The sequence below is a fragment of the Saccopteryx bilineata genome, chromosome 9 (assembly GCF_036850765.1).
Source record: "Saccopteryx bilineata isolate mSacBil1 chromosome 9, mSacBil1_pri_phased_curated, whole genome shotgun sequence".
NCBI classification, from domain to species: Eukaryota; Metazoa; Chordata; class Mammalia; order Chiroptera; family Emballonuridae; genus Saccopteryx; species Saccopteryx bilineata.
Genome location: NC_089498.1, coordinates 24,582,184 through 24,721,276, shown reverse-complemented (window position 1 = coordinate 24,721,276; position 139,093 = coordinate 24,582,184). Strand labels below are relative to the sequence as shown.

Genomic DNA, 139,093 nt, shown 5'->3' with positions numbered 1-139,093 from the left:
CCAGGGTTTCGAACCAGCGACCTTAGCATTTCCAGGTCGACGCTTTATCCACTGTGCCACCACAGGTCAGGCTGTTTGGTTTTTCTTAAATTTTAGAAAGTCTCCCTTCTTTTGTTGTCCTGGTCAGTGGATGAAAGCCACTATCTCAGGGGAGCAGGCTCCTGCATTGTTGGGGTGAAGGTCTGAGACTCACCTTTGCTAGTTTTTAAGCTTTCTCTTTATGGCTCCCCTTTGACTGTGCCTGCTTAGGTCATCCCTTCTTTTGGGGATCTTACCCGTCATTGACTAACCAGCCATCTTGGGAGCCAAGCAGAGTTATGTGATTGAGGGAAGAGCAATGTCCCTTCCGAAATGCTTAGTTTTATTCATTTATTTTTAGCTGCTGATGATGCTTTTTTTTTTTTAATTTATAATACATTTCTTTTCTAATTTCTAGAGCTGATTGCTATGTAAAGGCTAAGTTGACTGCCTCAGTATCTTTTCTGATCTTGGCTAACAGAAACCGAGGAAAAATTTCTAAATTTTTCTCACTTACTTGAAAGCTAGAATCTTACTTAAGCTAGGTAATTAGAAACATTTTCTTGAGATGGTCTCGATTGTTTTACAGATTCTAACAGTCCTGCTAGGGCTTGAGGCTTTCCTGATGTTGGTCAAATAAGGTGGGGTTTTTTTTATTAATTTTAATGGGGTTACATTAATAAATCAGGGTACATATGTTCAGAGAAAACATCTCCAGGTTATTTTGACATTTAATTATGTTGCATACCCATCACCCAAAGTCAAATTGTCTTCTGTCACCTTCTATCTGGTTTTCTTTGTGCCCCTCCCCTCCCCTATCTCCATCCCTCTCCTCCCTCCCATGCCTCCCCCTGTAACCACCACACTCTTGTCCATGTCGCTTAGTCTCGTTTTTATGTCCCACCTATGTATAGAATCATGCAGTTCTTAGTTTTTTCTGATTTACTTATTTCACTCCGTATAATGTCATCAAGATCCATTCATGTTGTTGTAAATGATCTGATGTCATCATTTGTTATGGCTGAGTAGTATTCCATAGTATATATGTACCAAATCTTCTTTATCCAGTCATCTATTTTTTATTTATTATTATTTTTTTTTCTGAAGCTGGAAACGGGGTGTAAGCCCAGGAGCCATGGCTATCACTATCAAAGCAGCCGCCAAAGCTCCAAAAGAATTTTATTAGACTGGCCATCCAATTTCCCCTTATCTGCTCCAGCCGCAATCAAATCTACCCACATCTGCGTTCGGGTAACCTTTACAGGCCCGTTTCCCTTGCTAGTTGGGGGGGGGGGCAACATAGGCAGCAGCCCTCACTGCTTTATGATCCCGAGTGGCCTCCAGCTCTCCCAAATCTGCTACCATCTGTGTGACTGCATTGATGGGCTGCTCCACATAGGGGCCCAATATAGCCACAAGTGACCCAAAAAGGGCTGACGGGGCGCTAGCAAGGACAAATTCCCTCATTTTTGCCGTAAACACTTCCTTGTCTGGCCCACGGGATCCAGGGTTGAAAACAGCATTATTCATACCTAGTTCCCGAAGGACCTTTACTAACTCCCTGTAGCACTGCCACTGACTCATTGCCCCGGCAATTCTCCAGCATTCTGCCAGACCATACGAATGGTGGCCATCACCCATTCTAATAGGGTATGGTCTCCTGGGTTGCCATGGCAGTTCTGAAGACGCTGCCTCAAGGAAGAGTGTGTGGTAATGGCGGCCAATTTCTCCATCTCTGTTCCGGAAAGCATGATGCCATCCACCCCTATATCCCATAATCGTAGTAACCAGGTTACCAGGATTCAGTAGGTTTCTGCCTAAATTGTGTCCCCAACTCCATCAGCTCTGCCTGAGTATAGGGCCGGACCACAGAGTGTTCCACTACCTGGGCTGTGGCTGCCCCTGAGGGACTCTTTGTTGCTAGGTTTTTACCTTCTTGGCGACAACTGGTCGGGCTCTCAGTGTGCATATGGCAGCTTCAGCCTGAGCCTTCTCATCCTCAGAAGAGGAGTCGCAAGTGCCTGCTCCCACTGACTCAAAGCCAATCCACCGGCACGGATGCTGCTGCTCCTTTGGTGACTGTTTAGGCTCCTGTGTCTGCTGGCTTTTGGCCAGAAGCTGAGACTCGAGCTCTTGAATCCGCAGTTGTTTCTCCAACAACTGCCAGTGAAGACGTTCAGCTTCCAGGGTAAACTGCAACTCACGAACCGGTAATTCCTTCTCCAGTGCTCGCTCCAATTCCAGCCTTTTCTGCCGTTCTATTTGCAATTTATACTGAAGCTTTTGACCTCGGGCAGCTTCTCGCACAGAACTCTTGGTTTCCTCTTGAGTAAAAAACATGTAGCCCTGGCCGGTTGGCTCAGCGGTAGAGCGTCGGCCTAGCGTGCGGAGGACCCGGGTTCGATTCCCGGCCAGGGCACACAGGAGAAGCGCCCATTTGCTTCTCCACCCCTCCGCCGCGCTTTCCTCTTTGTCTCTCTCTTCCCCTCCCGCAGCCAAGGCTCCATTGGAGCGGAGATGGCCCGGGCGCTGGGGATGGCTCTGTGGCCTCTGCCTCAGGCGTAGAGTGGCTCTGGTCGCAATATGGTGATGCCCAGGATGGGCAGAGCATTGCCCCCTGGTGGGCAGAGCGTCGCCCCTGGTGGGCGTGCCGGGTGGATCCCGGTCGGGCGCATGTGGGAGTCTGTCTGACTGTCTCTCCCCGTTTCCAGCTTCAGAAAAATGAAAAAATGAAAAAAAAAACAAAAAAAACCCCATGTAGCCCATGGCCCCTAAAAGGACAGCCATGGGGAGCCAGAGCAGCAACCAGTACTCTATCCCACCCATCAAGGGTGGTGGCCCCATACCAATCTCTGAATCCTGCCGACTACGCCAGTTGTAAGGCCAGGAGCCGCCATCGTGGCCATTCACATGCAGGTTCCCATTGGATTCGGGCAGACGATAAAGAAATGGCGGAGTCAGAGGATGGGGGGCCATCCTATTTATTGGTGTCTCACCAAGACAGGCAAACCACAAAAGAAGGCAAGGGAAAAGCAGAAAACCAGCTCTTCCCATGAAGGGCAAGGGATCAGGGAAGCCCCTGCAATCGTGATAGCAGGAACTGGGTGAGCCAGCTCCTGGTCTGTCCCACTTTATAGTGTAGAAAACCAAAATCCCTTAATCCAATATACAAACAAGGAAGTCTCCGATACAAAGTCACTTATCCAAGGCATAATTGGATTCCTCATGAGAGTGCACCACCCAGATCATACAATCAGTCAAGGGTGTGGGGAAAAGCTTAGTCCTAAAATCAAATCTTAGGCTACAACGGCCTGGCCTGCTTATAGCCTGTCCCCCACACCCAATATAAGTCACAAGTGAGCAAACATATATATCATATTTACAAACTTATTTGACCAACAGTTACCTAACATTGAACAATACTGCTTTAAAAATGATAATAAACTAAAAAAAAAAGACATTAACAATTATTACATATTTTCCAAATATCTAAACCAAGATTATAGGGCTATGAAATAGCAAATAAAAAGAATTAACAAAAAGCTTTTGAAAGAACACTGTTGGGCAGATAAAATGTATTATGCTCACTTTGTTAAAGATGGAGGCCTATGCCCAGGTGATATTAATGTGTTTGTAGCCTGGGGCTTGGTTTTGGGATTAAGCATTTCCCACCCATTTTGATGTGGAGTAGTACAATCCAATCATGCCTCAGAGAAGTGACTTTGTATTAGAGACTTCCCTATTTTGTATATTGGATTAAGGGTTTGAATCTACACTATAAAATGGGGACGCAGCGGGAGCTTGTGCTCTTGGTTCCTGCGGTTAGCATGAGAGAGAGAGAGTAGAGCCAGAAGCGGGAGGAGGCCACGTGGAGGAGGCCAGGAAAAGCAGCCAAGATGGCGGAGTGCTGAGTGAGATGCCAGTTTGTACAGAGTTTGTATCTGGGATAAGGAAGGAGATAGGGAACTGAGGAGAATAAGGCTGGTGAGCTAGAAACCTTTGATTCTAGGAAACTCGGATAAGTCAGTGGCTTTGTGAGCACTGAATGCGATTGGGTTTTGGAGCCCAGTGTGTGTTTTTACTTGCCCACCGGGTGCAAGCTAGGATTAAAGACTATGGCCCACCAGTTTGTGGCTCCGTTGTTTCTTTACCGACTGTCCGAATCCAATGTGAACCTACATGGACCAGGAGGCTGCTGTGATAGTGGCCCTGGCCTTGCCTACTGGCTTTACAAACACACACAATTCTAACATGGAAAATACCTTTTACATAACAAGGGATCCTTGGTACAAAAAAGAAAGTCTTTGGATTTGGCAACCTGTTGGTCAAATAAGTTTTTAAATATGATATATATGTTTGCTCACTTATAGTTTGTATTGGGTGTGGGAGACAGGCTATAAGCAGGCCAGGTCGTTATAGCCTAAGGCTTAGTTTTTTAAGACTAAGCCTTTCCCACCCTTTTTTTTTAAATTATTTATTCAGGCCTGACCTGTGGTGGCGCAGTGGATAAAGCGTCGACCTGGAAATGCTGAGGTCGCCGGTTCGAAACCCTGGGCTTGCCTGGTCAAGGCACATATGGGAGTTGATGCTTCCAGCTCCTCCCCTCCTTCTCTCTCTCTGTCTCTCCTCTCTCTCTCTCTCTCTGTCTCCCCCTCTCCTCTCTAAAATGAATAAATAAAAAAAATTAAAAAAAAAAGAAAGATATTTAAAATAAATAAATAAATAAATAAATTATTTATTCATTTTAGAAAGGAGAGAGAGAGAGGAGAGAGAGAAGGGGAGGGGGAGAAGCAGGAAGCATCAACTCCCATATGTGCCTTGACCAGGCAAGCCCAGGGTTTCGAACCGGCGACCTCAACTTTTCCAGGTCGACGCTTTATCCACTGTGCCACCACAGGTCAGGCCTCTCACCCTTTTTGATGTGGGGTGGTGCACTCTCATGAGGAATTCCATCATGCCTCAGATAAGTGACTTTGTATCAGAGACTTTCTTATTTGTATATTGGATTAAAGGTTTTTGGTTTCTACAGTATAAAGTGGGGCAAACCAGAAGCTTGCTCTCTCGGTTCCTGCTATCACCATTGCGGGGGCCTCCCTGATCCCTTGCCCTTCATGGGAGAAACTGGTTTTCTGCTTTTCCCTTGTCTTCTCTTGTGGTTTGCCTGTCTTGGTGAGACACCAATAAACAGAATGGCCCACCATCCTTCGACTCTGCCATTTCTTTACCGTCTGCCCGAATCCAATGGGAACCTGCATGTGAATGGCCATGATGGCAGCTCCTGGCCTTACAACTAGCGTAGTTTGCAGCAGGATATGGAGATCGGAATGGGGATGCCACCCTAGATGAGTGGGGTAGAGTACTGGTTGCTGCTCTGGCTCCCCACGGCTGTCCTTTTAGGGGCCATGGGCTATGTGTTTTTTACTCAAGAGGTTTAAGCCAGTATCCATGGTCACCATCACAGCCGCCCGGCCCACGCAAGTTTGCATTGGATTCGGACAGTGGGTAAAGAAAAAATGGAGCGAAAAGCTGATGGGCCATCATCTTTAATCCTAGCTTGCACCAGGCGGGCAAGTAAAAACACACACTGGGCTCCAAAACCCACTCATTCAGTGCTCACAAAGCTACTGACTTATCTGAGTTTCCTAGAATCAAAGGTTTCTAGCTCACCAGACTTTTTCGTTGGGACACCTTAGTTGTTTATTGATTGCTTTCTCATTTGTGCCTTGACCAGGGGCCTCCAGCCAAGCCAGTGACCCCTTGCTTAAGCCATCAAACTTGGGCTTCAAGCCAGTGACCTTTGGGCTCAAGCCAGTGACCATGGGATCATGTCTATGAGCCTATGCTCAAGCCAGCACTTTTGGGGTTTCGAACCTGTGTCCTCAGCATCCCAGGCTGACACTTTGTCAACTGCACCACTGCCTGGTCAGGCAACATCACTATTGTTGGTCAAATAAGTTTGTAAGTATGATATATATGTTTGCTCGCTTGTGACTTATATTGGGTGTGGGGGACAGGCTATAAGCAGGCCAGGTCGTTGTAGCCTGGGGTTTGGTTTTGGGACTAGGCTTTTCCCCACACCCTTGACTGATTGTATGATCTGGGTGGTGCACTCTCATGAGGAATCCAATTATGCCTTGGATAAGTGACTTTGTATCGGAGACTTCCTTGTTTGTGTATTGGATTGGGGGATTTTGGTTTTCTACACTGTAGAGTGGGACAGACCAGGAGCTTGGACACACAGTTCCTGCTATCACAATTGCAGGGGCTTCCCTGATCCCTTGCCCTTCATGGGAAGAGCTGGTTTTCTGCTTTTCCCTTGCCTTCTTTTGTGGTTTGCCTGTCTTGGTGAGACACCAATAAATAGGATGGCCCCCCATCCTCTGACTCCGCCATTTCTTTATCGTCTGCCCGAATCCAATGGGAACCTGCATGTGAATGGCCACGATGGCGGCTCCTGGCCTTACAACTATTATTAAAAATTACAGCCTGGCCTGACCTGTGGTGGCGCAGTGGATAAAGCATTGACCTGGAAATGCTGAGGTCACCGGTTCGAAACTCTGGGCTTGCCTGGTCAAGGCACATATGGGAGTTGATGCTTCCAGCTCCTCCCCCCTTCTCTCTCTCTGTCTCTCCTCTCTCTCTCTCCCTCTCCTCTCTAAAATGAATAAATAAAAATAAATAAATAAATAAATAAAAAATTACAGCCTGACCAGGCGGTGGCGCAGTGGATAGAGCGTTAGACTGGGACGCAGACGACTCAGGTTCGAGACCCCTAGGTCGCCAGCTTGAGCACGGGCTGATCTAGTTTGAGCAAAAAGTTCACCAGCTTGGACCCAAGGTCGCTGGCTCGAGCAAGGGGTTACTCAGTCTTCTGTAGCCCCATGGTCAAGGCACATATGAGAAAGCAATCAATAAACAACTAAGGTGTCCCAATGAAAAACTAATGATTTTTTTTTTTTTGTATTTTTCCGAAGCTGGGAACGGGGAGACAGTCAGACAGACTCCTGCATGCGCCTGACTGGGATCCACCTGGCACGCTCACCAGGGGGCGATGCTCTGCCCATTTGGGGCGTCACTCTCTTGCAACCAGAGCCATTCTAGCGCCTGAGGCAGAGGCCACAGAGCCATCCCCAGCGCCCGGGCCATCTTTGCTCCAATGGAGCCCTGGCTGAGAGAGGGGAAGAGAGAGACAGAGAGGAAGGAGAGGGGGAGGGGTGGAGAAGCAGATAGGCGCCTCTCCTGTGTGCCCTGGCCAGGAATTGAACCCGAGACTCCTGCACACCAGACCGACGCTCTACCACTGAGCCAACCGGCCAGGGCCGAAAAACTAATGATTGATGCTTCTCATCTCTCTCTGTTCCTGTCTGTCTGTCCCTCTCTCTGACTCTCGCTCTGTCAATTAAAAAAAAATTACAGACTGACCAGGCGGTTGCACAGTGGATAGAGCGTCGGACTGGGATGCGGAAGGACCCAGGTTCGAGACCCCGGGGTTGCCAGCTTGAGTGCGGGCTCATCTGACTTGAGCAAAAGGTTCACTAGCATGGACCCAAGGCCACTGGCTCAATTGGAGGGTCACTCAGTGTAAAGCCAGGAGGCATGGCCAGGGCCACCATCAAAGTAGCCCGGCCCATGCAGGTTTGCATTGGATTCGGACAGTCGGCAAAGAAACAACGGAGCTAAAAACTGGTGGGCCATAGTCTTTAATCCTAGCTTGCACCCGGCGGGCAAGTAAAAACACACACTGGGCTCCAAAACCCACTCACATTCAGTGCTCACAAAGTCACTGACTTATCTGAGTTTCCTAGAATCAAAGGTTTCTAGCTCACCAGCCATATTCTCCTCAGTTCCCCATCTCCTTCCTTATCCCAGATACAAACTCGGCACAAACTGGCATCTCACTCAGTACTCCGCCGCCTTCTTCTGCTCTCTGCTCTGCTCTCTCCTCTAATGATAATCTCAGGAACCAAGAGAGCAAGCTCCTGTTCTGCCCCTATTTTATAGTGTAGAAATCCAAACCTTTAATCTAATATACAAAATAGGGAAGTCTCTAATACAAAGTCACTTCTCTGAGGCATGATTGGATTGTACCGCCCCACATCAAAAAGGGTGGGAAAGGCTTAATCCCAAAACCAAGCCCCAGGCTACAATGATCCTGCCTGCCCCCAACACACATTAATATGACCTGGGCGAGGGCCTCCTCGTGGGCAGCACCGTCTTTAACAAAGTGAGCATAAAATATTTTATCTGCCCAACACTCAGTCTGCTGAAGGCCCGCGGTCATGGCACATGTGAGAAAGCAATCAATGAACAGCTATGGTGTCTCAACGAAAAACTAATGATTGATGCTTCTCGTCTCTCTTCGTTCCTGTCTTTCTGTCCCTATCTATCTCTCTGTCTGACTCTCTCTCTGTCCCTGTAACAAAAAAACAAAAAACAAAAAAAACAAAACAAAAATTACAATGACCATTCCTGGCTGGTTAGTTCAGTTGGTTAGAGCCTCATCCAGATATACCAAGACTGTATGTTCAAATCCTCAGTCAGACAGAGTAGATGCAGGAGTCAACCAATGACTGTATAAATAGGTGGGGAACAAAATCAATGATTCTTTTTCTCTCTTTCTTCTTCTCTCTCTCTAAAACTAATTAATTAAAGAAAATAAAAATAACAATGACCAATGATTAATGAGAACTGAAAATGTCACAACTTGAAAAATTAAGAAACTTGCCTCCTCCCCAAATAAGGTCTTTATTTTATTAGCTTATGTATTTTTTGCATTTTTTTTGCATTTTTCTGAAGCTGGAAACGGGGAGGTAGTCAGACAGACTCCCGCATGCGCCCAACCGGGATCCACCCGGCACGCCCACCAGGGGGCGATGCTCTGCCCATCTGGGGCGTTGCTCTGTTGCATCCAGAGCCATCCTAGTGCCTGAGGCAGAGGCCACAGAGCCATCTTCAGCGCCCGGGCCATCTTTGCTCCAATGGAGCCCCGGCTGCGGGAGGGGAAGAGAGAGACAGAGAGGAAGGAGAGGGGGAGGGGTGGAGAAGCAGATGGGCACTTCTCCTGTGTGTCCTGGCCGGGAATCGAACCTGGGACTCCTGCACACCAGGCCGATGTTCTACCACTAAGACAACTGGCCAGTGCCTAGCTTATGTATTTCTAAAGATAATGGTTGGGGACCTGACCTGTGGTGGCGCAGTGGATAAAGCGTCAACCTGGAAACACTGAGGTTGCCGGTTCAAAACCCTGGCTTGCCTGGTCAAGGCACATATGGGAGTTGATGCTTCTTGCTCCTCCCCCTTCTCTCTCTCTCTCTCTCTATCTCTCCCCCTCCTCTCTAAAATGAATAAATAAAAAAAATTAAAAGATAATGGTTGGGAACATGAAACAACATAATGCAGCTCCCTTGGGGGGACAGGAGGTACTGGAGGATAAGGTGATGGGATGGATGAGGACTATATCCTTTCATTATATACCTTTTTAAAAGATTTTATTTATTTATTTTAGAGGAGAGAGAGATAAATGGAGAGGGAGAGAGAGAGAGAACGTGGGAGGAGCAGGAACATCAACTACCATATGTGCCTTGACCAAGCAGGTCCAGGGTTTTGAACCAGCGACCTCAACGTTCCAGGTGACACTTTATCCACTGCATCACCACAGATCATGCTATATACCTTTTTGTATTTGTGTTTGAGCCATGCACATATATAGAAAGGTAGAGATATAGAGGTATATATAACGTATATGTCACATACACACTAGAAAGTCACACAGCTAGTAAGAACAGAGCTGGATTTATAAGCTTTACAATGTACATGTTCATTAAGGAATTTTGGGGTGACAATTTCCTTTTCTTTGTCTGCTTTCCAATGGGGTGAAAAAGATTAGATCCTCTTAACAGCTATATATCTTTTTGTAAATTAATGATTTGCCTTTCAAGTTTATGTTCTCATCTAATAGTGATCATAAGGCAGTCTCTCTCACATCTGGCACCACTGAGCAGCTGAGAGCCTGAACTGCCAAGGTGAAGCCTGTACTCTTTGCAAGGTTATGATACTGAACTTAGGTGCCCTGTGGGACCATGAATGGCAGCCTTTCTCAGGCAGTGCCCTTGTTATCTCCTTGTGCACTTATTCAAATGATAATTTCCCCTCTGAAACGACAATATTAAATACAAAGTTCTTCATTCAATAGCTTAATCCTACCCTTTACATCTTAGAGTGATTCAAGACATAGCAACAAGCATCCTCAGAGACCTGCATCCTTAGATTAGTTTCAATTTGTCATTTGTTACATCAAGAGTCCAATGTATACCTGACCAGGCGGTGGCACAGTGCATAGAGCGTCGGACTGGGATGCCAAGGACCCAGGTTTGAGACCCCGAGGTTACCAGCTTGAGCATGGGCTCATCTGGTTTGAGCAAAGCTCACCAACTTGGACCCAAGGTTGCTGGCTCCAGCAAGGGGTTACTCAGTCTGCCGAAGGCCCGCGGTCAAGGCACATATGAGAAAGCAATCAATGAACAACTAAGGGATCGCAATGAAAAATTGATGATTGATGCTTCTCATCTCTCTTCATTCCTGTCTGTCTGTCCCTGTCTATCCCTATTTCTAAAAAAGAAAAAAAGAAAAAAAAAAGAGTCCAATATGTTTTGCTCCAAGTTTCTTCTGTGGATTCTTGGTTTAAAATTAATGGGTCTGGCCTGAGCAGGCTGTGGCGTAGTGGATAGAGCATGGGACTTGGATGTAGAGGACCCAAGTTTGAAACCCGGAGGTTGCTGGCTTGAGTGTGGGCTCACCAGCTTTAGTGTGGGGTCGCTGGCTTGAGTGTGGAATCATAGACATGACCCCATGGTTGCTGGCTTGAGCCCAAAGGTTACTGGCAAAGGTTGCTGGCTTAAAGCCCAAAGTTGCTGACTTGAGTCCAAGGTCACTGGCTTGAGCAAGGGGTCACTCGCTCTGCTGTAGCCCCCTGGTCAAGGCACATATGAGAAAGCAATCAATGAACAACTAAGGAGCTGCAACAAAGAATTGATGTGTCTTATCTCTCTCCCTTCCTGTCTGTCTGTCTTTATCTATCCCTTTCTCTGTCTATCACAAAATAAATAAATAAAGTTAATGGGTCTGGGGAGGCGTCAAGTCATTTTGGATGCTCTCAGTGCAAGGATATCAGATACAAAAATGGTCCTAGCTAGATGTGGGACTCTATTTTTATATATTTTTTATCTTCATATCATCATGCTCTCACTGACCCTGGGTGAGCTGCTACCCGGCTCTTTTTCAACTGTGACACAGGGTTAATAAAGCACTGATCCACCAATGACAATAGTCAGGACTGAAAGAGCTGATAAAATTGGTGTCAAAACCTGGTGTTATGCAAACAGAAACAGAAGTGCAGAACAATGCTGCTAAGCCCAGTTTTAAATATCTCTGGAAGAAGAAAAGTCTGGGACGTAAACAGTTCAGAAAATGGGAGAGATTTTTGAGATCTTGCTTTCTGGCATATGTCCTCAGTTTGGCTCAAATAAATTATAAAACTCTCAGAAGAAGAAGGAGGAGGAGGAGGAGAAGGTGTAGGAGAAGGAGAAGAATGAGAAGAAGAAGAAGAAAAGAAAATGGGGGAATGACTTGTTAGGGCTACTCCTTGGGAAGCCTTGGGAAATAAATTGTTGCTTCCTGTTGGGCAGATAAAATATAAATATATTATGCTCACTTTGTTTAAGATGGCGCTGCCCACGTGGAGGCCCATCGCCCAGGTGATATTAATGTGTGTTGGAGGCAGGCTGTGGGCAGGCAGGATCCTTGTATAGCCCAGGGCTTGGTTTTAGGACTAAACCTTTCCCACCCTTTTATATATATATATATATATATTTTAATTCATTTTTAGAGGAGAGAGAGAGAGAGAGAGAGAAAGAGAAGGGGGGAGGAGCAGGAAGCATCAACTCCCATATGTGCCTTGACTGGGCAGGCCCAGGGTTTTGAATCGGCAACCTCAGCATTCCAGGCCGACACTTTATCCACTGCGCCACCACAGGTCAGGCTTTCCCACCCTTTTTGATGTGGGGTGGTGCAATCCCATCATGCCTCAGATAAGTGACTTTGTATTAGAGACTTTCCTATTTTGTATATTGGATTAAAGGTTTTGATTTCTGCACTATAAAGTGGGGCAGACCTGGAGCTTGCTCTCTCGGTTCCTGAGATTAGCATTAGAGAGTTTGTGCAGGGCCACATGGAGGAGGACAGGAGAAGTAGCCAAGATGGTGGAGTGCTGAAGGAAAAGCTAGTTTGTACAAAGTTTGTGCAGGGAGAAGGAAGGAGATGGAGAACAGAGGTGAATAAGTCTGGTGAGCTAGAAACCTTTGATTCAAGGAAACTCGGATAAGTCAGTAGCTTTGTGAGCACTGAATGAGTGGGTTTTGGAGCCCAGTGTGTGTTTTACTTGCCCGCCAGGTGCAAGCTAGGATTAAAGATGATAGCCCACCAATTTTTGGCTTCGTTGTTTCTTTGCCGACTGTCCAAATCCAATGCGAACCTGCATGGGACAGGTGGCTGTGATGGTGGCCACGGCAACTGGCTTTACACTTCCTCTCTGTCTCCATAAGACACAGGGTGGGGAGGACTTTCTATGGCTTCAGAGGAAGCACCTAGCACCTCCTCTGGAAGTGAGCGAGTATCTACCAGTAAGAAACTTCCTCCCAGCCCTCTCAGAGCTCTTTACGTTTTTATTGCTTTGCCTGAAAGGAGAAAACTTAAATAGAGAAACTAGGGTAATGGACAACAAAATGCACCTAGCAAGGATCCTGAGCATGTGGGCAAGCCCACAGACCTTTTTTCATTTAATTTTCCTTTTTTTCCCCCCTTCTTTTTCCAAGTGAAAGGAGAGGAAACAGAGAGACAGACTGGGAAACAGAGAGACAGACTCCCGCTGCACCTTGACTGGGATCCACCTGGTAACCTCATCTGGGGCCATGCTCTCAACCAAGCTCTTCTTAGCACGTGTGGCGGAGGCTCCATGGAGGCATCCTCAGTGCCCAGCTGATGCGCTTGAACCAATTGAGCCATGCTTGTGGGAGGGGAAGAGAGACAGAGAGAGAGAGAGAGAGAGATAAAGGGGGGGAATGAGAGGGGGGGGGGAGAAGCAGATAGGTGCTTCTTCTGTGTGCCCTGACTGGGAATCGAACTCAGAACATCCACATATGGGGCCAGCACTCTATCATTTAGCCAAACAGCCAGGCCTACTTTATTTATTTATTTTTTAAAGATTTTATTTATTCATTTTAGAGAGGAGAGAGAGAGAGAGAGGAGGAGAGGAGCAGGAAGCATCAGCTCCCATATGTGCCTTGACCAGGCAACCAGGCAAGCCCAGGGTTTTGAACCGGTGACCTCAGCGCTCCATCCACTGTGCCACCACAGGTCAGGCCTACTTTATATTTTTTGAAAAAAGATTTTATTTATTGATTTTATAGAGAGAAGGGGTGGGTGATGAGAAGTATCAACTCATAGTTGCTTCACTTTAGTTGTTTGTTGATTGCTTGTCATATGTGCCTTGACCCAGGAAGCCCAGGGTTTCGAACTGGCAACCTCAGCATTCCAGGTCGAGGCTTTATCCACTATGCCACCACAGGCCACACTTATTTAACTTTACTTTAAAATTTTTATTTATTGATTTTAGAGAGAGAGAAAGGGAGATAGAGAGAAACATTGATCTGTTTCTGTATGTTCCCAGACCAGGAATCGAACAGGCAACCTTTGAGTATCAGGACAATGCTCTAACTGACCAAGCTACCCAACCAGGGTATTTTAGTTTATTTTAAAATTGAAGTTATATAAATCGCTTCTCGGCCTTTTGGCTAAGATCAAGTGTAAAATTGAAGTTATTGGGGTGACACTGGTTAACATAATCATACTGGTTTCAGGTACCTAATTCTACAATACATCTTTGTACAAATCTTTGTTGACTGATGAACAGAGGAAAATTACTAGTGGGGCTCAAGGCAGGAGTCCAATATTCCCAGATGGAAAGGTCATCTAACCCCACATTCTACAGAAGAGGAAACAGAGGGCTAGAAAGATAAAGGGTCCTGTTTAAATTTGCAAGGATAGTTGCTGATAAGAGACAGCCTAAGCCCCGGATTTCTAGTTGGCCACACATCCTGCCTTCCTAGCAAGCAGCCTTTTGAAAAGACATTGTTTGGTGATAAGAACCCTGTGGCCTGGTCAGCAATTTGAAGTCTACTTGACAAGGGACTCCCAATGGTCCTCAGTCTCTGATTCAGGCAGGATATTTATTGGCTACACAGCGATGAAGCAGCAGCCAGAGAGCTCTGGATTTAGTTCCAGAGTCCCCTCTTTCATGATGACAGTGTGAGTGGGAGATGGAAAGGAAGGGCCCTAAGAAGCAGTTTGAAAGGTGTTCCTGCTTTGTTTCTCAAAAAATTCTACCAGGCCCTTTTCACATTTAAGAAAGAAAACATTGAGAGAACACAGAGCACCAAGGAGTTGAAACCAAAAGTACTTTCTGTGCCTGTGAACCATGACGAGCAGATTTTGAGAGCTAGAAAAATATGAACTAAAGAGGTGGGAGTGGGGGAGGGTTATAGAAATGCATAGGCAAGGGCAATCCTACTGGTTTTAGTGGGAAACGGATTACTAAACTATATAAATAGACAGAGTGCTTTGGAATATACCCATATGTACATCCTTATCTTCAGAATAAAACTCAGATGCCTAACTATCCCTTTTCAACATTTTTAGCTGTACTTGCTACAACCTATCATATACATTATTTGCTAATCACTCATTTAGTGGATATTTATTGAGATTCAATGACATCCCATTTATTTATTTGCCTATAGCCTATTATTGGCAACAAGCATATGGTGTGTGCCTGGCCTATGGTGGCACAGTGGATATAGAGCGTCAACCTGGAATGCTGAGGTTGCCTGTTCGAAACCTTGGGCTTGTCGGGTCAAGGCACATATGGCAATGAACAACTAAATCAACGAACAACTAAAGTGAAGCCACTATGAGTTGATACTCATTCCTCTTCCCTCTCTCTGCAAAAAAATCAATAAATAAAATCTTTAAAAAAAGGAATATGATGTGTTAGATTACTTAATTAATTCATATAGAGGATGATAAAAGGGTTATATGGAAAGTAATCTCACAGAGTGATCTGATCATAAATTCCTAACTGGGAAGGCTATGATAGGTAGTCACACCCTACGAGCTAGATGTGGCTGTTTTGATGGCTGCATCTGGTTCGCAGACAAATCTTTAATAAAAATAATAACGTGCCTGACCTGTGGTGGCGCAGTGGATAAAGCGTCGACCTGGAAATGCTGAGGTCGCCGATTCGAAACCCTGGGCTTGCCTGGTCAAGGCATATATGGGAGTTGATGCTTCCAGCTCCTCCCCCCTTCTCTCTCTCCTCTCTAAAAATGAATAAATAAATTAAAAAAATAATAATAACGTTAAAAATATTAAACATTCTCATGTATTACAATCCATTCATTTCCTACCGCTCATGTTCATGGTTGCGGGTGGCTGGGGCCAATCACAGCTGTCCTCCAGGACAACACTAAATTGTTATTGGATAATGCGTAACGTACAAGGGTCTTTCTTTGGCTCTCATGGAATTACATTTTAAAATATGTGGCATTCATGGCTCTCTCAGCCAAAAAGTTTCCCAACCCCTGCCCTAGCCATATAACTTTTTTTTTTTTTAATTTTTCTGAAGTTGGAAACGAGGAGGCAGTCAGACAGACTCCCACATGCGCCCGACTAGGATCCACCCGGCATGCCCACCAGGGGGCGATGCTCTGCCCATCTGGGGCATTGTTCTGTTGCAACCAGAGCCATTCTAGCGCCTGAGGTGGAGATCATGAAGCCATCCTCAGCGCCAGGGCCATCTTTGCTCCAATGGAGCCTTGGCTGCGGGAGGGGAAGAGAGAGACAGAGAGGAAGGAGAGGGGGAGGGGGTGGAGAAGCAGATGGACGCTTCTCTTGTGTGCCCTGGCCAGGAATCAAACCCGGGACTCCTGCACTCCAGGCCGACGCTCTACCACTGAGCCAACCGGCCAGGGCCTGTTTGTTTTTTAAGAGACAGAGAAAGGGAGAGAGAGAGACAGAGAGGAGAGATTGAGAAGCCTCAACTCATAGTTGCTTCACTTTAGTTGTGCATTGATTGCTTCTCTTACATGCCTTGACTGGGGGCACAAGCTGAGCCAGCGACCCCTTGCTCAAGCCAGTGACATTGGGCTCCAGCCAGCAACCTTGAGATCATGTTGTTATCTCAAGCCAGTGAACCTGTGCTCAAGCTGCTCAAGCCTGTGAGCTCAGGGTTTTTTTTGTTTTTTTTTTTTACAGAGACAGAGAGAGAGTCAGAGAGAGGGATAGACAGGGACAGACAGACAGGAACAGAGAGATGAGAAGCATCAATCATTAGTTTTTCCTTGCGCATTGCAAGACCTTAATTGTTCATTGATTGCCTTCTCATATGTGCCTTGACCGCGGGCCTTCAGCAGACCGAGTAGCCCCTTGTTGGAGCCAGCGACCTTGAGTCCAAGCTGGTGAGCTTTGCTCAAACCAGATGAGCTCTCAACTCAAGCTGGCGACCTCGGGGTCTCAAACCTGGGTCCTCCGCATACCAGTCCGACGCTCTATCCACTGCACCACTGCTCGCTCAGGCTGTGAGCTCAGGTTTTAACCAGGGATCTCAGTGTCCCAGGTTGACACTTTATCCATTGCACCACCCCTGGTCATACAGGTATATAACTTTTCTTATGAATAACTTTAAAAAATTTTTTATTTTATTTTATTTTTTTACAGAGACAGAGAGAGAGTCAGAGTGAGGGATAGACAGGGACAGACAGGAACAGAGAGATGAGAAGCATCAATCATTAGTTTTTCGTTGCGCATTGTGACACCTTAGTTCTTCATTGATTGCCTTCTCATATGTGCCTTGACCATGGGCCTTCAGCAGACCGAGTAACCCCTTGCTTGAGCCAGCGACCTTGGGTCCAAGCTGGTGAATTTTTGCTCAAACCAGATGAACCCACGCTCAAGCTGGCGACCTTGGGGTCTCAAACCTGGGTCTTCCACATCCCAGTCCAATGCTCTATCCACTGCGCCACCCCCTGGTCAGGCATATATAACTTTTTTAATAAAAGTTTTACTTTAGCCTTAAGGAAGCCCTGCCCATTGTTTCTGAGCACCTAGGTTAACACACTCTTGAAATAAGACTAAGCACCTTTAAGAAAACATATAATTAAAAAAAAATTTTTTATTTGTTGATTTTAGAGAGAGAAACGGGAGAAGAGAGAGAGAAACATCAATTTGTTGTTCCACTTATTTATTCTTTATTGGTTGATTCTTGTATGGGCCCTTACCAGGGTTTAAACTTGTAACTTTGATGAATCGGGACAAACCCTCACCAACTATGCTACCTGGCCAGGGTTCAATAAATACGTTTTTTTGTGGGTTTTTTTTTTGTTTTTGTTTTTTACAGAGACAGAGAGAGAGAGTCAGAGAAAAGGACAGACAGGGACAGACAGACAGGAACGGAGAGATGAGAAGCATCAATCATTAGTTTTTCGTTGTGCATTGCAACACCTTAGTTGTTCATTGATTGCTTTCTCATATGTGCCTTGACCGTGGGCCTTCAGCAGACTGAATAACCCCTTGCTCGAGCCAGCGACCTTGCGTCCAAATTGGTGAGCTTGGGTCCAAGCTGGTGAGCTTTGCTCAAATCAGATGAGCCCGCGCTCGAGCTGGTGACCTTGGGTTCTCGAACCTGGGTCCTTCTGCATCCCAGTCCGACGCTCTATCCACTGCGCCACTGCCTGGTCAGGCTAAATACATTTTTTTAAATTATATTTTTTTTGCCTGACCAAGAGATGCCACAGTGGATAGAGCATCAGACTGGGACACAGAGGACCCAGGTCCAAGCTTGAGCACAGGCTCACCAGCTTGAGCGTGGGGTCGCTGGCTTGAGCATGGGCTCATAGACGTGACCTCATGGTCATTGGCTTGAAGCCCAAGGTCGCTGGCTTGAGCAAGGGGTCACTCGTTTTGCTGTAGCCCCCCCACTCAAGGCACATATGAGAAAGCAATCAATGAACAACTAAGGAGCCGCAAGGAAGAACTGATGCTGCTCATCTCTCTTCCTTCCTGTCTCTCTGTCCCTATCTATCCCTCTCTCTATCTCTCTCTCCATCTCTGTCATAAAAAATAAAATTACATTTTGATTTTCCAGAAGGCATTGTTTTTACCTACACAGCACTCTGAGGGCATGACTTTCTATAATTTTCACATTTATTCACTGGACAAATATTCATAGAGTGCCTTGTATCATGGAGCGTCACTATGCAGGGCTGAACAAGACAGACGTGGTTCCTGTCCTCCCAAAGCTTAAAAATAAGAAATAAACATTGAATTACAAATTGTGATGTATGTAGAATGAAATAAAAAAGCACAGTGCCATGAGTATTAATTGGGGAACTGCTTTATGTTTGTGTAATGCACCCTACTCTTCACACTTCAGGGTCTTTGTTCACACTTTTTTTTTTTTTTTTTTTAAGAGACAGAGTGAGTCAGAGAGAGGAATAGATAGGGGACAGACAGACAGGAACAAAGAGAGATGAGAAGCATCAATCATCAGTTTTTTGTGTGACACCTTAGTTGTTCATTGATTGTTTTCTCATATGTGCCTTGACCCTGGGGTCCAGTAGACCATGTAACCCCTTGGGTCCAAGCTGGTGAGCTTTGCTCAAACCAAATGGGTCCACGCTCAAGCTGGTGACCTCGGGGTCTCGAACACTCTGGGTCCTCCTCATCCCAGTCCAACACTCTATCCACTGCGCCACCACCTGGTCATGCTTTGTTCACACCTTTTTTTTTTTTTTTTTTTTTTTTTTTTACAAGGACAGAGAGAGAGTCAGATAGGGACAGACAGGAACAAAGAGAGATGAGAAGCATCAATCATCAGTTTTCGTATTGACACCTTAGTTGCTCATTGATTGCTTTTTCATATGTGCCTTGACCATAGGGCTACAGCAGACCGAGTAACCCATTGCTCGAGCCAGCGACCCTGGGTCCAAGCTGGTGAATTTTGCTTAAACCAGATGAGCCTGTGCTCAAGCTGGCGACCTCGGGGTCTTGAACCTGGGTCCTCCGCATCCCAGTCTGACACTGTATCCACTGCGCCACCGCCTGGTCAGGATGTTCACACTTTTAATGTTGAAATACTTTTGGCTCTGGCTTGTTGGCTCATGTGTTGGCCCAGTGTGTGGCTGTCCCAGGTTCGATTTCCAGTCAGGGCACACAGGGGAAGTGCCCATCTGCTTCTCCACCCCTTCTCTCTCTCTCTCTCTCTCTCTTTCTCTCTCTCTGTCTTCCTCTCCTGCAGCCATGGCTTAATTGGAACAAGTTGGCCCAGGGCGCTGAGGAAGGGTCCATGGCTTCCACCTTAGGTGCAAAGAAGAACTTGGTTGCAAGCATGGCCCTAGATGGGCAGAACATCACTGGCTAGTGGGCTTGCCAGGTGGATCCCAGCCGGGGCTCATGCTGTCTCTCTGCCTCCCCGCCTCTCACTGAATTGAAAAAGAAAAAAAAGAGATGTAATGTTGAAGTACTTTTTTTGATAGTATACTTTATCAAAATCCTAATATTATGCTGAAAAGCTTAAATATCACTTTCTTCAGGATGCTATGTCAGATCTCTTATTTAGTCTGTTCTCTCCTGTCACATTGCTTGCTAGTCTTTTATAAAACCAAATTCATCCGCCAAGCATATACCTGTTGTACAGTGACCAGTTATCCCAGTTTGTCTGGACTGAAGGGTTTCCTGGGAGGAGTTGGTCACCCTGTTAAGTCTGTCTTCCCCATTACATCCAACATTCCAGGAGGGAGGGGATAACTTTTTATCTTTATTTATGTATGAACTTGCATATAAAAATAGTGATAATATTAACAGCAACAATACTAGCTCACACTTGAGTATTGCCTACATTCCAGGCCTTGTGCTTAACTCAGTACAAGACCAAATAAATTAAATCAGTCATTCCTCTTTCTATAAAAAAATTGAAGCTATACCAATTAAGCCAGGATTTGAGAAGGTAAGATAAGAGATGAGAACATAAAAAAAAAGGATGAGAACCTAATCATCACTCACCATACTATCACAGCCGTTCTCAAAGTTAACATATATATTACTTAATTTGTTGATTGATTTTAGAGAGACAGAGAGAGGAAGGGAGAGAGAGACAGGTGGATAGAGAGCAAGAAAGAGGAAACATCTATTTGGTGCTCCACTTATTTATGCATTCATTGGTTGATTCTTGTACATGCCCTGACCAGGGATTAAAACTGCAACCTTGGTTCATTGGGACGATGCTCTAACCAACTGAGCTATCTAGCTAGAGTTAAAGTAGCCAATTTCTTCAATGTCTGGCTTAATAGAAAAAGAGCTGTCCCCATAGCCAAGGTTGCTGGTTCGATTCCAGGTTAAAGCACATAAAAGACTCAACCAATTAATGCATAAATAAGTGGAACAACAAATGCATATTTTTTTTCTCTCTCTTTTCCTCTTTCTCTAAAATCAATCAATCAATCAGTCAATAAAATTTAAAAAAATTTAGAAAGTTAAAAACAGCTGGAGGAGCATTTAAGATCTTGCTCCCTGGCATAAGTATGTCATCAGTTTGGCGCAAAAAATACTTTTATAAAAGCCACTGATTTCCCACATCTGCTTCTACTGTTCAATCTGTTACAGTATATATATATATATATTTTTTTTTTTGGGGGGGGTATTTTTCTGAAGCTAGAAACAGGGAGAGACAGTCAGACATACTACCGCATGCGCCCGACCGGGATCCACCCAGCACGCCCACCAGGGGGCGACCCTCTGCCCACCAGGGGGCGATGCTCTGCCCCTCCGGGGTGTCGGTCTGTTGCGACCAGAGCCACTCTAGCGCCTGGGGCAGAGGCCAAGGAGCCATCCCCAGCGCCCGGGCCATCTTTGCTCCAATGGAGCCTCGCTGCGGGAGGGGAAGAGAGAGACAGAGAGGAAGGAGAGGGGGAAGGGTGGAGAAGCAGATGGGCGCCTCTCCTATGTGCCCTGGCCGGGAATCGAACCCGGGACTTCTGCACGCCAGGCCGACGCTCTACCACTGAGCCAACCGGCCAGGGCTGTTACAGTATATATTATATAGCCTCTGGAAAGCTCTGCCATACACTGATTAGAGAAAGAAAAAGTCAAATAACGTCTTAGTATGATGATCAAAAGTGTACTGCTTTCGGAAATTCCTTGAAAACTTGGGCGAGGGATCCCTGAACACTAAGAAGTGCTGCTGTACGGAACGGAAAGAATACATCTCGGCATTCAATGCCTTTGTGGTAGACCTCAGGAAAAGAAGTAATCTTTGGTTTGACGGATGTTGGGTTTTAGTTTGTAGACATCCTGGGTCTTGCCAGGGACACCATCGAGGAGACAGTGAGTCAACATGCCCCTCACCGCCATCAAATCTTATTCTGTGAGCTCTACCAGGGTTACCCACGCGCCATACGACCTTGGACTACAACTCCCAAAATATCTTGCGGCAGGGGGGCGTGTGTTCGCAGTGGCAAGGAGCTTGAGTGACTTAAGCCAAGTGACGGAAGTGGAGGGGGCGTGCCTGTTCGGGTAGGCGCGGTGCCGCAATTGGAAAAACCGGGAAGAGGGGGCGAAACCAGTGTGCGGTCTAGCCAATAGTTTGCAGTTAGGCGGAGGTGGGGCGTGGCGTGGAAGGACTCACTCGCGGGCTGCGTGGGGCTCAGGGACCCGAGGAACAGGGGTTTGTGAGGTGGGAACGCATGGTCCTGGGGCAGGGACGAAGGAGGTAGGAGATGGCGGCGCGGTGGAGCAGCGAGAACGTGGTGGTCGAGTTCCGCGACTCTCAGGTAAGCCGGTGCCAAATGGAGCCTTCTGGGCATGCGCCCTGTCGTGTACCCCTCCCCCACGCTGCCGGGTCCGTCTGAGGGGCAGCAAAGTAACCACCCAGGAGCCTACGCTGAGGAGATGGCAAGAGGGTGGCCTGGAGCTGTTAGACCCGAAAGTGCGAGGGCACCCTTGAGGACCGTTGTGGGCGGTTGGGGCAGGCACGGACAGGGTTTTGGGGTTACCCGCGGGAGAACAGGGAGTGGGGTTTGCCTTGGGGCGCCGAAGCTTAGAGCTGCGAGTGAGTGGTGAGGGCAGGCTTCCGAAGGCCAGCTTTTCTCTTCCAAGACCGGGGCTGCGCTTAGTGACTTTGGGCAAGTCGCAAAACTCTGAGCCTCAGCAACGGGACTTCACCCTGCCTCACAGGATTTGGGGGACGAATTGGTAAAAACTGAATGCAAAGTGCTTGCTTCAGCATCTTAAACTTTCAAGTGGCTGGTGATGCTAGAATAGTGGAAAATACCGTACACTGAGTGAATAGGAGTGTGCGCTGCACACATTGCCCGAGTTCGAATCCTGGCTCAGTCCTTATACTGCCATCACCCTTTCTGTGCATTCCTTTTTCTCACCTGTGAGAAAGTGTGAATGGTACCTACCTCATAAGGTTGGCGTGAAGAATTTTGAGGTCATATATTTAGAATGTGTAGCACAGTGACAGGCACATGGTAAGCCTCATAGGACGGTAGCACTTTCTAGGGATTTTTTTTTGGATAGAGACAGAGTCAGAGAGAGGGACAGACAGACAGGAAGGGAGATGAGAAGCATCAATTCTTCCTTGTGACACCTTAGTTATTAACTGATTGCATTCTTATATGTGCCTTGAAGAGAGGGGGGCTATAATAGAGCAAGCGACCCCTTGCTCAAGGCAGCGACCATGGTGAGCCCACGCTCAAGCCTGCCACCTCGGGTTTCAAACCTGGGTCGTGCATCCCAGTCCAACACTATCCACTGCGCCACGGCCTGGTCAGTCCGGGATTTTAACCATTTTTTTTTTTGTTTCCTGTCTTTCATATGCCAGGCTGTGCTGTCATTTATCTGCATTTTCTTTTTCTAATTCATGAAAGAATCATGCAAGATAAGTATTTGTTATCCCTTTTTTTCCAAACGGAGAATTTGATCCTGGTTTGACTAATAATGTGTCTTGACCAAGGCTTCCCATTATGTGGTGGTCTTGGGATTTGAACTCAGGCAACTGGACGTAGGACTCTTGTTGGCCTCATTACATTACCATGCGTATTGTATGACTCCATCATACAGTTGTCAGTAAATATCATACCTACCCTCCTCTTCCCCAGCACCTATGATAGTGTCTAGATGAGTCTCTTTTTATTCAACAGGTATTTCTGGAATACCTTTTGTGTTCAGGCTCTCATTCACTCATTTATTCAACATGGATTTATTGAGCTCTTTTGCTAGTGCACATTGTGTGTGGCACTGTGTCAATTGATACTCAGGTGATTTATTCTGAAGGGGAATCTGGATTGCAACAGTGGGGCGATGTGGTTTCTTCCTTCTAAAATCCCATCCCGTTTTTGCCATAAAGACAATGTGCGAGTGAGTTACCCACCAATTTGCTCTATGGTGCTCTCTGATACATAGTTCTTACGGAGAATTTGAGTAGCAGCACTCTGATTAAAGGATCTTGAAGCAGTTTGCACTGTCAGCATGGTGTCGCTGGGAGGCCTACGCTCCCAAGGGAGGTGCCAGATTCCTAGGGAAAAATAACTGTATTCCTGTTATTCTTGTTAATTGCTTTCACTGGGGACTAAGAACTAAATCATGTGTGGTACCTCTGAGCCTGCTAATTTGGAAGCTACTAATCTGTAAAACCTTTAATTCTCATAGACACCCAGGGAGTCTCACCCCTGCTTTGCTGTAGAAATGTAATTGAAGAGAGGGTGCTGCAGAGAGGATGCTGGCACATATATTAGGATGCTATGAAGTAGTATCAAATAATTAAACTGAAACAGCAGTTGTCAGAGGACAAAGTAAATTGGTAATTTAACTGCCTGTAGGAGTTTCTGTTCTTCTTAATGATTTTTCTTTTATTGACTTTTTTTAGATAGATAGAGAAACATCGATTAGTTGTTTAACTTAGTTACGCGTTTATTGGTTGATTCTTGTATGTGCCCTTACTAGGGACCAAACCTGCAACCTTGGCTTAGCAGGACACTGCTCTAACCCACTGCACAACCTGGCCAGGACCTGAGTTTTCTATTCAGTTGGAAGAGTACATCTTAGCATGAAGTATGGATTTGTGGTTGAATCTGGTGCCAATTAGGAGGGGTAGGGACCCATTTTATTAGCTATTTCATTAATGTAAAAACAAAAAGTTGAAACTCTTAATAGTGTCTTTCTGAAGAGAAAGGCCAAACAATAAACTTTCAAAACATCCTGCCTCTTTAAAAATAATTTTTAAAAATTTTTTAAATTTTTTCATTTTTACAGAGAGAGTCAGAGAGACAGATAGGGACAGACAGACAGGAAGGGAGAGAAATGAGAAGCATCAGTTCTTTGTTGTGGCATCTTAGTTGTTCATTGGTTGCTTGTTCATTGATTGCTTTCTCATATGTGCCTTGGACCGGGAAGCTTCAGCAGAGCAAGTGACCCCTTGCTCAAGCCAGCGACCTTGGGCTCAAGCCAGCGACCATGGGGTCATGTCTATGATCCCATGCTGAAGCCAGCGATCCTGCGCTCAGAGCCAGATGAGCCTGTGCTCAAGCAGGTGACCTCAGGGTTCAAACCTGGGTCCTCTGTGTCCACTACGCCACTGCCTGGTCAGGCTAAGAATCATTTTTAAAAAATTAAAGCTTTTAGGTTTTTCAGTGAAAAACCCCAACCTAAAAGATAAAACTTATTTTTTTAACAGCTTATACCAGGGGTCCCCAAACTTTTTTCACAGGGGGCCAGTTCACTGTCCCTCAGACCGTTGGAGGGCCAGACTATAAAAAAAACTATGGCCTGACCTTTGATGGCGCAGTGGATAAAGCGTCAACCTGGAAATGCTGAGGTCTCCGGTTCGAAACCCTGGGCTTGCCTGGTCAAGGCACATATGGGAGTTGATGCTTCCAGCTCCTCCCCCCTTCTCTCTCTCTGTCTCTCCCTCTCCTCTCTAAAATGAATAAATTAAAAAAAAAAAACAAAAAAAACCCCAACTATGAACAAATCCCTATGCACACTGCACTTATCTTATTTTAAAGTAAAAAAACAAAACAGGAACAAATACAATATTTAAAATAAAGAACAAGTAAATTTAAATCAACAAACTGACCAGTATTTCAATGGGAACTATGCTCCTCTCGTTGACCACCAATGAAAGAGGTGCCCCTTCTGGAAGTGCGGCAGGGGCAGGATAAATGGCCTCAGGGGGCCGCATGCGGCCCTTGGGTCGTAGTTTGGGGACCCCTGGCTTACACAAACATCATTCACCTTAAAACAATGCCTTAAGATGTTACTATCACCAGTTAATAGTGAAGAACCTTTGTGTGCTGTTTGGCAACTACTCTGAAGTTGTCTCTGGAATCAATGAGTGTTAACATTGTAGGAAAACTTAGAAATAATGTTCCAGGACAACACCATTCAGTAGAGTTTTCTGTGATGATGGAATGTGGCCATTGAACACTTTAAGTACGGCTAGTGCAACTGCGATATTGTATTAATATTTTTATTTGTATTTATTTTGATATTGTATTTTTAATTAAATTTTAATTGTCATTTAAATAACCACTTATGGCTACTGGCGGTAGCACTGGAAAGTGTAGTAGAGATCAAATAGTTTCCACTCTCAGAGGTAAGGTGGTGGAATGTGCAGTTAACAGGTGTCTAACACAACAGTAAGTATAAAAATACTACAAGATATGACTGTTGTGATGATGATAGGAACTTTGGACTCATAGAAACTCTCTGCTGAATGTCTCTACTTCAGCAGCTATGAGATAGCTCAAAACCAATATATCCAGCCTGACCTGTGGTGGCACAGTGGGTAAAAGCATCGACCTGGAACACTGAGGTTGCTGGTTCAAAACCCTGGGCTTCCCTGGTCAAGGCACATATGGAAGTTGATCCTTTCTGCTCCTCCCTCCCTTCTCTCTCTGTCTCTCTCTCTCTAAAATGAATAAATAAAATCTAAAAAAAACCAAAACACCAATATATCCAAAGTAACTGGACATGCTCTGGGACTTCTCTCCCTGCACCCAGCTTTTACCCCTTTCCAGTACATCTTCCACATAGCAGTATGATTTAAATTTTTTAAAAATGAATTTATTGGGGTGATATTGGTTAATTAAATTATATAGGTTTTAGCTGTACAATTCTATAATACATCATCTGTGTATTGTATTGTATCTTCACCACCCAATAGTGATTTTTAAAAATCCTGGTTTACTAAGGTATAATTAATGTACAACAAAATTTACCATTTATAAAAAAAAAAATTACCATTTATGTGTACAATTTGTTGAGTTTTGACAAACGTATGTAGTCTTGTAGCTACCACCACAATTAAAATACAGAAAATATTCTCTTTTTTTTGCAATAGAGAGACAGACCAACAGGACAAGAGAGAGATGAGAAGCATCAATTCTTTGTTGTGGCACCTTAGTTGTTCATTGATTGCTTTCTCATATGTGCCTTGACCGGGGGGCTCCAGCCGAGCCAGTGAACTCTTGCTCAAGCCAGCGCCCTTGGGCTCCAGCCAGCAACCTTGGGCTTCAAGCCAGCGACCTTTGGGTTCAAGCCAGTGACCATGTGGTCATGCCTGTGACCCCATGCCTAAGCTGGTGAGCCCACACTCAAGCCGGCAGCCTCAGGGCTTCAAACCTGGGTCCTTTGCGTCCCAGATCAATGCTCTATCCACTGCGTCACTACCTAGTCAGGTTGTTTTTAAATTTTTTTTAATTGTAATTGATTTCTAGTTTCATGTTAGTGTGGTCAGAGATGATGTTTAATATGATTTAAATCTTCTTGAATTTATTAAGAATATTTTGAGTCCTAATATGTGTTCTATCTTTGAGACTATTCTGTTTACACTTGAGAAAAATATATGTTCTGCTGCTTTGGGATGAAATGTCTGTAAATATAAAATCTTATCTGATCCAGTGTGTTTAAGGTTGTTTATGCCTTGTTGATATTTGTCTGGAAGATCTATCCATTGATGCCAGTGAGGTTTTAAAATCCCCTACTATGACTGTATTGTTGTTAATCTCCCTTAATGTCTACCAAGATTTTCATTGTATATTTAGGTACTCCTATGTTGGGTGTATATATGTTTATAAGGTTTATATTCTCTCTCTTTTTTTTTTTTTTTACAGAGACAGAGAGAGTCAGAGTGAGGGATAGACAGGGACGGAGAGATGAGAAGCATCAATCATTAGTTTTTTCGTTGCGCACTGCGACACCTTAGTTGTTCATTGATTGCTTTCTCATATGTGCCTTGACCGCGGGCCTTCAGCAGACCGAGTAACCCCTTGCTGGAGCCAGCGACCTTGGGTCCAAGCTGGTGAATTTTTGCTCAAACCAGATGAGCCCATGCTCAAGCTGGCGACCTCGGGGTCTCGAACCTGGGTCTTCCGCATCCCAGTCTGACGCTCTGTCCACTGCACCACTGCCTGGTCAGGCTATAAGGTTTATATTTTCTTTTTTCTTTTTTTTTTTTTTTTCATTTTTCTGAAGCTGGAAACGGAGAGACAGTCAGACAGACTCCCGCATGCGCCCTACCGGGATCCACCCGGCACGCCCACCAGGGGCGGTGCTCTGCCCCCCAGGGGGCGATGCTCTGCCCATCCTGGGCGTCGCCATATTGCGACCAGAGCCACTCTAGCGCCTGAGGCAGAGGCCACAGAGCCATGCCCAGCGCCCGGGCCATCTTTGCTCCAATGGAGCCTTGGCTGCGGGAGGGGAAGAGAGAGACAGAGAGGAAAGCGCGGCGGAAGGGTGGAGAAGCAAATGGGCGCTTCTCCTATGTGCCCTGGCCGGGAATCGAACCCGGGTCCTCCGCACGCTAGGCCGACGCTCTACCGCTGAGCCAACCGGCCAGGGCCTAGGTTTATATTTTCTTGTTGAATCGATCCTTTCAGTATTATGTAGTGACCGTCTTTGTCTTATTAGGCCTTTGTCTTGGAGTCTATTTTGTTTGATATAGTATTGCTACCTCAGCTTTTTTATTCATTTCCATTTGCATAGAATATTCTTTTCTATTCTTTCACTTTCAGTCTGTGTATATCTTTTCTGAAGTAGGTCTCTTGTAGACAGCATATAATATATATGGGTCATGTTTTCTTATCCATTCAGCTACCCTGTATTTTTTTGTTTGTTTGTTTTTTAAATTTTTATTTATTTATTTACAGAGACAGAGAGTGAGTCAGAGAGAGGGATAGACAGGGACAGACAGACAGGAACGAAGAGAGATGAGAATCATCAATCACTAGTTTTTTTTGTGTGTTTTTTTTTTTGTTTGTTTGTTTTGTATTTTTTCTGAAGCTGGAAATGGGTAGAGACAGTCAGACAGACTCCCGCATGTGCACGACCGGGATCCACCTGGCACATCCACCAGGGGTGACGCTCTGCCCACCAGGGGGCGATGCTCTGCCCCTCCGGGGTGTCACTCTGTTGCTACCAGAGCCATCCCCAGCGCCCGGGCCATCTTTGCTCCAATGGAGCCTCGGCTGCGGGAGAGGAAGAGAGAGACAGAGAGGAAGGAGAGGGGGAGGGGTGGAGAAGCAGATGGGCACTTCTCCTATGTGCCCTGGCCAGGAATCGAACCCGGGACTTCTGCACGCCAGGCCGACGCTCTACCACTGAGCCAACCGGCCAGGGTCAATCATTAGTTTTTCATTGCGCTTTGCAACACCTTAGTTGTTCATTGATTGCTTTCTCATATGTGCCTTGACTGCGTGACTTCAGCAGACCGAGTAACCCCTTGCTCAAGCCAGTGACCTTGGTTCCAAGCTAGTGGGCTTCTTGCTCAAACCAGATGAGCCCGTGCTCAAGCTGGTGACCTCGGGGCCTCGAACCTGGGTCCTCTGCATCCCAGTCCGATGCTCTATCCACTGCACCACCGCCTGGTCAGGCAGGTTATTATTATTTTTAAAAATTATTTTATTTGTTGAGTTGAGAAAGAGGAACATCGATTTATTCCACTTAACCTCAGCCACTGCATGTTGGTGCTGCGGCCAGCCCTTCCTGTTTCTTCTCGTTTCTCCCCGTTTCTCCACCCTTCTTAGTAGTCTCTATGTGACTTCTGTAAATCCTTGGTTATACTATTTCAGCTCAGCTAGCCTTCAGTTGGTTATTCAAGAAGATTGCTTTGGGCCTGACCTGTGGTGGCACAGTGGATAAAGCCATCGACCTGGAATGCTGAGGTTGCCGGTTCAAAAAACCCTGGACCTGCCTGGTCAAGGCACATATGGGAGTTGATGCTTCCTGCTCCTCCCCCCATTCTATCTCTCTCTCTCTTCTCTAAAATGAATAAATAAAAATTAAAAAAAAAAAAAAAAAAAAGATTGCTTTGGGCCCTGGCTGGTTGGCTCAGCGGTAGAGCGTTGGCCTGGCGTGCGGGAGTCCCGGGTTCGATTCCCGGCCAGGGCACATAGGAGAAGCGCCCATCTTCTTCTCCACCCCTCCCCCTCTCCTTCCTCTCTGTCTCTCTCTTCCCCTCCCACAGCGAGGCTCCATTGGAGCAAAGATGGCCCCGGCACTGAGGATGGTTCCATGGCCTCTGCCTCAGGCGCTAGAATGGCTCTGTATGCGACAGAGCGATGCCCCAGAGGGGTGGAGCATCGCCCCCTGGTGGGCATGCCGGGTGGATCCCGGTTGGGCGCATGCGGGAAACTGTCTACCTCCCCGTTTCCAGCTTCGGAAAAATGAAAAAAAAAAAAAAAAAAGAAGATTGCTTTGTAATTTAGCTCTAAATTTGGTTTGGCGCCAGGAGCAGGTGAGTGAGTGTAGCTTCTGCCTCCTCTGCAGCCATTTTGGTATCCCCCAAGTTATTTTCTTTCTAAGCTTCAGTTTTTTTATCCATAAAACAAGGTTAATAGGCCTGACCAGGTGGTGGCGCAGTGGATAAAACGTCGGACTGGGACACAGAGGACCCAGGTTTGAAACCCCAAGGTCGCCAGCTTCAGCGCAGGCTCATCTGGTTTGAGCAAGGCTCACCAGCTTGAGCCCAAGGTCACTGGCTTGAGCAAGGGGTCACTCGGTATGCTGTAGCTCCCCAGTCAAGGTACATATAAGAAAGCAATCAGTGAACAACTAAGGTGGAGTATATGGCCAGAAGCTAGGGCCACCATCACAGCAGCCACCGCCCATGCAGGTTCGCATTGGATTCAGACAGTGGGTAAAGAAACAACGGAGCCAAGAACTGGTGGGCCATTAGCTTTAATCCTAGCTTGCACCCGGCGGGCAAGTAAAAACACACACTGGGCTCCAAAACCCACTCAATTCAGTGCTCACAAAGCTACTGACTTATCCGAATTTCCTAGAATCAAAGGTTTCTAGCTCACCAGACTTATTCACCTCTGTTCCCCATCTCCTTCCTTCTCCCTACACAAACTCTGCACAAACTGACTTTTCCTTCAGCACTCCACCATCTTGGTTGCTTCTCCTGGCCTCCTCCACGTGGCCTTTCTCTGCTCTCTCATGCTAATCTCAGGAACCAAGAGAGCAAGCTCCCGTTCTGCCCCTATTTTATAGTGTAGAAATCCAAACCTTTAATCCAATATACAAAATAAGGAAGTCTCTAATACAAAATCACTTATCTGGGGCATGATGAAATTGTACCACCCCACATCAAAAAGGGTGGAAAAGGGGCCTGACCTGTGGTGGCGCAGTGGATAAAGCGTCGACCTGGAAATGCTGAGGTCGCCGGTTCGAAACCCTGGGCTTGCCTGGTCAGGCACATTTGGGAGTTGATGCTTCCAGCTCCTCCCCCCTGTCTCTCTCTCCTCTCTCTCTCTCTCTTTCCTCTCTAAAATGAATAAGTAAAAATAAATAAAAAAGCCCTGGCCGGTTGGCTCAATGGTAGCGCGTCGGCCTGGCGTGCAGAAGTCCTGGGTTCGATTCCCAGCCAGGGCACACAGGAGAAGCGCCCATCTGCTTCTCCACCCCTCCCCCTCTCCTTCCTCTCTGTCTCTCTCTTCCCCTCCCGCAGCCAGGGCTCCATTGGAGCAGGGTTGGCCCGGGCGCTGAGGATGGCTCTGTGGCCTCTGCCTCAGGCACTGGAATGGCTCTGGTTTCAGCAGAGCGAAACCCCAGGTGGGCAGAGCATTGCCCCCTGGTGGGCATGCCAGGTGGATCCCAGTCGGGTGCATGCGGGAGTCTGTCTAACTGCCTCCCTGTTTCCAACTTCAGAAAAGTACAAAAAATAAAAATTAAAAAAAAGAAAAAAAGAAAGCTATTAAAAAAAATAAATAAAAAATAAAAAATAAAAAAAAGAAAAAGGGTGGGAAAGGCTTAATCCCAAAACCAACCCCCAGGCTACAAGGATTCTGCCTGCCCACAGCCCACAGAGACACATATTAATATCACCTGGGCAACGGCCTTCACGTGGGCAGCGCCATCTTTAACAAAGTGAGCATAATACATTTTATCTGCCCAACATGGAGCAACTAAGAATTAATGCTTCTCATTTCTCTTGCTTCTTGTCTGTCTCTACCTATCTGTCCCTCTCTGTCTCTGTCACACACAAAAAAAGAAAAACAAAAAAACCCCCCTAAAACAAAGTTAATAATATGTATTTGTGTCCAGGGGTCCTCAGACCACTCCCAGTTTCACTGGAAGGATACCCAATTATATTTGCAGTTAAGATTTATTTTCATTGAAGGGTTATAAAGCAAAATCAAAGGGAAAAAGTGAAGTCTGGAAGAAACCAGGCTCAAGCTATCAAGAGTCCTCTCACTGTGAAGTCACTCAGGATATGTTTAGTTCCTCCAGCACTGAATTATAACAACACATGGGGAATGTTGTCTACCAGGGAAGTTTATTTGAGACTCATTGCCCAAGGTTTTCTTTTGTGGCTGGTCACATGGGCACCCTCTGGTTAGCATGTACCAAAACTCCAGATTCCCAGAGGGACAGTGTTGGGCAGATAAAATATAATATATATTATGCTCACTTTGTTAAAGATGGCGCTGCCCACATGGAAGCCCGTTGCCCAGGTGATATTAATGTGTGTTGGGGCTGGCTGTGGGCAGGCAGGATCCTTTGTAGCCTGGGGCTTGGTTTTAGGACTAAGCCTTTCCCACCTTTTTGATGTAGGGTGGTACACTCATGAGGAATCCCATCATGCCTCAGATAAGTGCCTTTTTTTTTTTTTTTTTTTTTTTTAATTTCTGAAGCTAGAAACGGGGAGAGACAGTCAGACAGACTCCCGCATGTGCCCGACCGGGATCCACCCGGCACGCCCACCACGGGCGACGCTCTGCCCACCAGGGGGCGATGCTCTGCCCCTCCGGGGGTCGCTCAGCTGCGACCAGAGCCACTTTAGCGCCTGGGGCAGAGGCCAAGGAGCCATCCCCAGCGCCCGGGCCATCTTTGCTCCAATGGAGCCTCAGCTGTGGGAGGGGAAGAGAGAGACAGAGAGGAAGGAGAGGGGAAGGGGCGGAGAGGCAGATGGGCGCTTCTTCTGTGTGCCCTGGCCAGGAATCGAACCCGGGACTTCTGCACGCCAGGCCGACGCTCTACCACTGAGCCAACCGGCCAGGGCCTGACTTTTTTTTACAGAAACAGAAAGAGTCAGAGAGAGGGATAGACAGGGACAGATAGAAAGGAACAGAGAGATGAGAAGCATCAATCATTATTTTTTCGTTGCACTTTGCAACACCTTAATTGTTCATTGATTGCTTTCTAATACATGCCTTGACCATGGGCCTTCAGCAGACCGAGTAACCCCTTGCTCAAACCAGCGACCTTGGGCTCAAGCTGGTGAGCTTTTGCTCAAACTTTGCTCAAACCAGATGAGCCCTTGCTCAAGCTGGAGACCTTGGGGTCTCGAACCTGGGTCTTCCACATCCCAGTCCGATGCTCTATCCACCGGCCCACGGCCCAGTCAGGCAGATAAGTGACTTTGTATTAGAGACTTCCCTATTTGTATATTGGATTAAAGGTTTTGATTTCTACACTATAAACTGGGGCAGACTGGGAGCTTGCTCTCTCTTGGTTCCTGAGATTAGCATTAGCGGAGAGATCAGAGGGGTCATGTGGAGGAGGCCAGGAGAAGCAGCCAAGATGGTGGAGTGCTGAAAGAGAAGCCAGTTAGTGCAGAGTTTGTGTAGAGAGAAGGAGATGGAGAACAGAGGTGATTAAGTCTGGTCAGCTAGAAGCCTTTGATTCTAGGAAACTCAGATAAGTCAGTAGCTTTGTGAGCGCTGAATGAGTGGGTTTTGGAGCCCAGTGTGTGTTTTTACTTGCCTGCCAGGTGCAAGCTGGGATTAAAGATGATGGTCCACCAACTTTTTGCTCCGTTGTTTCATTACCATCTGTCCGAATCCAATGCGAACCTGCATGGGCCAGGCGGCTGTGATGGTGACCCTGGCAACTGGCCACACAGACAGCAAGTGCTCAACAAAAACCACTTTGTACATTGAGTTTAGGCACAACGAGCCACTATTACTAATTAGGGAATGATGAGAATAATTCCCAGAGACAACCTTGCAAGCAGGCCTTTCTAAGGTTAGTGGTCTCACTCCTGCTGTTAACTCTTCTCTGCACACTACCTTATAGAGTTATTGTGGGGATTAAATGAGATAATCAACACCGAGCACTTAGCCCAGTGACCAGTATACATTAAGGGCTTGATACATGTTAATTAAGATAATTATATTAGAAAGTTTACCTAAGGAAACAACAAACTTGGCCTGATAACATAGACTCATGGAGCTGAGGGGACCTTTAAAAGACATCTCTTGTGTTACGGTGAGGAACCTGAGGCTCAGAAAGGTTATGTGATTTCCCTAGTGATACTCATTTTGTGCCATTTTAGTTTGTGGGGAAGTGAGGATGTTATCATTTTAAAGGAGACTTCCTGAGAAGCACCCATTCTGCTGAGTGTGTAAACAAAATCTGGTGTAGATAACCTCTAGTAAGCATTAGACAAGGGTGATTCAAAAGCAGCCTTTGCAGCAGTGTTCATCTCTAATTTAAAGAAATTGGATGTTGTCATTTGAAATGGTCTGATCCTTATATCAGTAAGTTTCAGTTTGTGCTTTTAGTCTGTGAAATCTGATGGGTTTGCCCTCCCTTGAGCATGCCTGCATCTTCCCCCTTCCTTCTTTCTTCACCTGTGTATCTTTGTTCTCTTTCTCCTAAGCTGTAAAGGTTCCCAGGGGACTTGCAACCAGGGAAGCAGTGGGCAGTGGCAGCTTATCCTGGGCTAACCCCTGACCCTGTCTCCAAGTGCCCTCTTTTGCCTCTGTAACTTGTTTCCTGAATCTGCCCAGCACAGCATGGCTCACTTCTTCTGCCTCGTTGTGACTTTTTTCCTAAAGGGTCCAGGCAGCCTCTTCTAGGTTTGACACTCCCTCATGTTTCCAAAGGCTCAAGGGAGCTCTGCCTAGGCTCACTCCTGTTGCTCTGATCTTGCCTCTTCTCTATCTTAAGCCATTTCTTTGTTTCATTGTCCCCAGCTTTAATAAATGTATTCTCAAAGTAAAATAAAAATCTGATAATGCATACATTATAATCTTTGCTCAGACATATGACTAACTAATATTGGGGGAACTGACCTAGCTCTGATTTGCATTGATTGAATGTTTCCACTTTGCATCATTTGGAAGGATGAATAGGCGAAGTGCTTTTCTTTTTTATTTGAACACCTCTTTATAATTCAGCTGAGCTCCAAAGAAGAAAAGATAATTTCTCTCCTAGTCCCTTTAAATAAACAAACCCCAGATTTTGTTCTACAGATAGCAAAGGTTTCTATAGCGGTTTTTCTTTGCATTGAATTAGAGTAGAAAGATTGTCCTGTGAAGCTGTGTTACGAATTATTCCCAGAGAGATCACCTGTCTAACAGAACCCTTGTGTTTATATCAACATTTAACTGTAAATACTAAATGGATTTGAAATGCAATCCATCTCCAAATTCATTGTTATTTGACTACATAATAAACTGTTATACCTGTTATTTATTTATTTATTTTAGGGAGAGAAAGAGAGAGAGAGACAGGAAGGGAGAGAGATGAGAAGCGTAGTTGCATCACTTTAGTTGTTCATTGATTGCTTTTCATACGTGCTTTGACCTGGGGGCTCCAGCCAAGCCAATGACCCTTGCTCAAGCCAGCGACCTTGGGCTTCAAGCCAGAGATCTTTGGGCTCAAGCCAGTGACCCTGAGGCCATGTTGATGATCCCATGCTCAAGGTGGCAACCCCACACTCAAGCTGGTGAGTCTGCGCATAAGCCGGATGAACCCGCATCCAAGCCAGCGACCTTGGGGTTTTGAACCTGGGACCTCAGTGTCCCAGCTTGAGGCTGTATCCACTGTGCTACCATTGGTCAGGCAGGCAGAGAGACAGACTCCTGTATGCGCCCACCTGGGATCCACCTGACATGCCCATTAGGGGTCGCTGCTCTGCCCATCTGGGGTGTTGCTCTGTTACAACCGGAGCCCTTCTTGTACCTGAGGCGGAGGCCATGGAGCCATCCTCAGCGCCCGGCCCAACTTTGCTCCAATGGAGCCTTGGCTGCGGGAGGGGAAGAGAGAGACAGAGAGAAAGGAGAGGGGGAACGGTGGAGAAGTAGATGGGCGCTTCTCTTGTGTGCTGTGGCTGGGAATTGAACCTAGGACTTCCACACGCTGGGCTGACGCTCTATCACTGAGCCAACCGGCCAGGGCCAGAACTTCATTCATTTATATGATCAAATTATTTACCACTGTATAGATATACTACATTTGTTTATTCATTCATCAGTTCTTGGACATTTAGAGTCATTTCCACTTTTTGGCTATTATGAATATGATGCTGCCATGAACATTTGTGTATAAATGTTGTATTACGTGGCCCTGGCTGGTTGGCTCAGTGGTAGAGCGTTGGCCTGGCGTGCAGGAGTCCCGGGTTCGATTCCTGGCCAGGGCACACAGGAGAAGCGCCCATCTGCTTCTCCACCCTCCCTCTCTCCTTCCTTTCTGTCTCTCCTCCCCTCCCGCAGCCAAGGCTCCATTGGAGCAAAGTTGGCCCGGGCGCTGAGGATGGCTCTGTGGCCTCTGCCTCAGGCGCTAGAATGGCTCTGGTTGCAACAGGGCAAGGCCCCAGATGGGCAGAGCATCGCCCCCTGGTGGGCATGCCGGGTGGATCCCAGTCGGGCGCATGTGGGAGTCTGTCTGACTGCCTCCCCGTTTCTAACTTCAGAAAAAAAAAAATTTTTTTTTTGTATCAGGTAAGTTTTTTTATTTTTTATTTATTTATTTATTTATTTCTGAAGCTGGAAACGGGGAGAGACAGTCAGACAGACTCCTGCATGCGCCCGACTGGGATCCACCGGCACGCCCACCAGGGGCGAGGCTCTGCCCACCAGGGGGCGATGCTCTGCCCCTCTGGGGCATCGCTCTGCCACGACCAGAGCCACTCTAGCGCCTGGGGCAGAGGCCAAGGAGCCATCCCCAGCGCCCGGGCCATCTTTGCTCCAATGGAGCCTTGGCTGCGGGAGGGGAAGAGAGAGACAGAGAGGAAGGAGGGGGGTGGAGAAGCAAATGGGCGCTTCTCCTATGTGCCCTGGCCGGGAATCAAACCCGGGTCCCCCGCACTCCAGGCTGACGCTCTACCGCTGAGCCAACCGGCCAGGGCCCAGGTAAGTTTTTTGTGTGACAGAGACGGAATCAGAGATAGGGACAGACAGGAAGTGAGAGAGATGAGAAGCATCAATTCTTAATTGCAGCACCTTAGTTGTTCATTGATTGCTTTCTCATATGTGCCTTGACTGGGGGAGAGGGGCTATAGCAGACTGAGTGACCCCTTGCTCGTGCCAGTGACTTTAGGCTGAAGCTGGTGAGCCTTGCTCAAACCAGATGAACCTGTACGCAAACTGGTGCCCTCGGGGTCTCGAACCTGGGTCCTCTGCGTCCCAGTCCGACGCTCTATCCACTGTGCCACTGCCTGGTCAGGCTTGTGTAAGTTTTTAAGACCTATGTTTTCTATAATAGCTAGCATTTATTCTCTTCTGCTTAAAGGGCTGATATGATTCAGTCTCTTTGCCTCCTCCCCCCTCCACTCCGAAGAACTTTTTCATCATCCCAAACAGAAAACTCCAGTCAAATAATAATTACCCATTCCTTACTCTTTTTAGCCCTTGGCAACCTCTATTCTAGTGTGTGTGTGTGTGTGTGTGTGTGTGAATATACCTGTTCTAGGTCTCTCATATAAGTGGAATGCAGTATATGTCCTTTTGTGCCTGGTTTATTTTATTTAGCCTAATGTTTTCAAGGTTCATTCATGTCGTAGCATGTGTTCTAGTGTATGTATGTACCATTTTTTGTTTATTCATTCATCTGCTGATGGATATTTGGTTTGTTTCAGGTCTCTCTATGTTAAGGTCAACTGGGCCCTGGCCGGTTGGCTCAGTGGTAGAGCATCGGCCTGGCGTGCGGAAGTCCCGGGTTCAATTCCTCTCATAGGAGAGGCGCCCATCTGCTTCTCCACCCCTGCCCCTCTCCTTCCTCTCTGTCTCTTTCTTCCCCTCCCGCAGCCGAGGCTCCATTGGAGCAAAAGATGGCCCGGGCGCTGGGGATGGCTCCTTGGCCTCTGCCCCAGGCGCTAGAGTGGCTCTCTGGTTGCGACAGAGCGATGTGCCGGATGGGCAGAGCATTGCCCCCTGGTGGGCGTGCCGGGTGGATCCCGGTCGGGCGCATGCGGGAGTCTGTCTGACTGCCTCCCCGTTTCCAGCTTCAGAAAAATACAAAAAAAAAAAAAAAGGTCAACTGATTTGGGACTTATTACATTTATGAAATCCCTTTACAGTAGTACCTTGATTACTATTTGAAAAATGGGGAGAATGTGTGTGTATCCCAAAAGCCCAGAATCTTGGGGATACCTTAGAATTATTACTTTTTTTTGTGACAGATACAGAGAGAGACACAGTGAGAGGGACAGATAGGGACAGACACACAGGAAGGGAGAGAGATGAGAAGCATTAATTCTTTGTTGCGGTACCTTAGTTGTTCATTGATTGCTTTCTCATATGTACCTTGGGGCTACAGCAGAGCGAGTGACCTGTTGCTCAAGCCAGCGACCATGGGGTCATGTCTATGATTTCATGCTCATGCCAGTGACCCTGCCCCCGCTCAAGCCAGATGAGCCAGTAAACTCAGAGTTTCAAACCTGGGTCTTCTGCGTCCCAGTCCAACGCTCTATCCACTGTGCCACCGCCTGGTCAGGTGAAGATACCTTAGAATTCTGCCTACCACACGTCTCTTGAAAGATTGTACTACACCTGGTTGGAGGTACCATCTTTCTTTCATACCTTTAATCTATAAATTGCACAGAAGAGTTCTGAGAATGGCTTCTCATTTCACTGCCTGCCTATCCAGTTGGGCTCTTTTCTGCTCATGACTCTAGTGGGATGAAGGATGCTTATAAGCACTTTCCAGTCTTCAGTGAGAGGAGTACTCTGGCTTCTTTTCCCCAGTATTACATATGACATGATTCTTGAGGGTGTTTGAGTATAAGAAATCCATTAATAAGACCAGTGAGAATGAGGAAGAAAATTTCTGTTTATCATTTTGGATTTGTGAGTGTAGCAGCATGTGCAAAACAGATTCTCTCTTGATAGTCTCTAGAAATAACTTGGAGCATTTAATAACAAAACAATGCTTCAAATTGTTTCAGGCCCTGGCCAGTTGGCTCAGCGGTAGAGCGTCGGCCTGGCGTGCGGGGGACCCGGGTTCGATTCCCGGCCAGGGCACACAAGGAGAAGCGTCCATTTGCTTCTCCACCCCGCCCCCTCCTTCCTCTCTGTCTCTCTCTTCCCCTCCTGCAGCCAAGGATCCATTGGAGCAAAGATGGCCCGGGCGCTGGGGATGGCCCCTTGGCCTCTGCCCCAGGCGCTAGAGTGGCTCTGGTCTTGGCAGAGTGACGCCCTGGAGGGGCAGAGCATCGCCCCCTGGTGGGCAGAGCGTTGCCCCTGGTGGGCATGCCGGGTGGATCCCGGTCGGGCGCATGCGGGAGTCTGTCTGACTGTCTCTCCCCGTTTCCAGCTTCAGAAAAATACAAAAAAAAAAAAAAAAAATTGTTTCAGATAATGACCTGAGAATACAGCAGGATTTGAATGTGTTCAGATAAGAGAATTTAGGGCTGTAATTGTCATGATTAAAAACAGTCTCATGTGTTAGCCTGTATGCAGTTATTTGATCGGGTGTCGTCTCTTGGGAATTAGACATTGGATCTGGAAAAGATGATGCTTCCTTGGAATCGGGAACCCTGGGAAATGGAAACTAGTGAACTGTGCTAGAAAACTCAGATTGAATGGAAACTGGACATCCCAGTAATAAGAATATGACTGTGGATTCAGCAGGGGTGGTATTTGAATGTTACCACTGCCATTCAACTTGGAGGAGTCCATGCCCTTTGCAAAGGCATGGTGTGTGTGTGTGTGTGTGTGTGTGTGTGTCTTTTAAAGGTACAAACTATAGAAAACTAATGATGCCTGCCAGCTGAGGACTGCCTTGGCCACAGGAAGAGGAGGCCCCCGTGGTGACTGACTACCTGCCTGTCTTCTGCAGCCTGAGCTGGTTTTGCTAGCAGAACTAAATCTGTGTTCTCTCTCACAGGCAACTGCAATGTCTGTGGACTGTTTGGGGCAGCATGCGGTGCTTTCCGGGTAAGTGAGCTTGCTATTTATCTGCTGGGACTTCTGGGAACAAATAGCAAATTAAGAAGTTTCTGGGAAATTGGAAAATACTGTTATATTTAAGAGCTACTGTCACAGGGTTGAGTTCTGCTACCCTGGTGACTTCAGGGGTATTTCTAGAGATTATTTGCAGTTATTTTTGTCTCTGCTCTAACAGGTAAGCAATAAAATTCCTTTGAGATTTTAGTGACTGGTAGTTTGGTATTAAAATTGCAATTTTCTGTTTACTGCACAAGACTCTTCAGAAGGATGCCAGCTGGTGTAGTTTAACAAGTAGTTTCTAGGATTCAGGGAATCCCAGTTCTTGATTGGCAATGCCATTAATTATGAGCCCTTTGACGTTTCATTTGGCCTCCCTGGACTTGGTTTTGTTTATTTTTTTATTTTTTTACAGAGACAGCGAGAGAGTCAGAGAGAGGGATAGACAGGGACAGACAGATAGGAACGGAGAGATGAGAAGCATCAATCATTAGTTTTTTGCTGCGTTGCAACACCTTAGTTGTTCATTGATTTGCTTTCTCATATGTGCCTTGACCGAGGGCCTTGACTCAAACTGGTGAGCTTTTGCTCAAGCCGGATGAGCCCGCGCTCAAGCTGGTGACCTTGGGGTCTCAAACCTGGGTCCTTGACATCCCAGTCCGACTCTCTATCCACTGTGCCACTGCCTGGTCAGTCTGGCACTTTTAGTTTTTCATTGACTGCTTCTCATATATGCCTTGACCAGAGGGCTCTAGCTGAGCCCGTGAACCCTTGCTCAAGCCAGCAACCTTGGGCTCAAGCCAGTGACCATGGGATCATGTCTGTGATCCCACACTCATGCCGGTGACCCCACCCTCAAGCTGGTGAGCCTGCACTCAAGCTGATAAGCCTGTGCTCAAGCCAGATGAGCCTGCGTTCAAGTTAGTGACCTTGGGGTTTTAACCCGGGACCTCAGTGTTCCAGATTGATGCTCCTCAGAATTGGGAACCCTGGGAAATGGAAATGTGCCACCACTGGGTTTGGAGAGCTCTCTAGCAGTGAATCGATAGCTAATGGCTACTGAGATGTTAATTCACATACCAAAGATTTTTCATTTAAAAAAAAGAAAAGGACAATAAATGAACACAGGACAGCCCTGTGTTTAGTTTCTTTATATTGACTGGTACCTTGAACATTATTGGCACTTAATATGTTATTTTCATTATTGTTGTTGTTGTTATTTCCCCTCTTGACAGACTTCATTTAGTTCTCTTTTCAGGTAGTTGAATTGCAAGGGAATTTGAGATGTTTTACAGGATATTTGGCTAAGTGATAAGTGATGTACTGAATTTAACACAGATTTGTTTAAAGCAAAGCACTGTGCCCAGTGATTCTAGACATACAAAAATATTCGAGACATGGTCCATAAATCAAACACTTGTTTGGATGACTGTCCTCGCTGGGGGGTTGGGAAAGGCTGGGCGAGGGGCAGGGTTGGAGCTGAGTGTGGTGGGGATAGGTCAGACCTTCACAGACATGGTAGGGAAGATGATCTCTAGAGGTAGACTGTCACAGCGAAGTGGCTCCTGCTTGTCTAACAGCCACCTTGAATTATTCTTGTCACTTGCAAGCCTTTCGGAGTAAATAAATGGTCATATATATCTGGGGTTTTTTGAGCACTACTTGCAAATCGTATGTAATTCTAAATGTGCTTTTCTATCTTAATGCTAATGCTGTTATGTGGTCATCATGTCGATGTTGTTCTCCTAGTCGCCGGTTCCTGTACATCGTTAATCTAGATGCCCCTTTTGAAGGTCACCGAAAGATCTCTCGCCAGAGCAAATGGGACATTGGAGCTGTGCAGTGGAACCCTCATGACAGCTTTGCACACTACTTTGCAGCTTCAGTGAGCTTTTTTTTTTTAATTGTGTCATTTATTTTTACTTATTTATTTTAAATTTATTTTGAAATTTATTGGGTTGACATAGGTAGTTCCCCCTATTCCCCTCATATTTAAGAAATACAAGAAAAGGCCTCTCAACATGTGGTCTGGGACTCAAAGGTGTATGTCCTGTGTGGAGAAGAGAATGTGGCCCTCATTTCTCAGGCAGAAAAAGAGAAGATAGAGGCAAATTAGATTTAAAAAAAGTATATGAAAAGTTGTTACTGGCACCATAGATGTCAGACCTTATTTCTTTTTAAAATTTTATTTTATTTATTGAGTTTTAGAGAGAGAAAGAGGGGAGAGAGAGTGAGGGGCATCAGCTCATAGTTGCTTTATTTTAGTTGTGGACTGATTGCTTCTTGTACATACCTTGACCAGGTGAGCCTGGGGTTTAGAAGTGACAGATTCAGTGTTCTGGGCCTACTTGATCCACTGTGCCACCACAGGTCAGACTAGACCTTGTGTTTCTAAGGATTGAATCCAGCTCTGCAGGAGAAATGGGTAGATGCCTTCATTTCTGTGTATGAGGAGAACCTGTTTTCCTTAGCAGAGTCACTGGCCAGGGACTGAAACACGTTCTGAGGGGGACCTAGTGAGCTCATCTGTGACCCTCATTGCTTTCAGAGGAATCAGAAGATTCCATACACCCTTCCACTGAAAGGAAGGGGTTCTTTCTTGTTTTGGATTCATTAGATTGGTCAGTCCTCTGAAATTTTATGTGCCTGTTTATATGTGAATTTTGTTCAGGGAAAAGACGCATACATTTTATTAGGTTTTCCAAGGTACTCTTGGTTGAAAAAAGATTCTGGGTAGATCATCTCTGGTATAGTTCCTCTGTCAGCATTCTGTTCTCCTAGAATACTTAGAGCTCTCAACCTTCGGCTCCTTTTCCACTGGGCCAGAAGGACAGTGTTTAAAGGAACCCCTTTTACTGTCTAAGGCATGCCCGTTCACAGTGTTGCCTAGGGCGTTCTTATCAGGAATGACAGTCTGTGAGCAGGACATTTCTGAGAGGAGAAAGCAGAGCAACCCTGTCAGCTTCAGAAGGAACAAAAAGCCGCTCTTCCCCATCATTTCCAAATAGAATCTGACCATCTGACTTTAAGTAGACGTGTGTTAGGAAGAACGTTCTTTTTGTTGGCTTATACCTCAAGACCCTTTAGCCCGCAGTCTGTGATCATTTGGTCCAGGGTTCCTCAACCTTGGCACCATTGACAAGTGAGGCCAGATGACTCCTTGTGGTGGGTGCTGTCTTGTGCACTGTAGGAGATTTAGCAGCATCTCTTGTCTATACCCACTAGATTCCTGCAGCATCCCCCCCATCATGACAACCCCAAATGTCTCTAGACATTGTTAAATGTTCCCTGGGAAGCAAAATCACCCCTGTTGGGGAAACATGGGACAGGCTAACCCCTTTAGTACTCAGTTCAAGTGATTTAACACTGCATTTGTTTAAGAGTGGTGAGGAAGACAGTCCCCTGACTCCCCTTTTCTTTTCTTTCTTTTTTTTCCTTTTTATTGATTTTAGAGAGAGGAAAGGGGGCGGAGATAAATTTGTCATTCTACTTATTTATTCATTCATTGATTAATTCTTGTATATGCCCTGACCAGGGATCAAACCCACAATCTTGGCATATTGGATCAGTGTTCTAACCAACTGAGTAATATCTGGCCAGGGCTTCCTGCTTTTATCTTTAAAGACAGTCATTTTAAAGTGAAAATTCAATGTCATTACATTCACAGTGTTGTTCAACTGCCACCTCTATCTAGTTCCCAAATATCCATCACTCCAATGCACAACCCCTTACCCTTAAGCAATTTCTCCTCACTCCTCCCTCCCCACAGTCCCTGGCACTCACCAGTCTGTGTTCTGTCTTTATGGACTTTTCTCTTCTGGCTATTTCATATAAATGGGATCATATAATGTATAACCTTTTGTGACTGGCTTTTTATTTTTTTATTTTTTTAAATTTTTCTGAAGTTGGAAACGGAGAGGCAGTCAGACAGACTCCCGCATGCGCCTGACCGGGATCCACTGGGCATGCCCACCGGGGGTGATGCTCTGCCCATCTGGGGCGTTGTTCTGTTGCAACCAGAGCCATTCTAGTGCCTGAGGCAGAGGCCGTAGAGCCACCCTTAGCGCCCAGACCAACTTTGCTCCAATGGAGCCCTGGCTGTGGGAGGGGAAGAGAGAGACAGAGAGGAAAGAGGGGTGGAGAAGCAGATGGGCGCTTCTCCTGTGTGCCCTGGCTGGGAATTGAACCTGGGACTCCTGCACTCCAGGCTGACGCTCTACCACTGAGCCAACTGGCCAGGGCTTTTTTTTTTTTTTTATAGAGAGAGAGAGTCAGAGAGAGGGATAGATAGGGACAGACAGCCAGGAACAGAGAGAGATGAGAAGCATCAATCATCAGTTTTTCGTTGCGACACTTTAGTAGTTCATTGATTGCTTTCTCATATGTGCCTTGACCGTGGGCCTTCAGCAGACCGAGTAACCCCTTGCTCAAGCCAGTAACCTTGAGTCCAAGCTGGTGAGCTTTTTGTTCAAACCGGATGAGCCCATGCTCAAGCTGGCTAACTTGGGGTCTCGAACCTGGGTCCTCCACATCCCAGTCCGACGCTCTATTCACTGCGCCACTGCCTGGTCAGGCTGTGACTGGCTTTTTTATCAAGTTACATCAGTACTTCACTCCTTTTTATGGCTGAATAATATTCCATTGTATGGAAAGAGCACATTTTGTTTATCCATTTGTCCACTGATGGACACTTGGGCTGCCTTTTTTGAATAGTGTTAATACAAACATGAGTGTACATGTACTTATTTCTTGTCACATCAAACGGGTAGTGTGTTGATGTCGTAACAAAGTTTGAGGGAGGCACATGTCACATAAGAGCATGAATACCCAGTTATCATGCTTATGAATCACAAAAGGATCGATCTACCTGTACTTTTTTTGAGTACATGTTTTCAGTTCTTTTGGCATATACCTAGGAGTGGGCTCGCAGGGTCTTATAATAGTCTGTGTTTAACTTTTTTTTTTAATTTTTTTTTTAAATACTTTATTGATTTTACAGAGACAGGAGACAAAGGGGAGCATGGAATGGGAAGTAACAACTCATAGTTGTTTCATGTTAGTTGTTCATTGCTTGCTTGCTGTATGTGCCTTGACCAGGGAAGCCCAGGGTTTCAAACCAGCAACCTTGGCATTCCAGGCCAAAGGTTTATCCACTGCACCACCACAGGCCAGGCTTAACTTTTTTTATAAAGATTTTATTTAGCCCTGGCCGGTTGGCTCAGCGGTAGAGCGTCGGCCTAGCGTGCGGAGGACCCGGGTTCGATTCCCGGCCAGGGCACACAGGAGAGGCGCCCATTTGCTTCTCCACCCCTCCGCCGCGCTTTCCCTCTCTGTCTCTCTCTTCCCCTCCTGCAGCCAAGGCTGCATTGGAGCAAAAATGGCCCGGGCGCTGGGGATGGCTCTGTGGCCTCTGCCCCAGGCGCTAGAGTGGCTCTGGTCGCAACATGGCGATGCCCAGGATGGGCAGAGCATCGCCCCCTGGTGGGCAGAGCGTCGCCCCTGGTGGGCGTGCTGGGTGGATCCCGGTCGGGCGCATGCGGGAGTCTGTCTGACTGTCTCTCCCTGTTTCCAGCTTCAGAAAAATGAAAAAAAAAAAAAAAAAAGAAATCTGAAAAAAAGATTTTATTTATTCATTATAGAGAGGGGAGAGAGAGAGAGAGAAGGGGGGAGGAGCAGAAAGCATCAACTCCCATATGTGCCTTGACCAGGCAAGCCCAGGGTTTTGAACCGGCGACCTCAGCGTTTCCAGGTTGACACTTTATCCACTGCGTCACCACAGGTCAGGCTGTGTTTAACTTTTGAAGACCCTTGAAACTTTTTTACAGTGGCTGAACTATTCTGCAGTCCCACTAGCATTGCACAAGGGTTCCATTTTCTCTACATTGTCATCAAAATTTATTTCCTGTTCTACTTTAAAAGTTATTTTAGCCTGACCAGGCAGTGGCGCAGTGGATAGAGTGTCAGATTGGGATGCAGAGGACCCAGGTTTGAGACCCCGAGGTCACCAGCTTGAGCACGGGCTCATCTGGTTTGAGCAAAGCTCACCAGCTTGGACCCAGGGTCGCTGGCTTGAGCAAGGGGTTACTCGGTCTGCTGAAGGCCCATGGTCAAGGCACATATGAGAAAGCAATCAATGAACAACTAAGGTGTCGCAACGAAAAACTGATGATTGATGCTTCTCGTCTCTTTCTGTTCCTGTTTGTCTGTCCCTACTTATCCCTCTCTCTGACTCTGTCTCTGTCTTTGTAAAAAAAAAAAAAAATGTTATTTTAAATTATAGCCATCCCAGTGGGTATAAAGTGGTATCTCACTGTGAAAAATTTTTTTTTTTTGCGTTTTCCTAATGACTAATGATGTTGAGCATCTTTTTGTGCCCCTGTTGGCCATTTCTGTATCTTTTTCTTTTTTTTAATGTCTCTTCCAATTCTGTGTCTATTTTTACATTGGGTTGTTGTCTTTTTGCTTTTAGTTATATAATACTTCTTTTTTTAAAATATATTTTTAAATATTTTGTTTATTGATTTTTGAGAGAGGAGAAAGAGAGAGAGAAAGGGGGGCGAGGAGTGGGAAGCATCAACTTGTAGTAGTTGCTTCGCATTTGTGTCTTATTCCAGGTCAACACTTTATCCACTGCGTCACCACAGGTCAGGCTTTGAGTTGCAAAATGTCTTTATATGCTTTAGTCTTCTAGACCCTCATCAGATGTATGGTTTACAAATATTTTCACTAGTTCTACAGATTGTCTTTTAACTTTTTTGGTAATGTCCTTTGATAACATAAAAGTTTTAATTTTAATGAAGTTCAATTTATTGGGGTTTTTTTTCTGTTTGAGCCTCAGTTGATTGAGTTTCAGGTGTCTCTCCTATGTGAGACATGGGTGATAACACCCAGTGTGTAGCGCAGTGGTGAAGAGCAGGGGACAGGCTTGTTAAGGTGCCTAGTTCATAGACTGGCACTAGCAGACCTTTTGGAAATGGTGGGGAGTATTATAAAATGAAGGGAGTTTCTTTTCACACCTTGTCCTATTGGAAGCTATTTTGAATTCTAATCTTTTCACAGGAATCTTACTGATTTAAAATTGGAATCAGGCATTTCAGGATAAGAATCTCAAAATGTTATATATGTATCTGACTGAACGAAAATGAAAATCAGTCGTATGTATATAAGTTCAGGAATTATTAAACAGCCTGTTACCAACCTTTATTTATTTTCAGTGTGTTTCATAAACTCATGATAGTTAAGGAACCTTTGTTTAAGTGAAATATAGTTTTGTCTAAGCCGTTTTTTCTTCTTTTTTTCCTATTGTAGCCTTTGTTTCTTCTTTTTTTCTTATTGTAGCCTTTTTTTCTTCTTTTTTTCCTATTGTAGCCTTTGTTTCTTCTGGCCTATTTTCTCTATGGCCTTCTGTTTAAGTCTAAGAAATTTGTCATAGGCCTATTTTAAGGAATGTTGTGTAATTTTGCCTCTAGGACACCCTTTTGCTGGTATTTCTGTTTTCTTTCCTGTGCATCTGTGTTTTAAGGTATGGTAAATAGACTCCAGGCACTTGGTAATGGGAAGAGTAAGCTAAAAAGTGTGGTGTGACAGCAGCTGGAGAGAGCTGGATGTGGGACTGTCGGGATGGGAGAAGGTTCCTCTGGTGGTCTGGGGACATCTCCGGGACCTATCACTCACATGATCAGCCCGTGAGATCTTTGCCATACAAGTTGTTTTCTGCATGGCTTCCCTTTCTAGCCTTAAGCAGATTGGGGTGAGAGCATATATTCTGATGTACTACTTGCTGCCTTCTTTCCTTTGTTTCTTTTCAGAGTAATCAACGGGTCGACCTGTATAAGTGGAAAGATGGCAGTGGGGAAGTTGGCACAACCTTACAAGGCCATACTCGTGTGATCAGGTAGGTACCAGCCCTGCACGGCTCCCTGGACTAACTCTCCTTGCCATGGTCCTTTGGGAAATGAAATGAAAACACCTACCTCCTCCCACAGCTTGACTCTCTGTGTTGCACTAGTCCTGGGTGGCTGTTAGTTTGTCAGCTTATACTGAGATGATAGCTTTCACAGCAAAGAACAATAGGTATTTATGAACCATCATCCATGTAGTATTAACCCCGATCCCAGAAAATACTTAGACAGTTACAGAGTAAGGATTAGAGCTGATCTTTGCTGTGGAAGGGAGAAGTGCCAACAGAATCCCTCAGGCACAGTCGGCGGTGCCCGGAAGTAGAGACATTGGGGAGCAGCCTTTTGCTCTTCCTGTGGCAACTGTGAGTCGCCGCATGGAGCGCCTGCATCACCGTCCATTATGCAGATACACAGTTGCCTTTGACTCAGGACCTTCCAGTTGGCTTCTGGAGTGTTCCTTGATCCACCTTTCCCCTGGGTCCCTGTTTCTGGCTGGGGAAAACTTGTTCTGGGAAGTAGCAGCAGGGAATGCAGGAGCGGTGAAGTGACCTGGGACGTGATGGGAAGGGCTGGCCCCCAGCCTGCGCTCACTGTTCATGTGGTCACTGCCTTTCTGGGAGTAAGGACACGAGTAGGGGGACCAGAGGCCTGCTTGTCCTCCTTGAAAGCTGTGTGGCAACATGGCAGTTAGTTTGCCACTTCTTTAAGAGATGTTAGGTTCAACCAAAAAGCCCTTCAATAGAAGACTGGATAAAGAAGATGTGGCACATATACACTATGGAATACTACTCAGCCATAAGAAATGATGACATCAGATCATTTACAGCAAAATGGTGGGATCTTGATAAAATTATAAGGAGTGAAATAAGTAAATCAGAAAAAAACAAGAACTACATGATTCCATACATTGGTGGAACATAAAAAATGAGACTAAGAGACATGGACAAGAGTGTGGTGGTTACCAGGGGTGGGGGGAGGGAGGACATGGGAGGGAGGGAGGGAGAGAGTTAGGGGGAGGGGGAGGGGCACAGAGAACTAGATAGAGGGTGGCGGAGGACAATCTGACTTTGGGCGAGGGGTATGCAACATAATTTAATGACAAAATAACCTAGACATGTTTTCTTTGAATATATGTACCCTGATTTATTAATGTCATCCCATTACCATTAATAAAAATTTATTTAAAAAAAAAAAAAAAAAAAAGATGTTAGGTTCACTCAGCATACCTGTGGGTGAGTCTGATTTAGAACATGAAAAGTCAAAAATTTTCCTTTGTTTTATCTTTAGTGTTTGTGCCTTCATGTGCATGTGTGTGCACGCACATGTGTGTATTTTAAGTTGAAATACTGCATTTCTTTTTTGGGAGCAAGTGAAATATAACGGGAGGTGACAGTTTCTTTCAGAGCTCAGTTAAGTCTTGTTCATTCTCAAAAACTTTGGAGACTCCCAGACTAAACTGTGAAGAGGTCCATTAACAGTGACTTTTTGAAGTCATTAGAGACTAAATCTGTTATTGCTTTGGAACCAGACCCTGAAATTTTGTCCCTGCATTGTTCTATTTATTTCTCTGTTCCCAGCGACTTGGACTGGGCGGTGTTTGAACCAGATCTCCTAGTTACCAGCTCTGTGGATACCTACATCTACATTTGGGATATCAAGTAAGAAAGATTAAAAGGCATAACTACGTGGTCTGTTGTTTACCTCTCCAAGAGATTCCCTGTTGTATCCAGAAGTAGTTTTATCTTTTTTTAAAATTATGATTATAAAACAAAACATTAAATTTACCATCTTCACCAGTTTTTTCTTTTTTTGTATTTTTCCGAAGTTAGAAGTGGGGAGGCAGTCAGACAGACTCCCACATGCGCCCGACCGGGATCCACCCGGCATGCCCATCAGGGGGCGATGCTCTGCCCATCTGGGGCGTTGCTCTGTTGTGGCCGGAGCCATGCTAGCCCCTGCTGCAGAGGCCATGGAGCCATCCCCAGCACCTGGTCCAACTTTGCTCCAATTGAGCCTTGACTTCAGGAGGGGAAGAGAGAGACAGAGAGGAAGGAGAGGGGGAGGGGTGGAGAAGCAGATGGGTGCTTCTCCTATGTGCTCTGACTGGGAATCGAACTCAGGACTTCCACACTCCAGGCCAACGCTCTACCGCTGAGTCAACCGGCCTGGGCACCATTTTTAAGTATACAATCAATAGTGTTAAGTACATTTACATTGTTGTGCAATAGATCTCCAGAACTTTTTTGTTGTGCAAAGCTAAAACTTTGTACTCATTCAACAACTTCCCATTTCTCCCTCCCCTCAGCCCCTGGCAACCACCACTCCACTTTCTGTCTCTATGAATTTGACTACTCTAGGGACCTCATGTAAGTGGAATCACACACTATTTGTCCTCTTTTGATAACTTATTTGACAGCGTAATATCTGCAGAGTTCATCCATGTTGCAGCATGTGACAGGATTTTCTTTCCTTTTTTTTTTTTAACAGAGACAGAGAGAGAGTCAGACAGAGGGATAAACAGGGACAGACAGACAGGAACGGAGAGATGAGAAGCATCAATCATTAGTGGGGTTTTTTTTGTATTTTTCTGAAGCTGGAAACGGGAGAGACAGTCAGACAGACTCCCGCATGCGCCTGACCGGGATCCACCCGGCACACCCACCAGGGGCGATGCTCTGCCCACCAGGGGGCGATGCTCTGCCCCTCTGGGGCGTCGCTCTGTTGCGACCAGAGCCACTCTAGCACCTGGGGCAGAGGCCAAGGAGCCATCCCCAGCGCCTGGGCCATCCCTGTTCCAATGGAGCCTCGGCTGCGGGAGGGGAAGAGAGAGACAGAGAGGAAGGAGAGGGGGAGGGGTGGAGAAGCAGATGGGCGCTTCTCCTGTGTGCCCTGGCCGGGAATCGAACCCGGGACTTCTGCACGCCAGGCCGACGCTCTACCACTGAGCCAACCGGCCAGGGCCTCATTAGTTTTTTGTTGCGCATTGTGACACCTTAGTTGTTCATTGATTGCTTTCTCATATGTGCCTTGACCATGGGCCTTCAGCAGACTGAGTAACCTCTTGCTGGAGCCAGCGACTTTGAGTCCAAGCTGGTGAGCTTTTGCTCAAACCAGATGAGCCCGCGCTCAAGCTGGCGACCTCGGGGTCTCAAACCTGGGTCCTCAGCATCCCAGTTCGACGCTCTATCCACTGCGCCACCACTTGGTCAGGTGGATTTTTTTTCTTTTTAAGGCTTAATAATATTCCGTTGTACGTAGAGAATACATTTTTTAAATCCACTAATCAGGCTGTGGACATGGGTTGTTTCTATCTCTTGTCTATTGTGAATGTGCAGAGTAGGTTTTTTTTTTCCCCTGTATTTTTCTGAAGTTAGAAGCAGAGAGGCAATCAGACAGACTCCTATATGTGCCCAACTGGGATCCACCTGGCATGCCCACTAGGGGGCGATGCTCTGCCCATCTGGGGCATTGCTTCGTTGCAACCGGAGCCATTCTAGTGCCTTAGGCAGAGGCCATAGAGCTGTCCTCAGTGCCTGGTCCAACTTGGCTCCAATGGAGTCTTGGCTACTGGAAGGGAAGAGAGAGACAGAGAGGAAGGAGAGGGGGAAGGTGGAGAAGCAGATGGGCGCTTCTCCTGTGTGCCCTGACTGGGAATCAAACCCGGGACTTCCACACGCCAGGCCTACGCTCTATCGCTGAGCCAACCAGCCAGGGCCCAGAGTAGTTTTTTACTCCACCTTCGAATGCTGTTGGTAAGGTTCTCTCAGTTATGTCTCCATTAAGAGAAATGAAACCAGAAAGGTATTCTTTTGTCTTTTTCTGCTCTACATGGGGTCACTGAGGCCATGCTGAATCATTTAATTCATTATCTGTGGATACAGCTGTATGATTTGCAATTCAGACTCAGCTTCGATTGACGTGACTTACAAAGTTCATCTACCCAGAGGGAAACAAACTTCTCTTTACACTCTTTTTTATTTATTTATTTTATTTATTTTTTATTTTTTACAGAGACAGAGAGAGAGTCAGAGAGAGGGATAGATAGAGACGGACAGATAGGAACAGAGAGAGATGAGAAGTATCAATCATCAGTTTTTTATTGCGACACCTTAGTTGTTCATTGACTGCTTTCTCACATGTGCCTTGACCGCAGGCCTTCAGCAGACCGAGTAACCCCCTGTTTGAGCCAGTGACCTTGGGTCCAAGCTGGTGAGCTTTTGCTCAAACCAGATGAGCCCGCGCTCAAGCTAGCGACCTTGGGGTCTTGAACCTGGGTCCTCTGCATCCCAGTCCAACGCTCCATCCACTGCGCCAACGCCTGGTCAGGCACTTTACACTCTTTTTAAGGCCCTCACATTCCTAAATGACTCCAAGTACCTACTGAAAGGAAAATGAAGAAATGCATGCAGAGGGTGAAAAGCACCAGGTGGATGGTGGCATACGAATTGGGAATTTGATTTCTGACTTTTATATTTCAGAGACACAAGGAAACCTACCATTGCACTGTCTGCTGTAGGTGAGTGTATCCTCCCCTGGCCTTTCGTTGTTCTGTTCCTTCCATTCTTTCCCTCACACCAGCTGCCCCATGCCCCCTGTTCCGTCACGGCTGGGTGGAATGGTCAGTCCCGCATTGCGAAGGGCTTGCTTCAGGCTGCTCTTAGAGTCAGTACTGTTGAATTGTGGTCAGGAACTTATTTCAGAATGCAAGGACAAGAACCAAATTAATTTGTTTTAAACTCTTTGTGGAAAATTTCAAATGTAAATAAAAATAGAAGAAATTGAAGTTCCTTGTGTTCATCATCCAGCATCAACAGTTGTCAACCTACTGCCAATCTTTTTTTTTTTTTTTTTTGCATATTTCTGAAGCTGGAAACAGGGAGAGACAGTCAGACAGACTCCCGCATGCGCCCGACCGGGATCCACCCGGCACGCCCACCAGGGCCTACGCTCTGCCCACCAGGGGGCGATGCTCTGCCCATCCTGGGCGTCGCCATGTTGCGACCAGAGCCACTCTAGCGCCTGAGGCAGAGGTCACAGAGCCATCCCCAGCGCCCGGGCCATCTTTGCTCCAATGGAGCCTTGGCTGCGGGAGGGGAAGAGAGAGACAGAGAGGAAGCCGTGGCGGAGGGGTGGAGAAGCAAATGGGCGCTTCTCCTGTGTGCCCTGGCCGGGAATCGAACCCGGGTCCTCCGCACACTAGGCCGAGGCTCTACCGCTGAGCTGGCCAGGGCTGGTTTTAATTGTAGAGGCCACGAGATGCGCTCAGAAGTATCTCCATTTTTTTTTTTAAGATTTTATTTATTTTAGAGAGGGAAGGAGAGAGAGAGAGAGAGAGAGAGATAGAGAAGGGGAGGAGCAGGAAGCATCAACTCCCATATGTGCCTTAACCCGGGAAGCCAGGGTTTTGAACCAGCAACCTCAGTGTTTCCAGGTTGACGCTTTATCCACTGCGCCACCACAGGTCAGGCAACATACTGCCAATCTTATTTCATCTATCTCTACCCACTGTCCCCCACTGCCCCTCATCCTCTTTGGGATTATTTTGAAGCAAATTTCAGGTATTCTGTCATTTCATCAACAAATATTTCAGTAAGCAGTTTTTTTTACAAGAGAAGAATTCTTTAAAAAAACATAATTATAGTACTATTAACACACCTAAAAATATTATCAGTAGCTCTTTATTATCGTAATACATTTAAACAGTACTCAAATTTCCACAATAATCTCTCTCTCTTTAAACAATTATTTGAATCAGATCCCAAGTGCAGTCCACACTTGGAAGTGGCTGATATATTTCTCATTTTTTTTAATCGGTGGGGTTCTTTTCACTCTCCTTTTTTGTTTTGTTTTTTTCTTTTTCTGCAATTTATTTATTGAAGAAACCAGCTTATTTGTCCTGTGGTTTCCCCACAATCTAGATCAAGGGTCCCCAAATGTTTTACACAGGGGGCCAGTTCACTGTCCCTCAGACCATTGGAGGGCCGCCACATACAGTGCTCCTCTCACTGACCACCAGTGAAAGAGGTGCCCTTTCCAGAAGTGTGGTGAGGGCCAGATAAATGGCCTCAGGGGGCCGCAGTTTGGGGATGCCTGAAGTAGATGATGCTGATTGTGTTCTCAAGGTGTTACTTAATATGGATGCACTGAGTCTGAAATTACTTTCTGATCTACCTGTTTTCTTTACTTATTTTTAGTGTTTATTTTGCTGATTTTAGAGAGGAGAAAGAGAGAGCAGGAGAAAGATAGGAGCATCTGTTCCTGTATGTGCCCTGATTCTTGTATGTGCCCTGACCGGGGATCAAACTTGCATCCTTGGTGTATCAGGAGGAAGTTCTGATCAACTGAGCTACCTGGCGAGGGCTGATCTTCCTGTTTCCATCGCTCTATTGGAATGGATTATACTTGGGATTCTGCACTAAGGCTCTTAATGGAGTGTTCCCACTAGTTCCGGAGAGTCAAACTTGGGTGTAGAACTGATTTATCTTAAAGGGATGAAGGCCGATCATCAGTGTTATATCTTGGCATCCTTGGTAAAAACATGTATTATCTGTCTCTTAAATCCTGCTTGCTTCTTTGTATCTTCCTATTACATTTGAATTCCCATTTGATATTTGTTCCAGAAAAGATTACCTGATTCTTCTCTTTTCTTCTGTGCCCCGACACTCATCATCTAAAGCAGGGGTCCCCAAACGACGGCCCGCGGGCCGCATGCGGCCCCCTGAGGCCATTTATCCGGCCCCCACCGCACTTCCGGAAGGGGCATCTCTTTCATTGGTGGTCAGTGAGAGGAGCATAGTTCCCATTGAAATACTGGTCAGTTTGTTGATTTAAATTTACTTGTTCTTTATTTAAAATACTGTATTTGTTCCCGTTCTGTTTTTTTTACTTTAAAATAAGATATGTGCAGTGTGCATAGGGATTTGTTCATAGTTTTCTTTATAGTCCGGCCCTCCAACGGTCTGAGTGACAGTGAACTGGCTCCCTGTATAAAAAGTTTGGGGACCCCTGATCTAAAGGCTGAATGAGGTTAGGCACAACATCTCTGCTTCAGTGCTATGGACCACGATCAGCATGACCAGAGGGATGCTCCGTAAATGTTTGTTACATGGGTTTAGGAGTCAAGCACCAGTGCCTCTGTGCTAAGGGCTTAACAATTCTGTTGATCTGGTGCCCCCGCCCCTCTTTTTGGCACTTGTGGTCTCAGACACAGAAGGGTCACAGACATGGTTGCAGAGGACTAACTGAGCAGAAATATCAGAAATATAAATAGTCTATAAATGCCTCACTCACTTTCCTCTGACTGTATAATTTTTACTTAACAGATTTCTAAGTTAGATTGGTTATAGAGGACCCTAAAAACAGAGACAGTAAAAACAGTTCCTTTTTTTTTTTTCAGGCTTATTGTTCAAATTGCTTTGTTTTGTTATAGGTCCTTCTAAAAAATAGAAGTAGGAGACTTCTTTCATTTTTGTACCTAAGCGAGTTTCTCAGTGGCGGCAAAGCTGCTCTGGGAGAAAAGAGGCACTTGAGAGCTTATAGCCCTTTATTAGCTGCCCCATCCACCACTGTCCGAGTGGCCCAGTCCTGGATGCTGCCGCTCCCACGGCTGTGGTCTCCAGCTCTCTGGGAACACACTGGTCATGCCTTCGGGGTAGAGATTCAGTGAGAACACGTTCATGTGTGCTCCAGAGTGTTCTCTGTGTCTGGGAACTCTTATAGTCTGGGACCTCTGTTTGATTCTGGTGTCATAATCCTAGGAGAGCAGATGGAATTACAGTGTTCCCAGAATCTCTGGGAGGCTTTTTGGTCTGAAGGATCTCCCACTGGGAAAAGTATTTTCTTGAAACTTTTCAAGTAACTGTCATGAGGAGATGGAGCAGGCTCTTCTTGCTCATTCTCTAGCTGATATGCCTTCTTGCAAAAAACAGAAAAAAACCCCAAAACTGGATCTATTAAGTAATACACTCCCTTTCTTCATTTTAAGGGGTTTCCACCACTTGTTTTTAAATGACTTAAGATTCCCTGTATCTCAAAGGAAAAAGTAAAACAAATAAATACCCTCAACCAAAACCAAGCAAGGATAAGTCCTGGGCCTTCCCTCTATTTCCTGTTAGATTCTGAGTCCTTGCTTTCTCTATTGTGCTGTTCAGACTTCTTGGATCAGGTTGCTCTCCAAAGCCCTGGAACTACTATGGTGTCCGCAACCATAAATACCCACCGAAAGGGAGAGATTTCAAAGCAGAAATAACATGTGTTAGCTGAGCAAGAACAACAAGAGATGAGAGGGAGGATCATTTAGTTCTCATTTAACTTAACTCGATTATTTTCAAGAGTTGGCTGTAAGAGCTATATTATGTTATAGTTTCCCCATCTCTCAGCCTTTTCTGCTATCTTACAATGTGCCCCTTAAGTAGTAGCTCTTTAGTCATTGTTGTTCTTTGTTTTGCAGAGTGGGAAAGGCCTGAGTCTGCACATTGCCTGAATGTTCCCTTTCCCTGACTCAATGCAGGGCCAGTGGCCATGTCTAACCACTACTGGGGAGGCGGAGGGGGTGCACATACCCTCTGAGGGCAGAATTGGGCAATCCTAAGGCTTATTTTTCATCAGAGCTTCAGCTGCAGGCTTTGGTTTTCAAGACTATCCCTCAACAACAACAAAAAAGATGGAGAAGTTAGTAGGCATTGAGCTGAGGCTCTTCTAGTTGGGAGTGCAGACGTGGTCATTGGAGATGATGAAGAGCCAGGTTGTGAGATGAATCAATTACCAGCCAACAGAGCCATGTTCAACTTCTGTTCTCTTACAAACTGTGTTTTCTGGCCCTGGCCAGTGGCTCAGTGGATAGAACGTCGGCCTGGCATATGGACATCCTGGGTTCAATTCCTGGTCAGGGCATGCAGGAGAAACAACCATCAACTTCTCACCCCTTCCCTCTCTTACCCTGTTCCCCTCCCACAGTCAGTGGCTTGCTTGGTTTGAGCATGGCCCCACATGCTAAAGATAGCTCCATGGGAGCACATTGGCCTCAGGTGCTAAAAATAGCTTGGTACTCAAGCATTGGCCCCAGACAAGGTTGCCAAGTGGATCCCAGTTGGGGCACCAGAGTCTGTCTCACTGTCTCCCCTCCTCTCAGCTTAAAAAAAAAAATAGAAAGAAAGAAATTACTTTTTCTTGCTGATGCTGCTCAGAGGTAACATATATTTTTTTTCCAAGTGAAGTTATTTTCTCAATTAGGTGACTCTGATCCTGTTCCATATGTTCTTTAATTCATTTATTTTTTTCTTTGGTTTTATTTTCTCTTTCTGGTATAGTTGGTGCAGTTGTAGAAACTTGAAGAGTTCTGTGCTTATTTCAACCAGAACTCATTATCCAGCTCCCCTGAATGTGCTGCCCTCTGGTTCCGAAGGTGTTGATTTTTCTTTGCAGCGGGTGCCTCTCAGGTCAAATGGAATAAAAAAAATGCTAATTGCCTTGCCACCAGTCACGACGGGGATGTACGGATATGGGACAAACGGGTGAGTAATTTCTCTTCCCCCTGGCCGTCCTTTAATCCCTCCCAGAGGGTATGAAGAGGATATTGTGAGCAGCAGGGCTTCTTGAGAGTCCAGGGTGCCCTGTGCAGAGAGAATGGTCAGTTGCCCTTTGAGGGTCACAGTACCAGATGACATTTGCTTCCTGATCAAACTGGTGTTGAAGGAAGCTAGGGATGTGAGGCATTATGATCAGGGATTGAGAAAGTGAACTTGGCCAGACCAAAGTTAAAGACCCATTTTTAGCCTCCTAAGTATGATATCGGGTGAGCCACTAAACTTGTCTAAGCTTCCTTTTCCTTACCTTCAAAGTAGAGAGGATAATAATAGTGAGTGTATCATTGAGGAGGTCAAGCCTGGGGGACCAGACACTATTCTAGGATGGTCAGCTACCCCAGATTGCAAAGTGAAAACTAGTTAGTTGCCCTAGGAGGACATAGACCACCCTGAATACCTCTGGTAAAAATCACTGAGGTGTGGGGTACTCAGTTGCACGAATCTTCCCTTAGGAGCCTAGCTGTCCCATCAGCCTCTAAAGAGCCTCCAGACCATGTATTCTCTCCACAGCAGCTCGTGTAACTGACAGGCATGAAAGGTGTGAGGTTCTAGACTGCGGCTGTAATGGAAAGTATGTTGGACGTTTGGTATGTTGTCATCAGTGACAGTAATGGCACAGGGAAAGGGCCTCCCCCTCATCTAACTGCCAAACGACTGGGTAATAATGCATAGAGCAGTTGGGTTCTGTAAGATCTGGGTTCTGAGTCCCGCTTCCTGCTCTTTGAAACCTGAGGCTGAAAACCCTCTGCCTGTGTGGGAAGCATCTACTTTGAGTTTTCCTGAAACTTAACCAGGGCTGTCCCAACTGAAGTGTTGACTGGAAAGTCTCAGTTTTGCTTCTGGCTGCCCAGCTCCCTCCCACTCCTAGCAGGGAATAGGGTCTTACAGTTGTGAAGTGGAGAGGGAAGTGAAACAGACATTGGGGTCTGCTGGACTGGGTGCCAGCACCTGCTGGGGAAGCGGTGGGCTGGCTGAAGCTTTCTGCCTTAGGTTCCTGTTAGGTGTGCAGGTAATTTTAGAAGCAGAGGTTGGACAGGCGCATCTTCCCTATGCTAGTTTTTGTCTGTCTCTTTAATCCAGTCTGGTAATAGCCATTCTTCAGGCCACTTTATTTCTTAAATTGGTGATTGATTTTGTTACTCTTGTCACTAGCACAGCATTTAAGTATAGTAAGTGGTTTAAATTAATATGTGTGGTTAATTGTAGTGCAGACTTATTTGTTATAGATGATTTTCAGAGCCATAGGCAAAATAAACAATTTGACATTTCCCCAGGAACTCTGTCAGTACCTGTTTTCCAAAACAGTACCTGTGTTCCTTCTCTTGTACACACTACCAAACTGTTCCTTCCTGGTCTTCTGGTTGGTCCACTAATAACCCTGACTTCCCTCAGCAAGCCTTTTATCTATTTTGTTTAAAGGGTTTTAACTTTACTTTTTGCTGTTAATACTTTAGGACTTCTGCTCAGACAGATTGTAAAACTCTTTGGTTTTACTTCTGTGGCACTTTGTAGTGTCAAAACAACACTGGAGGCCCTGGCTGGTTGGCTCAGTGGTAGAGCATCGGCCTGGCATGCAGGAGTCCCAGGTTCGATTACCGGCCAGGGCACACAAGAGAAGCGCCCATCTGCTTCTCTACCCCCCCCCCTTCCTCTCTATCTCTTTCCCCCTCCCACAGCCAAGGCTCCACTGGAGCAAAGTTGGCCCTGGCGCTGAGGATGGCTCTATGGCCTCTGCCTCAGGCGCTAGAATGGCTCTGGCCACAACAGAGCAACGCCCCAGATGGGCAGAGCATCGCCCCCTGGTGGGCATGCTGGGTGGATCCTGGTTGGGCGCATGTGGGAGTCTGTCTGACTGCCTCCCTGTTTCCAACTTCAGAAAAATACAAAAACAAAAACAAAAAAACCCAACACTGGAGGCAGCAAGCCTCATAGACTTGAAACAATGCAATATCAGCAGTAACACTGGGTTTTATTCAGGCTCATGTGTGACTGATACTAATGTTTACAAAGCATTTATTATGTGCAGGCATTTTTCTGAGAACTTTGTGTGAATTGATCTATTTCTCTTTATAACCAGTCTTTAAAGTAGGTACTATTTTTATCTCTATTCTACAGATGAGTAAACTGAGGCACAGTTTGTTGCCAGGATTTTTACTTGAGGCTGGTTCTGGAGACTGCACTTGTAACCTCATAGACTAATGCTAATTATGGAAGTGATACATGCTTTTTGTAGCAAATATTAAAGGGGAAATAAAATTTATAGTTAACAAATGCTAAATAACATTTTGTATTTTACTTTCTTCTGCTTTTTTTTTTTACTGTGGTTTATCATTTAATATACATCGTTACAGCCTGACCTGTGGTGGCGCAGTGGATAAAGCGTCGACCTAGAAATGCTGAGGTCGCCAGTTCGAAACCCTGGGCTTGCCTGGTCAAGGCACATATGGGAGTTGATGCTTCCAGCTCCTCCCCCCTTCTCTCTCTCTGTCTCTCCTCTCTCTCTCTGTCTCTCCCTCTCCTCTCTAAAAAAAAAAAGAATAAATAATATACATCGTTACAAATACTTTTTTATTTGACATTACAAGATGCATTTTTCTCATAATCTCTAAGTATAAATTTTAATGGCTGCATCATATTGTATCAGATAGCTGTACTATAATTTATTTAAAATTTAAAATTGGCCCTGGCCAGTTGGCTCAGCGGTAGAGCCAGGTGTGTGGAAGTCCCGGCTTCGATTTCTGGTCAGGGCACACAGGAGAAGCGCCCATCTGCTTCTCCACCCTTTCCCCTCTCCTTCTTCTCTCTCTCTTCCCCTCCTGCAACCAAGGCTCCATTGGAGCAAAGTTGGCCCTGGTGTTGAGGACGGATGGCTCCATGGCCTCCACCTCAGGCACTAGAATGGCTCCTATTGGAGCGGAGCAACGCCCCAGATGGGCAGACCATCGCCCCCTGGTGGGCATGACTGGTGGATCCCGGTCGGACACATGCAGGAGTATGACTGCCTCCCCTCTTCTAACTTTGGGGAAAAAAAAAAGTTTTAAATTATTCCCCACTTACTGTTTGTATTGTTTGAACATCTTTTGTATGTAAAGGTTTTGTGAATTTGGAATATCCCCTTAAGAAAGGAAAATTTTAAGTCCCTTGATAACAATTGTCAAGTTTTTTTCTAAAAAGGCTGTGATATTTTGTAGGTACATTAGCAGTGATAAATACAGGCTCACTTCATTGAGTATTATTTACGATGTCTTCTAATTTGATAGCTTAAAAATCTTTTAATGTATTTTTCTGAGTTTTCCTTTTGAGTTTGTTCATTTTGTATATGTTTATTAATTGTGTATTGTTTTCTTTTGAGATGTGTGTTCATTCTCTTTCAGGGTCTTGTCACATGATTGATAGTTTTAGCCTCAGGATTGAGGTTGGATCTGTTTGAACATTACAGGTCCTATTGGGTGATTGTGAAGAAGGGGAGCAAGAATTGCAGACTGTAATACTAAAGGGGAAAAGCACCTACAATTTTATATCTGAGCAGAAAGGAATTAGGCTCCCAGGCCATATACAGAGCATGTGTGAAGGAGAGTTGGGCAAGTGTTGTTTGTCGTAAGCAAAACAGTGGTTTCTTAAAAATAGAGACAATATCTGTAGTATTGATATTTTTGTGTCCCCACTCAGCACCCAGCAGACTGTCTCCTGGTAGACACTTAATGAGTTTTTTCTTAACTGCCAACACTCAGTGCTGATTCTTTGCAGAAACCCAGTATAGCAGTGGAGTATCTAGCAGCCCACCTCTCCAAAATCCATGGCCTGGACTGGCACCCAGACAGCGAGCACATTCTTGCTACCTCCAGTCAAGACAATTCTGTCAAGGTGAGTGGTGCCCTGATGGGGAAGTCGGGAGCTGTGTATGGGAGCATCAGTCTGTGTTTGGGAGGAGGCGTTCTCTTTTGAAGGAAAGCTACAGTGTGTTCTCATAGTGTGTGTGTTTCAGAGTTGCATATGCTTCTTGGGGAGCTGAACAAGTAAACCTGGTTATGTAAACCAGCAGGAGGGATGTAGTAGATCAGATATACATCTGATACGGTTCCTGGACTTTGTTCCTTTTGCCTTGTGAAAGGAAGTCAGAAACAAAAGCATTTAGAAAGGAAAAGTCTGTAAATCAGATTTCAGAAGTATTGGCTCAGCAAGGAAGAAACACAACAGCTCTATAAGTAAAGGAGAGAAACCCATAGAATTGTTAAGGTTACTAAGTTTACAATTAGTCTATCTGGAGTAGAAAACAACAATTTTCTCAAATGATTAGGACATCTGCCAGATTAAGACATTTTCAGATGTCATCTTCACAGAAGTCAGGAATAGAGTTGGTTTATTGGAGATTCTCTAGCTTACAGGAAATGCTCAAAGATTTTGTGTTTTGGTGACACTATTATTTTTGGTTTGTCTCAGAGTGTAGTGTTTCTTGTCTGTTTTTCTTCTCCTCCTGTGGGATGTGTTGTGTCCCTTTATTGGAAAGGATGCAGGGCACAGTCATCTCGTCCTACAGTTCCTTCTTGTGGTCAGGTCTCTGGCTGGAAGGACAGAGATCTGACCACGGATAATTTGCTTAGAAATTTTGTGATTCAGCATTATTAATTTAATGCTTTGTTTTACTTACATAGGTATGTACGTCTTTTTGGTATGGTTAGAAAAACTAGAATCACACTAAAAGGTAACTTCTGTTTTGAGATTTGTAAATCTTGGCTTGTAGTTTACTTTTATGTGCCAGAAGTGGGTTTTTTTTTGTTTTTTTGTTTGTTTGTTTTTGGTTTGGATTTTTACCCCTGTACCTCTCCTTTATCAGCTTATTTTCCAAGTTCAGGAACCAGCAGTCAACCAATTGACCTCTGCCTCTTTCTTTGAGGTCCCCAGGTTTGCCAGTGATCATTGACACCTTTACTACTTGTGAGGCTGGGATTCCATAGGTAGTAAAGCAGGTAACAGGCAAGTTTCATGTATGAAACACAATTCTTGTTCCTTACTGGTAGGTGTAGCTTATGAATTAGATGAGATTTTTGGCATGGTACTTTTATTTATTATACTATATCCTGGTAAGAAGGAGAACAGTTTTTATCGAATGTTACTTATAAATAACATAATTGTAGAAAGTAAAGTGATCTAGAGGCATGTTGCATAATATTCAACCATTGTTTTTAGTAATTTGTAGACAAGGATGAATATGTCATTTTCTCTCCTTACATAATTATTTTCTCATGTTTGCCTGACAGCTTATTCGCTTATAATTTGTAGTAATCATTTTTATTATAGTTTTTAGTTTTTGAATTTGATGGGGTCAGGTTGAACAAGATATTACTGAATATTTCACTTTAGTTGTAAATTGTTAAACTGTAAAACTGTTGAATTGAGGGTTAGAGCTGAATCAAAAAGAAAGAATAGGATTTTTCTTATACGGCCATTAAAAATAGAACATTAACCACAATGAAATTAGTTTAGATCATTTTAGGTAATTGTTTTCTTCCTGATCTTGTTTTAAGCAGTCTGTTTCACAAAATTGCCTTCTTCTAGACTAAGAGTCCTGGAAGTCCAGACAGTCCCTTGGTACATTCTAACAGATGTATGTCTGCTCATAGGTCAAGGTCAGCCTTATTGAGAATACTGTACCCATGAGGCTGTTCAAGGAGCTGTTTCTTTCTTACTTGATTGAGGCTTTTTTTTTTTTTTTAACAGAGAGAGAGAGGGACAGACAGGCATGAACAAAGAGAGATGAGAAGCATCAATCATCAGTTTTTCGTTGCGACACCTTAGTTGTTTATTGATTGCTTTCTCATATGTGCCTTGACCGTGGGCCTTTAGCAGACCGAGTAACCCCTTGCTCAAGCCAGCGACCTTGGGTCCAAGCTGGTGAGCTTTGCTCAAACCAGATGAGCCCACGCTCAAACTGGCGACCTCAGGATCCTCAAACCTGGGTCTTCCACATCCCAGTTTGATGTTCTTATCTACTGCGCCACCGCCAGGTCAGGCGATTGTGGCCTTTCTTATATTTCTTCAGAAAACTTTCTTTCTGATCTGTATGTAGCTTGTAACAGGGGCCCTTTGTCAATGGTAAGAGAAAAGCAGAAATCACCCATGAATGGGAGGATGGCATGGCTCTGATTAATTTACTACAGCAACCAACTTTATCAAATAGAAATGTAGTGAAGACCTTTATTCACATATAATGTGATTGTTTCATAAGACTCCATTATTTGTTGCCTTAATAACATGTTATGAACAGTGAGGACTTTGTCAGATCTTCAGGGTCCTCCAGTTTATCCCATCAGGTATATGTTATAATTGTCAACAATTGATGTGCATATTTAAGCCTAGAAACAAAATCATTTATTTTTTTTAAATTTTCCATTGATTTGAGAGAGGGAGAGAGAAGCATCAACTCGTTGTTTCACTTAGTTGTTCCATTTAGTTGTACAATCATTGGTTATTTCTCATACATGCCCTGACCAGAGATCTATCCTGTGACCTCAGCATGCCTGGATGACACTGTATCCATTGTACCACCTGGCCAGGTCCCAAAATAATTTTTTTTTAGGTGAGAGAAGGAGGATAGAGAGATAGACTCCTTCATGTGCTCCAATGAGGATCCATCAGGCAACCCCATCTGTCGCCAATGCTCAAGTACAAAGCTGTTTTTAGTGCCTGAGGCTGATGTGCTCAAATAGAGCTACATCAATGGCCTGAGGCTTCTACTCAGACCAACCAAATTATCTTCAGCACCTGGAACCACACTCAAACCAGCTGAGCCACTGACTGCAGGAGAAGAGAGAGAGAAGGAAGAGAGGTGGGAAAGAAGCAGATAGGCGCTTCTCCTGTGTGCCCTGACTGGGAATCGAACCTAGGATGTCCATAAGCTGGGCTGACACTCTATCCACTGAGCCGCCAACCAGGGCCAAAATAAATTTTTTTGAAGTTGCATTTTGCATATTTTTGTTCTTTTTTTAATGTTTATTTTACTGATTTTAGAAAGAGAGACAATGCCTGACCTGTGGTGGCGCAGTGGATAAAGCATCAACCTGGAAATGCTGAGGTCTCCGGTTCTAAACCCTGGGCTTGCCTGGTCAAGGCACATATGGGAGTTGATGCTTCCAGCTCCTCTGTCTCTCTCTCTCCCTCTCTCTCTCATTTCTAAAAATGAATAAATAAAAAATTAAAAAAAAAAAAAAAAGAGAGAGACAGAGACAGGAACTTTGATTGTTTCTATATGTGCCTTGACTGGGGATCAAACTGGCAACTTCTGCATTTCGGGATGATGCTCTAACCAAGTGAGACATCTGGCCAGGGCCCAAAATAAATTTTTTTTTAAAGGAGCAAATAGAGTGTTGGCCTGGCATATGGACATCCCAGGTTCAGTTCCTGATCAGGGCACACGGAAGAAGAGACCATCTGCTTCTCTCCCCCTCGCTCTCTCTTCTCTCTCCCTGTTCCCTTCCAGCACCAGTGGCTTGATTAGTTCGAGCATTGGTCCCAGATAGCTTGGTTGGTCCCCAGTGCATCAACCTCAGGTGCAAAAAATAGCTTGGTTGATTTTGAATCAGCCCCAGACGGGTTGCCAGATGAATCCTGGTCAGGGTGCATGTGGGAGTCTGTCCTCTATCACCCCTCCTCTCACTTCAAAAAAAAAGGGACTAATTTTGTAAATTGTCATGACAGTCTTTGTAAATGAACACAGATATCTATTAACCTGTTGTGTGACTTTTGGGCTGTTTCCAGTGTTTGGTGATTTTGAATACAACTGCTATAATCATGCACGTGTAGGTTTTTTTGTGAATAGAAATTTTCAGTTTTCTAGGACTAGTGTAGGAGTGGGAATGCTGGGTCTTGGATAGGTGTGCGTTGAACTTTTAAAGAAAATGCCAAACTTGCCTGGCCAGGTGGTGGCGCAGAGGGTAGAGCGTCGGACTAGGATGCAGAGGACCCAGGTTTGAGACCCCGAGGTCGCCAGCTTGAGCGTGGGCTCATCTGGTTTGAGCAAAGCTCACCAGCTTGGACCCAAGGTCGCTGGCTTGAGCAAGGGGTTACTCGGTCTGCTGAAGGCCTGTGGTCAAGGCACATATGAGAAAGCAATTAATGAACAACTAACGAAAAACTGATGATTGATGCTTCTCATCTCTCTCCATTCCTGTCTGTCTGTCTCTATCCTTCTGACTCTCTCTCCCTCTCTGTCTCTATAAAAAAATAAAATAAAATAAAATAAATAAATAAAAGAAAATGCCGAACTTTTTCAGAGTAGCTCTCTGTTATTGAAAATAATTTCTTAACACCCTGATAGTTCAGTTTTAGTCATGGTCCTCCTGCCTTTGGTGCTCTGTCATTTTCAGTTTTCATCACAAGTGCTTGAACTCTGAATGTGTTTGTCTCTCCACTGAAAGCATAGGCATCTCTAAGCTAAAGTTTGTATCTGGCTCACCTTTATGTAATTACAGTTTCAAGTTCCACACCTTCCGTGTAGGCATGGGCAAGTAAGTGTATAGTGTAGTGGTTCCTAAAATTTTTTGAAGTTGGCACATTTAAAATCCTACAAATAATTGTAAGCGTACTGTATACAAATTGCTGAGAAATATTTTATAATAATTAAGTCAAATATATATATATTTTTTTCATTTTTCTGAATCTGGAAATGGGGAGAGACAGTCAGACAGACTCCCGCATGCGCCTGACCGGGATCCACCCGGCACGCCCACCATGGGGCGATGCTCTGCCTACCAGGGGGCGATAATCTGCCCATCCTGGGCGTCGCCATGTTGTGACCAGAGCCACTCTAGCACCTGAGGCAGAGGCCACAGAGCCATCCCCAGCGCCCGGGCCATCTTTGCTCCAATGGAGCCTTGGCTGCGGAAGGGGAAGAGAGAGACAGAGAGGAAAGCGTGGCGGAGGGGTGGAGAAGCAAATGGGCGCTTCTCCTATGTGCCCTGGCCGGGAATCGAACCTGGGTCCTCCGCACGCTAGGCCGACGCTCTACCGCTGAGCCAACCGGGCTTAAGTCAAATATTAAAGAAAAAAATTATAAAGTCCAAGCATGCTTTTATGGTAATAAAATGAAATAAATATGACAAAATTAAATTTATTCTGACATTAAAAAACATTTTTATGTTACATTTTTTGAATTATGCTTTTTATAATTTGTAAAAAAGAGGGGTTAAAAAATGACAAGTTATCTTTTTATATATATAGATACATACTTAGTAAGATTTAGTAAGTTTGGCAGGTCCTGATGCGAATGTGTTCAGTTTTTTCATTCTTGTGTTTATGAGAAACATGAGCCTGATGTATCCTAGCGATTTCTTCAATGTTTGGGCATATATTTGAAAGGCAAACTCATTTCCTCATCAGTACCTTGAAGAATTTCTCTTTTTACTCTTAATTGTGTTAAGGGTAGAAAATCCTAATTCACATAAATAGGATGTTGAAAATTGTAGTAAAATGTTCAAAGCTTTTTTTTAGATATTGCCACATATTCTTCTTTTATAAAAATCCAAAAGGCTTCAAGAGATAATTCCTTGTATTTAATCATCAATCCAAAACCCCCACCATACATATCTTCTTAACTTACACCAAACAAAGGATAGAAGAAACTTGCCTCCAGTCTTGTTTCATGGGGAACATGGGGGGTAGTGTAAACAATCCAGCACCACAGCTGAACAGCCTTTTGCAACCTAATCAGGGAAGTGAGGTGGGGGGTTGGGCAGACTGTATCTTACAGCCAATTCCCCACACCTTTGTCCTCCAAAAATCTAAACTCCAAAAACCCTGTTGGTTTTCTGGTCCCTAACAGGCACATAATTCTCTGGAATACCATAAGGTGCACCTGGAAATCTTCTTGGGCGCACACTTTGAGAACCACTGGTATAGTGAGTGGCTTGGTGCACACGTAGATAGTCACATGGCCACCTTTTTCCTGCATGACTTTGGCAGGTTACATGGCTTAGTAATTTCACTTTATTTGCAAAAGATATTAATAACACCCATTATGTGGTGTTTGTAAAGATTAAATGGGATAAAAAACTTAAAGCTCTAAATATTTGTCAGGAATGCATGAAGAAGTACATTTCAGCTATTGTTATTGGTTAAATTACCCTATTGGTGTAAAAGTGATAAAGGGTGAAAACACATCACTCTTACCTTTCAGCTAGGAATCTGTTTAATAGGCAGACTGACAGTGATCTGCCCCAAGGGTGGTCCTTGTAAAGTCCAGAAATTCTCCTGTAATGTTTATAAATGTGAAAGGCAGGTTCTCTTTATCTCTCTGTCATAGTAGCGTAGACCCTGGTGGCTGACTGCAATGCACTATTGAAATGTGTCCTTAGAGAACAAATGAATGCAATGGGTTCCCAAGGCTGTTCTTATTTCAATAGTTGAGGGTTTTTTTATGGTATTTATTTCACAAATTATCCTGCTTGCTTTCTTCCAGTTCTGGGATTACCGCCAGCCAAGGAAATACCTCAACATTCTCCCTTGCCAGGTGCCTGTCTGGAAGGCCAGATACACTGTGAGTGTGACACATGTCTCGTGCGAGGCAACTTCCGTCTTGGTGTTCCAGATTCAGGGGCCAAAGGGCCATTTCTTACTTTATGAGGCAGTTTTCTCTTTCTGTCTTGATTTAGGGGTAGGACAAAGGTGATCATGATGGTATAAAAGGTGTTTTGTACTTAAAAATTGGCCCTTGGGAAGTTGAGGAAGAATCTGTAATAGAATCGCTAACTGTGGCTAGACTTGGGAAGCTAGGTGGTGTGAAGGTGGTCACTGATGGCAGGGGAAGAGCGTGAGGTGGCTGTAAAGGGTTGAGAGGCTTATAGGTTTGTGGTCACTGGATTGTGGTGGAAAGAATTCTGGTTTTAGATTCAGAAGACCTGGGTTTTGAGCCCAGCAATGCCACTTAATATTTTCCCCTAGCTTTATTGAGCTATAATTGACACATAACATTGTGCAAGTTCAAGATGTACAACATGTTGATTTGATGCACTTATGTGTTGCAAAATGATTACCACCATAGCATTAGCTAACACCTTCTGTTATAAAGTACCGTACCTCACTTCCGCGGATTTACATAGAAACACCAAGTCCAGATGATTTTTTTTTTTTTTGTATTTTTGTGAAGTTGGAAACAGGGAGAGAGTCAGACAGACTCCTGCATGCACCCGACTAGATCCACTCGGCATGCCCAGCAGGGGCAATGCTTTGCCCATCTGGGACCTTGCTCTGTTGCAACCAGAGCCATTCTAGCGCCTGAGGCAGAGGCCATAGAGCCATCCTCAGCGCCCGGGCCAACTCTGCTCCAGTGGAGCCTTGGCTGCTGGAGGGGAAGAGAGAGACAGAGAGGAAGGAGAGGGGGAGGGGAAGGGAAGCAGATGGGCGCTTCTCCTGTGTGCCCCCGCTGGGAATCGAACCCGGGACTCCTGCACACCAGGCCGACGCTCTACCACTGAGCAAACTGGCCAGGGCTAAGTCCAGATGAATTTTGAAGGAGTTTTATTAAAGGAGGAGATTTATTAAATATGCCGGCTGCATATGACTAACACAGGGCATTGTAGACCCAAATCATGTGCTCCAGATACATTTCAGAGGCTGGTTATATACTCCTGATTACACACAGGTTGAGGGGAGCATGACATAGTGACACAATTATTAACAAGCCTATAACATTTGTCTAGGGCAGGGGTAGTCAACCTTTTTATACCTACCGCCCACTTTTGTATCTCTGTTAGTGTAAAATTTTCTAACCACCCACCAGTTCCACAGTAATGGTGATTTATAAAGTAGGGAAGTAACTTTACTTTATAAAATTTATAAAGCAGAGTTACAGCAAGTTCAAGCATATAATAATAATTAGTTACCAAGTACTTTATGTCGGATTTTCGCTAAGTCTGGCAGAATAAATCTTTATAAAACAACTTACTATAGTTAAATCTATCTTTTTATTTATACTTTGGTTGCTCCATTACCGCCCACCATGAAAGCTGGACTGCCCACTAGTGGGCGGTAGGGACCAAGTTGACTACTACTGGTCTAGGGGATCTACAAAAACATTGAAACTTTCAAGGTAATACAATCAAGGACATTTATAATTTTTTTTTTAATTAATTGTTTTTATTTTATTTTATTTTTTTACAGAAACAGAGAGAGAGTCAGAGTGAGGGATAGACAGGGACAGACAGACAGGAACGGATAGATGAGAAGCATCAATCATTAGTTTTTTTTCTTGTGCATTGCGACACCTTAGTTGTTCATTGATTGCTTTCTCATATGTGCCTTGACCGCGGGCCTTTAGCAGACCAAGTAACCCCTTGCTGGAGCCAGCGACCTTGGGTCCAAGCTGGTGAATTTTTGCTCAAACTAGATGAGCCCATGCTCAAGCTGGCAACATCAGGGTCTCAAACCTGGGTCTTTCGCATCCCAGTCTGACGCTCTATCCACTGTGCCACCGCCTGGTCAGGCACATTTACAAATCTTTTAGTGTCTGTCTCCCCTCCTTTGCCTGGAGGTATGTTACTCTCAGGCTTCCAGGAAGGAAGGAAGAGCCAAAATCAATGTAGGGTGGTATGTAAATTCTCTCTCCCATTGAAAGAGAAAAGAAGTTCCTCAGACAACCTTTATTCTATAGTTAAAACTAAATGACCCATTGTCCTTGTAAGTCAGGAAGCTTCTACATTCTTCTTCCTCCCCTCTCCCAAGGAAAAGACGGGACAGAAAGCCTGACCTTTCTTCCTAAAATATCAATATTAATTTTGCAACTTTTTGGTACCTTACCACACTTCATCATAGGACGGAAGGAAAAAACAGTAGGATTGAATGCATTGATATTTAGGATTCTGTGGGGTAGCTGAGTAGCCAGGATTGTTCTAATTGTTTGCTCTGATGGTTCCTTTGTTTGTTCTGATGGTTCCTTGGGACTTAGACTCAGCTGTGGCCAAATAATATTAGCTAATAGTTAATAGGAAGAAGAATAAGCATAGCTAAGACTTATTGAGCATTTATTGTCCTCCAGGCACTGTACTTACTTAAAATTTACTTAGTTAACAAATAAACTTTAGATGGCATAATGTTGATGAAGGAATAAAAAAATAGGGCTCTAGCTCAGCCGCACTAACACTCACCAGTGTTTACCTGTCTCACCAGGCACAGTTCCAAACACTTCAATATACTCACTCATTTTATTATCCTCATTTAACAGAAGAAAAGGAAGCCGAGAGATGTTTTAGAAGGACCAACTATCCTGGTTTGCTTGGAATGGAAGGATTTCCCAGCATGTGGGATTTTGTGTTTTTTTGTTTTAATTTTTTCATTGATTTGAGAGGGAGGGAGGAAGAGAGAGAGAAGCATTAACTCGTTCCACTTAATTGTTCCATTTAGTTGTGCACTCATTGATTGCCTCTCGTATGTGCCCTAACTGGGAATCAACTCAAGACCTCAGTGTACTGGGACGACACTTGATCCACTGAGGCCCCTGGCCAGGGAATATTTTTATTAAATTTTTTTTTTTTTTTTTTTTTTTTTTTTCATTTTTCTGAAGCTGGAAACAGGGAGAGACAGTCAGACAGACTCCCGCATGCGCCCGACCGGGATCCACCCGGCACGCCCACCAGGGGCGACGCTCTGCCCACCAGGGGGCGATGCTCTGCCCATCCTGGGCGTCGCCATGTTGCGACCAGAGCCACTCTAGCGCCTGAGGCAGAGGCCACAGAGCCATCCCCAGCGCCCGGGCCATCTTTGCTCCAATGGAGCCTTGGCTGCGGGAGGGGAGGAGAGAGACAGAGAGGAAAGCGCGGCGGAGGGGTGGAGAAGCAAATGGGCGCTTCTCCTGTGTGCCCTGGCCGGAATCGAACCTGGGTCCTCCGCACGCTAGGCCGACGCTCTACCGCTGAGCCAACCGGCCAGGGCTTTATTAAATTTTTTAAAAATTGATTGCTTTTAGAGAGACAGAGAGAGGAAAGGTGGGGGGGGGGGCAAAACATTCATTTGTTGTTCCATTTAGTTGTGCGTTCATTTGGGTCACTTCCTGTATTTGCTTTGACTGGGGATCGAACCTGCAAACTTGGTATTTTGGGATGATGCTCTAACCCAGTGGTAGTCAACCTGGTCCCTACCGCCCACTAGTGGGCAGTCCAACTTTCATGGTGGGCGGTAGCGGAGCAACCAAAGTATAAATAAAAAGATAGATTTAACTATAGTAAGTTTTATAAAGATTTATTCTGCCAGACTTAGCGAAAATCCGACATAAAGTACTTGGTAACTAGTTATTATTATATGCTTGAACTTGCTGTAACTCTGCTTTATAAATTTTATAAAGTAAAGTTACTTCCCTACTTTATAAATCACCATTACTGTGGAACTGGTGGGTGGTTAGAAAATTTTACTACTAACAGAGATACAAAAGTGGGCGGTAGGTATAAAAAGGTTGACTACCCCTATAATACAGTATTATTATTATTTTTTTATTATTTATTTAGTTTTTAAATTTTTATTTATTTATTTTTTATTCATTTTAGAAAGGAGAGAGAAAGGGAGAGAGAGAGATAGAGAGGGAGAGAGAGGAGAGACAGAGAGAGAAGGTGGGAAGGAGCTGGAAGCATCAACTCCCATATGTGCCTTGACCAGGCAAGCCCAGGGTTTCAAACTGGCGACCTCAGCATTTCCAGGTCGACACTTTATCCACTGCGCCACCACAGGTCAGGCATAATACAGTATTATTAACGTTAATTATGCACTATACATTAGATTCCTCAGAACTTAATTATCTTATAACTGGAAGTTTATACTCTGTTGTGAAGTACCATACCCCAAATGTTATAAAGTACTGTACCTCACTTCCGTGGGTTTACGTAGAGACACCAAGTCCAGATGAATTTTGAAGGAGTTTTATTAAAGGAAGAGATTTTTAAATATGCCGACTGCATATGACTAACACGGGGCATTGCCGATCCAAATCGTGCAGCCCCAAATGTATCTCAGAGGCTGGTTATATACCCTTTGACCACACACAGGTTGAGGCGGCATGACAGCATGACACAATCATTAACAAGATTATAACATTTGTCTAGAGGATTTAAAAAAACGTTAAAACTTTCAAGGTAACACAATAGTGATGTTATTTTACATATCAAAATACATTCATAAACCTTATAGTGTCTATCTCTCCTCCTTTGCCTAGAGGTACATGTTAATCTCAGGATTCCAGGAAGGGAAAGAGAGCTAAAATCAGTGTAGGGTGGTATATAAATTTTGTCTCTTGCCTGACCTGTGGTGGCGCAGTGGATAAAGCTTCGACCTGGAAATGCTGAGGTCGCCAGTTCGAAACCCTGGGCTTGCCTGGTCAAGGCACATATGGGAGTTGATGCTTCCTGCTCCTCCCCCCTTCTCTCTCTCTATCTCTCCTCTCTCTCCCTCTCTGTCTCTCTCTCCTCTCTAAAAATAAATAAATAAAATAAAATAAATAATAAATTTTGTCTCTTATTGAAAGGGAAAGGAAGTTCTTCAGATAACCTAATCCTTTCAGAGAACTAAAACTAAATGACCCAGTTGTCCTTGTAAGTCAAGAGATTTCTATATCCTTTTCCCTCCATTTTCCAAAGAGAGGACAGGACAGAAAGCCTGACTTTTCCTCTATAAAATGACATTGCCAATACTGAGTTTTACAGTTCTCTGGCTTCTTACCACAGTCTCTGACATTTCTGCTTCTCCCCAACCTCTCAGCCCTGGTAACTGCTATGCTCCTTGCTGTTTCTATGAGTTCAGCCTTTTTTAGATTCTACATACAAATGATATTGTACAGTATTTGTCTTTCTCTGGCTTACTTCACTTAGAACAATGCCCTCAAGGTTCATCCATGCTGTGGTAAGTGGCAGGATCTTCTCCTTTCTCATGGCTGAATAATATTCCGTTGATGGACATGTAGGTTGTTTCCATACCTTGGTCATTATGAATAATGCTGCAGTGAGACATTTAATATTTGTGTGGCTGTGGACAAGCCATTTAATGTTTTGAGCAGTGGTTTTCTCCTTTGTAATATGTGAATAATAATTTTTGCCTGGACTGTGGTGGCGCAGTGGATAGAGCGTTGACCTGGAACACTGAGGTCGCCAATTTGAAACCCTGGTCCTGCCTGGTCAAGGCATATATGACAAGCAATCAATGAACAACTAGAGTGAAGCAACTCTGATTTGATAATCTGTATCAACTCCTCTTCTCTCTGTAAAATCAATAAATAAAGTCTTTTAAAAAATATGAATAATAGTCCTTACGATGCCTTCCTTTTTCTATTGTGATAAAATTCACCATTTTAAAGTGTGGAATCCAGTGGTATTTACTACATACACAACATACCTTCTTTTTGAAAAATTGTGTATGAAAATGCTTTATAAACCACAAAATGCCACGAATTATAGGGGGCAGCCTATTATCAACCTTCCAACAACTTTTCTGTTGCCACATTGATAGCTGCTGATCAGAGGCAATACATTTCTCTTAGTGTCAATTTGAAAGGGAGTGCGGGGTTGATTAAAGCTACCCTTATACATTAAGCTGTCACCCTAGGGCATTTTTGAGCATAGAAGATAATTTGGGTATTAAATGGTTTTTGCATCTGGGAATACTTGTCAACAGCAGATGTTGACAACAACAGATGTTGTTCTTATGAATTGAAATACTTCTCTGGATTACTATGTTTGCTTTTTAAAATAAACAGAGAAGTACAGGAGTACTGCCAAGAGGGAAGGTGGAGATAAATGTGCTCGGAGGTGATGATGGTTTATTCCTTAAAGAACACTCACTGTCCAGTTGTCTGTCAAATAGGCCCCTTAGCTGCCTCGCAGATTGGGTGTTGAAGATAAGACCTGTCAGACCTCAAACTAAGTGGAAGGATTTTGTTTTGTTCCACTTATTTATGTATTTATTGGTTGATTCTTTTTTTTTTTTTTTTTGTATTTTTCTGAAGTTGGAAACGGGAATGCAGTCAGACAGACTCCTGCATGCGCCCGACCAGGATCCACCCAGCATGCCCACCAGGGGGCGATGCTCTGCCCATCTTGGGGCATCGCTCTGCTGCAATCAGAGCCATTCTAGCGCCTGAGGCAGAGGCCACAGAGCCATCCCCAGTGCCCTGGAAAACTTTGCTCCAATGGAGCCTTGGCTGAGGGAGGGGAAGAGAGAGACAGAGAGGAAGGAGAGGGGGAGGGGTGGAGAAGCAGATGGGCACTTCTCCTGTGTGCCCTGGCCGGGAATCAAACCCGGGACTCCTGCACGCCAGGCCGATGCTCTACCACTGATCCAATCGGCCAGGGCCTATTGGTTGATTCTTTTATGTGCCCTGCACAGGGATCAAAGCTGCAACCGTGGTGTATCTGGGCGATGCTCTAACCAACTGAGATACCTGGCCGGGGCTGGAAGAGTTTTTCTCCTATTAGCTGTAGTATTTGGGGCGATGTGGAGGCTGTGCTTCACATGGATGGTATGGCCCTGTGCATTTCCACAGGTGGAATAGTGCTTGCCGCTCTGGGCTTTCCCCTAGCTTGCCAGCACGCTCAGTCTGGGCAAGTGCTCAGTAGCGTGTAGAGAGAGCTCAGGGAGAACCGCTGGGATGTGAAACATCGCGTTCTCATGTGCAGCAGTCAGAGCATTTGCTTATTTTAGAATATATTTGAGATTCTACAGGTATTTGGCTTAGCTTTATTATTATTTTTTTCATTGCTGTGGTCCCTTCCAGAAGCAAAGAAAACGTAAAACTAGATGTGATGGTCAACTTACAGTATTTGGAAAACTTCCCCAGATGGGTTGGGGCCTTCCATCATCCAATTTATTTTGGGAAAGAATTCCAACTTTGTTACTCAAGACTTAGCTAATTAATTCTCCCTGGAATAATCACCTGCTCGTCTCTTTCTTGCTGTAGCCATTCAGCAATGGGTTGGTCACTGTGATGGTTCCCCAGCTGCGCAGGGAGAATAGTCTTCTCTTGTGGAATGTCTTTGACTTGAACACCCCAGTCCACACCTTTGTGGGGCACGATGACGTGGTGCTGGAGTTCCAGTGGAGGAAGCAGAAGGAAGGTGAGTGGGAAAGAAGACTGCTGCCTGGTTTTCATTTGAGCCCTCTTCAGCAGCAGCTCAATCCAGGACTGGCTGAGTGATCCTGTGAGGAGGGCGGGGAAACAGGGCTGGGCTTTCAGGACAAGAGAATCAGGGCTCCACTCCCTGTAATCATAGATGGATAAAGGGCCGTGCGGCTGGGGTTCTTCTAAGCTTCCTCCTCTTCTGTTGCGTTCAGTGTATTCTCTCTCCTGTGTGGAAGAGACCTATGAGAAATTGATAGACTTGCTGTTGGATCGTTTCTAGGGCTGAAAACTCTGGAGTCACTACCCTCAGAACCCTCTGGCAGCTGCCCCTCAGCACTCTGTTGATGAGGGAGATGCGAGGTCATCACTGCCCACCCCATATTCACAGTCTCATCACAAACACATAGTGGTATTTTACCTCCCATCCCTTTGAAGATAAGTTTGGCCAAATGACTAGCGTTGAACATGAAACACGGTGCGGTCTCTCCTGGTTGAAGTGTAACTCATTGCCTTGGCCATAGCGGCTGCTGGAACTCCAGATGGAGCTGCTCTGGTCGGGGTGAGGACGAGGTAGAGAGAGTGAGTGAGCATGAAATCTTTGCTTGAACCCACTGAGGTATGGGGTATTTTTGTTATTGTAGCTTAATCAGCCAGCTGTCACTGATTGTGGGATCAGAATTGCAGTGGGAATCAGGAAGCCCTCGGCCTCAGTTTCTGCACCAACTCACCATGCAGATTTAGTTGCAGCCTCTCATAAAGCTCTTTCGTAAAGCACCCTGAGCCTTTTCAGAATAATTTCCCTTTGACCAGACCTAATAGTGGAAACATAATTCTGTCAACTCAGAACATTAAAGATTTATTATTCATTTTATAAAGGGATGCATGCATCTCTACCAAAAATTATTTTAAACAGTAAGATGTCATGATGCATTTAAAGCAATTCATTTTACAAAAATTTATTTATCGCCAGCTCCTCTGGAGCATATAAAAGAGGAACATTTGTGGAGGTGAAAGTTTAATGTGACATTAAACCCCAGCACTGCTCTTCACCTGCTAATGTGCTGGTTATTATTTCACTTCATTTAAGTTTCTGCTCAAATGTGACTTCCTCAGGGAGTCCTCTCTAAAAATAGCTCCCCCATCAGTCTCTGTCCTCTTATGTTTTTATGTCCTCTGTGTTTTTTTTTTTTAATAACAGTATCATTACCGGATATTTTATTATATATTTGTTTGTCTTTTTTCACCATTGCAATGTGAGATGTATAAAAGCAGAGATTGTTGTATTTATGCTGTAGTCCTAGTGGCTAGTGCCTGGCATATAAATGTTTAATAAATATATATTTGTCAAATGGATGGATGAATGAATGAATGTCTCTCATTCCATTGCAACCTGTGGCAAAATTGATGTTGAATCCGGAAAAATTTCCAGGATTTTTATTTGGTGATTTCTAGGGTCCAAGGACTACCAACTGGTTACATGGTCACGGGATCAGACCTTGAGAATGTGGCGGGTAGATTCCCAGATGCAGAGGGTATGTATACATTGCTGCTGTGGAGGAATGTAAGCCGATGCACTAGAAACTTTCAAAAGTACAAAATTTGGTATTTATGGTAGTTAGAGGATACATGATAGATATTTAATATGTACTTGCTGATGGTCAAGTGGCATGTGTATACCACACTGAAGCTTTGAGGTCTTCAAGAGTCAACTTCAGTATTCAGCACTTAAAGGCTGCAACATCTCTGGATGTCTCTTTTTCTCTTGTCCTGGTATAAGAGGGTATGGGTAGCAGACTTGGCAAATGGTCTGTGGTCTTCACTGCTTTCTTTTCTACTTGGGCCAGGAAGTTTACCCTTACACGCTAATGTTCTGAGCCCTCTGTGTCCATCAGTGACACCTGTTCTGTGAAGCCTTTTCCAGTTTTTACCCCATGAATGACATCAATTTCTTTTTTATTTAATTTTAATTTTTTATTTTTGTGACAGAGACAGAGAGGACAGATAGGGACAGACAGGAAGGGAAAGAGATGAGAAGCATCATTTCTTTGTAGCGGCATCTTAGTTCATTGATTGCTTTCTCATATGTGCCTTGACCGCGGGGGGATGCGGGTGGGGGCTACATCAGACTGAGTGACCCCTTGCTTGAGCCAGCAACCTTGGGCTCAAGCTGGTGACCTCAGGGTCTCGAACCCAGGTCCTCCGCATCCCACTCCAATGCTCTATCCACTGTGCCACTGCCTGGTCAGGCTGACATCAGTTTCTTACATGAACCACATTGGTACCTGGTATGAACTGCTCTGCCCTGCCTTACCTGATTTAGTAAGTTACATTTCTTGAAGACAGGGGCCATGTCTTACTGTTTCACAGCACTGTGCAGAGGGATAGAAGACGCTGGGTGAAATTTGCAGCACTGCCAAGTATGGAGTCATTCTTGAGAGCATTTTGGTCAATTATCATCACCTTACCATTTGCTCTAAATCAGGCGTCCCCAAACTATGGCCTGCGGGCTGCATGCGGCCCCGCCCCCTGAGGCCATTTATCTGCCCCCCCCCCCCAGCCGCACTTCCAGAAGGGGCACCTCTTTCATTGGTGGTCAGTGAGAGGAGCACTGTATGTGGCGGCCCTCCAACGGTCTGAGGGACAGTGAACTGGCCCCCTGTGTAAAAAGTTTGGGGACCCCTGCAAATGCTTTGAAGGTTATGATATTTTGGGGGTTAGCTGAATAATCCTATCAATGTTTCGAATTTAAAAGAATGTTGTCTGAGGCTTGCATAAACTATAAAGAGGATGAAAAAATTCCAGGGTAGAATAATAGAACCAATTCTCCTGTGTATCTGACCAGAGGGAGTTGGTGATGGATGAAACCTATTTTGATTTTATCAGTGTTTGGCTAACATCTCTATCCTTTGTAATTCCCATTTTGAAGTCAGAACTCTAACCAAACACAATGACCATTTCCACTGACTTCTCTAGAGTTAGATCTTCTACCTTTTGTTGCAGCTATGTGCAAATGACATATTAGATGGTGTTGATGAGTTCATCGAGAGCATTTCTCTCCTGCCGGAACCAGAGAAGACTCTTCATGCTCAAGATACGGATCACCAGCACAACTTCAGCCATGGAGAGGAAGAAGGTAATTGGTCAAACTGATGTTTTGGGTGAGGTGCCCGCTACGCATTTCAGAGTTGTGGAAGATATCTTAGAACTGCTCTCTGACTCAATTCCAAAGATGTTTGCCAACAACTGGACCCCTCTCTCTTGCTAGTCTTAAAGGAGGACCCCCCAGGCAGTCTCCTGGAAGAGAAGAAGTCAGATCAGCTGGGACTGCCTCAGACTCTGCAGCAGGAGTTCTCCCTGATCAATGTGCAGATCCGGAACGTCAATGTGGAGGTACTCCCCAGTTCACTGGCTGTGTCTTGTGCTTGCGGATGGCAGTTGGTGGCGGAGGGGATGGCTTCAGCTGTGATTTCGGCTAGCACATAGCTTTGCTGTTCTAACAGATAAGTCTCTCTGCTTTTATTTTTTCCCCCTACATTTTCTAAAGAAATTGATGTTTTACAAATGCAGATTTTTTTCTAGCCATATTACTTTCTTATAAGATGAACTAAGAGATAAACTAATGTTTATATGTCTTAAAATCTTAGAAGCTCCCATACCTTATTATTTTACTGAATGTGAAGGTACTTAGATCTGGGAAGGCTTAGCAGTTTGGCAAAAGTTACCAATGAAGTTAATGGCAGAGTTGAGTTTGGAAGCTAGGCCTCCCAATTCTCTAAGCAGCTTTTGTGCTTTGCTGTTCAACCTTCCCTTAAAGTCTGTATCGTCTTGGGTGATTTACGTTTGTGGTAAGAAGGTAACCAAACCTCTTAATTCACTTTACACGTGGAGAGGTTTGCTCTTTTTCCTTTTGGGTAGATAATGAAATTCTTTGCTTCAGAGAATGTAGTCTCTCTCTCTAAAGGACTTGGATAACTTGATTAGCTTTTTGTTTGCCCAGCTTCAGTTGACAGTAGGCATGGAGATAAGCACTTGCATAATTACCTCATTCGGGCTTTAAAACAGCTCTGCAGGCCTGACCTGTGGTGGCGCAGTGGATAAAGCATCGACCTGGAAATGCTGAGGTCGCCGGTTCGAAACCCTGGGCTTGCCTGGTCAAGGCACATATGAGAGTTGATGCTTCCAGCTCCTCCCCACTTCTCTCTCTCTGTCTCTCTCTCCTCTCTAAAAAATGAATAAATAAAATTAAAAAAAAACAAACCCCAGCTCTGCAACAAGTGTTTTTATCCCCACTTACCGATGAGAAGATGGAGACACCCAGAGATGAAATGACTTGTCCAAGGTCAGCAGCTATTTGGTGGAGGAGATGATATTTGAATTCAAGTCCCCACATTTCCCATGGTGGCTCTTTTCACTGTGCTCCAGGTATCTTCTCTATTTGGTATCATAAGAAATGAAAAGAAGAAAGGATCCTCAGATTAATTGGTTATCTATGTCAACTCAGTTGAAAACAATGTGGATACCTGGTGATCTAGTTTAAGAAGGAAATCTTGATTCCTCTCCCAGGAGTGCTTTCTGAATTGAGATATAATTCACATACCATAATTTAATCTCTTAAAGGATATAATTTAGTGCTCCTTAATATATTCACAAAGTTATCACCACTAATTCCAGAGCATTTTCATCATCCCGCCCAAAATCCTCTATCCATTAGCAGTTATTCCCCATTTTCCTCTCTCCCTATCCCCTGCCAACCACTAATCTGTCCATTTCTATGGTTTTCCAAGGAGTACTTTTTATTTTATTATTTTTTATTGAATTTTTAAAAAGATTTTATTCATTATAGAGAGGGGAGAGAGAGAGAGAGAGGGAGGAGCTGGAAGCATCAACTCCCATATGTGCCTTGACCAGGCAAGCCCAGGGTTTTGAACCAGCAACCTCAGCGTTTCCAGGTTGACGCTTTATCCACTGCGCCGCCACAGGTCAGGCTTATTATTATTTTTTAGTGAGAGAGAGAGGGACAGATCAACAGGAAGGGAGAGAGATGAGAACTCATAGTTGCAGCACCTTAGTTGTTCATTGATTCCTTTTTCATATGTGCCTTGACCCGGGGGGCTCCAGCTGAGCTACTGACCTTTTGCTCAAGCCAGTGACCTTGGGCTTAAGCCAGTGACCTTGGGATCATATATATGATCCCACACTCAAACCAGAGACCCTTCACTCAAACTGGTGAGCCCATGCTCAAGCCTGGGGTTTCAAACCTGGGTCCTCAGCATCCCAGGTCAGTGCTCTATCCACTGCGCCACCACCTCGTCAGGCTTCAAGGAGTACTTTTTAAACTGAGTCAGATATTTAACTTCTTCCTGCATTACTTTCCTTTCTCAAAATAAACATAAATTTTATGTTTCATCCTACCTCATAACTTTAGGATGAAGATTTTTTTTTAAGTCAGAATACTTTGAACTTACTAATCAGCTAAAATTAATGAGTTGTCCAAATCTTCCAAATTAATTTGTTTTTGGAGATTCTGTCTTCATCTCTGAAGATTTCAGGAAGTAAGAGCATTGAGTTAGCTGATTTAAATCCATTTACATCTAAAGACCCTTTCTGGTTTGTCTCCAAAGTAGTTGTTGCTTTGTCTGTTGCAGATGGACGCGGCAGATAGGAGCTGCACAGTGTCCGTGCACTGTAGCAACCATCGTGTGAAGATGCTGGTGAAGTTCCCTGCGCAGTACCCAAACAATGCTGCCCCTTCCTTCCAGTTTATCAACCCCACAACCATCACATCCACGATGAAAGCTAAGCTGCTAAAGGTGGGGAATCTGTGTTCACGTATTGTCCTTGGTGTTTGTAAGAGATCTCCGCTCATGAGCACAAGTGTCTGAGCTGAGTAGTAGATTTGAATTAAAACACTAAGATTAGGAAGTCATCTGTCCTGATGTGCCAACACCAGAGTGTTAACTCTTGCCATTCTTTTTTTATAGAAAACATTAGAGCAGTGGTTCTTTTTTTTTAAAGAATTTTTTTTTTTTTTTTCATTTTTCCGGAACTGGAAATGGGGGAGGCAATCAGACTCCCGCATGCGCCCAACCGGGATCCACCCGGCATGACCACCAGGGGGCGATGCTCTGCCCCTCTGGGGCGTCGCTCTGCTACATCCAGAGCCATTCTAGCGCCTGAGGCAGAGGCCACAGAGCCATCCCCAGTGCCTGGGCCATCTTTGCTCCAATGGAGCCTCGGCTGCGGGAGGGGAAGAGAGAGACAGAGAGGAAGGAGAGGGGGAGGGGTGGAGAAACAGATGGGCGCCTCTCCTGTGTGCCCTGGCTGGGAATTGAACCCAGGACTCCTGCACGCCAGTCCGACGACGCTTTACCGCTGAGCCAACTGGCCAGGGCAAAAGATTTTGTTTATTAATTTTAGAGGGGGTGGGAAAAGAAAGAGGGAACAAGAGGCGTTTGTATGTGCCTTGACTGGACAAGCCCAGGGTTTTCAGGGTTTTGAACCAGCAACCTCAGCATTCCAGCTCTACGCTCTATCCATTGTGCCACCACAAGTCAGGCTTTATAACAATTTATTTGAGAGAGAGAGAGAAAGAGAGAGAGAGAAATATCAATTTATTGTCCCACTTACTTGTGCATTCATTGGTTGATTCTTTTTTTTTTTTTTTTTTCATTTTTCTGAAGCTGGAAACAGGGAGAGACAGTCAGACAGACTCCCGCATGCGCCTGACCGGGATCCACCCGGCACGCCCACCATGGGGTGACGCTCTGCCCACCAGGGGGTGATGCTCTGCCCATCCTGGGCGTCACCATGTTGCGACCAGAGCCACTCTAGCGCCTGAGGCAGAGGCCACAGAGCCATCCCCAGCGCTCGGGCCATCTTTGCTCCAATGGAGCCTTGGCTGCGGGAGGGGAAGAGAGAGACAGAGAGGAAAGCGCGGCGGAGGGGTGGAGAAGCAAATGGGCGCTTCTCCTGTGTGCCCTGGCCGGGAATCGAACCCGGGTCCTCCACACGCTAGGCCGACGCTCTACCGCTGAGCCAACCGGCCAGGGCCATTGGTTGATTCTTGTGTGTGCCCTGACTGGGGATCAAACCTGCAACCTTGGTGGATTGGGACAGCATTCTAACCAACTGAGTTACGTGGCCAGGAAGGAGCATTGGTTCTTTTTATTTCTTTTTTTTTTTTTAATTTAATTTTTTTTTTAGTTTATTCATTTTTAGAGAGAAGAGAGAGAGGATAGAGAGAGACAGGGGGGAGGAGCTGGAAGCATCAACTCCCATATGTGCCTTGACCAGGCAAGCCCAGGGTTTCGAACCGGCGACCTCAGCATTTCCAGGTCGACGCTTTATCCACTGCACCACCACAGGTCAGGCGAGCATTGGTTCTTGACCTTTTTGTATCATAGACACCCTTTGAAAATCTAATGAAAACTATGGACCCTTCCTAGAAAAATCTACACAAATATTGCATATAATTTGAGAAATATTGCTTACGATTAATAGGCAGTTAGATAATTACATATAATCTGCACAGAGATCTCAGTAAAACTATGTATTAATTCCAGGTTAAGAGCCTTACAATACAATTTTACTTATCTGGAAACAATAGGCAGGAGGTATTCTGAAGATAAAAGATACTTTATAATCAGAAAAAGAAATGCATGTGATTATTTAAAAAAATCCATTCCATAGAAAGGGACAGCGCCATCTTCAAGTGAGGCTGGCTGATGGCATGGGCGAGTGTGTGAAGGGCTGGCGGTGTCGGAGGGAGGTGGTCCAGCCTGGCATCTGGTCTTTACCCCACAGGCTCAGAACCCACTTTATCATTTCATGCAGAGCAGATGAGGCAGAGTTCCCATGAGAAAGCCCACAAGCTGGGGTCACGTACCTTTTGCAGTGTGAGCAGCATCACACGTGAAGTCACTGAGAAATTCTGACAAAGCCAAGCTAACCTGAATGCTGTTACCTTTTGCCTAGTTTGTTTCATATGTACTTGATCTGTCTTCTTGGAGTATGACCTGTAATCAAGAAATTTTTATTTTATTTTTTAACTACAGTTTATATTCAATATCATTTTGTTTTCATGCCAGCTGTACAGCATAGGGGTTACACAGTCATACACTTTACTAAGTGATTCCCCAATATTTCAAGTACCCATTTCAAGCACCATATCTAGTTACATAATCAAGAAAATTTTCAAGTGTTGTAAGGATCTATGAAATGCTAATTACTCACATTTTGTGATATTTGACATTTTGTACTTGGAATTTGAATATTTTATTGTCTTGTTGAGACATACAAAAAAGGGTAGATTTTTCTTTTGATATAAAAATGATAGAATCAGGAGATATCTTTAAAGGTTGAAATCAGTGCTTTCCAATAGAAATATAATACATGCAACATGTAATTTAAAAATTTATAGTAGCCACATACACAAAAATTTAAAGTAGGAGGTAAATTAATCTTAATATTTTAATTTTAATCCAGTATACCCAAAATATTCTCATGTCAACATGTAATCGATATGAAAATTAAAATTATCGAGATAGTTTACATTATTTTTGTACTGAGTCTTTTTTTTAATTTTTATTCATTTTAGAGAGGAGAGGGAGAGAGAGAGAGAGGAGAGGGAGAGAGAGAAAAGGGAGGGAGGAGCTGGAAGCATCAACTCCCATATGTGGCCTTGACCAGACAAGCCCAGGGTTTCGAACCGGCGACCTCAGCATTTCCAGGTCGACACTTTATCCACTGTGCCACCACAGGTCAGGCTTGTACTGAGTCTTAATATTCAGTATGAATTGTACACTCACAGCACATCTCAGTTCAGACAGCCACACTCCCTGGCTCGGTGTCCTCGTGTGGGTATGACTTCTACACCGGACAGCGCAGGTCCAATTTTACTTACTGGGTCAATTTATATGTACAACATGTGCCTTAAAATGATGAGATTTATATTTTTAAAAACCAAAAAATTAAAAAAAAAAGATGCATTATAACTTTCACTAAAGTGAGATCTGTTTCCTCTAGCTTCTCTGTATCACTCAGAGCAATTTTCAGTTCAGCCCAGCTGGTATTACTTCTAAGCTACTGAGATTTCTCATGGGGGGGGGGCAGCGTAGGGGATGAAAAAAGGAGTAGAATTCACTATAAATAAAGAATATTTGTTCCATTACTAGAAATATACCCTCAGATCCAGCGTATGTGCCTGCACTGGCTAGGGAAAGGGCTCCCCAAAGTAGACTCCGAAATAAATCTTTTTTTAAAGAAAAAAATTTTATTTATTCATCTTAGGGGGGGAGAGAGAGAAAAAAAATAGAGAGAGAGAGAGAGAGAGAGAGGGAAGGAGGAAGGAGCAGGAAGCATCAATTCCCATATGTGTCTTGACCAGGCAAGCCCAAGGTATTTTTGAACCAGTGACCTCAGCGTTTCAGGTTGTTGCTTTATCCACTGCGCCACCACAGGTCAGGCAGAAATGAGTCTTTTCTTTGAGCTTCTATAGAAGGTGGAAAGTAGGATGTTGTGTGGGATGCCTCAGTCTCCCTACATCCTCACTGCTTCTGACTGCTGTGAAGAATAAAAGCGGATCAGGCCCTGGCCGTTGGATCAGTGGTAGAGCGTTGGCCTGACGTGCAGGAGTCCCGGGTTCGATTCCCGGCCAGGGCACACAGGAGAAGCACCCATCTGCTTCTCCACCTCTCCCCCTCTCCTTCCTCTCTGTCTCTCTCTTCCCCTCCCACAGCCAAGGCTCCATTGGAGCAAAGTTGGCCCGGGCGCTGGGGATGGCTCCATGGCCTCTGCTTCAGGTGCTAGAATGGTTGCAACAGAGCAATGCCCCAGGTGGGCAGAGCATCGCCCCCTGGTGAGCGTGCCGGGTGGATCCTGGTCGGGCGCATGCAGGAGTCTGTCTGTCTCTCCCCATTTCCAACTTCAGAAAAATACAAAAAAAAACCAAACAAAATAAAACCGGATCAGAAGAAATAATGTTGCTATTCTTGACTATGTTTTGTACCTTTTCCAGATCCTGAAAGACACTTCCCTGCAAAAAGTAAAACGCAACCAGAGTTGTTTGGAGCCCTGCCTGCGCCAGCTGGTCTCCTGTCTTGAGTCTTTTGTGGTGAGATTCTTGTACTCAACCTAGGCTTTGGAGTTCTGTTTCTTTTCTTTCTCCCTTAACTCTGGCACACCCTGATTTTGTAATATATCTTTATTTTGTAATTCCATTTTGAGACAGGTTGTAGCTTTTAGTCTGTTGATTTTTAAATTTCAGAATCAAGAAGACAGTGCTTCAAGCAACCCCTTTGCACTCCCAAACTCCGTCACACCACCCTTACCCACGTTTGCCCGGGTAACCACTGCCTATGGGTCATACCAAGATGCCAATATTCCCTTTCCCAGGACCTCGGGGGCCAGGTTCTGTGGAGCAGGTTGGTCCCTTTTTGGTTCTCTGATTCTAGATTATGAGAGAGAGCAATTTTTCTTTGTTTTTATTTCCTGAGAACTTAAAAGCCTTCTCTAGTAGTGTTATATGGTTGGATGCCAAATGGCGTCTGTGGACATGTCCAACGAATGTTCACCAAAATTATTCTTTTTTTTTTTTTTTATAAATTTAAAAAAATTTTTTATTTATTGATTTTAGAGAGGAGGGGGGGGGAGAGAGAGAGAGAGAGGGAGAGAGAGAGAGAGAAGGGGGGAGGAGCTAGAAGCATCAACTCCCATATGTGCCTTGACCAGGCAAGCCCAGGGTTTCAAACCAGCGACCTCAGCATTTCCAGGTCGATGCTTTATCCACTGTCCCACCACAGGTCAGGCGCTTTTTTTTTTTTTTAATGATGAGATACAAATCCTAATAGTTGTGTACCCATTGCTGATTAAATTAATTTTCCCTCAAATTTATTTTTTTATTATTTTTTACAGAGACAGAGAGTCAGGGAGAGGGATAGATAGGGATAGACAGACAGGAACGGAGAGAGATGAGAAACATCAATAATTAGTTTTTTGTTGCGACACCTTAGTTGTTGATTGATTGCTTTCTTATATGTGCCTTGACCAGGGGCCTTCAGCAGACTGAGTAACCCCTTGCTCAAGCCAGTGACCTTGGGTCCAAACTGGCGAGCTTTGCCCAAACCAGATGAGCCTGCCCTCAAGCTGGCGATCTCAGGGTCTCGAACCTGGGTACTCCACATCCCAGTCTGACGCTCTATCCACTGTGCCACCGCCTGGTCAGGCCAGAATTATTCTTGATGAGGATGAATTTGCATCTTACTAAGAGTCCTGAGTCTCAACAGGACAGGTCCCCTAGTCGGGTAATATAAAGTACCTGTGAAGACTTTTTCCAAACCACATACATCCGTCTCTCCTGGATCCTGGAGATTTTGACCTTTGTCTTTGTTAAGCATGGCTATCGTCATTAGCCTTTGCACCTCAGGGAACTGTGTCCTGTCCTTCAGGTATATTGAGATAGAAAAAAAGATTAACTGGGGCTGCCATAGGATTTTCCACATCCAGCTCATTGACCTTGATGTGCACATGTGATGTCTCCCTTGTCAGGGTATTTGGTGTATTTCACAAGGCCTATGACGATGCATCGAGCAGTGTCCCCGACAGAACCTACTCCGAGGTGAGTGGGAGATACAGATGTAAGCTACACTCCTGAAGTGGGCATTCATCTGGGGATGACCCCTGAGTTTGTCTTTGGGCAGTTTTATCTTCAGTAGATATCTGTTATAAGATTTATTCAAGAAAGATCAGATTCGTTAAGTTGCGACTAAGCTGAGATATTTGTTGTGAAGTTATGACCAGACCACTAGAAGGAGTAGCTTCATTAAAGCTGTTGTCAAAACAAGTTTCTTTTTAATGTGCTTTCCTCCATTTGCTAAAGTGTTATTTGAATATTAAATAAAACTAGAAAAGATAATAAGTAGTCCTACAATAGTAACATACCACCTCTAACGTTACTGCAACATGTTTAATTTTTCAAAATTATGTAAGTATGTTGGAAAAACTCAAACAGTAGGAAGTTTTAAAGTAAAATAATGAAAGTTTTTGGGTTGGTTTTTTTTTAAACATGCCCTGGGGAAAGGCACTGTTAACAATTTAATGTGTTTTCTGTTTAGTCTTCATTATTTTTTTGCCTTTTTACTTGAGAGGCAATCTAGTGTAGCAAGTGGGAATATGAATTTCGGAGCCAAACTGCTGGATCCAAATCTTGGCCTTGCAGGTTTATGATCTTAGGACTGGGCTCGATTTTTCTCAACAGTAACTTGGGGATGGTGATGGCACCTGCCTCCTTTACTTACTGTAAAGATTAAATGAGTTAGTCCCTGTAAAGCATTTAGAACACTGCCTGGCACATAGTGAGTGCTCTGTATTTCTTATTATTACTGCCTTTTATTTAAAATACAAAGTTTTTTATTAACAGTTTTATTGAGATATAGTTTATATAGAATACAGTCAACTCATTTAAAGCGTATAATTGAGTGGTTTTTAGTATATTCACAGATAAGTGCAGTCATCACTGTAACCGAATTCTAGAACATTTTCATTACCCAAAACAGAAACTCCATATCTCATAGCTGCTACCCCTCCCCTGAAGTCCCCTATTCTTCCAGCCCTAAGCAAATTCTAACCTACTTTCTGTCAGAAATGACCCATTCTGCATTTCATATAAATGAAGTATGTTATATGTGGTCCTTTGTGTCTGGCTTCTTTCATTTGATGTAATATTTTAAGGATCATACATACTATAGCATGTATCAGTACTTTATTTCTTTTTTTTTTTTTTTTTTTTCCATTTTTCTGAAGCTAGAAACGGGGAGAGACAGTCAGACAGACTCCCGCATGCGCCCGACCGGGATTCACCCGGCACGCCCACCAGGGGCGACGCTCTGCCCACCAGGGGGCGATGCTCTGCCCATCCTGGGTGTCGCCATATTGCGACCAGAGCCACTCTAGCGCCTGAGGCAGAGGCCACAGAGCCATCCCCAGCGCCCGGGCCATCTTTGCTCCAATGGAGCCTTGGCTGCGGGAGGGGAAGAGAGTGACAGAGAGGAAGGCGTGGCGGAGGGGTGGAGAAGCAAATGGGCGCTTCTCCTGTGTGCCCTGGCCGGGAATCGAACCCGGGTCCTCCGCACGCTAGGCCGACGCTCTACCGCTGAGCCAACCGGCCAGGGCCTTATTTCTTTTTATTGCCAAATAGTAGTCTATCATACACACACACACACACACACATTGTATTTATTCATTCATCACTCAATGGGCATTTGGGTTATTTCCACTTTTTGGCTATTATGAATAATGTTGTTATATACATTTGTATACAAGCTTTCGTGGGAACAAGTATTTTCATTTTTCTTGGGAAAATTAGGAGCGGAATTGCTGGATTATATTGTAAAGTTTGTTTCTTTGTTTTTTTCAAATTATAAGGGAAAGTTTATTTAGAAAAGTACAGAGATAGTATAAGGGCCTTGGGAGCTTAGGAGAAAGGGAGAGAGATACGGGCCTTGAGGGATGAAAGAGGAAGGAGAGGCACTTGGTGTGCTTCGGAAAAAAGAGAGAGCATACTGGGGAAAGAAGTAGGTGGAGGAAGGCATGGGCCTGTTCCATAGAGTTGCCTGAAGTTTATTTATTTATTTTTAAATTTTAAAAAAAGTTTATTTATTTATTTATTTCAGAGAGAAGGACAGATAGAGACAGGCAGGCAGGAACGGAGAGAGATGAGAAGCATCAGTCATCAGTTTTTCGTTGTGGTACTTAGTTGTTCATTGATTGCTTTCACATATGTGCTTTGACCGTGGGCCTTCAGCAGACCGAGTAACCCCTTGCTCAAGCCAGTGACCTTGGGTCCAAGCTGGTGTGCTTTGCTCAAACCAGATGAGCCTGCACTCAAACTGGCGACCTCAGGGTCTCGAACCTGGGTCTTCTCCATCCCAGTCCGACGCTCCATCCACTGTGCCACCACCTGGTCAGGCTTTATTTTTTAATTTTTAATTTTATTTTTTTGAAGTGAGAAGTGGGAAGGCAGAGAGACAGACTCCCGCGTGCACCCAGCTGGGATCCACCCGGCATGCCCACCAAGGGGTGATGCTCTGCCCATCTGGGGTGTTGCTCTGTTGCAACTGGAGCCATTCTAGCGCCTGAGGTGGAGGCCATGGAGCCATCCTCAGCACCTGGGCCAACTTTGCTCTAATGGAGCCTTGGCTGCGGGAGGGGAAGAGAGAGACAGAGAGGAAAGAGAGGGGGAGGGGTAGAGAAGCAGATGGGCGCTTCTCCTGTGTGCCCTGGCTGGGAATCGAACCCAGGACTCCTGCATGCCAGGCCAACACTCTACCACTGAGCCAACCGGCCAGGGCCAAGTTTTTTTTCTTTTTTCTTTTTTTTTTCTTTTTTTTAAATTTATTTATTTTAGAGAGGAGAGAAAGAGACAGAGAGGAGAGACAGAGAGAGAGAAGGGGGGGAGGAGCTGGAAGCATCAACTCCCATATGTACCTTGACCAGGCAAGCCCAGGGTTTCGAACCAGCGACCTCAGCATTTCCAGGTCGACGCTTTATCCACTGCGCCACCAAAGGTCAGGCCCAAGTTTTTTTTCTTAATAAACTCTATTATTTAGAGCAATTTTAGATTCATAGCAAAATTGAATGGAAAGTATAGAGAGTTTCTATACACACCGGTTCCCCCCTCACACATGCACACATTCACACAACATCCTCCATATTATTGTGTTTTTTTTTAAATTTATTTTTATTTTATTCATTGTAGAGAGGAGAGAGAGAGAGAGAGAGGAGAGAGACACAGAGAGAGAAGGGGGGGAGGAGCTGGAAGCATCAACTCCCATATGTGCCTTGACCAGGCAAACCCAGGGTTTCGAACCGGCGACCTCAGCATTTCCAGGTCAATGCTTTATCCACTGCGCCACCACAGGCCAGGCATATTATTGGTTTTTAAACCTAAATATTATAAGTTATATACCATAGACTTCTGGTTCTTTGGTGTGGTGACCATGATAACTGACTGCTAAACCCTCCTGCTATGAACACCATATATTGGTGTAATATATTAGTGTACTTATGAATGAATAGCTGATCTAACAAGAAAGAAAGGGACAGAGATGCAATATACAAATCATGTATCATAGAGATGTACACCTGAAACCTCTATGATTCTGTTAACCAATGTTACCCATTAAATTTAACCAAAAAAACAAATAAAAGGAAAGAAAGAAAGGAGGTTGAACGAAGTGCATGAGCAGGCGCTGCTGCTGTCTTGGGAGTTTGCAAGCCTGCAGTCACCCAGGCAGATGAGACCTTGGTCTGAAAGAACTAGGAGTTAGTGCTAGAGACCCCTTACATTATATTGGGTTCCTTATTTGAAAGGTTTGGCTAGAAAACAGTCACCTACTATCAAAGGAAAACGAGAATATCTTCATCTGAGCTTTGGATCAGAGGATTTCTGATATGTTCCTATTCGAATGTTTTTCATACTGATAGTATTTTATTGAGTTATAGTTTACAGCACACAAATGTGAAGTGTACACCTTGATGACAAGCACCCAGATCAAAATACATTGCCCTCACTCTAAAAGTCCCCGGATCCCTTAGTCCAGAGGAAACCTCTCCTCTGACTTCCATCATTGTAGTTTAGTTATGCTTGAATTTCACTTAGACTCATGCAGCATGTGCTAGTTTATGTGTGGCTTATTTTGCTCAACTCAGTGTTTTTGAAATTAATCCTAATTGTTGCATGTATCTATCGGTTCACTGCATGAAACTAATTGTTTGTTTATTCATACTCCTATTGATGAACATAAGGATTATTTCCAGTTTTGAGCTATTTTGTGTAGACCTACAAATACAAGTCTTTTTATGGACATGTGTTTTAATTTCTCTACCCAAGGAGTCAAATCGCTGGTCGTAGTATAGGTGTATGTTTAATTTTATTAGAATTGGCAAAAAAAACTGTTCCCAGCGGTTGTACCAAGTTACACTCTTGACCAGCAATATTTCAGGGTACCAGTTGCTCCATATCTTCTCCCAAACTTGAAATTTTCCATTGTTTTAACTTTAGCCATTGTGGTAGGTGTATAGTATTATCTGACTGTGGCTTTAATTTGCATCACCCCTAGTGATGAGAAATGATGTTGAACCACTTTTCTGTGCTAATTGACCATTTGGTTATCTTTCATGATATGCCTTTTCAAGTATTTGCCCATTTTGGGGGACTGTTTTTTATTATTTATTTGTGGTAGTTTTTCATTTTGGTTGCAAATCCTTTGCTAGATATATGTATGTAGTATTGATTTTCTTCTGATCTGTGACTTGTCTTTTTCCCTCCTTAGCAATTTTTATAAAAGTAGTTTTTAATTCTGATGAAGTCCAGTTCATCACTTTAAAAATTTTATTGGTGTAGTCTATCTAAAAAATTATTTGCTTACCCCAAGGTCATGAAACTATTCTTTTGTGTTTTCTTTCAAAAGTTTGTAGTTTAAAAATCCTTGTTAAAGTTCTATAATCAGTCTCAAACTAATTTTTGTGTATGATGTTAGGTAGGAGTCAAATTTTTTTTTTTTTATTTATTTTTTAGTAGAGATATTATTGTTCCAGCACCATTTATAAAAAAGACTTTTCTTATTCTACATTGATACCTTTGTCGAAATTATTTCAGGACTTTTTTTCCCTTTGATCTATTGGTTTTTCCTTATGTCAAAGTCAACATTATACTCTTAATGTAGCTTTATATACTATAGTAAGTCTTCTAATCTGGTAGTATAAGTCCTCCAAGTTTATTATTCTTATTCAGGATTGGGTTGGCTATTCTAGGTCTTTTACATTTCTGTAAAAGATGCAGTCAGTTTATTGTTTTCTGTGATAAAGCTTAAATTTTGATTGGAATTGTCTTGACGCTATAGATCAATTTGGAGAAAATGATATCTTAACAATATGGAACCTTTCAAGACACTAGCATGATATACTTTTCTGCCATTTTGGGTCATCTTTAATTTCTCAGTTATATTTTATATTTTCAGTGTACATTTTAAAAATTAAATTTATTCCTAGCTATTTAATGTGTTTTTATGCTATTGTAAATTAAATTTTTTAAAAATGTTTATTTTCCAAATGTTTGTTTCTAATATATAGAAATACAGTAGAGTTTTGTAGATTGACTTGGTATCTAAATTCACTTATTAGTGTGGGTAGTTTGTAGATTCCTGTGAGTTTTCTTTGTATATAATCAGAGAGAGATTCTCTGTTCCTGCAGATAAAGTTTTATTCAGTTCTGAAAGTTCTATTTGGTCCTTTCTTTTGGAGTTTCCATCCCCCCCCCCCATTTTATCCACCTTTTCCTCTTGGTTTCATCGAGTGCTAAGAATGGCACTACTTAGAAATATGAAAAGGTTAAAGCCAGTATGGGTAATGCTGCATTTTCAACCACAGATCTCTCTCGGCCTTGTCTGCTTATCATACTGGCTTGATTGCACCAATGAAGATCCGCACAGAGGCCCCTGGGAACCTCCGTTTATACAGTGGGAGCCCCACTCGCAGTGAGAAAGAGCAGGTCTCCATCAGCTCCTTCTACTACAAGGAGCGGGTAAGCAGCAGAGCCACGGCCTTTGATTCTTACCCCTTCCCTGGATTCTTGTTCTTTGTCTCCCTGCTTGTACACACAGCAGCTAAATTAGTAATCCCCTATAGTCTTTCCCTTTCATAATTAGTTTGTTAAAGAAAGACCATTGTTTTGTGCCCTTCCATTGGTTTTAACTACTGTAAATTGTATGTGGGGGGAATGTTAGTTCTTATAATCTATAGTCTTCTCTCCCCATTTAACCCTGCTCTTGTAATCCCCATTCATTAAGTTGATCCTCATTCTTTCAGATAGAATAATTTAGCTTCCGGTATTCCTTGGTATTCTGATGTTTGTTAAATTAAGAGGTATTTCTGAAGGCTTGGGATCTTGATATATTTGCAACTTCATTTCTTGAGAAGTTTTAAAGTTGATCTCTAAGAGGTTTTATAGTTTTCCTAAGTCTACACTTAAAGAACTAATTTTTAAAAAATTAATTTTTAGAGAAATGGAAAGGGAAAGAGAGAGAAATTGATTGTTCCACTTATTTATGCATTCATTGATTGATTTTGTATGTGCCCCGACGGGGGATCGAACCCACATCCTTGGTCTATCAGGATAATGCTCTGACCAGCTGAGCTATCTGGCCAGGGCTTGAAGTACCCATTTGAATAGCCTAGTTTATATAAAAATCACCTGCATCTGTCCTTTTGTTCCTGGGTTCTTAAGGAACTCATTGTCCTTAAAGTAGCTATTGAGCTGTCAGAAGCCTTTAGAAACGACAATGTAGAGAATGTTGGCAGAACGTAGGAAAGACTCTGAGAATTCTTTCTTGTCAGATTTAAAAGTCTGGCTTAAGCTGATTTTTACCTCACGTGATGTTTTTAAACAGTTACCACTGAGCTACTCACAAACTCAGTCCTTAGGGATTCTTTGTTGTTTTCCTCCACTGGTTAGGAAATGATGGATTGACTATGATTAAAATTTTTTGGATTATTTTATTTTTACATTTTTATTTATTGATTTTAGAGAAAGAGAGAGAAAGAAGAAAGGGAAAGAGAGAGAAACATTGACCTGTTATTCACCCATCCATTCACTCATGAGCCGATTCCTGTATGTGTGCTGATCAGGAATCAAAACTGCAACCTGGCCCTGGCCAGTGGCACAGTGGATATAGCGTTGGCCTAGCATGTGAATGTCCCAAGTTTGTTTCCTGGTCAGGGCACACAGGAGAAGCGACCATCTGTTTCTCACCTGCTTTCTTTTCTTCTTCTCCCCTTCTTCCCCTTCTATAGCCAGTGGCTCAGTTGGTTCATGCGTGGCCTTGGGCACTGAGGATAGCTCTGTTGGAGTATGTCAGCCTCAGGCTCCTAAAATAGCTTGCTACTCAAGCATTGGCTCCAGGTAGGGTTGCCGGGTGGATCCTGGTCGGGTTGCATGTGGGAGTCTGCCTCACTTTCTCCCCTCCTCTCACCTAAAAAATAAAAACAAAAAACTGCATCCTTGTCATATCAGAGCAATGTTCTAACCAACTGAGCTACCTGGCCAGGGCTGAATTATTTTAAATAAACCAATTTCTAGCAAGTGTTAGAGCTGTTTTCACTTAGATTGCAGTTTACTATCTAACCTTGGTTCATCCTGGTAGTTACCCATCTCTGAATTTGTCATCCGAAATGAGTGGCAGGAACTGATGCTTGAGACAGGACCAGACTTGAGCAAAACCATTTAGTTAAATAGGGGTAGTGATTTTTTGTTGTTGTTGCCTTTCTGTCCATCTTTCTATAGTCCTCTTCTTCACATCTCAGCTGGAATGACTTCCACTCCCCCTCTGTGACAGACCTTGGAACACTGGATCTCCCAAATCTTTTACATTCAAAAAATGTCCTTTTTTTCTTTAATGCAAGCTAGCCAATAACTGGTTAGATGACTTAATAAATGGATTGGAATTGAGGCATTTCTTTTTTAATTTGACATGCATGCTTGCCAGACAAACTCATGGCTGTGTAAATATGGGAATTTACTTTAGCATCAGGGCCAGGTTGAGCAGATCTTTTACTCAAAGGGGCAGTTCTGAATTCTTTTTGAATCATGTCATGTGCTACTTATGCTTGGATTCAGACTGGGCAACAACTTGGAACTGGAATTATTATTTTTTTAATTTTTTTTATTTTTCTGAAGCTGGAAACAGGGAGGCAGTCAGACAGACTCCCACATGTGCCTGACCGGATCCACCCGCATGCCCACCAGGGGGCGATGCTCTGCCCATCTTGGGGCATTGCTCTGCTGCAATCAGAGCCATTCTAGCGCCTGAGGCAGAGGCCACAGAGCCATCCTCAGCGCCCGGGCCAACTTTGCTCCAATGGAGCCTTGGCTGCAGGAGGGGAAGAGAGAAACAGAGAGGAAGGAGAGGGGGAGGGGTGGAGAAGCAGATGGGCGCCTCTCCTGTGTGCCCTGGCCGGGAATCGAACCCAGGACTCCTGCACGCCAGGCCGACACTCTACCACTGAGCCAACCGGTCAGGACTGAACTGGAATTATTTTGACTTGACATAGCCTTTACACACTGTCACAGTACTCAACTCTGTGACAGTATGTAAAGGCCATGTCAAGTCAAAATAATTCTAGTTCCAAGTTGGGACTTTAGCTAATACAGAAGCATTTGTAATTCCTCCATTTGTGGTTTGTTTTTTTTTGTATTTTTCCGAAGTGAGAAGCAGGGGGGGATGCAGACAGACAAGACTCCCTCATATGCCTGATGGGGATCCACCCAGCATGCTCACCAGGGGGTGATGCTGAGCCCCTCTGGGCCATTGCTCTGCTGCAATTGTAGCCATTCTAGCGCCTGAGGCGGAGGCCATGGAGCCATCCTCAGTGCCCGGGCCAACTTTGCTCCAATGGAGTGTTGGCTGTGGGTGGGGAAGAGAGAGATAAAGAGGAAGGAGAGGGGGAGGGGTGGAGAAGCAGATGGGCGCTTCTCCTGTGTGCCCTGACTAGGAATCAAACCCAGGACTTCCACATGCCAGGCCGACGCTCTACCACTGAGCCAACCATCCAGGGTTGTAATGCCTCCATTTGTGTTTTTGATGGTCTGGCCTCTTTTATTACAAACACCATAATCATAAAGAGAGACCAAAGAAAGGATTGTGATATTTCAGTTTGTAGTGGCTCCCACTGTGCTGCTTCTCTACAGAAACTGGACTCTGATTGTCCCTAAGGATGATTGTTAAGTGATCTTGAAGTTTTATTTCAGATAGCAAGCAGGTAAAATGGGGGAGACACTTTTATTATAATTTTGTATGAACCTTTTTTTAATATAGTTTTATTTAGACAATTAATTTTAACGGGGTGACTGGTCAACTACAGTACATAGATTTAGAGAAAACATCTCCAGATCATTTTGACATTCGATTATTTTGTATACCCATCACCCAAAGTCAAATTGTCCTCCATCACTTTTTATTTGGTTTTCTTTATGTCCCTCCCCTCCACCACCCTTGTATGAAACTTTTATATTGCTATATAACCTATGTACAGAAAAATTCACAAATCATAAGCATATAATTCAGTGAATTAAGAATCATACCAGCCAGGAAATCGAACATTACAAGGACCCTAAAAGCTGTGGGGAAGGAAGGCACATTTCAGTGGATGACATATAGTAATTACTTGGTTAAATTGTATGAAATTGGTGATATTTGACCATTTTGTCCTTAAAGTTTCGGGTGATTCAATCTAATAAGACATTATAATGAGCACATCAGTTATTTTGTTGTGAATCTGAAGTACATTCATCTGTCCTTGAAGCATGTTCATGTCCTTCCCATTTACATGGGGCAAAGGGTAGGGGTTAAAGAAGTAAAGCAGAGCCGTGACACTGAACGTAGGCCATTTTGTCTTCCTTGTGCAGCCAAGAGGGCTTTGTGCCTTAGGGAGTATTTTCTGATTCTCAAGTGTCTAGTATCACAGGGCAAATAATATCACTTTTATTACATTGGTTCTAGAGATAATTCCAGTTTACTAAATTTCCCTGTTTTTATTTTCAGCCCAGATCTTTCTCCTATGTATTTCTATTCTCTTTTAGATCTCTATCCCTGAGATCTTTTTTTTTTTTTTTTTAATTTATTCCTTTTTTTTGAGAGGAGAGGGAGAGACAGACAGAGAGAGAGAGAGAAAGAGAGAAGGGGGGAGGAGCTGGAAGCATCAACTCCCATATGTGCCTTGACCAGGCAAGCCCAGGGTTTTGAACCAGCGACCTCAGCATTTCCAGGTCGACGCTTTATCCACTGCGCCACCACAGGTCAGGCTATCCCTAAGATCTTTAAGTGAATAAGAACAAAGAAAAAAAATGCAACGGCATTAATATAAATATATAGCAGTGAAGGAATTATAGCATATTTTGTCATTTATGAAAAGAATGTGCAGAGCCATTGGGGATTACTGTCCCCTTCTCTTGTTTTGGTGCTTTTAACCTGCCCTACTTAGGTCACTTATATTCAGTCAGATGTTTTCCAGATGGAATTCCAAGGTTACTTCTAAAAATACATGTGAGACACCTTGTATAGGAAGTTAGAAAACACAGAGAGATGCTAACATTCATTTGGTAACTGGATCAACTATTAATAGTTGATGAAATACTGCTTATTCTAAGGGTATATTGGAAGGCCCAAAACTTCTGAGAAACATTAGGCATTACCCTATAAACATTACAAAATTTTTGCAGCTGCCCATGTTTACTTCAGTTTATGTTATTAAAATAACTCTAATGTAGGTAACTGAGGAGGTCTTGAAGTTGCTAGAATAATTTTGATTTCCATAAACAGTGTCTATGCTCCCAGTTTCACACTGATGCTCATGTTGTTAGCGAGAATGCCCTTAAGAGCCTGAGTCCTCAGCTTTCATTCCCTCCTCCCTGCATTTCTCTGGGGCTCTCGCCTCCCCATGGCATCTCTAAAAATAGTCCTGCAGTCCCAAGGTCGAGATTTCCAATTTCTCCAATGCCCTTTATCCACACACCAAAAAAATGTGGTCCTGAGTATATGGGAGAACTTCCTTTTTAGGAATGAGAATCTTCTCACATATGAGCATGCTCCTGCCATTGCGGAAAGGAGAGTCCTCCACCATTTCTCCACTTGCTCTGTGATCTTGTCCTTGGTAAAGAGCCACAGACCTTGATCATTGTTCCTTTGTCAGAGCAGCATGGACGTCAGCCTTCATGTATCTTGAAATGTGTTTTGGGCTGAAGAACAATGACATTGGCGCTGGCTCTGGAGTATGATGGGTTGGGTGGGAGGTGAGGTAATCCACCAACTGCTGTGTTTAGGTTCAGATTTTGTAGTCATTTCAATCCTGATTTTGTAGTATATTATGGTACCTTTTAACCCATCAGATGTGTAGGAAGCTTTCATTTTATTCTATATTTTTCCCTTTTAATTTTCTTGGTGTTTTTCTTCCCTCCTCCTGGGTGTAACGTTTTCACGCACAGATGTCTCCTCGCTCTGCCCGGCGACGTTGGTCCATACAAGCAATTAACGACTTCCCGGTACTGTGCGCTGTGCAAATGCTCTCCTTGACCAATCCTGTCTCTCTGCCCAAAGGCCCAAGAATAAAATGCCACCTGCTGGCTTTGAGGAACCTGAAGTGACAGGCTGGCTGGGTTTCAGGACCAGCAACAGTGAATTTTCATTCTTGGGAGTCAGGCTCCAAGGACTGCCTCCTTGTTCTCTGACAGGTTCAAATGAGTGAATGCCGATACCATTAAGAATTGTGAATGGAGTTCTTTGAAAATGAAGCTCACTACTGGGTTTCTTGGAAAGAACCCTGAATTTAAGCCTTTAGCTAACCTGATTTCATTTGGACTATTTTGTATAATTTCATAGAGCTTTCAAAAGCCTATCTTTGGCATTGGGAGAAGCAGAGGAAGAGATGAGAGGCTTCCACCATCTTGTCTGTTTTTATTGTCTTGGTCTAATTCAAAGAGGGACGTGCCCACCTGCTTCATTGGCATGACACATAAGCTAGTTTTTATCCTTTGGAAATTTTCTGGAACAAAATTTTTTTTTTTTAACCTATAGTATTTTTCATTGACAGTAAAACCTGTACTATGGAATCCTCTCTTCCTTTTCTTCCTTTCTTACTCCTATTAGCCATCTCCCCTCTTCCGTCTTCCTCTCTTGCCCCCTCTATGTGTGTCATTAGTACCATGGTGACCTCAAGCTGTGCAAGGCACCCTTGAGGCTTTAGCGCAAATTTCATCTGGTATAAAAAAATACTGAGGGGAATAGTTCTATAGCCTTTTCATATAAAAACCAGTCGAAATCAGGAGCCCTGATTAGCAAGTACCACCACTGCCAACAACTTGCAGGGGGAGCCGCTGGTGTGGCCACCTTTCCTCAGAGCGCCTGTCCCAGCCAACCTGACTGCTGAATTTCACTGGTTTTTCCAGCAGTCCCCGCTCCGGCCGCTTTTTGAACAGGAACTCATCTTGACTCACGGCCCACTCTGCTGATTATGCATTATTGATGGGGTTGCTGCAAAGCAGTTGGTGGCTTATTCTTGGGCTGTTTTTACATTTTACCCATTTATTGGCATCCATGTTGCCTCCGATTGTAGCAGTAACACTGGTGGTACAGTCGCAAGCTGGCTGTTGGTTGTCATTCAGTGCTAATTGCACCAATGCCTCCCTCCCCCGCCCTCCCACCCGACTCCTTTCTTCCTTGTCCTCTTGCCCGTAATTCCATGAACGCCTTCTTGGTATGTTCAGGGGAGCATCTGGTGCTCATTATGTGATAATTTGTCTGTCTTGCTTTGTCTTTCTTCCTTGAATCCTGCTCATAACCTGTGGGGAAAGGGCATTTTCTCTTGATTGGGCATTGAGAAGATGTGAGAGAAATGCAGAGTTCTTTGTCTCCCAGGGGTACTGATTTTACTGTGCAGAAAAGTATTCACGTTTTAGCCTGTCAGAGTGGGACTGGAGCAATGCAGGAGGATTAGGGAGCACTTGGGCTGGTGCCCTCCCCTCGCCTGGAAAGATCGGCCATACTCAGACTGGTGTGTTAATTTTAGACTGAAAGGCAGCTTAATTGAGATTTCATAAAACATCACCTCACATCAGACAGCTCAAATGGAGAAGCACCTAGAAGCCTGGTGTCTCAAGATGTTGACAAGGAAATACCAGGAAATACAGACTGTGATTTCCATAATTCAGTGCAGGATAATTGTGGATAGTTGTCCAAGACCACTATCTGTACGTTTCCACCAAGTACCTATTGACGACTCACTGGTTTGTTTCTACTGATCTCTGTAACCCAGGACTGCAAATGGGGGAAGAGTCTTAAGACACCTCACTGGACCCTGAATCTTCTTTCTGAGTGCTCCTAATCCTAACAGATCCATAGAGGTGATTAAACAATGTGAGGTACTGGCTCTTGAGGCTGACCTGAAATGCAGCACCTGGGACTGAGCATGGCATGCCCAGGTGGAGCCATGTGGTTGCAGGAGCTGCTTGCCTCTGCCAGTCTGCAGCATGCCCAGGCTTAGCAGGACAGAGTCACAGTGCTTGGCAGAGGGGTGACGTTAGCAGTGAGTAATTGTAGAGGATGGTGTGTTGTTTGGGCCTTGTTAGAATCAGATGCTGGTCTCCTTATATGAAGAAATGGATCCATTTAAAAATGGACCAAAAAATAAAAATAAAAATGGACCAAACTATTATATTTACATATAAACAGGTAGGTTACTCAGGACTTAAATTTTTTTTCTTTTTGATCTAAATTTCTGCTCTTAAGAACAGGTTAACAAATTTGGGCCTGTGTTCAAATCTCACCTCTTGCGAATGTGGCCTTGAGTAATGGAGGCAACAATGCCTTGTTAGTGAGCAGTAGTGAGACACTCACATAAGGTGAGCAGTCTGTATCAGAAGCCAAAGTCAATAATGACAAGCAAGCCTTTAAATCCTAAGTCAAATGTCTCCACTTGGACTTGTGTCCAGGACAGCTCACATTTTCCACGTACGTCCTCCTATGTAGTCATTTGTAGCTGAGGCTCTGGGGAAATAAGATCTTGCTCATGATCTTCCATGTCCATTATCCACGTCCCTCTGTGCAAGTATCTTTGACATTCTAAAATGATAACTTTTAGAAATAATTCAAGTCTGCTAGGAAAAACATTTTAAAACAAGCTAGTTTATTTGCAAATGAACCACATTTGGCATATGGGTCTTAATATTATATTTTTGTTGGACTTGCTAAAAAGTCAGGGATTGTGGTTTTCACTGTGGTCTGAAAGCTGTAGACCCCTTCCCTTGTGAGCCCCCTGTTTAATTAAGCAGGGCTAGTTCATTGCTCAGTTGTTTAAATGTTTCTCATTTTTCCTTTGTGACTGCCTGAAACAGTGTTTTAGAAGCCTTCTGACCACCTCGGAGACGGAATTAGATGGATTCCCTTCCTGGTCGAAGCTTTTTAGTGAAGATTTTTTTTTTTTTAATTTGGTACCCTAAATCTCTTGTGAGCTGACTAGTTAGCTCTTGTGGGACCAGTGGGTCTGTCATTTCCTGGGATTTTTAAACTCCTGGAAACCTGGATGAAAATGACAATGAAATGAGTATGTGTACTTACATACCCCCTGTTGTAGTTAACCACGTTGTGCTGTTCCTGTCTCTGCCAAATTACCTTTCCTACTAAAACCAGGCATATCATAATGCTAGTGCATGCATGACGGCATCATCTTGTGTTGGTTGACACTGCCTGGCTCCAGTCCCTTCTGACAGGCTGTTTGCTCTTTAGCACATCTCCCTTTGCACCCACGTCAGGATATTTGTGGCTAAAAGAATAGTGTTTTTTTGTAAGTACACACACAATTCAACTTAGAAAATAACCAGGGCTAGCAGAGAATTGAGGGGCTACCCCACAATAATAGATTAAGCTTCCCCTTGTGTTGCAGAATGTTTTCTGTGTGAATATAAAGTATATAGTAACCAAACTGCTTCTTAAGAACAAATGGGTTAAGGTCTAAATTGATAATGTAGGATATGTATTAACCATTATGATAAGCAATTCAAATATTTCAGCTAAATTTCTTCATTTACCTTCTATGAACTAAGTCCAGGTGACCTGGATTTAGTAAGTTCCATACCACTTAATTAATCTTATAGGAAGTTAACATGCATTGGGCAACTGGGGATTAGATGGGACATCAGGGGTCAGAGATGTCTGAATACAGACCATGACTAATTTATGAAAGAGTGATTGTATAAAAATCACTTGTGGAGAATGAGTGTGTGAGGAATCTAAGTAATGATTTAATCTAAAGTTCTGAAGGTTTATACACATTCATGAAAAGTACAAATTTTAAAATTATACTTTTTCAGATTTCAGAGTTTGCACTCTCCTTTTCATTGTGCTTTATTAAGATTGGGATGACAGAGCTCATCCGGAGCCCCATGTTATCAGGGAATGAAGAGAGAGTGCCGTGAGATGAAATTCGCAGCAAATATTTGTGAATTTGCCAGGGTCACCTCGAACCAGTACATGTGGCAAAAGGACCAGTAAAGCTTGGTTTTCTGACTCCAAACTGCAGGCCCTTTTACTAGCTCCTTTTGCATCCTTTTAAAATAAACATATCTCCTTCCTCATGAGTTGAGTCACTGGTGGCCCCCTTTTTAATTTCTGGCAATAAAATAAAATAGAATATCACTCCCTTGGCTGGTTGTCATTTTGAAGAGACCAGATGGTGCTACTCTCTAGTAATTCTCATTTTCAAAAATAATCTCTCATTTCCCACATACGTGCTCCTACACAGCCATTTGTAGGGGACGCTCTGGGGAAATAAGATAATTGCTCGTGATCTGTCATGTCCATTAGTCATGTCCCTGTGCTCAAGTATTTTTGACATTCTAAAATGACCACTTTTAGAAATAAATCAAGTCTGCTAGGAAAAACAGGGTAATTCTCCTTGAGCTGCTAAATTTTCCTGTCTGCCTACCATAGATTAAAGTGTACAGAACCCACACTGCCATGTCTGGATTAAATTCTCAACAAATCCTATTAAAACTCTTGGAAGGAAAAAAAAACTTTGATTAGTTTCAAGCAAGAACTTTGAACCCAGCCTTAAAAGTTGCTCTTCTCCCACATTTTTGTGATCTCTGCTAACATATTTACCTACTGTTCTTTTTCTTCTTTATTTTTAAAATTCTGACTTCAAGGTGTCTGTTTTTGAGCACCTGCGCAGTGTACACAGTTCTGTTAGGATTTTGGACCAAGAGCTCAATGCCCTTTGTCATCCTTTTATTTCCTACAGATGCTGATTCATATAATTGTGGGCATGATATAATGCAAAGTCTCTGCAAATTACCAATGACCCAACTGTGATGTGCTCTGCAACTGTAGGTCTCCATGCATCAATGTCCCCATTAGTTATACCTTGTCATCTCCCCCAGAAATCAAGGAGATGGAAAAGCAAGCGCGAGGGGTTGGACTCTGGCAATCGACCGATCAAGGCTGCAGGGAAGGTTATCATCCAGGATATTGCATGCCTTCTTCCTGTTCACAAGTCTCTGGGAGAGCTATACATGTAAGTCCAAAACTTGATGTATGCTGTGCCTGTCATAATTATCAAAGATATCAAAGAGTCTTTTTTTTTTTTTTTTTTAAGTACTAGAACTCTTTCTGCAAAAGCAGTTTTAGGAGAAGCCCAGGGTATTGGCTTTATATTGATGCATAACACATTACCACAAACTTAGTGGCTTAAAACAACGTACATTTATTATCTCACAATTTCCAAGGGTCAGGAGCCCGGGTGTGGCTTAGCTGGGTCCAGGCTGAACTCATGGAGTTGACCAGGCAGTATGTTCATCTAATGCTCCAGGCCTCTTCCAGCTCGTACAGGTTATTAGCAGGATTCAGGTTCTGGTAGCCATTTAACCAGGTGAATTTCATCTCCTTTGAGGTCAGCAGGCATTTCTCTCTGTCACTTCACCTCTCTAAGGCATCACCTGATTAAGTTAGGCTTACTCAAGATTATCTTCCTTTTTACAAGTTCCAAGTCAACTGATTAATAATAATCTAATCATGGGAGTGATATCCCATCAGTGTTCATTGGTGTTGCCCACACTTAAAGTGGGGGAGTTATAAACAATACAGCAGGAGGGAGAAATCTTAGGAACAGTCTCAGAATTCTGCCAGCCAGTAAAACAGGTAGAGCAGAGCCACTTTGAGTGAAGGGAGTTGGTGGGTGAGTGACTAGCATACAGAGGCTGGCCAATGCTTCTCCTTCTTCCTGAACTTGAACACATTATAAAAAGTATTTATTTGTAGTATATACACAGCATACTACTATTTGTGTTAGAAACTATGATATTATATGTATTGCAATCCATTTTTATTCAACTGTCAAGCCTGGAGAACTCCACAGAGAAGCAGGTTGGAAAATTGGTTTTTGAACCTGGCTTCTCTCCTGCCTTCAGAGAAGTGAGCGATTTCACCTGCCCTAGGCTGGAACCCACAGCATGACCTCAGCTGATAGTTAAGCATTTTCTTCATGTTATGTACAAAGGGATTTTAAGCCAATACAAATACAACATTTTGAGTGACAAAGAGGCAGTTTTTAGTCTGTTTGTTAAACCAGGAGTAGTTGATTTAGGAAATTTAACTAGAGCCCTGGCCGGTTGGCTCAGTGGTAGAGCATCGGCCTGGCATGCAGGAGTCCCGGGTTTGATTCCCGGCCAGGGCACACAGGAGAAGTGCCCATCTGCTTTTCCACCCCTCCCCCTCTCCTTCCTCTCTGTCTCTCTCTTCCCCTCCCACAGCCACGGCTCCATTGGAGCAAAGTTGGCCCGGGCGCTGAGGATGGCTCTATGGCCTCTGCCTCAGGCGCTAGAATGGCTCTGGTTGCAACAGAGCAATGACCCAGATGGGTGGAGCATTGCCCCCTGGTGGGCATGCCGGGTGGATCCTGGTCGGGTGCATGCGGGAGTCTGTCTGACTGCCTCCTTGTTTCCAACTTCAGAAAAATACGAAAAAAAAAATTAACTAGAAAGAAATTTTTTAATTCTTTTAAAATTTCAGATTAAATGTAAATGATATTCAAGAAACGTGTCAGAAGAATGCCACTTCTGCCTTGCTTGTTGGAAGGAAGGATCTTGTCCAGGTATTGTTCATCCCTTTTGGTGGAGAGCTGGGTTTTTCCTTTTGAGCAGGTTGTTTTCACTTTATACAGTGGTTTAGTGACATTTCAAGAGGTGTCCACTATTTTGCAGGTCCTCTCCCATTTTCTTTGCCAAACTGCAGGGCTAGAGCAGCTTTCTAAATCTCTTAGGTACTTTTCTTATTTATGCTTGATTGAAAGGACCCTAAAGCACTTACTAAGTATTTGTTATTTCATCTCTTCTATTTTAGTACCATGGTGGTTGTTACCCACCTAAATTTGGATATCTGTATCTTTACCATTTGTACCCTCAGTTCTGTTTTTTTTTTTTTTTACTTTAAAAAATGCTGCATTTCATAACAGAAAAATTCATTCTGTTATGTCTTTTCATTTCATTACAAAAACATTCTTTTAGAATAGACATGTTCAGTTAAAATATGATGTGATCTGACAAAAATTTAAATCTTCATTTTTGCAGGAACGCTTCAGTGTATTAAAACAAGGTGCTCCTATGTTGGTTTTCAACAGCTTTATTGAGATATAGTTCATTCACCATGCACTTCAGCCATTTAAAATGCACAATCTGCCTGACCTATGGTGGTGCAGTGGGTGAAAGCGTCAACCTGGAACACTGAGGTCGCCGGTTCAAAACCCCGGGCTTGCCTGGTCAAGGCACATATGGGAGTTGATGCTTCCTGCTCCTTCCTCTGTTCTCTCTTTTTCCTCTCTCTGTCTGTCTCTTTCTCTCTTTGTGTCTCCTCTCTCTAAAAAAAAAATGATCACTTCTCGGCCTTTTGGCTAAGATCAAGTGTAAAAAAATGAATAAATAAATAAATAAATTGTAAAAAAAAAAGGATTATTATAAAATGCACAATCTAGGGGCTTTTAGTATATTCACAGAGTTGTGCCACCATCACCACAAATACTTTGACATTTTCTTTACCCTAAAAAGAAAGCCCACGCCCCTTAGCTCTCAGTCCTTCTTACCCCACCCAGCCCTAGGCAACCACTAATCTCCTCTGTCTCTATTGAATCCTTTATTCTTTAGTGTGAGGATCAGATTGAGCGATGTAAGCTACTAGCTGCTATTCTGTCTGTCCACTCAGTTTTTTTCCCTTATAACCCTCCAAACGACCTGAGCTATGGCCTTCTCTTGATTTCTATTTGATTTAAAAATCCTTAGGATAAAAAAAGAAAAATTAAAAGAAAAAAGTTTCCTAGGATTTCTACTTGTCTCCTAATAAATACTGTCAAGTTTTTGCCCAAACCCTATTAGGTGAAATTTAAAGTCATGAGTATAACTATTTCTTTAAGGCCTCAGCCACCTAAAGTCCTGTGAATACTCAGAAGCAAAATAAAGTAGTGGAAATACTGTGAACGGTGTAACAGGATGCATAGGCCCACTCAGCACCCTAGTGCTGTATTCCTGGGAAAGTTATTTCAGACTCTCTCAGCCCCAATATACAGGGTGGGCAACAGCAGGTTTACAGTTGTAAGTATGCAAAACAGAGTTTACTCTTGTATTATTATTTATTCATTATTGTATTATGGGAACTAAAAGAATAATTACCTCATGGGTTGGTTAGAAGAGTAACCAACCCATATTGTAAGTGCAATGCCAAGGCAGATCCTATGTTTATGTTCTGAAAAATATTCTCCAAGGAAAAATTACTTTTTAAAGTGTTTTTTTAAATTTATTTATATTTGGAGGGTCAGGCTAGTCCAAGGTGAAGTGGAAAGAACCGTCCTTTGTGTTTTGACAGATCCAAGTTTAAATCTGGGCTCTGTCCTTTTGTTGTGTGACCCTAGGCAGCTACTTCATCCTTCTGAACCTCAGTTTCCTTGACTATAAAGTAGGAACAATATTTCTAAGGTCCTTATGAGAGATAAATAAGTACTACATATAAAATTCCCATACCTGTAACTACCCAGTATATGGTGCAATTACTGTTGCCGTTCTTGCAATTATCATTATTTGTGGTATGGTACTGTTTAATGGACAGAAACGATCAGTGCAAGTGCTTGAAAAAAATGTTGTATTCATTATGCACATGTTGAAGATAATGTGCCTACTATTTTGGAAAGATTTGCAGAAATAGGCCCTGGCTGGTTGGCTCAGTGGATAGAGCGTCAGCCCGGTGTGCAGATGTCCTGGCTTCAATCCTCAATCAGGGCACACATGAGAAGCAACCATTTGCTGCTCTTTTCCTCCCACAGCCAGTGGCTTGATTGGTTTGAACGTTGGCCCTGGGCACTGAGGATAGTTCATTAGTCTGAGCATTGGCCTCAGGCACTGAGGATAGCTCAGTTGATTTGAGCATCGGCCTTACACAGGGTTGCCGGGTGGATCCCATTTGGGCGCAGGTGGGAGTCTGTCTCTATCACCCCTCCTCTCACTTAAAAAAAAAAAAAAAAAAGAGTTACAGAAATAAGCCTAAGTGTCAACTGTTTCTGTTGAAACTATTAGGAAATGTGTATTATAAGTGAGGAAATAACATGCCTAAGTTGTCAGCCAGGATAGTAAACGTCCTGTCTTGCCCCTTTCAGCAACCATGCAGCAGGTCATTGATAGTAGAGATGAAAGTAACTTCAAGGTTCTCATTTGAACTAATACTCTATGCATTACTTAACTATATTGGTGACAAATAATTAAATTGAGTTTTTACATATTTGATGTGTTTCTCTGCCTGTTTTTCAGTATTTTTATTTGCTTGTTCTTTTTTCTTATATTTTAAACTTCTTGATTTAAAGTCTTTACTTCTTTTTGAGTTTCTTAGAGTCTAGTATAGTGTATTCCAGTTTGTAGTTTGCACTGATGTGATGCTACTAAGAAAGCATATTCCATTTTTAAGGTATGGAGGGAATGGGCTCTGTTGATGGTACAATGATATATTTAGCATGTGCTAGATCTTGGGTTTCATAGACACTTAATGGACATTATTATTATTTTTTTCTTTTTTCAGAGACAGAGAGTGAGTCAGAGAGAGGGATAGACAGGGACAGACAGACAGGAATGGAGAGAGATGTGAAGCATCAATCATTAGTTTTTCATTGCGCGTTGCAACACCTTAGTTGTTCATTGATTGCTTTCTCATATGTGCCTTGACCGCGGGCCATCAACAGACCGAGTAACCCCTTGCTGGGGCCAGCAACCTTGGGTTCAAGCTGGTGGGCTTTTGCTCAAACCAGATGAGCCCGCGCTCAAGCTGGCGACCTTGGGGTCTCGAACCTGGGTCCTCTGCATCCCAGTCCGACACTCTATCCATTGCGCCACTGCCTGGTCAGGCTTTTTTTTTATTCATTTTAGAGAGGAGAGAGAAATAGAGAGAGAGAGACAGAGAGGGAGAGAGAAAGGAGAGAGAGAGAAACAGAGAGAGAAGGTGGGGAGGAGCTGGAAGCATCAACTCCCATATGTGCCTTGACCAGGCAAGCCCAGGGTTTCGAACCGGCAACCTCAGCATTTCCAGGTCGACACTTTATCCACTGCGCCACCACAGGTCAGGCTATTATTATTTTTTAAGTGAGAGGAGGAGAGATAGTGAGATAGACTCCCACTTGTGTCCGGACTAGGATCCACCTGGCAAACTCTGCATATCTGGACAGCACTCTAACCAAATGAGCTAACCAGCCAGGGCCTAAGATTCTGCATTTCAGTAAGCTCTCAGCTTTGCAGCTCTCAGAGCAGCAAGGGCAGGATGTATGTGGAGTAGAGGAGGGGTTCTCTTGTGCTTCCTGCTCTTGACCTCACCTGTCTGAGTTTGGGTGTTCCTGTTTGATTTGTCCAGGTTTGGTCGCTGGCTACAGTAGCTACAGATCTTTGCCTTGGTCCGAAGTCCGATCCAGATTTGGAAATACCCTGGGCTCGACATCCATTTGGGCGGCAGCTGCTGGAGTCACTGTAGGTTTTGAGAGCTAAAAGTGCGGAAAATGAGTGATATGAATTTTCGGTCTGTCAACACTTTCAAGGTTATTGTCTGAAGAGAAAAGTGCAGAGGCCTGAAAAATGAGAGGTGGAAGTGAGAGCCTTCCTTTTTGTGCTGCAATAACTTAATTTCTGTGCCATCCAACCTTTCGTAGTGAAGGAACTATGTGTTTGTCATCTATAACAAGGATTTGAGACTCATGTGTCCTTTTTATAGTTTATCCTATAAGTCACATCAGTCTGAACAGAAGAGTCTGACTCTTAAGATGGTAAATTTCTTGGGTGCTGTAGAGTTTTACCCCAGAGAGCAGATTAGGGAATTGTGTTTTGGCTTTCCTGTTTTCCAAAGGCCATGAAGCTTTCACCCTATTAGACAATTTATGAAAACATTGAATTTGTATTTGATTTATTGCCCTGAACTATGGCACACTGGAAATGTAATGTGCAGAATGATTTATGACCAGGTAAGCCACGTGAATCTCCCTAACGGTGAGGCCCAGGTCCTGACAGAGAAGTAGAAAGCTCTGCCTTACTTCCTGGTTGAAGCCAGACATGGGACATGTGCTCACACTTCTGTTGCCTCAGAGCAGCGCAGGGATGATGATTACCATTCTACACGCTTCATGTAAGGCTCGCATAAGATAGCGAGCGTAAAAGCACCTTAAACGATGTTAGACATTGCTTGGTAGGAAAGTATCAATATTATTCCATCTCAAAGACCAAGTCCCTCATGTCCCTAGCTCACATTCTAGCATAATGATCATAAAAGGAGCAACGGGGATATGAGTACCTAGAGGGTAAAACTTATTGTTCTTATTTAATAGCTTATATTCTGATTCTACCTCCAGAGTCTGTTGCCTGCACACCATACTATTGCCGGACAGTGTTCTCTGAGCACCTTCCTATAGCATTAGGTTACATGAATGAAGTTTAGAGGAACCTTCCAGAAAGTAGTGTGATTTTGCCTTGGGGTTAGGAGTGTATATGGCCTCACTCAGATGTTAGTCTGCTTAGTTTTAGAGAAGCCTTGTTCAAGCCTGAGCCCATTCCTAATGCCAACCAGAAGCTTTCAGATTAGTTTTCTAGGTCATTTGTAATGCTTTGATATATTGTATTCCAAAGCAAATGTAGCCAGACTCAAAGTAGATCAAGCCTCTGAATCTGTAGACAGCCCGGGTACCTGACAGAGGTTTTTAGGAAGAATTAAGCATCCTTTCTTCCCACTCTACCCACCATGATTGTGATGGTATCCTTCCTTTATCTTTTCTTTTGACTTGTTTTCTCTCCTCTCACTTTTTTCTCCAGGTTGGCTCATTACTGCCAACTCCGGGATGTCCAGACATTGGCTATGCTCTGCAGTGTGTTTGAAGCCCAGTCTCGGCCTCAAGGAATACCAAACCCTTTCGGACCTTTTCCCAGTCGTTCATCTAATCTTGTGGTGTCCCATAGTCGATACGTAAGCTTGTGGTTTTCTGGTTTGTATCTGACTTTTCCTAAGGGTAAATTTTCATGAGGCATGGTATTCCTACGCTGCTTCTATTTGTTCTGCAGCCCAGCTTTACCTCCTCTGGTTCCTGCTCAAGCATGTCGGACCCGGGACTCAACACTGGTGGCTGGAACATAGGTTGGTACAGAACCGACTTGGCTCCGCTGTGTGTTTGGTTCTCTAAAAGCATACTTCTGAATTGTTAATAATATGTAATCTTTAGTTGATGAATAGTCCCCATATTTTTCTTTGTTTCTAATTTTTCTTTAAATTTAGTATGATGGTGTGATACTGTAGTCAGCAAGTCATGACTTTCACGTTTGAGCAGGTCAGTTTTTGGAAAGTCTTTGTGCCTTTTTGGGTTGCTTCACATTCTGTGACCCTGAGAAACTGACAGACTTCCCAGTGTTCACCCCCAAAGAAGGACCTAACCCTGCCCTTCTTCCATCACACATGCCCCTTCCACGGTCACCTGCCACTTCCTACACGCACCTCTTTGAATATAGAGAAAAAAAGCTGACCCAGTTCTGGCTGGCCAGAAAGATCTCTATAATGAGTATCTGTGTTTTCTGGATTTTTACAGTTTCTTTTTTAAAGATGATCTTAATTTTCTTGATTATAAAAGTAATATATGTACAAAGAAGGAAAAAATACAGCAAGAAATATTAAGAGAATAAATAGGCCCTGGCTGGTTGGCTCAGTGGTACAGCATTGGCCTGGCATGTGGAAGTCCCAGGTTCGATTTCTGGTCAGGGCACACAGGAGAAGCACCCATCTGCTTCTCCACCCTAATCCCTCTTTCCTCTCTATCTCTCTCTTCCCTCTCTATCTCTTCCCCTCCCACAGCCAAGGGTCCACTAGAGCAAAGCTGGCCAGGGTACTGAGGATGGCTCCATGGCCTTTGCCTCAGGCTCTAGAATTAGGCTCCGGCCACAACAGAGCAACCCCCCAAATGGGCAGAGCGTTGCCCGGTGGGCGTGCCGGGTAGATTCCGGTCGGGTGCATGCTGGAGTCTGATTGCCTCCCTGCTTCTAACTTCAGAGGAAAAAAAAAAAGAGAATAAATAGTAATCATTGATTGCCTTACCTGGAAATAACATCTGTTAATGTTCCAGAGCATTTTCTTCCAATCTTCATGTATGTAAAGTGTAGGTGGGTTCATTCTGGATATGAGATTTTTGTGTTCTGCTTTCATTATCATGAGTGTTTTCTCATATCATTTAGAAAAATCTTTAAATAATGACTGTCTGTTACTATATCACTATACTTGCTTAATCATTATACATATGTGTACTTAATTATCAGGTTATTTTAATAATAAATACCTAGACAAAAAGGTAAGGCTAGTCTGACCAGGAGGTGGCACAGTGGATAGAGTGTCGTCCTGGGACACTGAGGACCCAGGTTCGAAACCCCAAGGTTGCTGGCTTGAGCCCAAAGGTCACTGGCTTGAAGCCCAAAGTCACTGGCTTGAGTACAGGGTCGCTGGCTTGAACAAGGGGTTACTCACTCTGCTGGAGCCCCCTGGTCAAGGCATATAAGAGAAAGCAATCAATGAGCAACTAAGGTGCCAAAACAAAGAATTGAAGCTTCTCATTTCTCTTCCTGTCTGTCCCTGTCTGCCTCCCCCCACCCTTTAAAAAAAGGGGAAAAAAGCCAAGGCTAGGAAAGAATTCTGTTGTGTTATATGTCTCACCTTATGTATCTTCACTTTAGCTTACTTTTCTCTTGGTGAATAAGCTGGACACACACGACTTTATGAGAGCTTTTAGATATTTTCCCTGCCTTCCTGATTTCCATCTTCCCTTCCCTTTTGATTTTCTCTAGCAGGGAGAGAGATAGAACACATATCTTCACCCTGGGGAGAGTCTTCACCAGAAGAAATCCGCTTTGGGAGTCTGACCTACAGCGATCCTCGTGAGCGGGAACGTGACCAGCATGATAAAAATAAAAGGTAACGACCTTCCCAGGTGAGAGCTGTAGTTTCATAGTGCTTAGATTCTCCCAAACCAGGACTCTTGCATTCACAAAAGTATGTAAAGTGCCATTTGCTGTTAAGCTGGTTTTTTCTTAAAGGAACTGACAGGGAATCTTTTGAATTTTGTCCAGGCTTCTGGATCCCGCCAATACCCAGCAGTTTGATGACTTTAAGAAGTGCTATGGGGAAATCCTCTATCGCTGGGGTCTGAGAGAGAAGCGAGCCGAAGTGCTGAAGTTTGTGTCCTGTCCCCCTGATCCCCACAAAGGGATTGGTGAGCATGCGTTTGTTTCTTTACTGTCCTTGTCTGAAAGCCGCTTCATTTAACTTACCCATCACGTAAGACTTGGGATGAAGTTTTGGTGTCTCATTCTTAAGCAGAAATTTCTGAGGTATTCCGAGTTTCTTTTAAACTTCTGAAAACCCTTACATTTCATGACAACAGTACATATTTATTGTAATTGAAGTAGTTTTATACACAATACTCAGATATTGAATGGAAGTTGGAATGTTTATTCATTTATTCAGCTAGTTATCTATGAAACTCTTAGGCACAGAGCTAATACATTTCTTCTCCTCATGAAACTCACAGACAAGTGGGGAAGAAAAATTAAGTAATTAAAAACTGTGATCAGTATTAATAGCAAACAAAAGGGATGATGGGGCTGGGAGAGCCAGGGAGGGGGGTTTTAGCAGCTGTGTGGAGGTGGGTTATGAGGCCTGTCTGAGGTCTGAGGTCAGGAGCCGCTGTGCTGAGGGCAGCAGGAGGAGCTCCCGCACAGATGGAGCATGCCTGTGGGGAGATGACTGCTCATTTTGCATAAGTGAAGGAAGCCCAGTGTGGCTAGACCATAACAATTGAGAAGAGTGGTATAAAATTCAAATAGAATGGCCCTGGCCGGTTGGCTCAGTGGTAGAGCGTCGGCCTGGCGTGCAAAAGTCCCCGGTTCGATTCCCGGCCAGGGCACACAGGAGAAGCGCCCATCTGCTTCTCCACCCCTTCCCCTCTCCTTCCTCTCTGTCTCTCTCTTCCCCTCCTGCAGCTGAGGCTCCATTGGAGCAAGGATGGCCCGGGCGCTGGGGATGGCTTCTTGGCCTCTGCCCCAGGCGCTAGAGTGGCTCTGGTTGCAACAGAGCGACACCCCAGAGGGGCAGAGCATCGCCCCCTGGTGGCCAGAGTGTCGCCCCTGGTGGGCGTGCCAGGTGGATCCTGGTTGGGCACATGCGGGAGTCTGTCTGACTGTCTCTCCCCGTTTCCAGCCTCAGAAAAATACAAAAAAAAAAAAATTCAAATAGATAAGATAATTTGATAATACAGTGGTACCTTGAGATACGAATTTAATTCGTTCTGTAACCGAGCTCGTAAGTCAGTCAACTCATATATCAAACTGCCGATACTGGACCCGTGCGCCAGTTAGCAGCAGCTTCCCAAATCACGACTTGTATCTCGGAATTTCGCTCGAATCTCGAACAAAAATACAAACTGAGTCACAGCTCTTATCTTAAAAAAAAATTCGTACGTTGGTCTGTTCGTATCTCAAGGTACCACTGTATTATAATCTATATTATATTTACATACAAAATAAGATGAGTGGCAGAACTATGAACTTATACATGAAGAATTTGGATTGTATTCTAAGTCCAATGGTAAGCTTCAAAGGGCATTAAGAAGTAAGTTACTTGCTCTTGTTTGCATTATAAGAGGATCATGTTGGCTGTTACAGGACGAAAGGGTTGGTGGAGCAGAGACAGAGATGGGAGGGCTCTTTGAAGGCTGTCAGTGGTCAAAGAGAGACTGACGGCCTGGGCAAGGGGAGGTCAGTGGCAGTGGGGAGAGATGGAGGAATTGAAAATAAATGTTAGAGGGAGACTCATTGTGACAAATTGGATGTGGGATGGAGGAAAAGAGACAAAGCTTGGATGACTCCTAGGTGTTCAACTTAAGCAGCTGGGTAGATAGTGGTGCCTTATTCTAAGACAGAAAAGACTGGAAGATAATTGAGACTTGGTTTGGGGCAGTCAGAGATGGCGTGTGAGAGATCAGACTGTAGAAGTCATGGAGGAAGTGGGATGTGAGTCTAGAGCTTAAAGAAGAGCTCGGAGCTAGAATTGGGTATTTGGGAATCTTCAGTGTAGAAATGGTGTTCAAGCTGTGAGAATGGGTGCGTTTACCTGGGAGCTAGGGGTCGGGGGAAGAGTGTGGGAGAGCAAATAAGCGGGCCCACCCTCTCTGGGTCTTGAAAGGAAACTAGTACTTGGAGTTTGAGTCTTGAAGGAAGAACAGGGACATAGAATGAGACACCAGTGAGCAAGACTGTGATGTGAAAGAAGCTGAGAGAGAGATGTATTTTACAGGGGGAAATGGAAGACTGCCAGAGAGAGTGGACTGCACACACATCAGTTTCTTCTCTCCTTAAAGTGTCTATGTAGAGCTTTTATGAAAAGGCATAACCATGCAAGGAGAAGTAATGTTGGCACTAGAACTTGGGGCCTGGGAGGTTAGAAGGTTAGTGGTAGTTGAGTTTATAGAGCCCGAGAAAGCTGAACCTCATACTGGCAGCAGAGACGCAGTAAGATTCATGGCAGGACCTCCACATGGCTCAGGAATTCGTGGTGCCCGGTACGTCTGGAAGTGGCACAGAGGTGAGGCTAAAAGCTGTAGTATCGTCTGATGGCCTCTGTAGGGTCCCAGGTCCCTGCTGCTAGTGTTCAGAGCGAGTTCCTACCCTTGCTCTACCCCGTTATGCCAAGTACCCGGCATAATGAACGAAGAAAGGCAGAGAATAAAGAGGAGACCCCGGGAGCTTCCAGAGAGAGAGAACAGGTGACATACAAGTGACACTTCTCGGGGGCAGTGAACTAGGTACTGGAAACTAGGCCACAATGCAGCAGTACCTTCAGAATTCTCAACAAAATGATTTCTAACCTAAGATTCTGCACCTAAATTATCCATCAGTGTGAAGGTGAATGCTCAGCCTATTAAAGGAGGAGGAATAGATTCAATCCAAGAGACCAGGGAGTCGGAATGCAGAGAAGGGAAATCTACATGGCAGACCTGGAGGTAGACCCGTCCAGGTTGGAGCTTCCGGGGTGTTGTCGCCAAGAAAAGTGAAAAAATATCTAGTGTAGTTCAGTGTTCAGTGTATTTATAGAAGATCAGATATTTAAGGGAGAGTTTAGAGATGAATTATTGATAAGTACATAATAGCAAACTAAGCAAATGAATAAAACAAGACAGTTTTTGAAAAACAAAATGTGCAAGAAAGGAAATGTTGTCATGGTATGTGGCTTGACTGATGTTTACCTAGATGAATAATGCAAAAACAGAATAATGATCCAACCGCATGGTGATAGAACTGTCTGGGGAAGATGAGGAACAGGCGGTGTATGTGTGTGGTTGGGGAGTGAGAGAGCTTCCACTGCGGAAAGTCAGTAGATAATGCTTAAACATGAAAGTTAAATAGCTTTATACACATACTGTTCAAAGGTAAGGAGGTAAAAACAAAAGAAACAGTTAAATGGGTTGGAAGGATTTTCCTTGGGGGTGATGGGGGTAGAAGGGAATGCTTTTTCTGGTAAGACAACAGTATAGAATAATTGACTCTTTTTTTTCCCATCCAAGTACTAACCAGGCCCGACCCTGCTTAGCTTCTGAGATCAGACGAGATCGGGCGCGTTCAGGGTGGTATGGCCATAGACAGAATATTTGACTCTTAATGTTGTACAAATGTATATAGTTTCAACTTAAAAACAAGTGAAAAAAGAGTAATACATAGATGTAGTATTGAATAGCAGGGATTATTTTAACATGGATTATTCTGGTGTGTGTACTTGAAGAAATGGCTATGTAGGCAGTATATTTTTCAGAGCATCCAAATGCATGAAAGTATATCAGGGAGAGATTAATGATGGCCCAGAGAAATTTTGTCTTTTAAAATTAGTTTTCAGGAAAATATATGAATCACAGAGATATGTAACTGATGCATCAATCAGCTAAACTCTTAGTGGCATCTGCTATTATAAAGCATCATGCTGCGTTCTGTGGGCTGTACAGAGAACTAGGAGGCAGGTTTTTGGGGAATGGGTGCCTATAACCCAGTCAGAGGGATGAAACATAAGCTTGTGGAGACTTAAATGTTATTCAGAAATGAATAATATGCCCTAATACTATAACAAACATTATTATAAGATTTCAGAAATGGGGAGGGGTCTGTGAAAGATAGATTCGCAGATAAAAGCGTTAAGAAAAATATTTCATCCTTAAAGTTTTTACTCTTTGGAAGAGTCGGACTGCCCAAACACAGGAAATAGCACTTATTGAAGGAAAAGACAAGGTCACCAGCGTCCTTTTGGTCTCCTTGGGATGGGAAGCTGGCAATTTCCTCTCGTGGTTATCACATCTGTAGGGTCATCTTGTATAGGCAGCAAATTTGAGGGGCAAAGTTGTTTTCATTTAGGAGGTTAAATACTTATAGAAAGGATCCAAATCTTCATTTATCTTGAGGGGATAATGCTAGACAGTATTCTCAAACTCTCTGGAAATCAGGTGATTTTTGTCCTTGTTTCTCCATTGTGGTATGTGGCTCAGTTGTGATGGCTGAGCAGGGGATTGATTAATTAATTGTCTTGTTTATTTAGGTGGTTTTATTTACATTTGTATAACAGGCGATGTTAATGAATACACACACATACTTTTGTTTCTCTTCATATCGTATAAATCTTTCCCCTTTTTGAATACACACAACTCTTCTGTATAATTAACAAAATGGAATTACATGACACTAAACCTTTGGAGTTGGCTTCCTCCTGGAGGTTTCCTAAGGCCTCAGGAACCATCCTGTGCTTGTTCTCTGTGCCAGAACGTTTTTACTGCCCTCTAGTTCTGTCTGTTATGAGCCTAGGGTGATCTGTTTCACCTGTACCTGTGGTTTTATGCCTTCTTCCCTCAGATCCTCAAGCTCGTCAGTGTGCTTTTTTTTTTTTTTTTTAAATGTTATGCTAAGAGAAAGAAGCTTTTTTTTTTTTTAATTTTTTTTAATTTATTTATTTATTCATTTTTTAGAGAGGAGAGAGAGGGGGAGAGAGAGAGAGAGAGAGAGAGAGAGAGAGAGAGAGAAGGGGGAGGAGCTGGAAGTATCAACTCCCATATGTGCCTTGACCAGGCAAGCCCAGGGTTTCGAACCGGCGACCTCAGCATTTCCAGGTCAACGCTTTATCCACTGCGCCACCACAGGTCGTCAGTGTGCTTTTAAAGATACCATGACAGCTTTGTGATTTTTTTTTTTTTTTGTATTTTTTGTATTTTTCCGAAGCTGGAAACAGGGAGAGACAGTCAGACAGACTCCGCATGCGTCCGCCCGGGATCCACCCGGCACGCCCACCGGGGGGCGACGCTCTGCCCACCAGGGCCACTCTAGCGCCTGGGGCAGAGGCCAAGGAGCCATCCCCAGCGCCCGGGCCATCTTTGCTCCAATGGAGCCTCGGCTGCGGGAGGGGAAGAGAGAGACAGAGAGGAAGGAGAGGGGGAGGGGTGGAGAAGCAGATGGGCGCTTCTCCTGTGTGCCCTGGCCGGGAATCGAACCCGGGACCCCTTGCACGCCAGGCCAACGCTCCACCACTGAGCCAACCAGCAGGGCGCTTTGTGATTTTTGAGTACTCTCCATGACCCTTTGTGTCTCCTAAACTGGAGAAGGTTAACATGTACAGTGGCATGGCCCAAAGTCCACACACCCTTCTCAGCTGTTGGCTAGTGGCCATTCCGTTACATGTAACACTAAGAGGCAAGATACAAATATTACAATTATGCTCAGTGACTTAGTGTTTTTAAATTTTCTACCTTTGTGAATTTATATCCACTTAGAAAGTGTTTATTCCCCCAAAGATTATTCATTAATTAACTAAGTGAAATATTAGTTCAAGGTCTTAAAGTTAATAAGGATGTTAGAAGTTATGTTTAAGCTGACACACTAGAGAGAAACACAATTACTAATGAAAGGTTGTACTTTTCAGCGAACTGACATCTTGATGATTTTACTCAGATAGAGATAGAAAATAATTAAGTTTACATTTACAGTTATGTCAAGTGCCGAAGAACAACCCTTTTAAATTATTGTTATTGTAATTCCATTTGCTTGAATACACAGTTTTTATATCTTCATAATTTTAAATGTTGACTCTTATCAAACAAAACCAAGAAAGAAAGGTAAAAAATTTAAACTAATTAGGCTTTTCATGAGAATATAAACTGAAGTCTTGCACAATATAAAAAGTTCAGCTGCCCTGGCCGGATAGCTCAGTTGATTGGAGCATCGTCACAATACACAAAGGTTGTAGGTTCAGTCCTTGGTCAGGGCACATACAGTAATAGATTGATGTTTCTCTCTTTCAACTCAATAAATAAAAAAATTATAAAGTATATATAGAGAGAAAGTTCTGCTTATAAAGAGATGGCATAACTATTTTTTAAACCAAAATTATCAAACCACTCTAATTTGGCTCACGATTTGTTTTAAATAGAACTGCCATAAAAATTTTCCTGAAGTTACTGTATATTTAAAAAGTATTTATTGGTACTTTTTAAATGCCTGCCAATTGTCAGGAAGCAGAGGAACTATCTGTGATAGAAGAAAGGACCCTTCCTCTGTTATAAGAAGTAGGACAAGAGAACGAACCTAGGGAGTCTTGAAGGTTTGGTGACAGAGGGCTGAAGGGGCCTCTCTCGGAAGGGTTTTGTTTTCTCAGGGAAGTGAGAGAAGAGGCCGTCAGGTGAAAGAGGAGAGCAAAGGCGTGAGGGAAGCATTTTTGGGAGGTGGCCGAGGTACGAAGTAGCTGTCTGGGGAGTGGAAGAGAAGCAGAGTCAGACCGCTGCCCGGCGCTGTGAGACTCACGACAGTGGGCCTTCTCCCAGGGCCGCTCAGGGGCAGACACGGCCTGGGCAGGGCTGGGGGTCAGCCAGATTCGAGGCTGTACTGTGGAAGGAGAGAAGGACAAAGGAGTTGAGAATATTTGCCAAAAAGTGATTATGAAGTTGGGCCATGTAATTCAGACTGACCTAAGGGGAAACTGCAGCTGAGGGAGCTGGTGGGACGCAAGGGAAAGTGGAGGTGGTAGATGGGAGAGGAGAGGACAGTGTCCTGAGAGGTCAGGTATGCGGAGGGTTGGTGGCGTGGATTTTGAAGACACTAAGGATCATGCCAAAAATTGGGGTGGAGAGATTGGGACCCGAGAGCAGCGTCTTCAGTGTTTGGATGTGTGTCCAGACTGTCAGTAGATGACAGACAAGAAAAAGAGGGGAGGCTGGAGAAGCCAGATGGCATTGGCCTCAGGAGGAAAGGTGACAGACAGTATGGGGGCAGCAGTCTCCCTCCCCCACTCCTTCTGAGAAGAGTCTGTAGAGCACGTGGGAAGGTTGGTGCGCTGGAGGTGGCCCAGTGGAAGGCCCGGCAGGGAGGAGGAAGGCTCTCCAGACCAGCAGGGACTGAGCAGGCACAGGGGCAGTGAACACAGGCCGTCTGGACTCAGGGTCCTGGCTCAGGCAGACTGGGATGGGTGGATGGTGGGATTAGCGCTTGGGTCTCTTCCAGGAGACTGGGGACGAGTCATAGCAGAGCAGTCCTGACATCCCCTCAGCAGTGGGGTGGTGACACAGCCGGGCAGCACTGCAGTGTCCTGACCTGCTGCTGATCATAAGACCAGTCAGCCATCACCTGAGTATTTACTGAGCCCTTCAGTTCTCTCAGCACATTTGTTTATCACTTCTGTGTGTCGGGCCCTGCTGCTGTTGGGGGTGGGAAGAGGAGTGAGACGCGGCAGCCACCACTGTTGCAGGTGCTGAGGGTTTGACCAGGACCTATGAGAGCCGGCGCCTGCCGTACCCCCTGCCCACACCTGGCCATGGCAGTGACAGCAGCTCCTCTTTATAATGCTCACTGAGATGGTAAAAGAAGGGGTTCTGCTGTTTAAAAAAAGAAAATTGAAAACCATTGGTATAATAGGATCCTACAGAGCCCTAAGATGTGTTCATCTCCCTTAGCTCACAGTGCCCAGTTTGCTTCTGCAGAACCACACTCATGATGTCTCTTGTTTGGCTGTCTCCGACGTTTTCAGAGTTTGGCGTGTACTGCAGCCACTGCCGGAGCGAGGTCCGAGGCACGCAGTGCACCCTCTGCAAAGGCTTCACGTTCCAGTGTGCCATCTGTCACGTGGCAGTTCGAGGATCGTCCAATTTCTGCCTGACCTGCGGGCATGGGGGACACACCAGCCACATGATGGAGTGGTTTCGGACCCAGGAGGTGTGCCCCACCGGGTGTGGGTGTCACTGCTTGCTCGAGAGTACTTTCTGAACGTACAGACCATGGGAATCGTCAGAGATCCCAGAGGACCCCACAAGTGCCGGGCAACACTGCCTGCCGGGGAGAGGCTGCAGAGCCCGTTCCTCCCCAGACTGAGGATGTCCCCGCACAGACTGCACAGCAGCAGCTGCGTGAGCCTTGGCCCTCCCTGCAGTTTGGCGGTTGGTGTGATGATATCACTGGAGGTGGATGAGGGCAGGTGTGCAGAGCTGTGTAGCCAAGTGGAAGTTTTCTTGGAAAAAAGCACCTGCCTCCAGAGCTGTGTTAACTTTTAAGGGGTTAACCTTGAACGACAGAACAGCATCCTTCCTGATGCTATTACAGAAACCATCGTCAGATGCAAAGGACAGTCTTCTGAGCCAAAGGACAGTGGACATTAATTTAGTTGACAAGTGGGCCTGTGACACAAGTTGGTCCATTTCATGAATTGATGGATAGTGGTCTTTTAAAATATGAAACTTAAATTATAAATAGTTGATGTACTTAAGGATTCTTAAGATGTATTTTTTGTTCGTTATTTCTCTTCCAGTTGTTCTCCCTTGGCCAATAAAATTCTAATAATTGTTTTTTTAAAAAGACAAAGGAAACAGCAATGATTTAGTGAGTCTTTTTTTTTTAAACCTACTTCTAATTAAAGTTAACTCTTGGATAGGGACAAAGTCAGTGCTCAGATTTTCGAAGGAAATGCTGATTGACTTGTTATCTGGCAGGAGAAAATAGACTTTGACATTACAGTTCTTCCCAACCCCAAGAGTCTTTTAATCATTTCTTTCAGCGAAAGGAATATGAGGTAGCATGACAGCGTTGATGTCACAGTCCCCATTGCCGCTGTGCAGGTTGGCTGAGCTCTGGTAAGTTCCCTCACTCCGCGTATGGGCCTCTGACACACACAGATACCCCATGTGTATCTGTGCTCCCCCTGGTCATCACTCAGATATCCACCAAATCTTCAGAATCATTTTCAACATTTCTCATTTTGTGTGTTCCAGGAAAAAGAAATCTTTTTGCTATTGCTACTGAAATTTATATTTGTTTCTTAGAATTTTACCATTTCAAATTGACGAACTTAAATATAGTTACGTGCCTCACAATGTGTTGTACGTCATTGTATTTCAAACTGCGGGTCTGGACTCACTAATGGATTGTGAAGTCAATTTAGGGCATAAAAGCGAGCATTTAAAAAAATGAATAGAGCCTGGCCTGTGGTGGCTCAGTGGATAAGGGCGTCGATCTTGAACGCTGAGGTCGCTAGTTCAAACCCTGGGCTTGCCTCATCAAGGCACATACCTGAGAAGCAACTACTACAAGTTGATGCTTCCCACTCCTCCCTGCCCCTGCCCTTTCTTTCTCTCTTTCTCTCCTATCTAAAGTAAATAAATAAAATATTAAAAAATAAAGTGAAACAGAGTGGAAGAAAAAGGGTCAGAATTCCCGTGCACAGTCAGGGTGAATACTGTTCCGTGTAACTTGTTTACAAGTATGCGTGCACAGTTACATGTATGTGTAGTGAATCACAGTGTGAGTTCATTTCTTATTGATGTTTGTGGTCAAAACTTTTGTTTTGTTTTTAGGGTTTTTTAGCGAGAGAGAAAGAAAGAGAGAGAGAGAGAGAGACAGGAAGGGAGAGAGATTAGAAGCATCATATTGTAGTTGCAGTTGGATGAGCCCTCATTCAAGCCAGCAACCTCGGGGTTTCCAGCTCGGGATGTCAGTGTCCTAGATCAGTGTTCTATCCACTGCACCCACTCTGGTCAGGCTCAAAACATTTTTAAGGCACCGCTTTGGATGATGTCTGTACTGAGTCCCTGGTGTTACTGGGCACAAAACAATATAACATTAGAAAAGCCTAGGTTCTATGCAGTGAGAGCAGGAACATAACCCTGGGCTCTTATCTGAGGTCAGGGGCCAGTGTCTGCCTAGAGTAAGCTGAATAATGAGGTCCAGCAGGCGCATGGCGGGGCGTGGGCAGCTGATAAAGGAGGCAGCCAGGGAAACATGAATTTGTTCACGCTTTGCCTTTTACTTATTTGTGTGGACACTGCTGTTGGATGATCACGAAATAGGTTGACTGATTTCACTGAAGTAAAGGGTCTTTTGTGTTCCTCAGTGAAATCACACAATTGCCTGTTCTCCAATGTTCCAGCTCATGTAAAAATCTGTACCTGTCTCTTCCTATCAAGAATTAGATGTGTTTATTGTCTTAGTTTATTGTTACAGGAACTTCGTCTTCTAAACTCCATGGCCTCTGCCTCAGGCACTAGAATGGCCCTGGTTGCAACAGAGTGACACCCCAGATGGGCAGAGCATCGCCCCCTGGTGGGCATGCCTGGTGGATCCCAGTTGGGCACATGCGGGAGTCTGTCTGACTGCCTCCCCGTTTCCAACTTCAGAAAAATACAAAAAAAAACCAAAACATTATTACATAAAGTTTTCTTTCCATACATATATTCCTGTTGAAGTTCTGAGTTTCCAGAACAAAAGTTTAATATTTTAAAAATATCCACTATTAGAAACATGATGGTCTGGATGCTGGTCATTTTCAATATCCTCTCTATCTCAGAATAGATTTTTATAATCATCTAAGTCCTTTTTTTGTTTATTCTAAAAAGAAATTATACAAGCTGTATTCCAAAGTACCCTTGAGCTTGGCAAAGAAAATGGGGCTAGCAGCCTCCAGAAACAGAAAGTTGCTTAGGTGACCGGAGAAGAATGAGGGGAGAGGTGAGCCTTCTGGGTAGCCTCCGGCTTGGCTTTATTTCCTTGTCCCCAAACCCCCATAAAACACAAGTGTAAGGTGTAATGCTTTCCTTGGTGTTGCCTCATAGATAGAATCAGTGTTGCTGTAATTTCTTTTCTTTTTTGTATTTCATCTAGTATAAAAAACACAGTCAGTCTGAAGATGCCGAGATCACATGCTGGGAGCTCCTGTCCTTATCCAGTGATCCCCTGGGTGGCCGGCAGGATTTAGGAGAAAGCTGGTTCCTTTTCAGTGGCTTAATGCAGCGGGAGCTTGAAGGAAGGACGGGAGTGGTTCATTCTGTCAGAAGACTGATGCTAAAAGGGTGGGGGAGCGCTCTGGGATCTGTGCAACAGAACAGTTTCTTAGGAGATTGATTTTGCTAGCAGGGGGAAGACAGTTCAGGAAACAGGGTTATAAATAACACCTTCTACTTTGAGGCTTACCGTTTCATACCTTCTTCGGAGTGGAGCTGGCAGCAGGGTCCTAGACGCATGTACTCAAAGGACAGATCCCAGGGGAGAAAACACACGCCTGAGTTTCCTCATTGTCCTTGCAACTTACCGTCCTTATCAGAATCAGAATACACCTGTCCTGTTGCCATTCCACAGTACTGGCACATTTCTTTCACTGCAATATCATGGATTTGATATTTTTCCTTAAATCTAAGAAGGGCTCGTTTAATTCATCGAGTATTTAAGGTGAGGTGAGCACTTGGACGAAAGTGAATATGGAAAACATGGTCTCTGCCCTGCTGGAGCACCAACTCCTGTAGGGATTTCAGGGTGGATGTGAGTGTGCTTATGCTGCCGTGTCTGTTGGCCTCCCAGGGAAGGAAGGACTCACTCCCCTGGGGGGGGGGAGATTGTATTGAGGAGGTTCGGGTAAGTTTAGGGGTGCGTGTTCTTCAGGTGGGGGAGAGTGGGAAGGCAGATGGGAAAAGCTAAGCCAGGGTGGACAAGTAAGCATGACACTTGGGGCCACTGAACCGGGTTTCTTACTGGTGGAGCTTTGGCTGGGGCTAAAAATTGAGCATAGGGCAGGAGTGGGTCCTGAACGGTGTGCCAAGGAGTCTCAGCTTTACCTATAAGCCAGGTGTCCTCAGTATTTTGTTATCTACCAACTGTATAATGAATATTCTGCACAATTAGCACCAATTTTAATTTTCTTTTAAATCGCTAATAGGAGTGTTTCCATTAATCATATCAGTCATCATCAAAGACCATATCTTTTACTGGTTTCTTTATATTTGACTTGGTGATGTATAACACAAAGGGTAGGTGAGATTCCATGTCTAGTCTATTTTAATGTTTACTCTCTTTTCTGTCAAATAGGAAAATCCCAAACTAATTATTATAAGTCAATTGAGAATACAAACGGGTGTTTGGTGGTTATTGAACACTAATCAGTGTTCCTGTCTACAGTCTCTTGATATTCTTGTTATTTTGATAAGATAATATTCTAGATGTTTTTTATTTAAACCTGGATAATAAATTATGGAGAGATTCCCCCCCCCAAAAAAAAAAACTCATTCAGCATTTAGTCAAATAGGTAAAAAATGAGCATATTCTTCAAAAATATACTACTGCTGAAAGAACAGTAATTATATTCTCAGCCCCCTTTTTTTCTGTTGCAGCATTTGTGCTTTCAAAGGTATGTCCAGCAATAATGTCACCTGTTCCTTTTTCTGACAAATAAAGAAAATCATCAGGTTGTGGGAAGACTTAAATACTCATCAACCCAGCCACTTACAACACAGTTCATTCTTAAGAACTAATAACATCAACATCAAATACTGTTTCTTCTTCATCTTTAAACTGTTTTGTACTGCTATTATTTTGCACTTGATCCTAAAAGCACTTGATTGGTTTTCAGAGAGGCCATGTATTATATAAATGATACAATTTGGTGAAATTTTGTAAATTACACACTGGTGAGTAGGTGCAAGTGGATACCAGTCCAGTAACACCTGATTTCAGCTGTTTATCATCACACCTCCTACTCAGAATCTTCTTTTCAGCTACAGGTGCCACATGAAATACTGACAGATTCAGTTGTCTCCACACACAGAGCCAAAATCTATGTTTCCTCCTAAGTTTGGGTCCTTATTTACCTTTAGGCTGCTTTCCAAGTGTTGGTTACTACTTTGACCATTATTTTTATTTTTCAATTCACCTTTGAAAGCTCTTGATCCTTTTTTTTTTTTTTTTTTTTTTTTACAGAGACAGAGAGTCAGAGAGAAGGATAGACAGGGACAGACAGATAGGAACAGAGAGATGAGAAGCATCGATCATCAGTTTTTCATTGCAACACCTTAGTTGTTCACTGATTGCTTTCTCATATGTGCCTTGACTGTGGGCCTTCAGCAGACCGAGTAACCCCTTGCTCAAGCCAGTGACCTTGGGTCCAAGCTAATGAGCTTTTCTCAAACCAGATGAGCCCGTGCTCAAGCTGGCGACCTTGGGGTCTCGAACCCGGGTCCTCTGCATCCCAGTTCGTTACTCTATCCACTGTACCACTGCCTGGTCAGGTTCTTGATCCATTTTTGTGAACTGGAGATATATACTGCACTCTAGTAATAATGAAAATGCCAACTTAATAGACAACATACTCATTTGATGAAATGGCCAATGTGATCTTTATATCCCATGTGCAATCTTTGAGGATGTGATTAAGAACTTGCTAATACAGAAATGAGATGTTTGTTATAATTATAATTAATATTATGTCAAATTTGAGGGAAAAAATACATCAAATTATTTTATCTATTTCCACTAGAAGGCTTGGCTTGTGCAGAACACTTGGGAAGACCAGTGGTTTGAGGATCTCACTTGAGAAAAAGCTGATAAGGAGCTGTTGAAGAGTGTTAAATGGGAGAATGACAGGTCAGGTTTTAATGTATCTGCAGATTAGAGGTGCAGAAACTGTGTAAAGGGACACTGGTTAGCAGTGTATTTCTGTGCCTCAATTAAAACAGCAACAGTGGGAATGGAGGGGAGGGTAAAAGAGCCTAAAGATCTCTCAGGAGTAACATCAGCAAGCCTGAGCACAGCCCTGGGTTCGAGGCTGCACAAGGAGTAGCTGATGGCTGCCCTGAGCACGCCTTTCCCTGCTGCCCCTCACCCACACATCAACCGTGAGGGCAGACCTGCTTGCTGGCCTCACATCTGGGAGGCCTCACTTGCTTTTCTCTTGTCCACGGACTCCCAGGCTCCGTCTCCACCTTGCCAGTGTGCTGTTTTGCATCTGATACAGTTGAGGGTTGTTAACAGCCAGTTGAAATGAGGCTGTTTTGGGGGCAAGGAGCCCCTGAAGGGGTCTTTTCCTGGGCTCTAAGCCACTGTTGGGTTCCTGACTCCTTCCTAACCATTCCTTGCTTACTTAGGCCAGGAGGATCTACCCACACTTGCTGGAGCCCCTCCAACTCCCTGGGGCTGTTAAAATACAGTACCCCCCATCACTGCCACCCCTTCAGCCCTTCACTGCACAGAAGGAAGGAAGGCACAGAGAAAGAAAGTAATGTCTCAACTCACAGGTGAGTCTATTTGACCTATGCATTAAAATTTTTTTTCTTTTATTGATTTTAGTGAGAGAGGGAGAAAGAGAGGAACATCAATTTGTTCTTGCATGTGTCCCAACTGGTAATCAAACTGGCCACCTCTGTGCTTTGGGATGATGCTCTAACCAACACATTTTTGTTTGTTCGTTTGTTTTGTATTTTTCTGAAGCTGGAAACGGGGAGACAGTCAGACAGACTCCCGCATGCGCCCGACCAGGATCCACCTGGCACGCCCACCAGGGGGTGATGCTCTGCCCATCCGGGGCATGGCTCTGTTGCAACCAGAGCCACTCCAGCACCTGGGGCAGAGGCCAAGGAGCCATCCCCAGCGCCCGGGCCATCTTTTTGCTCCAGTGGAGCCTTGGCTGCGGGAGGGGAAGAGAGAGACAGAGAGGAAGGAGAGGGGGAGGGGTGGAGAAGCAGATGGGCGCCTCTCCTGTGTGCCCTGGCCGGGAATCGAACCCTGGACTTCCGCACGCCAGGCCGACACTCTACCACTGAGCCAAACGGCCAGGGCCTAACCAACACATTTTTAAGAGATGTTTATAATCTTTACTTTTTTAAGTATAGAAACATTTTAAATTTCATTACTATTTTGTCCTCTTCACCCTGTCCTCATATGATTTTCTAGATTTTCATTTTATTTTCACAAATCAGAAAAATGCAGACACACAGGCAAAAAGATGAAAATCATCTCCTTATGAAGAACTAGAAAGCCCAGCGGTCATACAAAATGACCGCTGTTCTAGATATTATAAATTGTAATTAAAATGATTTGTGCAAAGGTGTCTGCTAATTCAAACTTAATTACCCAGGGCAGGCAGAGAGGACACCCCTTTGCTTACTGCTCCACGGGGTTTCCCCCTTCTACTTGCTTAATTGCTTAAAGTAGAGTGCAATGAAGGAAACCACTAGCGGTACATTTCTTAAGAGCCAATAAATAAAGGTGATTTAAATAATAAAACGTTAATTCACATGTCAAAGATCTCTTTGTACACAACATTTCTTGTGTAGATCTTTCCATCATTTTTAAGCCCACCTTGCAGAGGACCATCAATTATTTTTAATTTTACATCCATTCTTTCACAAACTCTTGAACAGGCAACATAAAGTTGACCATGTCCAAATGCAGGCTCAGGTAAAAAAATGCCAACACGCTTAAGCATTTGGCCCTGAGACTTATTGATGGTCATAGAAAAGGCAAGTTTTACAGGAAATTGTCTACGTCTCAATTGAAACGGCAACCCTGTTTGAGATGGAGCCAAATCAATTCTTGGAACGACATGTATTTCACCTTTAGAGGAGCCAGTCAAAGACTTAGCTATTATGACATTATTTTTCAATTGGAGAACCTCTAGTCTTGTACCATTGCAAAGACCCCTTCTGGTGTTAAGATTTCTTAACAGCATAATAATTGCTCCAATCTTTAACCTCAATTTGTGAGGTGGCATGCCAGAAGGTGGGACTATTTGAATGCCGTGGCAACTTCACCCCATTGGCTAGTACAGTTACGCAAGCAACCAATAAGCTATCAGCGACAAACAGACACTTAAGCCGCATATAATAAAGATGTATGTTGTGCCTTGGGGCTACTACCCAGAGTGAGAGCAGCTAAGTTAAAAAGCACAGGGAGCTTTCTCTGCACCACCATTTATTGGGCCAGAATTTGTTCCTGCTCACTTTTAATGTTTAGGTCATTATATGATAGATTTACATTCAGTTGTGAGAAATAATAAGAGTGGCACTGTATACTCTTCACCCACTTTCTCCCTATGGTAACATCTTGCATAATTGAAGTAAATATTATAACCAGGAAGTTGACTTGGGTACTTCCATTGACCTTATTCACCCGTTTTCCATGTACTTGGTTGTGTGTGTGTGTAGATTTGTGAATCCACCACCATCAAGACACAGAGCAAGAACTCGTGGACACAGACGACAGTGTGGTGATTCCCTGGGGTGGGAAGGACATGCGGGGGGAGGGGGAAAATGGTGATAGATATAGACTTTTAATAAATTTTTTTTAAAAAAAGGTACAGAACAAGGATCCCATGTGATGCTGTGTTATAGCCCCCACTCCTGGCAACTACTATGCTTTCTAGATCTATGATTGTGTCACTTCAAGAATGTTTTGGCCCTGGCCGGTTGGCTCAGCGGTAGAGCGTCGGCCTAGCGTGCGGAGGACCCGGGTTCGATTCCCGGCCAGGGCACACAGGAGAAGCGCCCATTTGCTTCTCCACCCCTCCGCCGCGCTTTCCTCTCTGTCTCTCTCTTCCCCTCCCGCAGCCAAGGCTCCATTGGAGCAAAGATGGCCCGGGCGCTGGGGATGGCTCTGTGGCCTCTGCCTCAGGCGCTAGAGTGGCTCTGGTCGCCAACATGGCGACGCCCCGGAGGGGCAGAGCATCGCCCCCTGGTGGGCAGAGCGTGCCGGGTGGATCCCGGTCGGGCGCATGCGGGAGTCTGTCTGACTGTCTCTCCCTGTTTCCAGCTTCAGAAAAATGAAAAAAAAAAAAGAAAAAAAAAAAGAATGTTTTGTAGTGTAACCATACAGTATGTACATTTTTTATATTGGGGTATTCGGTGTTCTTTTTTTGGTATTTATTTGTTGATTATTTTAGAGAGAGAAACATTAATTTTGTTGCTCCGCTTACTTATACATTAACTAGTTGGCCCCCATATGTGCCCTGACCGGGGATTGAACCCACAACCTTGGTGTATCATAACTACTGTCCAACCAACTGAGCTATCTGACTAGGGCAGAGATTGGATTCTCATTCATTGTATCAATAATAACCTTGAGATCCAGCCAAGTTGTGTGAGTCAACTCGCATCAGAGCCGGTCCCTGACTCAGAAAGCTCCTTTGTCCCCATGTGCCTGGAGACACCAAGCAGCTGGCCTGCAAAACTCCTGTGGCCCCTTCAGGCAGCAGCAATAGAACCAGTGGAAGCCCCAGTGGCACTAGATAAAATAAGGTACCAGAGTAACACTACAAAAGCTCTGAAAATTAAATTGTCATTGGAACCCCAGCCCACAAAAATAGGCCCACTTATCAAAGTTAAGCCTGCTGAAACACAAGATTTAAATAGGGCCCAGAGTGTTCTAACATAATAGCTAAAATGTTGAGGATACAATTGAAAATCACCTTTTAAACCAGGAACCAAGATGATCACAACCTGAATGAGAAAAACAATTAACTGTTGCTAACACTGAGATGAATAGATGTTAGAGTTACCTGACAAGGATTTTAAAGCAGTCTTCATAAAAAAGCTTCCACAACCAGTTACAAACTCACTTGAAACAAATGAAAAATAGAAAATCTCAGCAAAGAAACAAGCTATAAAAAATAACCAAATGCAAAATATAGAACTGAAAATAACAAATTTTAAAACTTGCTAGATGAAGTCAAGAGTAGAGTGGAAATGACAGGGAATAGAATCAATGAAATTAAGGACAGAATTTACCCAATCAGAACAGAAAAAATCAACTGGGGAAAAAGAGAGAGAGAGAGATCAGAACCTTAGGGACAATAACAGAATACACAACATTTGTACCATCAGAGTTCCAGAAGGGGACTGAAGAGAGCATTCAAAGAAATAATGGCCAGAAACTCCCCAAATTTAGTGAAAAGCATAAATCTACCAATTCAACCAGTTCAGATTTATTTGATAATTTAAAACATTAATTTATTAAAATAGGGTAAACCCAAAGAAATCCATATCAAGACACATCATAATTAAACTTCTGAAAACTAAAGGCAAAGACAATGTCTTGAATGCACCAACTCAAATGACAATGAGTTCTTCACCTTAAACTGTGGAGATTTGAAAGAAGTGGACATTTTTCAAAAGTTGAAAGGAAACTGTCAACCTAGAATTATGTATCTGGCAAAATTATCCTTCAGGAAATGAAAGGAATTTTGTTACTAAGAAGACTTACCCTAGAAGAACGGCTAAAGGAAGTTCTTTAAACAGAAATGAACGATAAAAGAAGGGATGTTGGAACATCAGGAAAGAACAAAAATGGAAAGAGCAGAAATATGGGTACAGATAATAATCATCCTCATGAGTTATATATGTCATACTATATTTGATGATTGAAGTACAAATTATAACAGCATTTGGTACTCAGAAAATTATATTTAAAAGTGGAGAAGGTAAAGGGACCAAGTGAGAGAAAGTTTTCCACACTTCACTCAAAGGGGTGAAATGTTCATACCAGTAAAATAAACTGCAGAGCTCGGCATATACCTAACCACCTGGACAACTTCTGTGGGAATTGTACTGATTGAAAAAAGTCCCACAAGGTGACGTTCTGTATGATTTTCATTATATAGCATTCTTGAAATGACAAAATGATTAAGCTGGAGAACAGGTGGACAGATTAACAGGAGAAAATAAATGGAAGTTTATTAACTTGTGCATTGAGAACCCGGAGATGAGTAACTCAGAGATGTGGCTTAGAACTCAGGCTTTTTATATACAGGATTTTCAGCAAAGAGCAGTACGTTTTTAGAAATACAACAAGACACAGGAGAGGGACCTTGAGTCTCTAGGGGCAGCATATTTGGGAAGGCAAATATATGAGAATCTAATGGTAGGTAAAAGTTAGTTCATAAAGTTTGTTATGTAGATTCCTCTGGTGCCCTCTCCAGACTGACAAGGGTCAAAAGCTGTCTCTAGTGATTAACTTTTGTCTTTCCTGGTGTCAAGGAGAAGAAGGACACCTTTGTAAGTTTATGTCCTGAAGTTAGGCAAATAAGGGGAGGGCAGAGAACTTTCCCTATGTTTGCTGCTGGTGTTTTGTTTTGTTTTGTATTTTTCTGAAGTTGGAAATAGGGAGGCAGTCAGACAGACTCCTGCATGCGCCTGACCAGGATCCACCTGGCATGCCCACCAGGGGGCGATGCTCTGCCCATATGGAGCATTGCTCTGTTGCAACCAAAGCCATTCTAGCACCTGAGGCAGAGGCCATGGAGCCGTCCTCAGTGCCCAGGCCAACTTTGCTCCAATGGAGCCTTGGCTGCAGGAGGGGAAGAGAGACACAGAGAGGAAAGAGAGGGGGAGGGGTGGAGAAGCGGATGGGCACTTCTCCTGTGTGCCCTGGCCGGAAATCGAACCCGGGACTCCTGCACGCCAGGCTGTTTAATTGCCATTAGCTCAAAATAATTGTTTTGTGAAAGAAGGATATTTTGGAGTGACATACGCTGGTTCTCTTCACCAGGGCACAAGAGTCAATCCTTAATTAGCACAGTCAGCCCCTAACATGTATATCAAGACCAGTGGGTGACTTCTCCTTCCTCCGCAAGAGTCACCCACAAGGGTGTGTGCTCCCTTGCCTAGCAGGCAAAGAAACTAGGGCCTCACAAGTGGGTTGCTGTAGTGAATTTTGTCTTTGCTTTAACGATAGTGAATTGACCAAGGCTTTCTATAGGTGAGCGGAATCAGATATGGAGCCCAGCTGTCTGCCTCAGTAGCACTCATTGAACTTTAATTAAAATCACAGGAATGGAGAGGAGGGTGGGAGGGTCAGATATTTAGGTGACAGCTGCAGCAGGATTAATCTCAGCCTGGGTTTGCTGATCAGAGGAGGTGGCTGATGTTTAATAAGCATATCTAGTTTCTCACTCCAGTTTTAATCTTTTGACTCTAGTCCCCCTTTGGTGGTTGGAATTATTTTCCAGCAATATTCATGGTTGGGAAGCAGTTAAAACTTTCAGGAATAGATGACACATGTGATACCTGCCATCACTTTGAAAATACACAACGAATTCTGTGAGACTGGTCATTACCTCCCAGACCAGGTAGCAGAAGCCCCGGTGCTGCCACAGGGAAGGAGAGCCCATAAATCAACTCTCTCAGATTGGACTGACAGACAAGGACAGACGTGAGTATCACAGAAATATTCCTCTTACAGTGGTATAAGTCTCAAACAATCTCTAATTACTACCTCTATTTTGCTGTATTAAGCCAAGATGTAATAGAAAGGATGAGAAAATGGTTAGATAGAAATGATATATCTTTTCTCAGTGAGCTCAACTTTTTGCCATCACAGTTCTAGACTGCTACCCAAGAAAGTTCCCTCTCTCATCTGCGGGGCTTTCAGCAGATTGCAGGTTTTAAACTGGCCCAGGCTGCTAGACATTTTGGCAACTTTTTGTCCAAATGGGGAATAAATCTGGTTTAAAAGGACTGGGGCTAGTGCAAACATTATTTCCTTCTGTCATTTTCTTAATTTAGGGAGAATCATTAATGGAGAGCAAGCACCCCCAAGACTGTCTCTGTTTATTCCTTTTTTTCCCTAATAGAAATAAAGAATGGAAGAAATAGAGAAAGGATCGATGCTGGTGTCTGAAAAAGGCGGATTTTCTTTCCTATCAGGAGGATGTCCCAAAAACTAATGTTCTTGGTGACTTTAGAAGGCTCTGGCCAATCTGTATCTTAAAGGAATCAGAACTTTTTCCTTTTGTAAACATTTTATACACATCTGATACAACAGATCTTAAACATTTGTACAATACAAATAGAGGGTATGCTCTTCCTTGTTTTCCTCCCGAAAGGCTTTGACAGAGTTGAAAATCCTGAAATAGAGATTGGCCAAAGGAGCTCCAAGCAGAGTTTTTAGAGCAGAGTTTCCTCAACATTTCCGTCCGTAAAGCTGAGAAATTATGTACACTAGGTGGCAGCAGAGATCTAGATTTGGTGAACTCAATTGCTTTTACAGTCTGAAAGCAGGTTGAAGATGAAGGTTAATCCAGAGTAGTCTCCACCCGTTTCTCTCGTTGTGAAATGAAAGTTGTGTATGAACATTTCTCACACATTATTGCTAAAATCTGAGCTTTTAACATTAATTTAAAATTGCATTTTAAAAAGAGAAAACTAGTTAAAATACAGTTATTAATAAGGAAGGTGCATGTGGTCACATCAGATCTAGGAGTCTGGTCAGTGAGGTGGTTCAGAGGATTGCACCAATATTGATTCTAAAAGCGAATGAGAAAGATAGAAGCTGAGCTAAGGAGAAAAAAATAAAGTAAAAATGTGAAGCTTAAGTCAGGTAGATGTCTTTTTTATGTACTTGCACTATTTTCACCATTGCCCTACCAGGGAAACAGCCCATTTTACAGTTGGTGAGACCGAGTCTCAGAGACATTATGCTTAAGGTGACAGAAAGAATAACAAAACTGGGATTAGAACCTGGATTTCCAGTAGTTTAGCTTGATGTTCACCCTCTCATGTTGCTTTACCAAGAAGAATGTAGAGTAAATCCCAGGTGGATGGCTCACTAGGAAACATGTTTGTATAAGATTGGCTGATGAAACAGGTCTGAGATGGGTAATTTGTTAGATAATTGCATCAAATCAAGATTTAAAACACTCAACAAATTATGGTCATGGATTCAGACTTAAAAGATAAATTTTGGCCCTGGCCAGTTGGTTCAGTGGATAGAGCGTTGGCCCAGCATACGGACATCCTGGGTTTGATCCGCATTCAGGGCACACATGAGAAGTGACCAACTGCTTCTTTCCCCCCTCCCTTTTCCACTTCTCTCTTTCTTTCCCTCTTGCAGCCAGTGGCTCAATTGGTTTGAGCATTAGCCTCAGGCACTGAGAATAGCTGGGTTGATTTGAGCATTGGCCCCAAACAGGTTGCTGGGTAGATCCCAGTAGGGGCACATGCAGGAGTCTATCTCCCCTCCTCTCACTTATAAAAAAAAGTTTTATGAAGGATGAATGCAAGGTCTGTAGTTAGAAACAGTATACTATAGACAGATGAGGGAGTCATGAAAAAGACCTAGAAACTTTAGCTAACGGTGTGCTCAGCATGGGCCAACAATGTGCATTTATAACCAAAAAGTCAATGAAATCTCAGATGTCATTGTTTGGATGGAGAGATCTAAAAGTCTTCCTCATGACACTGTGTTAGCCCCTGTGTGGACCGTTCTGTTCAGTTCTGGGGCACTTTTACAGGAACAGTGGTCAAAGAAAAAGAAAAGTGGTGAAGAGTTTGGAAACTATATAAAATGAAGAATTGTTATAAAAATTGGAAAGTTTTGACCTGGTAAAGAGAAGATATAGAGAAGACATGAAACCCTCACTTAAAATAGCTGAAAAGTAGTTTAGATTTATTCTGTAGTTCCAGAGGTCAAAGGTAGGGTTAGGGGGAACAGGTTACTAGGGAATAAATTTCAGCTCCGTATCAGTAGTAGCAGGAAAAAAAATTAAAGTAGTTGATTGTCATAACATTACTATTATTACATAACTCATCTTAAGAGTATTTTTATGTAGGGAAATAACCTTAATGAGCCTCTTTGGGTGTGAAAGGTGGGCTGCCTCCAGTGTGGTCAGAGAGGATAAGATACAAAAAATAGAGCTCAGTTTTTTCCTCTCCAATAAGATGAGAGGAATTTTTATGTTCCCTGGGAGCTATGGGAAGAAGAGAGAAGGGTGAGGAGGGCTGCGAGAAGATCTGGCCCCTGGCGGGGCACCCTGAGTGAGGAATTTGCTGAGCTGGGGAATGGCTGAACAATATATCAGAGCAGTATTCCTTAACATTCAGTTTGATTTTATTTTCTACTCCATGCACAATTGCCCTCAGCGCCTACTAACCAGTAAAAGTCTGCCATACTCAGGGACTTTGTGTCCCAGGGTTTGGGGGAATGGCAAAAGAGAAATTAGGTTGAGGATGGAGTGGAGTAACCAGTAAGAGAAGGCAGTGAATGTGGCGCTGAGGTGTGAGCAAACAGACTCTAGCCTGGACTGCCCGGATTAAATTGGTGTCTGGGAAATCTATGAGATTGTTGGGATGGCAGCCCAGACCTGCCTTATGTAGATATTAAAGATAAAAGTGACTTAGCAGGATGGAAGGATTGGGGATGTCTGGACTACACTAGGGAAGACTTAAAATTGTCCATCAAAAGGTAGTGAGCTCTCCCCATCACTAGAAGAGTTCTCTTGGTAGCATCTGTTAAAGGTGTTGTAGAGAGAATTCTTGCATTGGTTAGGGGGCTGCACCAGATGAGCTATAAGGATCCTGAGGAATGAAACTCACTTGCCTCTCCCTCTGCCTACCTCGCTGTGTCCTTTTATTCCAAGATCAGCTTCGGGTTGTCAAGAACTTAATGTGGCTTAATACATTAATACTTAAATAACAGCTTACTTTTTATAGGTCTGATTCTGCTTTTCCATCCATCCATTTAACAAGCATCTGTTTCGTTTCAGGCATTGTGCTACCCTTTGTAGGAGCACACTTGTTAATTAGACATGATTCCTGCCATTTTATGACCTTACATTTTAGTATGCACTATGCTTATTATAACAAGGGCTTTCTGGGTTAGGAATTTGGAGTAGTGGGAATAGCATCCATCTGTGAATCTGGGAGACCTTTGATCTCACCCCCACTTTGCCATGTGACTCTAGAGAAGGCACAGAACCTCTGTAAATCTCTAATTACTCATCTGTAAAGTAAAGGTGCACAACTCTTTCGTGTTGCAAACTCCAAGGCCTATAAAGTTTAGGCACGTGACATAAAGACACGAAGCAGGCAGATGTTAAGACACCTTAGGTGGAATCTCTAGGCAGACACTTTGCATATTAAGCACATTGCACTGTTCTCTTACATATAGAATTGTGTTCACTACCATTTTTTTTCTTGAAACACAGCCTTCTAGCTCTCTGGTTCATTTTACCACACTGATAGCCATGGTGTAGCTGGGGTCCCCAAACTTTTTACACAGGGGGCCAGTTCACTGTCCCTCAGACTGTTGGAGGGCCACCACATACAGTGCTCCTCTCACTGACCACCAGTGAAAGAGGTGCCCCTTCCAGAAGTGAGGCAGGGGCCGGATAAATGGCCTCAGGGGGCCGCATGCGGCCCCCAGGGCTGTAGTTTGGGTACGCCTGGTAAGGGGTTGTAGTGGCACACAACAGACTCCACCATAACTATTTTAAGCATGAAAGAGATTTATGAAAGAGAAGTAACTCACAGAAACTCTAGGAGAGCTGGAAGATCAGGCTTGAGGGCCAGTGCAGCCAGGAGGAGGGTTATGAGTTAAAATACAGGATGCCCAGGCAAATTTGAATTTCAGTGGAACATACTTATCTGTTATTAATCTGAAGTTCAAATTGAAGTGGGGAGCTTGCATTTTTATTTACTAAACCTGGCAACCCGGCTGTGGGTCTTGCCTGCGTTACGCCCTGAAATGATTCTTACTGCTGGCACTGGCGGTGCTGTTCAACCCGACTCTGAGCATGGGTTCCCGGTCCCCACCCAGGTGTCTCCCAGCTCCGATTCTGGGGTCTCACTCTGAATCTGTTTCTCACGGCTCCTCCTTTGCATCACTTATCCAAACTGTGGTCTGAAGTTGACTACCCAATAAACCAAGGGATAGATGCCCAGTCTCACTAGGGAAGCGCAAGTTGAGAGGAAAGATAGCGCTGGTGAGGAACATGCGCAGAGGTCAGACCCTGTGGACTGCAGCTCACCTTGCTGCGTCCCTGGTGCTGCACCTCAGTGTCCTCACAAAAGTCTGAGCACCAACGCTTACCCCAATGGGGTTATTTTGAACAGTGTATTTTAAAATTTTTTTAATTGATTTTTATTTCTACAATTACAGTTGACATTCAGTATTACTTTATATTAGTTAAGCATAGTGATTAGACATTTATATAATTTTTTTTAATAAATTTTTATTAATGGTAATGGGATGACATTAATAAATCAGGGTACATATATTCAAAGAAAACATGTCTAGGTTATTTTGTCATCAAATTATGTTGCAAACCCCTCGCCCAAAGTCAGATTGTCCTCCGTCACCCTCTATCTAGTTCTCTGTGCCCCTCCCCCTCCCCCTAACTCTCTCCCTCCCTCCCTCCCATGTCCTCCCTCCCCCCCCACCCTTGGTAACCACCACACTCTTGTCCATGTCTCTTAGTCTCATTTTTATGTTCCACCAATGTATGGAATCATGTAGTTCTTGTTTTTTTCTGATTTACTTATTTCACTCCTTATAATGTTATCAAGATCCCACCATTTTGCTGTAAATGATCTGATGTCATCATTTCTTATGGCTGAGTAGTATTCCATAGTGTATATGTGCCACATCTTCTTTATCCAGTCTTCTATTGAAGGGCTTTTTGGTTGTTTCCATGTCTTGGCCACTGTGAACAGTGCTGCAATGAACATGGGGCTACATGTGTCTTCACGTATCAATGTTTCTGAGGTTTTGGGGTATATACCCAGTAGAGGGATTGCTGGGTCATAAGGTAGTTCTATTTGCAGTTTTTTGAGGAACCACCATACTTTCCTCCATAATGGTTGTACTACTTTACAGTCCCACCAACAGTGAATGAGGGTTCCTTTTTCTCCACAGCCTCTCCAACATTTGCTATTACCCGTCTTGTTGATAATAGCTAATCTAACAGGAGTGAGGTGGTATCTCATTGTAGTTTTGATTTGCATTTCTCTAATAACTAATGAAGCTGAGCATCTTTTCATATATCTGTTGGCCATTTGTATCTCTTCCTGGGAGAAGTGTCTGTTCATGTCCTCTTCCCATTTTTTTATTGGATTGTTTGTTTGTTTGTTGTTGAGTTTTATGAGTTCTTTGTAAATTTTGGATATTAGGCCCTTATCTGAGCTGTCGTTTGAAAATATCAGTTCCCATATAGTTGGCTGTCTGTTTATTTTGATATCAGTTTCTCTTGCTGAGCAAAAACTTTTAATTCTGATGTAGTCCCATTCATTTATCTTTGCCTTCACTTCTCTTGCCATTGGAGTCAAGTTCATAAAATGTTCTTTAAAACCCAGGTCCATGATTTTAGTACCTATGTCTTCTTCTATGTACTTTATTGTTTCAGGTCTTATATTTAGGTCTTTGATCCATTTTGAATTAATTTTAGTACACGGGGACAGGCTGTAGTCGAGTTTCATTCTTTTGCATGTGGCTTTCCAGTTTTCCCAACACCATTTGTTGAAGAGGCTTTCTTTTCTCCATTGTGTGTTGTTGGCCCC

The 139,093-nt window shown here is 44.0% G+C and overlaps 1 protein-coding gene and 1 non-coding gene across 3 annotated transcripts; one reads left to right on the top strand and one right to left on the bottom strand.

The window, feature by feature from the left end:
* Positions 1-21,792: 21,792 nt before the first annotated feature.
* Positions 21,793-121,370, top strand: WDR59 (WD repeat domain 59). 2 transcript variants are annotated; one of them, XM_066243466.1, is made up of 27 exons: positions 21,793-21,953; positions 39,742-39,791; positions 41,550-41,685; positions 47,609-47,694; positions 49,279-49,359; positions 52,180-52,217; positions 57,125-57,213; positions 61,033-61,149; positions 67,739-67,816; positions 75,209-75,365; positions 76,823-76,902; positions 78,371-78,503; positions 78,636-78,760; positions 81,016-81,180; positions 85,386-85,481; positions 85,635-85,791; positions 86,915-86,984; positions 92,795-92,948; positions 98,403-98,459; positions 103,350-103,483; positions 104,977-105,058; positions 108,841-108,953; positions 110,283-110,433; positions 110,529-110,601; positions 112,290-112,416; positions 112,572-112,714; positions 120,547-121,370. In XM_066243466.1, exons 1-27 carry the CDS (start codon positions 21,900-21,902, stop codon positions 120,780-120,782), a joined length of 2,982 nt encoding a protein of 993 aa, XP_066099563.1. In that variant the 5' UTR covers positions 21,793-21,899; the 3' UTR covers positions 120,783-121,370. The 2 variants fall into 2 exon arrangements, with proteins under 2 accessions (XP_066099563.1, XP_066099564.1); XM_066243467.1 differs by lacking the exon at positions 98,403-98,459.
* Positions 44,556-44,659, bottom strand: LOC136313834 (small nucleolar RNA U13). Its single transcript, XR_010727259.1, has one exon. It is a non-coding gene; the product is annotated as a small nucleolar RNA U13 (small nucleolar RNA).
* Positions 121,371-139,093: the final 17,723 nt, after the last annotated feature.

Coding starts and splice junctions, on each gene's coding strand:
- WDR59 (XM_066243466.1), top strand. CDS start 21,900: ATGGCGGCGCGGTGGAGCAGCGAGAACGTGGTGGTCGAGTTCCGCGAC. Junction 86,985..92,794: donor CCGACAGAACCTACTCCGAG/GTGAGTGGGAGA, acceptor TTTCAACCACAG/ATCTCTCTCGGCCTTGTCTG. Junction 108,954..110,282: donor CGGCAGCTGCTGGAGTCACT/GTAGGTTTTGAG, acceptor TTTTTTCTCCAG/GTTGGCTCATTACTGCCAAC.